This window comes from Callithrix jacchus, chromosome 22 (assembly GCF_049354715.1).
Source record: "Callithrix jacchus isolate 240 chromosome 22, calJac240_pri, whole genome shotgun sequence".
Classification (NCBI taxonomy): domain Eukaryota; kingdom Metazoa; phylum Chordata; class Mammalia; order Primates; family Cebidae; genus Callithrix; species Callithrix jacchus.
The window spans coordinates 31,345,078-31,482,145 of record NC_133523.1 but is presented as its reverse complement, the minus strand read 5'-3'; the positions used below and the strand labels follow the sequence as shown (position 1 = coordinate 31,482,145).

General features: G+C 53.3%; 6 protein-coding genes and 2 long non-coding RNA genes across 25 annotated transcripts in view; 3 read left to right on the top strand and 5 right to left on the bottom strand.

The window, feature by feature from the left end:
• FXYD1 (FXYD domain containing ion transport regulator 1) overlaps window positions 1-3,818 on the bottom strand; it is a 4,111-nt gene extending 293 nt beyond the window's left edge. Inside the window, exons 1-7 of one of the 2 annotated variants that reach the window (XM_035286379.3) lie at window positions 2,911-3,818; window positions 2,547-2,611; window positions 2,049-2,081; window positions 1,470-1,544; window positions 1,183-1,219; window positions 233-282; window positions 1-37 (exon numbers count right to left, since the gene is read on the bottom strand). The exon at window positions 1-37 is cut by the window's left edge and continues 24 nt beyond it. In XM_035286379.3, the coding sequence (XP_035142270.1) occupies window positions 15-37; window positions 233-282; window positions 1,183-1,219; window positions 1,470-1,544; window positions 2,049-2,081; window positions 2,547-2,607 (279 nt within the window). In that variant the 5' untranslated portion in view covers window positions 2,608-2,611; window positions 2,911-3,818 and the 3' untranslated portion in view covers window positions 1-14. The remainder of the gene's footprint in view (window positions 38-232; window positions 283-1,182; window positions 1,220-1,469; window positions 1,545-2,048; window positions 2,082-2,546; window positions 2,612-2,910) is intronic. The other variant, XM_035286376.3, reaches the window with a different exon arrangement.
• The window catches only part of LOC144580724 (uncharacterized), a 6,504-nt gene extending 312 nt beyond the window's left edge, over window positions 1-6,192 (top strand). Inside the window, exons 2-3 of the long non-coding RNA XR_013530739.1 lie at window positions 375-488; window positions 6,054-6,192. This is a non-coding gene — a long non-coding RNA (uncharacterized LOC144580724). The remainder of the gene's footprint in view (window positions 1-374; window positions 489-6,053) is intronic.
• Window positions 6,193-7,576: 1,384 nt separating this feature from the next.
• LGI4 (leucine rich repeat LGI family member 4) lies at window positions 7,577-18,418 on the top strand. 3 transcript variants are annotated; one of them, XM_054250276.2, is made up of 9 exons: window positions 7,577-8,274; window positions 8,679-8,750; window positions 9,019-9,090; window positions 11,008-11,079; window positions 11,190-11,259; window positions 11,546-11,660; window positions 15,520-15,684; window positions 15,768-16,273; window positions 17,447-18,418. In XM_054250276.2, the coding sequence occupies exons 1-9, from the start codon at window positions 8,102-8,104 to the stop codon at window positions 17,759-17,761; spliced, it is 1,560 nt and encodes a 519-aa protein (XP_054106251.1). In that variant the 5' UTR covers window positions 7,577-8,101; the 3' UTR covers window positions 17,762-18,418. The 3 variants fall into 3 exon arrangements, with proteins under 3 accessions (XP_054106251.1, XP_035142253.1, XP_054106252.1); XM_035286362.3 differs by having other exon boundaries at window positions 11,190-11,261; window positions 11,491-11,660; XM_054250277.2 differs by lacking the exon at window positions 11,008-11,079 and having other exon boundaries at window positions 11,190-11,261; window positions 11,491-11,660.
• Window positions 18,419-19,223: 805 nt separating this feature from the next.
• On the bottom strand, window positions 19,224-27,198 carry FXYD3 (FXYD domain containing ion transport regulator 3). The gene is made up of 8 exons (XM_035286380.3): window positions 27,157-27,198; window positions 24,279-24,337; window positions 21,813-21,845; window positions 21,671-21,694; window positions 20,067-20,141; window positions 19,953-19,989; window positions 19,574-19,611; window positions 19,224-19,437 (listed from the first exon to the last, which is right to left on the bottom strand). The coding sequence occupies exons 2-8, from the start codon at window positions 24,316-24,318 to the stop codon at window positions 19,418-19,420; spliced, it is 267 nt and encodes an 88-aa protein (XP_035142271.1). The 5' UTR covers window positions 24,319-24,337; window positions 27,157-27,198; the 3' UTR covers window positions 19,224-19,417.
• Window positions 27,199-36,906: 9,708 nt separating this feature from the next.
• On the top strand, window positions 36,907-39,790 carry LOC118150256 (uncharacterized). The gene is made up of 3 exons (XR_004738302.3): window positions 36,907-37,051; window positions 39,155-39,218; window positions 39,723-39,790. It is a non-coding gene; the product is annotated as an uncharacterized LOC118150256 (long non-coding RNA).
• Window positions 39,791-44,901: 5,111 nt separating this feature from the next.
• Window positions 44,902-67,730, bottom strand: HPN (hepsin). Of its 6 annotated transcripts, none has more exons than XM_035286355.3 (13): window positions 67,600-67,730; window positions 66,958-67,171; window positions 60,027-60,128; window positions 59,902-59,943; window positions 50,235-50,364; window positions 50,042-50,164; window positions 49,871-49,911; window positions 49,525-49,690; window positions 49,221-49,411; window positions 47,924-48,019; window positions 47,591-47,733; window positions 47,243-47,407; window positions 44,902-45,722 (listed from the first exon to the last, which is right to left on the bottom strand). In XM_035286355.3, the coding sequence occupies exons 2-13, from the start codon at window positions 67,106-67,108 to the stop codon at window positions 45,570-45,572; spliced, it is 1,503 nt and encodes a 500-aa protein (XP_035142246.1). In that variant the 5' UTR covers window positions 67,109-67,171; window positions 67,600-67,730; the 3' UTR covers window positions 44,902-45,569. The 6 variants fall into 6 exon arrangements, with proteins under 6 accessions (XP_035142246.1, XP_035142248.1, XP_035142249.1 ...); XM_035286357.3 differs by having other exon boundaries at window positions 66,958-67,026; XM_035286358.3 differs by having other exon boundaries at window positions 66,958-67,009.
• Window positions 67,731-69,019: 1,289 nt separating this feature from the next.
• Window positions 69,020-79,787, bottom strand: SCN1B (sodium voltage-gated channel beta subunit 1). Of its 2 annotated transcripts, none has more exons than XM_002762007.6 (6): window positions 79,397-79,787; window positions 77,586-77,752; window positions 76,538-76,778; window positions 70,465-70,606; window positions 69,772-69,843; window positions 69,020-69,681 (listed from the first exon to the last, which is right to left on the bottom strand). In XM_002762007.6, exons 1-5 carry the CDS (start codon window positions 79,434-79,436, stop codon window positions 69,777-69,779), a joined length of 657 nt encoding a protein of 218 aa, XP_002762053.1. In that variant the 5' UTR covers window positions 79,437-79,787; the 3' UTR covers window positions 69,020-69,681; window positions 69,772-69,776. The 2 variants fall into 2 exon arrangements, with proteins under 2 accessions (XP_002762053.1, XP_008985979.1); XM_008987731.5 differs by lacking the exon at window positions 79,397-79,787 and adding an exon at window positions 78,962-79,055.
• A 4,048-nt stretch (window positions 79,788-83,835) lies between these two features.
• GRAMD1A (GRAM domain containing 1A) lies at window positions 83,836-123,952 on the bottom strand. Of its 9 annotated transcripts, none has more exons than XM_078359035.1 (21): window positions 123,829-123,952; window positions 123,543-123,681; window positions 114,658-114,935; window positions 101,433-101,643; window positions 101,316-101,336; window positions 100,786-100,870; window positions 100,580-100,683; window positions 100,397-100,492; window positions 98,962-99,042; window positions 97,235-97,347; window positions 96,912-97,062; window positions 96,193-96,400; window positions 94,746-94,889; window positions 91,504-91,622; window positions 91,280-91,422; window positions 88,960-89,063; window positions 88,701-88,874; window positions 88,527-88,614; window positions 87,207-87,314; window positions 87,001-87,121; window positions 83,836-84,255 (listed from the first exon to the last, which is right to left on the bottom strand). In XM_078359035.1, the coding sequence occupies exons 2-21, from the start codon at window positions 123,666-123,668 to the stop codon at window positions 84,163-84,165; spliced, it is 2,568 nt and encodes an 855-aa protein (XP_078215161.1). In that variant the 5' UTR covers window positions 123,669-123,681; window positions 123,829-123,952; the 3' UTR covers window positions 83,836-84,162. The 9 variants fall into 9 exon arrangements, with proteins under 9 accessions (XP_078215161.1, XP_054106246.2, XP_078215162.1 ...); XM_054250271.2 differs by having other exon boundaries at window positions 94,746-94,886; XM_078359036.1 differs by having other exon boundaries at window positions 96,202-96,400.
• Window positions 123,953-137,068: the final 13,116 nt, after the last annotated feature.

Below are 137,068 nucleotides of genomic sequence, written 5' to 3'. Positions count from 1 at the left end.
CGTGCCAGGTGTTTCTACCGCCTGCGGGTGGACAGACCTGGGGGGAACACGGAGGTCGGGGGACAGTTAAGAGGGGGATCCCCAGCTTCTGGGCAGGAGGGGCCCACGGCGGGGCAACTCCCTGCCCTCCACTTTCAGATCCAGTCCCTCCCTCTGCGCAACCCGGGAGGGCCAGGAAAAGGGGTCCTTGGAACCAGCCCCCTCCCCCCAAAACCGGTCTCCCCAAACTCACGGCGGATGGAGCTGCGGAAAGTTCCCTCCTCTTCATCGGGTTCCCCAGTCCTGGGAAGACAGAAGCAGAGAGATTTCGGGATGGAAACGGGGAGAGGCTGCCCTTCTAGGAACCAGCCCCCAAGTACAAGCCTCCTTTTCAGACTGGTGTAAGGAGGCCCAGATATGGACGAGAAGCAGGCTCGGGGTCCGCCAGAAGTGAGGAGCACCCAGGAGCAGCTTAAGTGCCTGGCAGGAGGCTTCCAAGCTGGTTAACAGTGAGTACCTCTGCGGATTTGGAGGCGGGGATACGAAGTTGGTAGGGGAGGGATGGTCAAGGGGATTTGGCAGACTGCCACGTGATGGCCTGGGTTGGAAACCCAGAACCCATCTTCCACTTGAGTGATCTTGAGCAAAGTGACTTTACCTCCCTGTGCCTCAGTTTCCTCATCTGTAAAACGGAGTTAATAACCTCACCTCCCTCCCAGAGGAAGTGAAACCGTATCTGACACGTGGTACAACACCCAATAAATATTGGCTACTACTTATGATAATATCTATAATTGTCTAACATATTCAAACATTGTCCATGCTTTAACATTTTATTTGAAGATGAATCAAAGAGCTAGGAACAGGACTACAAGCTAAACTGAGCCGCGTGTGAGATGATCTCATTTCACCGCCGTTCCTTCTTTCCTGCACTTCGTGTTATCACGATTTGTGATTTTTCTATCTGTGGGCTGTTGGAACCCATGGCCACCGCCTCCATTATCCTGGGAGCTCGGCCAGGAAGGGCGGGAGGTTTTTTTCCTCGCTTGGGCCCATGGCTCGGCTTGGGCCAGGGCACATAGTAGGTGCTTAAAACATAGTCGCTGATGGGGATCGGGCTGCGGGGCAGGGGGACTTCCCGCCTCACCCGCGGGGCCCTCCAGAGCGGGAGAGGGCTAGGGATGGCCAGGTGGAGCTTCTTACCTCTGCTGCTGGTTGAACTTGCACCGGCATTTTCTGCCTGTGAGGGTGGAGAGGTAGGAGAGACTGAGGCTCCCTTCCGGCGGGCGCCACGCGGCGCTGTTGCTCCAGCTAGGCTTCGCGAGGGGCGGGGCTTAGGGGACGGGGCGGGGCTAGAGGCGGGACCGGGGTCTGGGGCCGGGGAGCCGAGGCAGGGTGGGCGGGGCAAGGCCGGGGAGGGGCCGGAGCGGGGAGAGGCGGGGCCCGGGACAGGCGGGGTAGAGGGTGGGGCCCGGAGCTAGGGCACTCACTGAGCACAATGAGGATACCCAGGATGAAGAGGATCCCTGCGATGATGAGGCCTCCGATCCGCAGGGACCGGTAGTCTGTGGGAGGCAGAGAAGAGGAAGGTGAGGGCAGGGAGGAGAGGAGGTAGAATAGGAAAGGGGCACAATGGGGAGGAGGGGACAGGGAGAAAGGATCAGCAGGGAGGAGGGGAGAAATAAGATCAATTAAGGGGGAGCAGACATGGGAGGAGGAAAGTGGGTGACGAGGGAGAGGAGAGGGGTGTATAGGATGTATAGGAAAAGGAGGGAGGGGGTAGGGAGGAGGGGAACAGCGGGAGAGAAGATGGGAAGAAGCAGAGGACGGACCACGAGATGCTGATAGAGACCCAGGCAAAAGGAAGAGAACGCGGAGGCGGCTCACCTAGCCACTCAGAGAGACACAGACGGGGGAGATGTAGACAGAATCAGAGACGAAGTACAAGACAACGGGAAGGAGAAGGACAGAGATATCAACACTGGGACTCTGGGGACGGGAGACAAGGAATTGAAGGACCAGCAAAGCCAGGCTGTACCCCGAGACTCTCAAAGATAGACCCCTCTCACCGTAGGTGAACGGGTCGTGTTCCTTTGGACTTTCTGGAAAGAGAGAAATCAGGGGTTGAATGCTTCCTGGGGTCCTGGACAGGGAGGGGCATAAGGAAACCATTTGGGTGCTCTGCCTTGCTGGGCTGAGAGTATAAGGGTGTCTAGGCACTCTGCCCACCCTCTCTGGGCTGCCTTGGCAGTCCCAGCTGCCCTCTCTGCATTGTTCTGGATGGGGCAGGGGTCATCTTACTGCTCCAGCTCCCTGACTCACAGCAGGCTGTCTGTGACCCAGTTATCCCACCAGAGATTCAGCCCCATGCCACCCAACCTTTACCTGATCTGGGGCTTCCTCTCCCCTCCCCCAAATCACAGCCTGTGACTGAAACCCCAAACTTCTTGGTACCCAGCTTACTCAGTCTAGGTTGGGGTCTCCAGCTTGGTTCTTTCTTGGGGTTTGATCCCCCGCCACCACCCCTGGGGCTGAGGTGGGTGGCAGACAGCCTCCCTTACACTTACCTGCTTTGGCCATGGTGAGGAGACCCACACAGAAAACCAAGATGTGGCCAAGAGACACCATTATCCTGGGGGAGACACCACCGGTCAGGCAGTGTGTGCCCTGGTTCCCCAACATAGGGCCTGAACCCAAGGGATTAAGTCGAGATAGTCCAGGGACTGAATCAGAAGTGTTTGTTCTCTTGCTTGGTGGCTTCAAGGAACAGGGGTATCCCAAGCTTCATGGGGACACAGTGTCAACAAAATAACCTCCATGATGGGGTCACACAACAACACAACGTAGAGGGACAGGGGTGAGACACATAGTCCCCAGGGTCCTCCCTTGGGCCTCCACCTCCCGCAGCAGGCCCCCAGTTCCCAGACCTACCCTGGCAGGGGGAGAGGAGGAGCCGGCTCACACAGACACGGAGCAGGAGACAGCGGGGCACGCCCAAGTCCCACCTGCTTACACACTCGGCCTCACTGCACCCCTCGAAATCCCAGCACCCTGCCCTCTCCGCCCGCCCGCTCCCGGCCTGACCCCGGGTATAAATATCTCCCACTTCACCCTGGAGGAATTCGGCTCGCTCAAGCCACCATGGCAACAGCCGGACTTCCCCCACTCGGGGGGTCATGCACAGCCCTGCCGGGGTAAGGCCCGGCTGCCACATCGACACAGGCTGCCCTTGTGGGAAAGGCCACCCCATCTCCTCCCTGGGCAGCAAAGAGAAAAGGAAAAGACGGCCCCTCTGCCCGCCTCTGGGTGACATCTTTCACAATCGGATGTCAGGCAAGTGACATGAGGCCCAGGCGAGTGGGCCTGAGAGACAGAAGACACATGCCGGAGCAGGGCTGCACACATCACACACACACACACACGCACTGGGGCCGGAATGGACGTGAGACAACAACCTCTCCCCAAACTTCTGGTTGGAGCAAGACCTGGGGTGTAAACACCGTCAGTCTTCCAGTCCTCCTCCTCTGGTCCCCTGGTGCCCCCAAACAGTGACGCAACCAGCCCTGCACACGTGCGTGTCCAGACTACACACCCTGCCAGGGTACACGTACACCAGTGGGGCAGGGAGGAGTTGCCCACACTCCCACCCTGTAGAACCCAATGCCCCAAACACACTCCCTCCCTCTTGGGTTGGCCTGCCTGGGAAGCCTCGGGCTGGCCACTCCTGCTCCCAAAATAGGCAACCCAGCCAGGCCAGGGGTGAGGCCTGGAGGGGAGGAGTGGGGGACGCTCACCCCAATCAGGCTGTCCCCTGCTGAAAGAAGGCCCCTAAAAGTCCTGCTGTGCCCTGGGGGCTGAGCACTTTGGACCCCCTGGCCCAGTGCTGGACGCACCGCCCCCAGCAGGCTCCCCTCCCAGCCCCACCCCACCCTTGCCCTCCCCAACCAGCAGCTGTAACTGGAGCTGGGGCTGGAGGGGGGCCAGGGGGCGGCCCCCAGCCCAGACCGCCCTGGCCTGCTAGGTTAACTCTCTCAGCTCAGATGGAGGAGCAGCCGGCAGCCGGCAGGCAGGCTGGAGAGGCCAGGAGGATTGTGAAGGACAGGGTTGTGAACACACACACACACGCCTTTGAGAGCTTCTCTGCTAAGGCGGCTGCCCCCTGGGAATTGGGCCCAGCCAGGGCCTAAGGTCACCCAGCCTGACTGCCCAGGAGCCCACTGACCTCCGACCCCAGTGCTCCAAGGGGTCCTTAATAGGGCTGTTTTATCGGGTGGGAGGGTGTGTGTGTGTGTGTGTGTGCGCGTGTGTGTGTGTGTGTTCCTGCGTGCATGCATGCTATCTGCTGCGGTGACATCCCCAGCAATGCACACCACACACACACATGCACACACACACACACACACACACACAGAATCCCAGAGACCCAGATACACAGGCACAAAACCAGGCAAAACCACATATGTATGTACATCCACAGAGGCAGACACACACAGAATGACACACCAATAGAGAAACCCAAAGATCCGGACACAGCCAGCACCTCTTCTGCCAGTCACAAAATACCGAAACAAGCAGGTTTATGTCTACACAGACCCACGCACACTCATGCAGATGGATGGCCATACAGAGACACTGTCAAAGCACAGCCACGCCACCATCCACACTCACAAAGTGGCCTTAAAGATGCACCTCGCTATGGAGACCCACCCACAAATGGCCACACAGAAACACACAAATATGCGCACATTGCACATAAATGCAGTCAAAGACACTAATGTGCCGGGGTGTGGTGGCTCACACCTGTACTCCCAGCACTTTGGGAGGCCAAGGCAGGTGGATTTCTTGAGGCCAGGAGTTTAACACCAGCCTGGCCAACCTGGTAAAAACTCATCTCTACTAAATATATATATATACAAAAATTAGCCGGGCATGGTGGCATGTGCCTGTAATCACAGCCGCCCTGGAGGCTGAGGCAGGAGAATCACTTGAGCCCAGGAGTCGGAGGTTGCAGTGAGCTGAGATCACACCACTGCACTCCAGCCTGGACGACAGAGCAAGACTCTGTCTCGAAAACTAAAACAAAGGAATGACAAAAAAAAAAAAAACCCAAAGGTATAGACATGCAGCCAGCATGCCTACGCAGCCCCAAAGATAGCAGGCCACAAGCTGTGTACACACAGACAGATTTCCATAGACACAGACACAGACACACAAGCAGAAACACAGGACAAGCTGCCGCTCTCACACATACCCACAAAAGCAGAAACACACACTTGTTCACACCCTGTGCTTGGGTGAACGGGCACATGGCTGGCCACAGTGACAGACATGCGGGCTGATGCATTTGTATGTTCACACGTTCCAAAACTACAGATATGTATTTGACCCCATGCTTTCCTTTCCCTGAGCTCTTGTCAGGGACAGCACAGCTGGCGTCCCTATGGGCAGGCCAGGTTTATAGGTCCTTGTGACAGAGACCTGGAATCAGGCCTGGGCACTGCACTCCTGGTTATGTGAACATGAGCAGCCCTGTGACCTGTGCTTCATTTTCTCATGCTCCAAAATGGAAAAATCACTAAGGTCACATGTGTAATCCTGGGCAGTGTTCAGAGGTCTCTGAACTTGACATTGTCTTATCATTAACTCCATTTTTGTTTGTTTGCTTGAGACAGGGTCTTGCTGTCACCCAGGCTGAAGTGCAATGGCACGATTCTTAGCTCACTGTAGCCTCAAACTCCCTGGCTCAAGTGATTCTCCCACCTCAGCTTCCCGAGTAGCTGAGACTACAAGGGTTCCACACCGTGCCTGGCTAATTTTTTTTATTTTTTGTACAGTCGGGGTTTCACTATGTTGCCCAGGCTGGTCTTGAACTCGTGGCCTCAATCCATCCTCCCACTTCAGCCTGCCAAAGTGCTGGGATTATAGACGTGAGCCACCATGCCTGACCCATTATTATTGTCCTTGTCATCCTCCTTGTGAACTGGAGTGAGGAGGCTGCTGGGCTGGGCATGCTATGAGAATAGGTTCAGACCCCTCTGTGTCCCTGGCACTCAGCTCTCCAACTTCACTTTCAGGGACCCTGTTTATCATACCCGATAGTCAGCGGAGGAAGCCAAGAGCTGAAAGGTATGGCTCAAACCACAAGTTGCTGGGGTCTCCTCCTCTAGGACCTGGATCCCGAGCCCACCCAAAAGCCTGCCAACCACTGTGGGATGCCCACCTGTGCTGAACCCCAAAAGGATGAGGTGCCTCCATCACCTGAGTCCTCTCCACAGCTGGGAAGTGGGTGCCACGATTGCCCCCATTTGACAGATGGGAAAACTGAGGCCGCACAGGACTGGGCCTGGAACCCAGATCTGTGTGACCACTGAGCTAGTGCTGTTAAGCCTCCTTATCCTCCAACAAGGCTTTGGGCATGGGCACCAGTGTCCAGCAAGGCTGCCTACATTCCTCAATCACACGGCGAGTCTTGTCCCCAGGTGATAGGTGGTGCAGCCTAGGGGTTAGGTTTAGAGCTGACGAGAGCCTGGAAACAAATCCCATAACTTCCCTGTGCCTCAGTTTCCACATCTGTAAAGCAGGGAGAGCAGTACTGCCCATCTCACAGGGTGGCTGTGAAGACCGAGTGAGTAGATTGCCACCTAGTCCCAGCTGAATAAACATTACTATTATTTCGCGTTGGCTAACAAGTGTCATTTGCTTATTTTTCTTATTTAGTGGACAGAATCTATCCAAATGACTAAAAATTAGTCCAGATTAAAACAACCAATTATCCATCTATCCATGAACTCTGATCTCCAAAGAAAGAATGCAAAATAACCTGGAGCGGCCCTGGAGCTGATGCCTGGGTTTGAATCCTGGCTGTGCCCCCAGCTGGGTAGCCTCAAGTTCAGGTTCTTTGACCTCTGTCTCCACTTCCTCCTGCTTTATAGTGGTGATGATAACAGCACCAACCTCAGAGGGCTGCAGCAAGATCAGAATGAGTTAATACGTGAGTTTTTAGGACAAGGCCAGGAGCAGAGTAGACGCTGAAGAAGGGGTGGCGTGATCATCATCTTCACCATCATCATCTTCTTCTTCATCATCACTGTCATCATCATTATCATGTCCTTGGGTTGGCGCCGCCCCCCAGTGGGTGTTGAGCACTCGAGGGTTAATTTCAGGGTAGAACAGGGAAGCTATGGGCTTGGCGCCGGGCAGAGGTCCTGCCGAGTGTGACCACCAGAGGGAGCAGCTGGACCTGAACCGGCCCCACTGACAGCGCCCAACGCGCCCTCCAGGAGCCAGGGGAGGGGGCTGGCAGAGAGTGGCCAGGACGGGATGTCCCCAGCCCCCAGTGGCCTCTCCTCCCACCCAGCCCCGGTCTGCAGAGCCATCCGGTCCCCACCCTGGTGACATCCTCCTCCTGCTCCCTCAATAGGGTCCAGTAGGGAATCTGGGGAGGGGGCTGGCGGGAGTGGCGGGGCGGCTCCAGCCCTTGATGGCCCCTCCCCCTCCTGTGGGGCTGTCCAGTCCCTTCCCCAAGGCCAACCTTCCCATGGCCTCTGACCCCCTCCTCCTCCCCACCCTACTCTGCCGGGCGCACCGGGTGTCCAGCGAACCCCATTCCTAAACCTTCAGGGAGCAGGGACGTGGGAGGAGGCAAAAAAACTACAGGCAGGGAGCTGGAAGGGGGGTGGGGGGGGCAGGAGACAAGAAATCAAGACACCCAGCAGCAGGACACACACACATACACACACTCACACACTCACACACACTCATACCCAGAGGCCAACAGACAGCCACCTAAAGCCTGAAAGACTGACAGCAACACAGAAAAAGACAGAACGAGAGACAAAGACAGAAATAGAAACAAACGAACACGCAGAGTCAGAAACTAGCGACAGAAAGCCAGGGAGAAAGAGAAAATTAGACACTAAGGAGATACGAACAGGGAGAGAGGCCAACCGAAAGAAAGACGGAGAAGAGGAGAGAGAAGCCCGGGCCCAGCGTGCCAGGAGGCGGATGGAGGGCGGCCTGGTGGAGGAGGAGACATAGTGGCCTGGTGGAGGAGGAGACATAGTGGCCAGGGCTGAGCTGGGTGGGCTGGGAGAAGCGAGTACCTCAGCGAGGGGGTGGGGGCATGGGAGGGGCAGGCATTCTGCTGCTGCTGCTGCTGGCTGGGGCGGGGGCGGTGGTGGCCTGGAGACCCCCAAAGGGAAAGTGTCCCCTGCGCTGCTCCTGCTCCAAAGATAGTGCCCTGTGTGAGGGCTCCCCGGATCTGCCTGTCAGCTTCTCTCCGACCCTGCTGTCACTGTGAGTCCGGCCCTCTGCATGCCTGAAAGTGGGGATGGAAGTCCTGGGACCCCAGAGGTTGGGATGCAGTGCCAAGTCCCCAGGGAAACAGGGACCCATCAAGATCTGGGGAGATGGGCAGCACAGGCTGTTGGGATGCCTTGCAGAGGGCTGCTTGCATCTGGGAGGAACAAGAGGGAAGCCCCAGAGAGCAGGGACAGGATTTGGAGCCCGGGAGTAGGGTTGAGTGCTCTCAGGGTCCTTGTCAAGCCAGGAAGGCAAATGCCTGCCTCCCCTGGCATGCGGGGCAGACACACCCAGGGTCAGGGTGGCACACTGGGGTCTCCCAAATGGCAGAAGGCTCTGGTTTGGGACTGGAGCGTTGCTGTGGTATCCCCTTCACCTACCATGGCCCACGTCTCCAGCTCACTCGTCAGGACTGGAGTCACCCAGCTGAAGGCCGGCAGCTTCCTAAGAATTCCATCTCTGCACCTGCTGTGAGTGGGGCCTGGCTGGGCCGACGACCAGTTCAAGGGAGTGGGCATTCGTGCGCATGCGTGGGAGTCTGGGCTCACACAGGTGTCAGGTGGGCGTTCATGCATGTGTGGGGGGTGTGCATACACGTGTGTGCAAGAGCAATTGTGTCCCTGCACATACTCACACCTACTGCCACGTGTGTGCCCATGCCTGTGTGGGCTGAGGGTGGAGGCCAGGGGTGATATATGCAGCAACTCTGGAAAAATTTCTTTCTTGCCCCCCTGCCAGCCTCTTCACCTCCAACTCCTTCTCCGTGATTGAGGACGACGCATTTGCAGGCCTGTCCCACCTGCAGTACCTGTGAGTGAGGCCAGGGGATGGAGGCAGGTGGGCCTGGGAGAAGGAGATGGGAGCTGTGTTCCTGAAGAGCAGGTGTTTGGACATCCTGGTGGGAGGATGTTGATAAAAATGGCAAACCCAGTGGTAACGATGCTTGGGGTGATATTGATGAAGTTCTCAGGGCTGGTGTCAATGAGGCTTATCAGTGTTGATTATCACCTACCTTCTCTGCTTCAAGATCTACAAAGGGCCCGGATATCCAGATCCTGATTCTGGCTCTACGTGACTCATGGGAGCCCAGGGAGGGTGTAAAGAAGTCAGAGACAAGAAACATTTCAAGGGGCCGGGTGCGGTGGCTCATGCATGTAATCTCAGCACTTTGGGAGGCCGAGGCGGGTAGATCATCTGAGGTCGGGAATTCGAGACCAGCCTGACAAACATGGAGAAACCCCAGCTCTACTAAAAATAGAGCAGGCGTGGTGGTGGGCACCTGTAGTCCCAGCTACTCAGGAGGCTGGGGCAGGAGAATCACCTGAACCCAGGAGGCAGAGGTTGTGGGGAACTGAGATCATGTCATTGCACTCCAGCCTGGGCAACAAGAGCGAAACTCCAAAACATTTCAAATGACCAGGAAACAACTCTGAACTAGGTGGTGGGGTGGTACTGTGGTGGTGTTGAGGGTGGTGCTGATGGTTGGGGAGTGGTGGTGATGGTGGTGGCGGTGGCAGTGACAGCATGACAATGCTGGCACTGGTGTTGGTCATGGCATTGATGAGAATGGCAGTGGTGGTGATCCTGTTGCTGCTGCTGATGTGGGGTTGGTGGCGTTACTGATGATGACGGAGTAGAGACGCTGTGGTAAGAATGGCAGCCCCAGTGGCGATGAGGCTACGGATGAAGTGGATGTGGGAGCCGCGGTGGCTCACTCAAGTTGTCCCGGCGCTTGAGGAGGCGAGGCTATGTGTTCGAGGCCAGCCTGGGCAACATAAGAACCTCTCATTCATTAAACAAAAGAAAAAGAAATGGATGATGAAGTTCTTGGGGCTTGTGTCCCTGTCAATTATGAATGTTGTGGGAGATGGTGAGTACAGTATTGGTGTTGGTGTTGGTGATGGCTGTGGGTAGGATGCTGGGGGTGATATTAGTGGCAGTGTTGTTGGCACTGGGTTGGTGATGTTGGTGAAGGTGTTGGTATTTACGGAAACCGGCAGCAGTGGTACTGGCGGTGGGTGAACATGTGCATCTTGGGCACAGTGGAGGTATTGCTGGTATTGGCAGTGCTGGTGGTGCTCATGCGGATGTGTGAGAGCGCAGCAGTGGAGATGAGGGTGGGAGTCTTTCTGGTGTTGGGCATGAAGATTGTGTTGTTGATAAAGATGATCAGCGTTGGTGGGGTAGAGTTTGGTAGTGATAATATCGGTGTTGGTGTTGATGGGAGTGCGTGGTGACATTCATATTGGTGACGATGATGCTAGTGTTGGTGATGACATTGACAAGGTATGGTGTTGGGGATAATGGCAGTTATTGGTCCTGGGTTGATGATGGTGGTAGAGACATGGATGTGGGGATGCCGGCACTGGTGATGGTCATTACGGATGATGCTGGAGGTAACGCGGTGATGTGGGTGTTGGCACTGGTGATGGTCATTACAGATGATGCTGGAGGTAACGCAGTGATGTGGGTGTTGGCACTGGTGATGGTGGTGGTGGTGGCAGGGCAGTGTGCACAGTGAAGCTGGCAATGACTATAGGGCCAGCTTCATGGCTCCTAGAATTGAGGGCTGGGACCTTGGCAAGGAGAGGTTTCTAAGATGCTTTCCCTGGGGTTGTTCATGATACTGGAAGATAACTCAGCACCTTCCAGCAGGCCTATGTCTTTCATGGGGTGCGTTCCCTGAAGCTCAGTGGGCCTCCCTCTCACCCCAGCTTCCCTCTACAGCTTCATCGAGGACAATGAGATTGGCTCCATCTCTAAGAACGCCCTCAGAGGACTTCGCTCACTCACACATCTGTGCGTGCCTCCACCACCCCAGCCTTCCATGACAGGCACCCACATTCCACCACCCGGGGGACACAGGGTCTCCTGGCAGCTGCTGATGGTGCCTTCTCTTCCTCTACCAGAAGCCTGGCCAATAACCATCTGGAGGCCCTCCCCAGATTCCTATTCCGAGGCTTGGAGACGCTTACTCATGTGTGAGGCTCGTGGGGGATGGGAGTGGGGCGGTTGGGGAATGTTTGTGTCGGGGGGCATCCGGGCCCACTATTGGTTGGCATGCGTGCATTTGGCTGTGGTGGTTCTTACACATTTTTCTTACCATGATGGGGCACCATCTCTGGGGACACTTGCCTGGGGAGGGGGCAGGAGTACGGCCCCCAGGGCATGGAAACCAGGTCACAGCCCCTCAGCAACTTCTTGCCCCAGGGACCTCCGAGGGAACCCATTCCAGTGTGACTGCCGCATCCTCTGGCTCCTGCAGTGGATGCCCACCATGAACGCCAGCGTGGGGACCGGCGCCTGTGCAGGCCCAGCCGCCCTGAGCCACATGCAGCTCCGCCACCTCGACCCCAAGACCTTCAAGTGCAGAGCCATAGGTGGGGGGCTTTCCCCATGGGGCGGGAGGCGGGAGACCCGAGGGAATGGCTGTCTCACTCCGCGCCCTGCTGATTCCTGCCTCGGGGAGACCCTGAGCAAGCAGGAGCACCTTCCTGAGCCCCAGTTTTCTCATCTGTAAAGTGAGGGTAATAAACCCTGATATAGGAGTGCCATGGGAATTCAATGATACGTCCTCGCCTGTTCGGCATTTGGCGCCGGGCCTAGGACAGAGGCCCTTCAAAGTTCACTGTTGTTAACATAAAAGCAACCACTTTAAAAATTCTTCGTTACATGCCAAGCATTATTGTAAGAACTATAGGTGCAAAGTCACCTCACTTACATGGACTCACCTTTTCTCTTTTCTTTCTTTCTTTCTTTCTTTCTTTCTTTCTTTCTTTCTTTCTTTCTTTCTTTCTCTCTCTCTCTTTTCTTTCTTTCTTTCTCTCTCTCTCTCCCTTTTCTTTCTTTCTTTCTCTCTTTGTCTCTCTCTCTCTTTCTTTCTTTCTTTCCTTTTTGAGAGAGTGTTTCGCTCTTGTTGCCCAGGCTGGAGTGCAGTGGCGTGATCTGGGCTCACCACAACCTCCGCCTCCTGGGTTCAAGCAATTCTCCTGCCTCAGCCTCCCGAGTAGCTGGGATTATAGGCGCGCGCCACCATGCCTGGCTAATTTTGTATTTTTAGTAGAGACGGGGTTTCTCCATGTTGGTCAGGCTGGTCTCGAACTCCTTACCTCAGGTGATCCGCCTGCTTCAGCCTCCCAAAAGTGCTGAGATTACAGGTGTGAGCCACCGAGCCTGGCCAATTTGCCTTTTCTATAAATAGATTTTGGTGCCTTTTGGGATACTAGGCAGTGCAGAAAGCACAGCGTGATGAGGCCAGCTCTGGTTCTCGCCCTCAAAGAGTTAAATGTCCAGAGGAAGGCAGCCCCAGACAGGACAGCCCAGGATGATCTGGGCAGGATCGGGAGGCCCAGCCAGAGGGGTCAGGGCAGGGATCGGGGAAGTCATGGGAGCTGAGGGAGCCCAGAGTCAGGGCCAGGGCCAGGGCCAGGGCCACACAGAGCTGGGAGACAGTAAGGAGTTTAAGCCTGAAGGAGTTTAAGCCTGAAGGGTCTTTACACAGATGCTTTTCTTTTCTAAGAGTTGGGATCTCACTCTGTCACCCAGGCTGGAGTGCAGTGGTGCCATCAAACTCCTGGGCTCAAGCAATCTTCCTGCCTCAACCTGCCAAATAGTGGGGACTACAGGCACATGCTACTGTGCTCAGCTAATTTTGTTTTTAAAACTTTTTTGCTATGTTGCCCAGGCTGGTCTTGAACTTCTGGCTTCAAGTAATCTTTCCCCCTCAGCCTCCAAAAGTGCTGGGATAACAAGCATTCGCCACTGCACCTGGCCACAGATTTGATGAATACAATAACAACAATTGTTATTATCTATAACAATATACGTGCATAATTATTATCAACATATAATTATTATTCTAAGTGTAAGACATGTTTTTGGTCCGCAGGACACATAGAAGAAGGAGACTTAACTTAGGGAGTCCGTCTTCATTCATGTTATCCAACAAACGTTCACTAACATTCACGCATGCCCAGCCCTGTGAGAGGTGAGGGTCGCTGTGGTTGGGGCCTGAGCCTTGGCCTTACGGGTCTTACCGTCCTGGGAATTTGGGGAGACAGACATTTATAAAACATAGCGCAGGCTGGGCATAGTGGCTTATGCCTGTAATCCCAGCACTTTGGGAGGCTGAGATGGGCAGATCACTTGAGGTCAGGAGTTCGAGACCAGCCTGGCCAAGATGGTGAAACCCCGTCTCTACTAAGAATACAAAAAGTAGCTGGGCACAATGGCGGGCGCCTGTAATCCCAGATACTCAGGAGGCTGAGGCAGGAGAATTGCTTGAACCTGGGAGGCAGAGGTTGCAGTGAGCCGAGGTCGTGCCACTACACTCCAGCCTGGGCAACAAGAGTGAAACTCTGTCTCAAAAAAAAAAAAAATTACACAGATAAATGTGTGCTATACATTGTGATAACTGCAGGGAATGATGAGACAAGGGAGGTTCCTATGAGAGTCAGAGAAGACTTCTCTGAAGTGAGGACCTTAGGTCTCAATGTGGCTAAGTGAGGAACAGAGGGAAGGGCTCTTCAGAGAGAAGGAACAGCCTGGCAGGTGGCCCTGAGGCAGCATAGAGCTTGCCCTGTTTGAAGATCAAAAGAAGGCAGGTGTGGCTTAGAGGTGGTGAGTGAGGGACAGCTACGGATTTTGGAAACCACAGAGAGGAGAGCAGACTTCATTCTGGGCCATGGGAAGAATGGAGAGGTTTTTATTATTATTATTATTATTATTTGTTTATTTGAACCGGGTCTCACTCTGTCACCCAGGCTGAAGCATGGTGGCACAATCACCGCTTACTGAGGACTTGACCTCCCCAGGCTCAGGTGATCCTCCTGACTCAGCCTCCCTGGTGATGGGGACTGCAGGTGTGTCACCACCATGCCCTGCTAATTTTTTGTATTTTTTGTAGAGATGGGGGTTTTGCCATGTTGTCCAGGCTTCTCTCAGATTCCTGGGCTCTACTGATCCATCTGCCTTGGTTTCCCAAAGTGTTGGGATTAAAGGCGTGAGCCACCACTCTCAGCCGAGAGTTTTGAGCAGGAGGTGATTTGATAGCCATTTAAAAAAGATTCGCCCTTTAGGTGGGCATTATAGGTAGTTTGGCTCATTGCTTCAACATTGGCACCTGGAAACAGGGCCTGGCATGCAGAGTGAAATATTACAGCCTGGAGTCGACTGCCCGGCTCCCCCATTAACAAGCGCAGTAGCCTTGGTGCCCCAGTAACCACAGAAGCCAACCTGCCATCACACACTCTCAAAATACCATGGATTAAGGACGGAGGGGTCTGGAGCAAGCTGTCCAGGTGTGCAGGGCAGCCCCTGGGCATCGTCTTTGCTTTCGTGTTTGAAGCCAGGTTGTGGCATATCCACGTGTGGGAAAGGAGACCAAGTCGGGACAAGCTGTTTCCAGGCGTGATGGCTCATTACACTCATCACATCTGCCTTTGTTCCACTGGCCGCTTGGTCTCAAAACAGCCACATCTGACTTCCAGGGAGGGCGGTGAATGGAGGTCCGGGAGAAAGCAGCCTCTAGCTGGGTGGCCTGGTGACCAGCTCCAGTCCTGCCTCCCAGAAGGTGGGAAAGACGGATTTTGTTGGATGACTGCCTGTGCCCTTAGCCTTCACTTTCTCATCTGTAAAGGGGAGATCATAACAGAATGTACCTCAGAGGGATGTTGAGAAGTTAAATGAATTAACTGAGATGCTGTTTCTAAGGGATTATTTGGTGATGTCACAGAGCTCCGAAAATAAAGCTTATCATGCTCTTGTGAGTTAATATGTCTATAGTCAGGTATGGCGGCTCATGCCTGTATGCCAGCACTTTGGGGGGTCAAGGCAGGAGGATCTCTTGAGCCTAGGAATTCTAGTCCAGCCTGGGCAACATAGCAAGACCCCATCTCTACAAAAAATAAAAAATTAGCCAGGCATGGTAGTGCATGGCTATAGTCTCAGCAGCTCAGGAGGCTGAGGTGGGAGGATTCCTTGAGCCTGGAAGGGGGAGGCTGCAGTGAGCTATGATTATGCCACTGCACTCCAGCCTGGGGGACATAGTGAGACCCTGTCTCAAAACAAAACAAACCCCGCCCCCAAACCAAACAAACATCTTCAGATCAAGATTCCAGTTCTATGACCCTATGAGGGGAGTACCATGAATGGCCCCATTTCAGAGATGTGCAAACTGAGGCTGAGCCATGAGGACCCTCGGGGCCTCGGGGCCTGCCTGACTCTCTCCTCCACCCCCAGAGCTGTCCTGGTTCCAGACCGTGGGGGAGTCGGCGCTGAGCGTAGAGCTCTTCTCCTACCAGGGGGAGCCTCACATCGTGCTAGCACAGCCCTTCGCCGGCCGCTGCCTGATCCTTTCCTGGGACTACAGCCTGCAGCGCTTCCGGCCAGAGGAAGAGCTGCCCGGTGAGCACCTCCCCGTCCTTCTGCCTGCCCAGTAGCCTGCCTGGCCAGCCTGACCTGCCTCTCCGCCTCCCACCTCCCCACAGCGCCCTCCGTGGTGTCCTGCAAGCCGCTAGTGCTGGGCCCCAGTCTCTTCGTGCTGGCCGCCCGCCTGTGGGGGGGCTCACAGCTGTGGGCCCGGCCCAGCCCCGGCCTGCGCCTGGCCCCGACGCAGACCCTGGCCCCGAGGCGGCTGCTGCGGCCCAATGACGCCGAGCTCCTGTGGCTGGAAGGGCAGCCCTGCTTCGTGGTGGCCGACGCCTCCAAGGCGGGCAGCACCACGCTGCTGTGCCGCGATGGGCCCGGCTTTTACCCGCACCAGAGCCTGCACGCCTGGCACCGGGACACGGACGCCGAGGCCCTGGAGCTGGACGGTCGGCCCCATCTGCTGCTGGCCTCGGCCTCCCAGCGGCCCGTGCTCTTCCATTGGACCGGTGGCCGCTTCGAGAGACGCACGGACATCCCTGAGGCGGAGGATGTCTATGCCACACGCCACTTCCAGGCTGGTGGGGACGTGTTCCTGTGCCTCACACGCTACATTGGGGACTCCATGGTGAGGCTGGGCCTGGGGGAGGAGGGGGCACAGCCAGGCCTGACGCTGCAGCTGACTCCCATTGAGGGTTGGCTGGCTTGCTTTCTTTCTTTCTCTTTCTTTCTTTCTTTCTTTCTTTCTTTCTTTCTTTCTTTCTTTCTTTCTTTTTCTTTCTTTCTTTCTTGAGACGGGAGTCTGGCTCCGTTGCCAGGCTAGAGTGCAGTGGCATGATCTCGGCTCATCTTCGCGTCCTGGGTTCAAGCAATTCTCCTGCCTCAGCCTCCCAAATAGCTGGGATTACAGGCGCACACCACGATGCCCAGCTAATTTTTGTATTTTTAGTAGAGACAGGGTTTCACCATGTTGGCCAAGATGGTCTCCATCTCTTGACCTTGTGATCCACCCACCTCGGCCTCCCAAAGTGCTGGGATTACAGGCGTGAGCTACCAAGCCCTGCCTCGAGGGCTGGCTTTTCAGCACTGTGGCATTCTTGCACACTAAGCCTCTAAACTCTGACCTAGCCTCACATGCCGGCCTTTGAACCAGGATCCCACCCCACACTGATGCTGAGACTGTGACCCCCTCAAAGCTGGCTGACTCTAAACCACTCCCCAGTCCCCAACACTGACACTGGCCCCAACATCCTGATTCTACCCCCAGATCCTGGTTCTGTGACTCAGATGCATTCCAGACTTCACAGCCACACCCATCCCCACCCTGACACTGAGCACCCCCAGGTTCACGCTGGGGTTAAGACCTGCCCACTCTCTTTCTGGAGTGAGGTGCAGGCAGGAGAGGGTTCTGAGCCTGGAAGGGCCCTGATCTGTCTCAGGTTTTCACAAGGTGGTGAACAGACTCAGGGAGCAGGGAGAGGAGCCTAGAGACCAGGAAAGAGGCAGCCAAGATGGTCCAGTTGGGAGGGCATAGAGTGCTGCCAGAGGTGGTGGGAGAAATGTACAACTATAGTAGGTGAAACTGAGAGTACATGGCTGAGTGCTTCTGTGTGGGGTGTGAGGGCAAGAGAAGGGCTCAGAACAACTCCATGTGTGTGGCTGAACAGCTGAGTGGTGACCTTTATGAAGATAGGAAAGCTGTGGGAGTTTGGGGACCTACAGACTTCTGCTTCCAAGCTATTCCAGGGCCCCCAGAGCCACCCCCCAGGACCCCAGGCTCTCACCGGCCACACCCCCACAGGTCATGCGCTGGGACGGCTCCATGTTTCGTCTGCTGCAGCAACTTCCCTCGAGAGGTGCCCATGTCTTCCAACCCCTGCTCATCGCCAGGGACCAGCTGGCCATCCTGGGCAGCGACTTCGCCTTCAGCCAGGTCCTCCGCCTTGAGCCTGACAAGGGGCTCCTGGAGCCGCTGCAGGAGCTGGGGCCCCCGGCCCTGGTGGCCCCCCGCGCCTTTGCCCACGTCACCATGGCCGGCAGACGCTTCCTCTTTGCTGCTTGCTTTAAGGGCCCCACCCAGATCTACCAGCATCACGAGATCGACCTCAGTGCTTGAGACCCCCAGCGGGACTCTAGGCATGGCTGGAGCCCCTGGACGGCCCCTTGGCTGGTTCCCGGCCCCACTTGGGGTGACAGCTGCTGACCACAGGCCACATTCATCAGCCACACGTCTATACCTTAAGCCCACTTCTTAAGGGATCTGCACCTGTGGGGGGACATAGGGGGTCCTAGCCTACTGGGCCTCCGGAGCTGCTCACAGGTCTAAAGCAACATCTGGACATCTCGGCTGGGGCAGATTCCCCATCAAAGGCAACCTGGGGGTGCAGGCTGGTGCACTGCATGGAGTCTAGGTGGGGGTCACGTGCAGAGCTTCATGGCTCCCCTCTCAACCCGCTCCCACCCTTCCTGGTCCACGGAAAGCACTGAGGGGTTGATGGCATTCCCTTCCTATTCTAAACTCCACACAGCCAATCTGCTTTCCTGGAGAAGCGCCAACCTCGAAGACAACTCGGCGCTGGGCGGGTTCCCCTCTGCTGCTTGTGCGCATGCGTGCGGCCGCCCTGGGCGTTGTGCCTCTTGCGCCTACCGCGCGTGCGCGGGGCACAGGGCGTGACAGCTAGAGGTGTCGCAGGAAGCCCGGTGCCCTCCTGGATGGGGCGACGGGGGCAAGGACAAGAAGAGTCCGAGCTCAATAAATGCGCTCTGCACCCTCCCCGCCCACTGTTCTGGATCCCTGGGAGAGGGTGTCTTGTGAAAGCGGAAGTGGTGTCCCCGGAGCAGTGCTCCGAGGGGCCCAGGTAGTGGACTCGTGGTTATGGAGGGACTCAGGGGATGTTTGAGGCATGATGAGGGGACAAGTCACGAGTTTACTGTGGGTCTCTTTTTGGGTTCATGTCTCAGGACATTGGAGGAGATTTTTTTTTGGGGGGTGTTTTGAGTTTTAGGCATTTTGTGAGGTGGTTCATGGGAACATTTTGGATGCCTTTTTAGGTACTGGGGAGTCTCAAGGGAGTTTGAGGCTTGTTGGAAGTTCTCACGCTATGTGGCCATTGTGTATAATTAAGGGTAGCATAGGGAATTATTTAACAGGCTTGCAGGGACATTTGGGTATTTGGAAAGATCTTGTAATAAAGTGAGGTCTCGGGGTGAGTGAGAGGGTCACAGGGTCTTACTTTTATAAACTGTCTGAACACTGCCATCATGGTGGGATGATCCTACATCCCAGTTTTCCTGGGATGGTCCATGGTCCCCTGGAACGTTCCAGTGTTCCATCTGCTTAGAGCTCTCTTTCATTCCTTTTGGCCACTAGTAAATCCCAAATTGCACATGAGGTTCCCACGGTCTAGGAGGCAGAGTGCAGGGCTGGGCCGTGCAATCAGCCACAAGGGAGTAGGCCTGTGGGCTTTTCAACAAGCAGGCTCAGCTGCCAGCCTCTGTGCCAGCCTCCAGGGCACACCAACCTTCTCATGGCGCCCCAAGCCCCACCCCAAGGCACACATAGGAAGTCTCCAGGCTGCTTGGGCAGAGGCACAATCATTTTAGATTAAAAATTGAACGAGACCCTCCCACGAGAGGTGAGATGATAAGGCCCATCTGTGCAAGGAAGTCCCAGCCAAGGAGGAACAATTCCATTCTGGAGTTCAAGTTGCTGTGCAGAGACAGGACCCGGGGACAGAGAAGGGTCCTCCACCCAGTTTTGGTTGGTCTGTCCTCAGCAGTTATGGGCTGAGCCTGGGAAAGGGATGGGGTCAGTTTGTGAGGGTGGACTGAATTCTTTCTTTCCAGTGTGCATGCGCGTGTACACACACACACACACACACACACCCCACTTCCGTGTTCCCCTCATCCCCATGCTGCCCCATCTTACCTGGGGTGATGAGAGGTGGAGCCTCCCCTGGATGGTGACTAAGGAGACAAAAGTGGTGAGATCTGAATCCACCCCATTTGTCCTGTCCCTCCAGGTAGAGGGTTCTCAGCCTGTCCAGACTTGTTTTCCTGGCTGCTTTTCCACTGGTAGGGGGGGGGCGGGGGGCGGGTTGTGCAATCCCAGGGGCTAATGCATTTCAGGATTTGGGGCCCTCTGGGGATTACCAGCTAGAAACAATGAACCTGGGAAATTTTAGCGGCAGGAACTCTGTGGGGCAGAGTCTGGAGGCCTCTCCTGCTGGGAGAGCTAGCCCTTTCATGCTGAAAAGCATCTAGCCAGCCTGAGGCAGGCAGGCATGCCAGAACAGCACACATCTTACCCGGGCTTCTGACGGAGCTTGCATTTGCATTTCCCACCTGTTAGGGAGAGGTGAGTGGTCAGGGGAGGGGAGCCCCAGCCCCACTCCACCTGCTCCCCCAGCTCCTCCACTCACTCATGAGGATGATGATGCCCAAGGCGCACAGAACCCCGGCACAGATGAGCCCGCCGACCCGAAGCCTGTGCCAGTCTAGGAGGAAAAAGGAGAGGACCTCAGTGCCAGGCTGTGTCCTCCCCATCCATCTTCCCATCCTCTTGATAAATACATATGGAGCACCTAGGATGCGCAGGGTGCCAGGGACACCACAGTAAGAGAACAGACAGAATCCCAGGTGCTCACATTCTAGTGCACACACCAGCAAACAAGATCTGTCATGCGGGGTCAGGCGGAGATGAGTATAATAAGCAGGGTGGGAGCTGGCAAGTCACAGGGCAGGCTGGGCGTTGGGGCTGACACCTGTTAGGATAGTGCAAAAGTAATTGCGTTTTTGGCTGGGCGAGGTGACTCACGCCTGTAATCTCAGCACTTTGGGAGCCCCAGGCGGGCAGATCACCTGAGGTCAGGAGTTTGAGACCAGCCTGGCCAACATGGTAAAACCCCATTCCTACTAAAACTACAAAAATTAGCCAGGTGTGGTGATCTGTGCCTGTAATCCCAGCTACTCAGGAAGCTGAGGCTGGAGAATCCTTTGAATGTGGTACCTAGGAGGCAGAGGTTGCAGTGAGCCAAGATCTCGCCATTGCACTCCAGCCTGGGTGACAGAGCAAAACTCTGCCTCAGGAAAAAAAAAGTAATTGCATTTTTGCCATTAAAAGCAGTCACAAAAAACACAATTATTTTTGCACCAACCTAATATAATCCCAGTGCTTTGGGACTTCAGGAGTTCTAAACCAGCCTGAGCAACATAGCGAGACCCCATCTCTACAAAATATACAAAAATTAGCCAGGCATGGTGGTGCAGGCCTGCAGTCCCAGCTATTCAGGAGGCTGAGGCAGGAGGATTGCTTGAGCCCAGGAATTTGAGGCTGCAGTGAACTATGGTCACGCCACTGCACTCCAGCTTGGGCGACAGAGTGAGACCCTATCTCTAAAAAATTAAGTCAGAGGGCAGCTCTTTTGGAGGGAGTAATAAGGGAAGGCCCTCTCAAAGGGCTGCATCTGAGCAGAGGTGAGGGAGGGAGCCATTCGGGTCTATGGAAGGAAGTGTTCCAGACAGAGGAACCAGCAAGTGCAGAGATCCGAGGCTGGCAGTGTGTCTGCTGTGTCTGGGAGGCTTGGAGCAGGAGTGAGGAGCGTGGAGGAGGTGAGGGCAGAGCGGGGAGTGGGGAGCAGGTCATTGGAACCTGGAGGCCAGATGGGGGTTTTGACCGAATAGCTCGCTGCCTCCGGTGAAGCTGCTTCCTGAACTCCAGGAAGTTTTCTCAAGTCAACGCTTCTCCCAGCAGTTGATCTGAACCAAACAATGGGTCCTTGCAAACTGTCCTCACCTCCTGAGTGTGTCTAACCATCTTGCTGGAACAGAACCTTCCCAAAGGCCAGGTTGCCGCCTCTAGTTCCTTTAATCCACCGTGTGGACCATTCATTGCCCCCATCCTAGTCCCTTCCTATCTTTGTCCTGTGATGCTCACATCAGACCCTCACCCAACCCTGTGTGGGAACCTTAGCACCAAAGCAATATGTGGGGTTGAGGGGAGGGGAATGGGGGCACCAGCTCTCACCATAGTAGAAAGGACTGTTTTTATCTGCAAAGAAAGAAATAAGATCATGAATCCAGGATAACAGCCAGGAGCTGTTATCAATCAGGGGCCCCCCAGGAAGAATTTGGGGATGGGACGGGTGAAAGTGTCCAGTCTGACTCACCTTCCGGGTCATTGGCATCCAGGACAGGCAAGCCTGGTGGGAGAAGAGGGGAGGGAGGGGAGATGGTGATGCTGGCCTCAGCCAAGCCCTTGGGCAGGGCCTGTGGAGCCTCAGGGGCCTCGGGAAAGGGTCCCCTGAGGGACAGGGGTCTGGTCACTGAGCAGCTGCCTCATCCCATCTTATCCCATAGTGGAAATGTGGACTCGCCCACTCAGCTCCACACCTCCGAGTCACGCCAGCATTCTGCCACCTGAAACTGGGTCTAATCTGGGAGGTTTTTGGCCACCGTTTGGTCTCATGTTTCCAGACACGTGGTTAATCCATGCCTGCTGCAGCAGCGGCGGACTTTTCTGGTCAAGATGACAGATGGTTTCCGTTCCCAGGTTCCTGTTTCCCCAAATCCTATCATGCTCAAAGCCCATCCTCCCGATTCTGCCGTGTCCACACCGACCTGGTCTGGTGTTTGCACATCATTGAAAGTGACTATTATACACTTAAATAGACTTTATTAAAAATGTGATTTTATATCACTACCCTGCAGAGAATACTAGTCGTGCCCTACGTAATGGATAAAAAGTGTGCCTGTAATCTCAGAGCTTTGGGAGGCTGAGGTGGGAGGATCCGTTGAGCCTGGGAGGTCAAGGCTGCATTGAAAAAGTAAAAAAAAAAGGACTGGGTGCAGTGGCTCTGGCCTGTAGTCCCAATGCTTTTGGAGGCCAAGGTGGGAGGATTACTTGAAGTCAGGAGTTCGAGACCAGCCTGGCCAATATGATGAAACCATGTCTCGTCTAAAAATACAAAAAGTAGCCAGGCACGGCGGCACACGCCTGTAGTCCTAGCTACTTGGAGGCTGAGGCAGAAGAATCACTTGAACTTGGGAGGTAGAGATTGCAGTGAGCCAAGATCATGCCACTGCACTCCAGGCTGGGTGCAAAACTCTGTCTCAAAAAAATAAGGAAAAAAATGTATGTTGGAAGGTGTTAAAGGTGCAGTTGCACCCAGCCGAGCCTGCTCCTTCAAGTTTTTAGAAAACGTTTACAGATCAAAGTATCTTTATGAACAAAAGAGTAAGGGAGGTTATGCAGTAGTTAGCCAGCAAAAAAAAAGATAATGTACAAGGCCGGGCGCGGTGGCTCAAGCCTGTAATCCCAGCACTTTGGGAGGCCGAGGCGGGTGGATCACGAGGTCAAGAGATCGAGATCATCCTGGTCAACATGGTGAAACCCCATCTCTACAAAAATACAAAAAAATAAGCTGGGCATGATAGCGCGTGCCTGTAGTCCCAGCTACTCAGGAGGCTGAGGCAGGAGAATTGCCTGAACCCAGGAGGCGGAGGTTGCAGTGAGCCGAGATCGCGCCATTGCACTCCAGTCTGGGCAACAAGAGCGAAACTCCGTCTCAAAAAAAACAAAAACAAAAACAAAAGAAAATGTACAAGAGAACTGGCCGGGCAGTTATCTTCTTTCAGTGCTTTGAAGGTGTCGTTTTATTTCTTCTAGCTTCCCTTATTTCTGTTTAATAGTCAATCAAGGCTGGTGGATTACACACCTGTAATCCCAGCACTTTGGAAGGCTTAAGTGGGAGGATCAAACTCATCCAGGGGTTTGAGACCAGCTTGGGCAACATAGTGAGACCCCATCTCTGCAAAAAATTTAAAAACAAGCTGGGCATGGCGTTGTGTGTCTGGAGTCCTCGCTGTGTAGGAGGCTAAGAGAGTAGGATTGCTTGACCCCAGGATTTCAAGGCTGTGGTTAACTGTGATGGTGCCATTGCACTCCAGCCTGAGCAACAGACTCAGGAAAAAAAACAGAAGAGAGTGAGAGAATGGGGAAGACGGTGACTTTGCAGCTGTGCAACCAGCTCTTCTGTGTCTCCCTGGCAATCACTGGTTTGACTTTTCTTTTCTTTATTTTTTTTGAGACAGAGTTTCGCTCAGGCTGGAGTGCAATGGTGCACACTCAGCTCACTATAACATCCACCTCCCAAGTTCAAGCAATTTCTCCCGCCTCAGCCTCCCAAGTAACTGGAATTACAGGCATGCACCACCACACCCGGCTAATTTTGTTTCCCTATGTTGGTCAGGCTGGTCTTGAACTCCCGACCTCACGTGATCCACCCGCCTTGGCCTCCCAAAGAGCTGAGATTACAGGAGAGAGCCACTGCACCCAGCTAATTTTGTATTTTTAGTAGAGATGGGGTTTCATCATGTTGATCAGGCTGGTCTTGAACTCCGACCCAGGTGATCTACCTGCCTCGGCCTCCAAGAGAGCTGGGATTACAGGCCTCCTGACTTGCATACGGCCACTGCATACGGCCAGTATGACTTTTCTTACCCTCAAGGCGATGCTGTTCTAACATTTACCACCTCCCTGGGAAGGTAGAAAAGCACAGGAGAGAGACAGAGGCTTGGCTGCCCTCCGAGCTGGGGGATCCAGGTGAAAAAGCAGTGGAGGGATGGGTACTCACCTGCCAGGAACACGAGCAGGCCCAGGGTCGCCTTCTGCATGTCAGAGTGCTGTGCTGGCCTAGAGGGGTGGCAGGAGGTCTGGCCTTAGCAGAGCCACTGGGATGCTGGCCCTGTGCTGTGGCTCCCCAAACCTCCTCCCCTGCTGCTCAGGCAGGGTGTGCAGCTCACCCCGGGCAAACAGGCTGGCACTGGGACTCGCTGGGCTGAGAGGTAAGCAGCAGCCGTGCCGTGGGAGCGGGGCCTGGGTGGAACCCAGGCCTGACTCGGGAGCAGCCGTAATAACTCCCTGGACACCGACTTCAGGCTTTCCGTGAATCGCCCACCACCAAACGAGGGTGCCACTGCCTGCTGTTACCCTTATTGAACAGATGGGGAAACTGAGGCTCTGAGAGGTGAAACTAGGTGCCCTCGCCAGGAAGCAGGATTTAAAGCAGGCCTGGCTCCCCAGCAGCTGCTCCTAACTTAGGGCTGTAAGGGCCTTGTGTGTTTGGGGAAGTGGGGTGCTGGGAGCCAGGTGGCAGGAGGCCCGATTCCCGGGAGTGTCTCCACAGACAGCTCGGAGCCTGCCTGGCCCTGCCAGGACACGGCAGACTTCAGGCTGTGGACTGAGCAGGTTCTTCAAGCTGCCCAGGGCAGGGTGTGGGAAGGAGATGACTTGAGACTGGGACTGCGGGTAGAGGGGAACAATCTCGGCTTGGCTGCATGTTCCCCTGAACCTCCCGTCACCTCATCCCCACCCTCGCCCTTCCCAGTCCCAGCCCTAGCTCTGCCTAGCCTGGGTCCCCAGCCCAGCCCCTGACCTGGCCCCAGGCCCTCGAGGCAGCAAACACTTTCTCTTTCCCAGACAGGCCTGCAAGGCTGCTGCAGCAAGCCCCTGGATGCCATGCATGCCCTCCCCTGCCCTGCCCCTGCCCAACTGCTGAGCACATAGTTACCATAATTTTTTTTTTTTTTGGAGGCAGAGTTTTGCGCTGTCACCTAGGCTGGAGTGCAGTGGCATGATCTCAGCTCACTGAAACTTCTGCCTCAGCCTCCCAAATAGCAGAGACTACAGGTGAGTGCCACCATGCCCCACTAATTTTTGTATCTTTAATAGAAATAGGGTTTCACCATGTTGACCAGGCTGGCCTCAAACTCCTGACCTCAGGTGATCTGCTCACGTCGGCCTCCCTAAGTGCTGAGAATACAGATTTGAGCCACCGCACCTGGCCTAGTTATAATTTTGATAGCAAGAGCTGGCACTTCCTCCCCTCGCCCTGGGGTGCACACTGACCTTGCTGTTTCTCACTCACCTAACCTCCCAGCAACCCCGAGGTCATCCCCTAGTCTGCATTTCACAGATGGCAGAAATGCTGAGAGACGGCAGTGCCAGCATCCAGTGGTGTGGGTGGTCCCTGCTGGTTGGCACAGACTCCTCCCTCTGCCCGCCCACCCCGGAGCCTGGGAATCCTCTCAGCTTCCCGGTTAATTCCAGATGCTGGACTCACAGTTTTACTTTGAGCAACCATTTCTTTTCCTTTTTTGGGGGGGGTTGGGGGTTTGGAGGGGAAGAAAGCCTGAGACTTCGGGAGCTTTACTGAGGCCCACGAAGTGTTTAGAACGCCCAGAAGAGTTGGCGGGGGAGCTGGCAAGGGTGGGTGGGCAAGACCACATGGTGGATATGGGCACAGGTGGTAGGTGGCCTGCCTGTGGTCCGAAGCTGTCACCCACGACCATACGAATCCTGGTAATCCACGCAGATACAGACTGAGTGTCTACCCACAGGGCGTTTTCTCAGCTTCCCACTTTTTAATTCATATAATCTCTGCAGCTTCGTGCAGGGGGCACTATGATTAGCCCACTTGGCAGTTGCAATCCTGTGACCCTGCAAATTCATCTTAAAGCCCTATGCTCTGTCACCGTGGCTGTTGAGTCTCACCTCTTAAGCCTCTTTCCAGGGGCTCCTCCAAGCCACCTCTGGCCTGTGAAGCCCAACTCTTCCCCCTTCCCATGTTATCATCCAGCAGAGACTGACAGATGGTATCTGCCTCACCCAGCCTCTGCATAACAATGTCCAGCCCCACGTTTCCAGAGGCTTCGGGGAGCCGGGAGCTGGGTCTGCCCTCATATTCCCTGTTCAGGCTGTTGTTTGAAGAGGCCCCAGCTGCTCCTGAACCGATGTGGGCGGCGGGCAGGTTAGAAGAGGAAGGCAGCCCTGCAGCTAGCGCTCTGTCTACCTGCTGTGATTCTTCCTGGCCACGAGGTCCCAATGCCCGCCTGAGGACCATCTCCACAACCTGCCCTCTGCTAACCCCAATTCCTCCATGACGTGAGAGAAGGGGCTCATCCTCAAGGGCAAGCAGAAGGGTCCCGCCCCTTCTGTGTACCTCAAACTTCCCAAGCAACTCCCCATTTACAGCTTCCCCCAGCAGCTCCATCCTCTTTTCCTAGAGGTCTCCAGAATCCAGATTCCCCGCAATACCTGGACTCCCCGGGTCCACCCAGCACTCATCCACCCAGATGTCCCAAGTCCATTTACACACCACTGGTCCACTTGGATACCCCTGCTTACCCAGGCACCCCCTCTTCTTCACCTGGATATCCCCAACCCAGATACCCCTAATCCATGCAGGCCTCAGTCTTCCCAGACAACCCAACCACACTTACGGGTCCTGCCCTCACCCCAGCTGGCTCAACCAGTCGCTGAGGAGCATGGGGGGAAAGGGACATTAGGGGAAGGGCCTTTCTCCTATCTCCTGGCTCTAGAAATGCACCTCAAAAGATTTTATGCTCTTTAACAGCTGAGCTTCTATGTGGTGGGGAAGTGGGTGGGTAGGTTCTCCCTAATTTAGGAGCAGAGCCAAGGAGGGCTTGGAGGAAAGGGCCCCAGCTGCTCACCTGTGGGGTTCACCACGCTGATCAGAGGTTCCAGGAGAAGTCGGGGCTGCCAGGCGGAGTCCTGCCTTTATCCGAAGCTGCCACGCCCTAAGCAAACCTGGGCAGGTAGAAAACAAGTTAGATGCCCTAAGGCCCAGGGGCTCCATTCCTGCTCTTAAAGAGACAGCTTCACCCCCTCCCCAGCCTCAGGCATCAGATGGCTCCCTGGAATTCCCAGGGCCACAGCAGCCTCAGGTGAGAGGGAGAATTAGATGGGATGGAACTCGGCCCCTGAAATTAAGGAAGGAGCTTTCTCCAGTCTCCTGATCCCAGGAGAGGACCTTAAAGGGTGAAGGTTCTGGGAGGTCTTTTTTTTTGGAGAGTTTTGCTCTTGCCCAGGCTGGAGTGCAATGGCACGATCTCACCTCACCACAACCTCCACCTTCTGGGTTCAAGTGATTCTCCTACCTCAGCCTCCCGAGTAGCTGGGATTACAGGCATGTGCCACCACACCTGGCTAATTTCATATTTTTAGTAGAGACAAGGTTTCTCCATGTTTTTCTGGCTGGTCTCGAACTCCCGACCTCAGGTGATCTGCCCATCTCAGCCTCCCAAAGTGCTGGGATTACAGGCCCTCGCCCTGGGGGTTCCAGGGTCTTTAAAGGACAGAGCCTCCGGGGCCATGGAGGGAGGAGGGAGGTGAGGCTTGCTGTCCCGACCTCACTTCTTTTCCTTAGATGGTGTGTTTGCCCGATGGAAGGATTGCTGGCAACTGTGGGGAACTTAACGTTTCCTTCCAGGCCACATCTTTTTTTTTTTTTCTTCGAGATGGAGTTTCACTCTTGTTACTCAGGCTGGAGTGCAATGGTGCGATCTCACCGTAACCTCTGCCTCCTGGGTTCAGGCAATTCTGCCTCAGCCTCCTGAGTAGCTGGGATTACAGGCATGCGCCACCATGCCCAGCTAATTTTCATATTTTTAGTAGAGACGGGGTTTCACCTTGTTGACCAGGATGGTCTCGATCTCTTGACCTCGGGATCCACCTGCCTTGGCCTGCCAAAGTGCTGGGATTACAGGCGTGAGCCACCGCGCCCGGCCTCCAGGCCACATCTTGCTTGCTGGTACAGTTTCAGGGTCAGCAGAAGATGCTGGGATGACCAAAGTCAGGAGATGGGGCGGGGTGGATACAGGGAAGTGGCTGGAATGGCAGGGAGGGGTTGGGGTGGGGACTGTGGGACCTTAGGCCTGGTCATCACCCGCTCCCTGCCCTGGGGAGAATGAGAACTGGCTCCCAGGCATCAGGCTGAAGTTTCCCAGCCAGGCTCATTCCATGGGTGCTGAGTGAGATCCAGATGGCTGGGTCTGCAGAGTGGGCGCTGTTGGGGGCGGCGGCCTCCCAATCCAGATAAGGCCCCCTTCACTGTGCTAGTCCCCCTCCCCCTTCCCTCCTCCCTCTCCTGCTCCTCCTCCTCCAGGCATTCCTTCCGGATGGGGTCTGTGCAGGCCCCCCCATGGTCCCAGTTGGGGGTGCCCCCTCCCCTCAATTCCGCCTTCTTAGACAGAGGGACTTTTGTCTGGGGGCTGGATGGAGAACAAGGATTCTTTGAGCGGTTGGCGGAGGATTGGGGTCACGGGGAGGGGTAGGGCCAGGAAAGGGGAAGCTTTGCCCTGGCCACCAGCTGGACTCCAGGCGACCCCAACACCATCGTGGGGGCAGGGAGGAGGGCCACAGGGCCAGGCCAGGGAGAGGCAGCTGCTGGGAGCATGAAGCACAGGACAGGAAAAGGGGGTTCGGGTCAAGGCTCTGCCAGGAACTGCCCTGCTGGGGACACAAAGAAGGACCCCCCCCACCCCAGTTCTCATCGTGGAGGGATGGGGCGGGCAATACTTGCCCAGAGCTACACCCTTTCTCTCTGTGGTTCCCTGGGGCAAGCTGTCAATCCCAGGCCTTCCCTAGACAAGGACAAGGCTCCCTCCTACCCCTGTGAAGGAGGGGTCAGTCCCCACAAGGAAGAGGGGCCCTTGGGATAGGGCTCCAAGCAAGAGCCCCAGGAAGAGATAGAAACAGGAAGGAGAGGCCTGGGGGCCAAGTCAGTGTAGCTAAGGGGGTCTTTGTGTCTGGGCAGATAGCATCTTCCCCAGACCCTTCAAGCTTGATTGTGTCTGGGACAACCCCTTGGGGGTCTTGGGAGTGGAATGGTTTTCCCTCTGCTGGGAAGCCTGGGAACTGCAGGCAGCCGAGAGCAAGTCGTGGTGTGTGCAGGATAGCTGGGGGGGTCGGGGGTGCTCTGCCTTTCACCTGAACAGGGTGAACTGGAGAACGGTTGTCTAAAAATCCTGGAGGAACCCGACTGCCTGTGGATGGATACAGAAGTACTTTCCAGACAGACTGCTAAGGGAAAAAATAAAAATAAAAACAAGGTGTAGGGAAACCCTGGAGTGTGCTGTCGTTTGTGAGCGGTAACGTAATGCATATGCATATACTTCTAATGAATAAAATATTTTTGGGGATTGGCATCCAGGGCTGCTTCTGGGGAGGGGAACTAGGAGGCTGGAGGATGGGGTGGAAGTGAGACTCACTCAGCATCACAAGCCCTCTTATAGCTTTTGAATTTTGCATCCTGAAAATGTACTACCTTAAAGAGGTTTAATTTTAAAAATTGGGTTCAGATTTTTTAAAAATTTTCCAGGTCAAACAAAACACATCTAAGGGCTAGTTTCAACCCAGGAACCAGCAATTATAGCCTTCTGACAATCTCTGAATGTTCTGTAGTTTTAAACACCATGATCTTACATTCTGATGTACAGATGTTTACGGAATTTTACCCAACCCAGGTCAACCATAAATTCTTCCTGGGCTGGACGTGAACATGCTGCATCCAAGTGTGTGCTGGGCTGGGCTGGGGTGGGCTGGGGTGGGGCTGGGGCTGGGCTGGGCTGGGGTGGGGTTGGGGCGGGGCTGAGGCTGGGGCTGGGGCTGGGGCTGGGGCTGGGCTGGGACTGGAGGATTCAGAGACCTCAGTGTAATGAGCACACAGAGACCCTTAGAAAGGGCTATGGGACCAGGCGAGGTGGCTCACGCCTGTAATCCCAGCACTTTGGGAGGCTGAGGCGGGCAGACTATGAGGTCAGGAGTTTGAGACCAGCCTAGGCAACATGCTGAAACCCCATCTCTACCAAAAATAAAAATTAGCCGGGCATGGTGGTGAGCACCTGTAATCCCAGTTACTCGGGAGGCTGAGGCACAAGAATTGCTTGAACTCGGGAGGCGGAGGTGGCAGTGAGCTGAGATCGTGCCATTGCACTCCAGCCTGGGTGACAGAGTGAGACTCCATATCAAAAAAAAGAAAAGAAAAAGAAAAAAAGAATAAGAAAGGGCTGTGGGAACGGAGTTTGTGCAGTCACTTGCCCCCTATCAGGAATGAGGTGTCCTTTGGAGTGAGTCTTCTGGCCAATTTGACGTCAGTTATGTTTTAAAGGCACAGAGGTAATAGGTTTATATATTAATATATTGCATATAATATAGATAATAAACATATTTGAAAAAGGTCCTTATTTTGCTTTTGGAATTATTTGGCCCCAAAGAACCTGTCGAGGCTGCAAATGGCTGTGATTTCTCCATATCCTGGGAATTCTTGCAAAACGAAAAAACCAAACCTACAAATAGTTTCTGAACATGACAGGGTTTTCAGGAACACCGAATTGAAGCACAAAACCAAAGCCATAGCATGCTATACCACCACTGATTCAAACTTTTATTGATTTTGTCTCAATAATTTCATTGCTCTTTATTTAATTAAGGCTGGGAGTGTTTCTGCAGGCTCCTGGCCCTAGAGAGGGCAGCTGGAGGCACCCCCAGCCAGGAGAGGGTGCTGGTTGGGTGGTCTGCTGCCTGCAGACTTTGCAGGCAGAGTCTGAGCGGCCAGGCTGACTGCCTGAGAGGTGTGGTCACAGCCATATGCAAGGTCCCGCTTCCTGGGCAAGATGGGGCTAGAGAGGTCAGGGCCTCCCAGGTTCAATCCATTCTCCTGCCTCAGTCTCCTGAGGAGCTGGGACTACAGGCACGTGCCACCTTGCCTGGCTCATTTTTTGTATTTTTAGTAGAGACAGGGTTTCACCATGATGGCCAAGATGGTCTCGATCTCTTGACCTTGTGATCCAACCCGCCTCAGCCTCCCAAAGTGCTGGGATTACAGGCGTGAGGCACTGCACCTGGCCTCCATTTGCTTTTTTTGCGGTGCTATCTGCCTCCCCTGCTAGCACCTCCGTTCCTCTCAGGAATTTTTATCTGAATTATAGAACAGGGCCTGGCACATAGTGGGTGCTCATGAAGTATCTGTTAATTACCAGGCTGGGCACAGTGGCTCACACCCGTAGACCCAGCACTTTGCAGGGACCGAGGTGGGAGGATCCTTTGAGTCCAGGAGTTCAAGACCAGCTTGGGCAACATAGAAAGATCTCATCTCTAAAAAAATAAAAATAAAAATAAATTTAAAATAATTATAAAAAATACAAAAATTAGCTGGGCATGGTGGCACGCGCCTGTAGTCCCAGCTACTCAGGAGGCTGAGGCAGGAGAATTGCTTGAACCCAGGAGACGGAGGTTGTGGTGAGCCAAGATCACGCCATTGCACTCTCCAGCCTGGGTAACAAGAGCGAAACTGTCTCAAAAAAACAAAAAAAAAAAAAGAGAAAGAAAGGTTTTCTCCCCCACCCCCATCCGAGGAGGCCTTGCAGGAGCTGAGGTGGGGTGCTGAGGACAGAGCTGCTGATGGGGGCAGGGGGCATGGAGGAATCGATTTGTTGGCCAGCTTCCCCATCACGGCAGGGGAGGGCAGTGAAGCTCAGGTGTATGGCTGGGGATCCTGGGTGTGGGCAGGAACTACAGGGAAGCAGCAGAGGGCAGGAAACACATTTGTCACTAGACATCTGGGACAGGGACTATCTGGTTCAAGTGGGAGCCCTGCAGCCCCCTCCCAGCCTGACTCCGTCCCTAAGAGAAGGGTCTCAAACTTGAGGTCCCAGGGTGGAATCCAACCGTTACACCTTTCCTTTAGTTTACAAAGCGCTGCAAAAATGCAGAATCGCTAACATTTCAACAGCAGACGTTTCAACATAACAAGCTGTGTTTCCAGCATCTCTGGAAAGGCCTGGCCTAAAAGGACTCTCATTTCCACCTGGAAGCCATTGCTGGGGTGGCAGATCTATCACCCTGGGGTGACCCAGGCCCCAGCTCTGCCTGGTTTGAGGCTTCATGGGAGGGAGGCAGGCAGGATTGGAGGGAGGAAGGGAGGGAGGGAGGAACGGAGAGTGGAGCTTGGGGTTGCTCCATCCCAGACTTGCTCTGGTCACCTCCCATCTCAGACCTGCCTTCTACCTACAAGGCCAGGAGTACAGCACGGACCGAACAGGTGCAGCCTCGGAGGCGTCTCGGGGCGTGCAGCAGAGAACCCCATACTGTCCTCCCAAGTCCAGGAAGAGAGGGTGCATCCGCCTGAGGATCCAGGAAGAGAGTCCGGCTAATTTTTGTAATTTTTTAGTAGAGATGGGGTTTCACCATGTTGGTCAGGCTGGTCTTGAACTCCTGACCTCAAGTGATCTGCCCACCTCGGCCTCCCAAAGTGCTGGGATTACAAGCATGAGTCACTGTGCCTGGCCCTTAAAAATATAATATTAAAGTTAACACAAAATAATAAATCACAAGATAAAAAACACCAAAAGAGTGGAGGGAAAAGTAATGTTTGAACCAGGTAAACAAACAGTCAAGGCAACAGAATTTAAGTGAACTTAAGAAACTATATATTTATGTATATTACTATATAGTATATATTAAATATTTTATCTATATATTTTTGTCTTTTTCATACAAGCCTGTGTTCTTGTTGGCCCTCCCACAACGTTTCCCTTTTCCTTCCTCCTGGATCAGTTCTCCGTGGTCCACTGCCCCTCAGGCCCCAGCTCTCCTCCTTCCTGGCTGTGGATGATTTAACCCCTCCCGGCCCCCCAGCTCTGGCCCCGGCCCGGCGGGAGCTTCATGGCTCTGAGGCTGGCGCTGGGGCTGGCAGGCTCCCTCCTGGCTGCAGAGGTAGGACCATGAGTCTGCAATTCTAAGAGCCTGGCTGGCACCCTCTGCTGTGGGGAGGCACTGCCTGCTGGCAGCCGGGGCCCATCTCCACATCCCTTTCCCCCTGCACCCGGGCATCCAAGAAGGCAGTGCTGCACTCAGCCAGCGCCAGCGCCAGCACCACACCCCTGCTCAGGCCTGAGTCATTGACCTACAATTGCTGACTGTCTCTCTATTCTCAACCAACAACCCTGGCACTTGCGGCCTCAGGACTTAACTGCCTGTGGGGAGTTCTTCTTCCACTTGGGGAAACTGAGGCACCCAGGCTTAGTTGCTTGGCAGCAAGTCACCCAGTTTACGAAGGGGCAGTCAGGATTTTAACCCACATCTGGCGCACACACACCCTGTGTGATTGCGGGGGATCACGGGAGTACTAAAAATCAACAGGGGCCCATGTAACCTTGAGGGCCCCAGGAACAGACAGCAGGGTTTGAAGAGCAGATAAGACACCAGAGAATATTTCCAGAACCATCCACTTCTCCCCTCCCACTGCCCTTACCTGGCCCAGCCTCTGTCTCCTCCAGCCTGGAGGTCCTAGAGCCTCCTCCCTGGTCTGGCCCCGTCCCCCTCAGTCTGTTCCCACCTGCAGCCAGAGGGAGCCTGGGGCCACCTGAGCCCTGTCAGGGTCAGCCTGGCTCAGAGCACTGTCCTGGGAGCACCTCGCTCCAGGCAAAAGCCAAGTCCTCACTAGCCCTGTAAGTCCCTTCCATCTGGTCCCCATCACCTCTCTGACATCATCTCCTCTCCCCAACCCTCACTCCCTTAGCTCCAGCCATACCAACCTCCCTGCAGCTCCTCCATTGCACCAGGCACCATCCAACCCCTGCCGGGCTCACCCCTAGATGTGCACATGGACCTCTCTCTCCTCTTTCTTGGGGTTCTGCTCAAATATTACCTTCTCAAGGAGGTTTTCCTTGGCTTCTCCATTTAAAACCATGTTTTCCGTCTGGAAGCCACCACCGCCCCTCCCCGTCCTGTTGTGTATTTTCTTCCCTCACACGCTGCCTCCTGACACACTGTGTAATTCACACTTACTGGTCATGGCTATTGTCTCTCTCCCCTCTGGAATCTCAGTTCCACAAGGGAGAGATCTTGACCATTCCACCTGCTGCCATTTCCCCAGCACTGAGTCTAGGGTCTGGCACATAGTAGGTGCTCACGAAGTATTTAATGGGTGGATGAACGCCATTCTTTTTTTTTTTTTTTTTGAGGTGGAGTTTCACTCTTGTTGCCCAGGCTGGAGTATAGTGGCACAGTCTCGGCTCACTGCAAACTCTGCCTCCCAGGTTCAAGTGATTCTCCTGAGTAGCTGTGATTACAGGCACACCATGCCCAGCTAATATTTTGTTTTTTTTTTTTTTTGAGACAGAGTTTCGCTCTTGTTACCCAGGCTGGAGTGCAATGGCGCAATCTTGGCTCACTGCAACCTCCGCCTCCTGGATTCAGGCAATTCTCCTGCCTCAGCCTCCTGAGTAGCTGGGATTACAGGCACGCACCACCATGCCCAAATAATTTTTTGTATTTTTAGTAGAGACGGGGTTTCACCATGTTGACCAGGATGGTCTCGATCTCTCGACCTAGTGATCCACCCGCCTCAGCCTCCCAAAGTGCTGGGATTACAGGCTTGAGCCACCGCGCCCGGCCCTAATTTTCTGTATTTTTAGTAGAGATAGGTTTTCACTATGTTGACCAGGCTGGTCTTAAATTCCTGACCTTGGGTGATCCACCCCCTCAGCCTCCCAAAGTGCTGGGATTACAGGGGTGAGCCACCACACCGGTCTAATGAACGCCATTCTTGAGAGTTACCATATATCCCAGGCACCATCACAGATGAATCAGGCATGCCACTCTCCTTAATTTGGTCATAGCTTTGGGAGCACACAGTAGGCCTACAGACAGAGGGAAGGGACTCAGAGCCTGACAGCCTGGGTTCAAATCTTAGCTCCACCACTTTCTCCCTGTATGAGGTTAAGCAAGCAAGTATCCCTTTCTGGGCCTCAGTTTCCCCATCTGTACCACAGGGATAATATCAGCAGTCCATCTGCTGGGCTGCCCTTTGGAGTCAATGGGCTTATTGTGTGGGGTGCTGACAGCATGACTAATTCCAAAAGCTGGTTCCCTTCCTGGAACGGGGTGGAGTGGGAGGGGTGCGGCTGTGTGTTTTCCAATAGCCAACAATGAAACTCTTGTAGGCAGGGGCCCTTGGGCATGGAAAACACAGCCACCCCTGTGGGTTCTAGACAAAAGTTTCAGGTCTCAGAATGGAGCTTTATCAGGGGATTTACATTCTTCCAAGATTGTTAGGAAGAAATACTAGCTTGGAGGAACATCGGGACATGGGGGTGGGTTCCCCTTTTGCCCTCTCTCCCTGCAAGAAGTGGCTTCGAGAGGTGGGGGGTGGGGGCAGGGTCTCTCCCACCTACAACTCCTGAGGATAGGATTGGATTGGCTTAAGAAAACCTCTGGGCTGCAGTGATTGGCTCAGTGGGGTTAATCAAAGTGAGGCATTGGAATTTTTGTTGAGTACTTGGGGTAAGAAAAGATTTGGGTTTTGGACAATGGGGAATACACATGTAAGGACTGGAAACTTGGCAGTTATTATGCCACACAAGAAAAGCCATCCTGAGGACAAAGCTATTGCTACAGAGAACTACAGACCAAGAGAAATGCTGAGAAACTGGGTTAGCACCCTGATGAAACCATGCCTGATCTCCCTCTGGAATTTTCAGTTATGTAATTAATCTAAAAATCACAAAACACAATCTGTGACTGGTTTGAGTTAGTTTTTATGAGGCTTTCTGTTACTTGATTTTTGGATTTTTGGATTTTTGAGACAGAGTCTTACTCTGTTGCCCAGGTTGGGGTGCAGTGGCACAATCTTGGCTCACTGCAATATCCACCTCCTGGGTTCAAGCAATTCTACTGCCTCAGCCTCTCAAGTAGCTGAGGAGCTGGGATTACAGGTGGCCACCATCATGCCCGGCTAATTTTTTTATTTTTAGTAGAGACAGTGTTTCACCATGTTAGCCTGGATGGTCTTGATCTCTGGACCTCATGATCCACCTGCCTCGGCCTCCCAAAGTGCTAGGATTACAGGCGCGATCCACCACGCCTGGCCAAGGCTTTCTGTTATGTGTAACCAAAACAATCAAAGTGGCAGAGAACTTCTGTGGACCCAGAATCTCTACACTTTCACTGGGCCATGTCACATGATTTTTACTCAGTTTGAGCCAATGTATTTCTTTTAGCTTCAATCAGTTCAAGAGTCTCTAGATACCAATGAGTGCTTACCTCAGCCAAGTCAGGGCTCTCTCTGCAGACAAACCTGGGTCCCATGAACCTTGATAGACATCTTTGAAATGAACACACTGGGGCTGCTGGACTTGTTCTCCTTCCCAAGTTCCAGCTTGAAAAGGGGCCACAGGACTTGGTAAAAACAGAAGTGCAAGTGCCTGGAAACTCAACTCTTCCCATCAAAGGAGGCGACGTGGAAGTTGCTTCCCATGGAGCAGCCACACTCAATGGGGACACGCAGTCAATGCCACTGAACACAAAGCCTGGGTCACACTGGCAGCCATCCTGGCACGGAGTCGAGCAGCTGTCAGGCTGGGCAGGCCCGGTACAAGAGCTGGGACAGGAGGAGCCGCAGAGCTCGTAATGGCTGTGGAGAGGACAGGCCAGCTCTGGAAGAAAACAGGTGGGGGTTAAATAATTGGGAAAACATTACTATTCTGGAGCATTTCCAACCAGAAGAGGACCAAGGGAGCAGAGAGAGGGTGGCAGGGGCCAAGGGTAAGTCATAAAGGCAAAGGGGGGGCGGTGGAGGCATCAGCAGGATGTAGCATAATGATGGTGGTGTGATTATGATGGTGGTGTGATGGTGATGGTGATGGTGGTGATGTGATGGTGTTGATGGCGACGGTAATGATGGTGATGGTGGTGGTGGTGATAGCGGTGGTGGTGATGGTTGTGGTTGTGGTAACAATGATGGTGGTGGTGGTGATAATGGCAATGGTGATTATAGCAGTAATGGTGATGGTGGTGGTGATGATGATGATGTTAATGGTGGTGGTGGTGATCATAGTGGTGATGGTGATAGTGATATTGGTGGTGATGGTGATGATGGCAGTGGTGATGAAGGTGTGGTTGTGGTAACAGTGATAATGATGGCAGTGATGATAGTGATGATGGCAGTGATGATAGTGATGATGGTGGTGGTGATGGTGGTGGTGATGGTTGTAGCTGTGGTAAGGATGATGGTGGTGATGGTGATGATAGTAATGCTGGTGGTGATGGTGGTGGTGGTGATGTTAATGGTGGTAATGGTGGTGGTGGTGATGATGTTAATGGTGGTAATGGTGGCGGTGGTGATGATGTTAATGGTGGTAATGGTGGCGGTGGTGATGATGTTAATGGTGGTAATGGTGGCGGTGGTGATGATGTTAATGGTGGTAATGGTGGCGGTGGTGATGATGTTAATGGTGGTAATGGTGGTGGTGATGGTGGTAATCGTGGTGGTGGTGATGATGGTGATGATGGTTATGATAGTGATGATGATGGTGATGATGGTGATGATAGTGATGATGGTGGTGGTGGTGGTGATGATGTTAATGGTGGTAATGGTGGTGGTGATGATGGTTACGATAGTGATGATGATGGTGATGATGGTAATGATAGTGATGATGATAGTGATGATGGTGGTGGTGGTGGTGGTGGTGATGGTTGTGGCTGTGGTAACGATGGTGATGATGGTAATGCTGGTGGTGATGGTGGTGGTTGTACTAAAATGATGCTGGTGGTGATAATGGCAGTGCTGGTGGTGTGCACCACCATGCCCAGCTACTTTTTAATTTAATTTATTTATTTACTTATTGAGATGCAGTCTCACTCTGTTGCCCAGGCTGGAGGGCAATGGTACGATCTCAGGTCACTGCAACCTCCACCTCCTGGGTTCATGCAATTCTCCTGCCTCAGCCTCCAAGGTAGCTGGGATTACAGGTGCCCGCCACTATGCCCGGCTAATTTTTGCCACCATACCTGGCTAATTTTTGTATTTTTAGTAGAGACGGGGTTTCACTATATTGGCCAGGCTGGTCTCCAACTCCTGACCTTGTGATCCGCCGCCTCAGCCTCCCAAAGTGCTGGGATTACAGGTGTGAGCCGCTGCGCCCGACCCGTATTTTATTGTATTGTTTGTTTGAGACAGAATCTTATTCTGTCGCCCAGGCTGGAGTGCAGTGGCATGATATCAGCTCACTGCAACCTTCGTCTCCCAGGTTCAAGCAATTCTTCTGCCTCAGCCTCCCAAGTAGTTGGGACTACAGGCGAGTGCACGCACCTGGCCCCTGTGCATGCACCTGGCCCCTGTGCACAGGTGGGCGTTATCATAGGCTTAGCCCTCGGAGCAGGTGGCCGCCGCGGGGCAGATGCCGCAGAGCCGCGACCAGCGCGGATCCAAGCATTGCAGGGAGCTGCTGTGCTTCGCCACGTGGCGGCTGAGCCTGGAGTAGAAAAGGCGGTGGGTAAGGAAACAGGAACTGCAAGCCACACTTGCCCAATAACTATTGTGTAAACCAATAATTCTTTTTTCTTAAGGAGGTCTGAGATTGTTTCTGTTGTTTTAACTGAATGCCTCTGATAGATATAGACAAAAATGGGCGTGTAATCAGAAGAGAGGTAAAATGTGGAAATAAAGGAGGCAGAATACGTTTTTCCCTTGGGGCTGTGGGTTTGGGTGAAGGGTTAGGGTTCCTAGAACCCACGTCCTCAGAGCTGGGTGCTTCCCTGAGCCATGCCTGGGCTGCCCCTCCGCCGGTGGACCTGGGTCCCATTAACCTGGACAGACACCTCCAAGACGGGCATGAGGGGGCTGCTGGGTCTGTGCTCTTTTCCCAGCTGTACCCTGAAGAACGGCAATGAGCTGGAGGAGCCACAGGATTCGGCAAAGACGGACACACAGGTACCGGAGAACTCAACACTTTTCCCATCAATAGTGATGATATGTGAGTGCCCAGCTGCCTGGCAGGTGCCAGGGGAGAGCGGGTGGCACCCAAAGATGCCGCTGAGGATCCCACATCTCTGCCCTGGCCCACAGGAGGAGGGAGAGCAGTACATGGTATGGGTGGAAGCTTGGCAGTGGCAGAATTGCTCACAGTGCTCCCCAGCTCAGAGGACCTCCCCGGCCGGGTGACACCTGCCCCGCCATGGTGCAGCCATATTGGATGGGAGGCACACAGTCTGTGCCACTGAGCACAAAGCCTGGGTCACACTGGCAACTGTGCTGGCACAGTGTCGGGCAGCTGTTCGGCAGGTCAGGCTCAGTGCAGGAGCTGGGACAGGAGGAGCCCCAGAGCTCATGGTGGCTGTTTGGGGGACAGGTCAGCTCTGGAGGAACACAAGCCATTCAATGCAAGACGTCAACTCACTGCTCCAAGTTCAAGTGATGTTCCTGTTATCTCCCCAGGGCCCAGCTCGTGGAAAACCTCCATGGATACCTGTTGAAAGAATGAATGAACGTGTCGAAGCCTTCTCTATAGCACACATGTGTTCCACTTTAGCATCCACTACATGCTAGCGGGAGGCTGAGGTGGGAGGATCACTTGAACCCGGGAGCTGAAGGCTGCAGTGAGCCGAGATGGTGCCACTGCTCTCCAGCCTAGGTGACAGAGCAAGACTCTGTCTCAAAAAAAATCACACCCTAGGAACATCCTCGTGCAGGGTCCAGCCCTACAGGGTCCTGTGAGCCCCTCCCTACAGGTGTGGAGACGAGAAACTGTGGAAATAAAAGACACAAGACACCAAGAAAGAGAAAACAGAGTTTGGGCCCAGGGGTCCACTGCCAACCAAAGCACGGAATCCGGCAGCAGCCCCGACTGGCCTGGACACTCTGACTTATCGAGTACAAAGCCGGGGGCAGGGCAGGTAGGGCATGGCATTGGTGGTCAGTGATAGGGTCAGGTACATCACATGTCATCTAGGTAGGGGCCCAAGACTTTCTAGTAGCTGAGATGAGGTAAGGAGCATAATGCATCAGCACTTTTCCGTACTTGTCAAGAAGAAACAAAGCCATTAAGATTTATATTACTTTTACTGATGATCTCTTCTAAGAACAAAGGAACCAGGTGCGGAAGTGGAATATAAGAGTGGACATGGAACATGACCGCTGAAGCACAGCATCACGTAGAGACAGTTAAGCCCCCGGATGTCTGCGGGCCTCCCCGACAGCCGTCAGGCCTACACAAGAGCTTGGAGGAGCAGAGTTTTCTCCTAACTCCTCTGGGGAAGGAGACATCTCTGACATTTGCTCCTATAGCTTGCTAAACTGCGGGCGCTTTCCCAGCGCTGGCACTGCCGCATAGCCAAGGCACCCTCCAGCAGCCCTTACACGGGAGGGACAGAGGGCTAAAAGCGTCTTGTGTTAGGGTCATTCCTTTCATAATGTCACCCCAGGCTCACACTTCGAGACCTGAGAGGCATTAGTAAAAGAACTACCATCACCTATGAATAACTAAGATCACCTATGAATAACTACTATGTATATTTTCTTCTTCATGATTTATATGGGAATAAGCTGAAGCTCCTGACTTCTTCCGTGGCACTTATGGGGTCTCCGCCCCACATCCTAGGGCCTGGGGACACAACGATGACCAAGACAGAGATCGCTGACCTCGTGAAGCAGGTGTTCTAGTGCAGACGTTCACAAGCCGCGCCCCTGGGGCCAAATCTGGCCCTCCACCTGCTTTGGCACAGCCTACAATCTAAGAATAGTCTTGATATGTTTAAATGGTTAGAAAAAAAGAAATCAAAAGAGGACTATTTTGTGAGGCGTGAAAATCATGTAAAATTCAAATTCCGACGTCTATAAATAACATCTTCATGGAAGCGGCTCGCTGGTCCGCGTATCGCCTGCGGTTGTTCTTGTGTTACAACAGGAGCTTTGAGTAGCTGTGGCAGCGTGTGGCCCAGGAAGCCTGAAATATTTATTATCTGGCCTTTTACCATAAAACTATGCTGACCTATTCTAGAGTGGGGGATGGACAAGAAACTAGCAATAAATAAAAGATCATTTCACATGGAGAAACTGGGTCAGATCTGTGCTACCCAGCTTTACCTAGCACAGAGTGGCTGAGCCCCAGTGGCTGATTTGAAGACAGTGGCCGGGGGGGCCTCTCTGCAGAGGTGACATGGGAGCCAAGGCCCGCATGATGGAAGGAGCCAGCCATGTGCGTGTCTGGGGAAGAGCCTTCCAGGCCGGGGGAATAGCAGGTGCAAAGGCCCATAAGGCCCAGCGGTGTGAAGGCGTCTGGCGTGGTCCAGGGACAGCAGAGGCCAGTGTGGCTGATCCTCAGTGTGGAGTGAGCTAAACAAAGCCAGTGTAGGAGGAGGCAGCGTGAGCAGGGAGAGGCAGCCATGGGGGCCTCTTAGGAGGAGGCCTGGAGGTCAACTTTCATCCCAGAGGTAAGGGAGACCTAGGGATGCTTTTAATCAGGAATCTGAGGAGATCTGACCTATGCTTTTTAATTTTTTTGAAACGAAGACTTGCTCTGTCACCCCAGCTAGAGTGCAGTGGCATGGGACCCATTGGCCCAGAACAGGGCACAAAGGCCTGGCCAGTCTGCAGGGAAAATGCCTCAGGTATGAACAGAGCCACAGGCTGTGAACCAGGACCTGACGCGGTGGCTCACACCTGTAATCCCAGCACTTTGGGAGGCTGAGGCAGGTGGATCACCTGACGTCAGGTGTTCAAGATCAGTCTGGCCAACATGGTGAAACCCCATCTCTACTAAAAATACAATTAGCCAGGCGTGTTGGCACACCCCTGTAATCCTAGCTGCTCGGGAGGCTGAGGCAGGAGAATTGCTTGAGCCAGGGAGTCAGAGGTTGCAGTGAACCAAGATCGTGCCACTGCACTCCAGCCTGGCCAACAGAGTAAGACTCTATCTCAAAATAATAATAATAATAATAATAATTAATAAATAAAGTCAAGGCTAAGTTGAAAAAAGAGGAAGACAAAAAGAAAGGAGAAGAAGCAGGGCGCGGTGGCTCATACCTGTAATCCCAGCACTTTGGGAGGCCGAGGCGGGTGGATCACGAGGTCAAGAGATCGAGATCATCCTGGTCAACATGGTGAAACCCCATCTCTACTAAAAAAACAAAAAAAATTAGCTGGGCATACCCGGTGGTGCGTGCCTGTAATCCCAGCTACTCAGGAGGCCGAGGCAGGAGAATTGCCTGAACCCAGGAGGCGGAGGTTGCGGTGAGCTGAGATCGTGACATTGCACTCCGGTCTGGGTAACAAGAGCGAAACTCTGTCTCAAAAAAAAAAAAAAAAAAAGGAGAAGAGATAATTTGAATGAAATAACACAAGTAGCACCATGGTGTTTGTTCGTTGTTTGCCTCGAGCTCCATAAGGGCAGGGATGTTGGTTTGTTCTGTCCCCTATATTTCTCTAGCACCTATAACAATGCCTGGCACATAATAGGTGCTTAATAAATATTAGTTGAATAAATAAATAGCAAAAATTAAGACAGCCACTTTCATATGTATGAATTTGGGGAAATACTGAAGTAACATATGTAAAACTCTCAGGACAGTACCTGGCACACAGGAAGTACTCAAAAATATGCATGCATATGTTTATTAATAGACATTATTATTATTTAGAAGTGAAACAGACATTGTGGCCAAATGCTAACTAGCAAAGTGTTAAAAGATTTTCCCAAAGCTGAATATCACCTTCTTAGAATGAATTTCTGTAATTTAAGAACAAATCTGAAAGTGTTTTAAATAGTTGTTACTATTGGCTGGGCGCGGTGGCTCATGCCTTTAATCCCAGCACTTTGGGAGTCTGAGGCAGGCGGATCATGAGGCCAGGAGATCAAGACAATCTTGGTTAATACGGCGAAACCCGTCTCTACTAAAAATACAAAAAAATTAGCTGGGCATCGTGGCAGGTACCTGTAGTCCCAGCTACTCGGGAGGCTGAGGCCGGAGAATTCCTTGAACCTGGGAGGCAGAGGTTGCAGTGAGCTGAGATTTCGCCATTGCGCTCCAGCCTGAGTGGCAAGAGGGAAACTCCATCTCAAAAAAAAAAAGTTATTACCATCATAATTCTATTATCCACAATTTGAGCAGGAAAATGTTTCAGGTCGAACACTTTACTGAGGGATCATTTATCTGCTTTGTCAGCTGTTAATTTGCTCCTATAGTCCACAAGTTCCTAGGGCAGTTTTAAGATGTGGCCCCAAATTTTTTGACCTGCCATCCACCAACAAAGGGTGGGGTCTCCGTCTCCTCCTATAGAATCTGGGCAGGTTTGTGATTGCTTCAGCAGACAGAGTAGAGCAGAAATGAGGCTGAGGTGTAAAGGGCAGTGTCTCCTGGAATGCTCACTCTGGAGCCCTGAGCCACCAGGTGAGAAGTTCAAATGTCTTGTGGTAGCCATATTGGAAGGAAGCCCAAGTCAGCCAGCCAGACAATGAGTCCAGCTACCAGCTGAGCCCAGCCTTTAAGTCATCCCAGCCCAGGTACTAGACTTGTGAGTAAAGCGCCTCCCTTTGGGAGACCGAGGCAGGAGGATCACTCAAGCCAGGAGTTCAAGACCAGCCTGGGCAACATGGTGAAACCCCATCTCTACAAAAAAAAAAAAGGGAGTTGGGTATGGTGTCACACACCTATAGTCCCGGCTATGGGAGGCTAAGTTGGGAGGATTGTTTGAGCCCAAGTGGTAAAGGTTGCAGTGAGCCATGATCACACCACTGCACTCCAGCCTGGGCAACAGAGTGGTACCCTGTTTCAAAACAAACAAATGAAGCCTCCCTATTCCAGTCCCTGTTCCTTTAGGCTTTCTAGCTGAGGACCTGGTCATCATGGAGCAGAGACAAGCTGTCCCTACTGTTCCCTGTCCAACTTTCTGAGTCATAGAATCCATGAGCATTCACTGTACCCACTAGCTTGGGGTGGTTTGTCATGCAGCAAGAGCCAAAACAGCTCCTCACTTCATAACTGCAGGATTGAAACTGTTACTTTTTATGCAGAAACTAAAGTCCATCTCCCTACTTACACTGCTATCTGAATGTTTGCAATAATTATTTCGGAATATAAAATGAATGACCTTCACCATCATTGCTAATCATGGCTGTGATTTTATGTATGAAATAACTGTTGTGGCAGAGTAGCTGTACATTTCTCCTTCAACCCGACTGGCAGAATGCCAACGTATAACCACATACAGAGCTATCGGTTCCAAGTGACATCCAGAAAGCTTTTCTATATTTGAAAGGGAATATGTAGATATAACTGCTAAATAGGAATGTAAAACTTGGCTTGGGTTCCTGGTGTAGTTGCACTCATTCCATAAGATGGGTCAAATATTTCTGACTCTGAGTGGCACCACAATGACATGGAAGTAATTTTCATATTCAGCTTTTCTGAAGACCAAGATCCTGGCAGGACCTCAAAGCAACCTTGTGACTGTTATTATTTTTTCTAATATCTTTCTGGCTCCTTGGGGTGAGTGGTAAGGTTGCTGGGAGCAGGAGGAGAAACTCCTGCTCACAGATCCCTGGCATACAAGGTAACTAGTGAATGACTGTTGAATGTGTTAAAACGTGCACTCAAACCCCCCCCCCACAATAGGCTTTGCGTGAGCAACATGGCTGTTTATTCACCTGGGTTCAGGCAGGCTGAGTCCGAAAAGAGAGTCAGCGAAGGGCGGTGGGATAGGAGTTGGGTTTATAGGTTTGGAGTAGGCAGTGGAAAGTTACAGAAGTTACAGTTTAGGGTGGTTTTTGCAAGCTAGGAGCAGGTCGTAGGGTCTGGAGTCACAGGTCAGTTACAAAGTCCAATTGCCTTATCAATTGAGGTGGGAATATGAAACAATAGAAGAACCTGTCAAGTTAATTAGGCGCTGCTAGGGTTGATCATTCTTCCCCTTTCCGTGGTCTTCCAGTTACTTCAGATTTTTCAGGAACTCATCTGGAGTGTCCGTGCAGGCCACAGGGGTTACCATAGCATCCTTGGCACTGTCGGTCAGTGTAAAAGACCTTACAGAGTGAATCACAATCTCCCCAGCCCCTCCACTCCTCCAAGAAAGCAATAATGCAGATGGAACTCAGAATGGCTGTCAGAGAGGTGTTTGAACCAGAGCGACTCCACCTTGAATAGGGCATGGGTAAAAATAAGACTGAGACCAGCTGGGCCATTCCCAGTAAGTTAAGGCTTTTTAAGTCAGAGGATGAGATTGTAGGTCCGCACAAGATACAGGTGACAAAGACCTGGCTGATAAAACAGGCCCCAGGTGAGCCTTTCTTCAGTGGAACAGCAGGTTTTCAGCAACACGTGGCGGATTCCAGGCAGGAAAGCTCTTGTCTCGCAATGTTGAGGCAGCAGTGCCCTCTGGTGGCCACTGGGGCTGCGTGAGGCTCTGCAGAGGCTCTAGAAAAGGGCGTTCTCTTCCCAGAAGCTGCCAGATGGAGAAAGGGGTGTGGCGGGGGGCGGTGTCTCAGGTTTTGTTCCCAGGGTCTGGCGCCCCTGTCTCCATCTTACAGGACCCCATTTTCATGTTGCTCCAAGGTAGATGCCTTTTTTGCTCACTGAGCATCTATTTCCATTTCTGGAACTAGCACCCTATTTCCTTTGGGACACGTGGTTCTTGAAGGCCTAGCTCCTCCCACTCCACCCCATCTGCTCATACCCCATCTGCCCATACCCCATGCATTGGTGCACAGTGATTTGCCAAAGGATGAGCACGTGTGACCCAAATCAATAATGGGAGCTGGGCCTGGAATTTTGTTTTTGCCTGGGACTTTTTCTGCAGAAGTGATTGGGAAAGAGTTTGTGCGGAAAGGGACAGCTCTGTTTCTGGCTGTAGGAGAGGCTGTTTTACACAGCTTGTTTCCCTTTCCTTGGAAATGAAGCTAACACAGAGTAATGCAGAGCAGCTGAATCCAGCAGTACCTGAAGCCAATATGCTCCAGGGCAATTCCAGTTAAGTGACTCAATTAAAATCTTACTTTTTTTTTTTTTTGAGACAGAGTCTCGCTCCGTCAGCAGACTGGAGTGCAGTGGCACCATCTCAGCTCACTGCAACCTCCGCCTCCCTGGTTCAAGTGATTCTTCTGCCCCAGCCTCCCAAGTAGCTGAGACTACAGGCACGCGACCCCATGCCCAGCTAATTTTTGTATATTTAGTAGAGATGGGGTTTCACCATGTTGACCAGGCTGGTCTCGATCTTTTGACCTCGGGATCTGCCCACCTCTACCTCCCAAAGTGCTGTGATTACAGCTGTGAGCCACCATGCCTGGCCAAAATCTTATTTCTAAAGTCAGTGGGAACTGAGGGACCCATACACTCTGCCCGATTTGCTCCAGATCCTAATTCTTCCCCTCCCTCCCTGTAAAACGTCCAGATTGCTGTGTAAATTTGTAAGCTCGGAGGCCACATTAATCAAAACCATCTTTATTATTTAAAGAGCATCCTGTCATCGGGGGCACCTAGACAGGAGTCCCAGCCAGCAGAACAATATTTACATGGGGATCAGGATGGTGAGGTCAGGTGGTCTCGGGGCTGAGTGGGCCCGCCACTGTGGAAGCGAGGACCCTAGAGGGAGGGTATCCTTGGACCTGGGGACAGGGCCCAAGAAGAAAAACGTCCCATCCTAGGCCCGGCGTGGATCCCACCACGGAGATCACCTCAGGCCCTGGAGGCTGCGCAGCAGGAAGCCACCAGTCAGAGCTGGGTCACCATGCCACCGGCTTCGGAGTGAGTCTGGGGAAAGACAGCTGGGGGCTCCTGAGGTCTGAGAGGCTTCCACATCCCACCACTGGCCTCCCCTCCCCAGGAGCCCTTTGAAGTCCATCTGCTCCCCAGGGGGTCCCTCTTCTAGGCCTGAGTGTAGGTCTCCTAAAACAGATCTCTGCCTCCCTTCCCCGGTTAGAGGCCCAAACATCCCCACCCTGGCTCCCATCTGGGCCCAACTTTCACCTTAATGGCCTGGAAGATCCACTCCCGGAAGTCACTGACTTTGGTGTAGACACCGGGCTTCTGGGCCAGGGCGCAGCCAGTGCCCCAGCTCACGATGCCACACAGCCGCCAACGTGGTGTCCGAGAGATGCTGTCCTCACACACAAAGGGACCACCACTGTCGCCCTGGGAGGGGACAGGGAGGCCTGACTGGAGGCCAAGGTGGCCAGCCAGAAGGCCCCCTGGGATGATGGTGGGTGGTGGCCCCAGAGCCCTCAGGCTTTTAGATAGGGAGCCCACCCACTCACTACCCTGCGTCTCCATCCCTCGGGTGGTAGTGGTGGGGGGCTGCCCCACACAGTCCCTCACCTGGCAGGCATCAATGCCACCCTCGGGGTAGCCGGCACAGAACATCTTGGGCTTGATCTGGTTTCCATAGAAGTCAGCACCATTGCAGACATCATTGCTGATGATGGGAACTCGAGCCTCCTGGAGTACCCCGGCCTGTTGGCCTGGGGGCGTGCGGGCAAGGCTGGCCAGAACTGGGGGGTATGCACACCGCCTTCCCTCCCGGTGCCCACCCCATGCCCCTCAGTGTCCCTACTCCTCATGGTCAAGACTCATCCAACCAGCCAGACTGCCTGTCCCCAGCCTAGTTCAATCTTCCAAACGGTGGCATCAGAGGCAGAGGACAGGACTCACCATAGTACTGCGTGTTGCCCCAGCCCGTCACGGTGCAGATCTTGCCATCCACCAGAGCCTGGCCAGCAGCTGGGAGGCACACAGGCTGGATATATTCTGTGAGAGAGACCATGCCGGTCCAGCCCCCGCTGGCCTGCCCCACCCTGTACCAACCTCTGTCCAGCTGCCGCCACGGCCCAAACACACCCCACCCTCTGTCCTTTTAAAACAACCACAACAGGCTGTGCACAGTGTCTCACACCTGTAATTCCAGCACTTTAGGAGGCTGAGGTGGGAGGATCACTTGAGGTCAGGAGTTCGAGACCAGCCTGGCCAACATAGTGAAACCCCGTCTCTAGTAAAATTACAAAATTTAGCTGGGCACAGTGGCATGCACCTGTAATCCCAGCTACTTGAGAGGCTGAGGCGGGAGAATTGCTTGAACCCAACAGGTGGAGGTTACAGTGAGCTGAGATCGTGCAATTGCATTCCAGTGTGGGCAACAGAGTGAGACTCTGTCTAAAAAAAAAAAAAACGCACCACCACCACCAACGAAACACCTCAGCAGAAGTCTCCATCTACCCAGAGCTCACTGCGTGGCAGGCGCTTCCCTGCACCTTTTACTTTCATATTCCATCAGCCCAGAGAGGTCAGGTCTATATTATCCCATTTTACAGAGGGGGAAAAAGAGGTCAAGTCACACGCCCAAAGTTTCACACAGCTTGTTCACTTTCCAAGCCTGCAGTGTCACCCAGGCCAGGGTGCAGTAGCAGGAGCATGGTTCACTGCAGCCTCCACGTCCTGGGCTCAAGCAGTCCTCCTGCCTCAGCCTCCCAAAGCACTGGCATTACAGGTGTGAGCCACTGTGCCCGGCCGTGTTCTTAACCATGGCCATAAGAGGATCCCCAGCCTCGGTCTCCCAAAGTGCTGGGATTACAGGCGTGAGCCACCACGCCCGGCCAATATCCCACATTTTCTTTATCCATTTGTCTGATGGAACACACTTGGGCTGCTTCCATCTTTGGGCTCTTATGAATAATGCTGCTATGAACGCCCTTTTCAACTGTCTGGGGCATGTTACCTCCTACCCTAGGAGTGGAAGTGTTGGGTCCATTGGTAACCTGATATTTCTTCTTGGGGAAATGCTGGCGAGTTTTCCCGATCATTGATAGTTAAGGCCACTGTTGCTCCCTCGAGATCATCCCCCACTATTGCTAGGGATGCCTGAACCGTAAGTTGATTCCCCTGTGCCCCTGGTCCCCTCCTCTGTCCTCCTGGCCTCGAGTCTCCAAGCCCAAGGCTCAGCCCTCAGACTTACCGGTGAGGGGCAGGGGACTGGAGAGGTGGACCAGGGCAATGTCGTTGCTGTTCTCCTCGCTGTTGGGGTCCCGAAAGGGAAGATAGCCCCCGTGGTAGATCACAGCCTGCACCCCCAGCTGCAGGCCATGGGGAGAGGCCTGAGCCACAGCACCAGCAAACACTCGCCATCGGGACAGGACCCGGTTCCGCCTACCAGGGAAAGGGGTGGAGGGTGGCAGCCTGCCTGGGCACCATCCACCTCCCTCCCCACCGCCTCTCCACTCCTCTGCCTCTCCTTCATCAGCGCCGTAGGGGGCACTCACTCTGGGAAGCAGTGGGCAGCTGTCAGTACCCAGTCCCCGGAGAGCAGGGACCCCCCACAGAGGTGTGCTCCATCATAGCGAAGACTGACTTGCCACGGCCACCGGCCCAGGCTGGTGTCCCGGCCTCCCACGATGCGGTCTACAGGCAGCTTCCTGCGGCCACAGTCTGTGGGACAGGGGGCAGCTGGGGCGGCAACAGGGGACTGGAGTCCAGGCCCCCAGAACCCAGGCTTGGCCCTGACCTAGGGGGTCTGAAAGGACACGGCCAGCTCCACCTTGGGGCACTTGAGGGGATGTGGCCTCCCCAAGGGTCTAAAGGAGAGGGTTATGAGTTTTGGGGTCTCACCTTGGCAGATGGTGGTCAAGAAACGGCCCCTGGGACAGTCACTGGGAGAGACAGAGATGGAGACACAGAAAGAAAGGAAATAGACCAATTAAGACAGAGGGAAGGAAAACGGGGAGAGGGAGTGCCTTGGGGGCCTGGGGTGTTGCCCCACCTGCCCGCTGCCCCCCTCACCACACAGAGATGACCTCCAGCAGCCTCTGAGTGTGGGGCAGCCTCCCCTCGTCCACGCAGAAGAAGCCCGAAGTGCCGTTGGCGCCCGATGTTCGCACGTCCAGCTCGGAGTGGGCCAGTGCCCTGGGTGGGGCAGGGGTCAGGCCTGGTCCCCGCCCCTCCTGGCTCCCACCCCTCCGAGGGCCCCCGGTACCTGATGAAGCCCATCTCCTCGCAGCTGAGCCCAGCCACCCTGGCGTTGGAGCGCGAGGAGCACAGCAGCCGCCACGTCCCTTCTGTCTTGTCAAAGACCGTGAGCCGAGCGTCCGCTGGGCTGACCTGCACTGCAGGGTGACAGGGCCCGGGGCGCCTGGGTCCCACAGCCAGGCTCCCTGCAAGCCTCTCCTGCCAGAGCCCCTCCTGGCCTGTGTTGCGGCCATGGTTTAGACCTGAACCCCAGCCTGTCAGAGGGCTACAACCCCCACATCTGTGATTGCACCTGGAATAGTGACTCAAGGACTTTTTTTTTTTTTTTGAGACGTAGTCTTACCCTGTCACCCAGGCTGGAGTGTAATGGCACGATCTTGGTTCACTGCAACTTTTGGCTCCTGGGTTCAAGCGTTTCTCCTGCCTCAGCCTCCCGAGTAACTGGGATTACAGGCACACGCCACCACACCCGGCTAATTTTTGTCTCTTTAGTAGAGACGGGGTTTCACCATGTTGGCTAAGCTGGTCTCGAACTCTTGACGTCATGATCCACCTGCCTCAGCCTCTCAAAGTACTGGGATTACAGGCATAAGCCACCATGCCTGGCCTTTTATTTTATTTTTTTAAAGACAGGGTCTCACTCTGTTGCCCAGGCTGGAGTGCAGTGGTGTGATCTCAGCATGCTGCAGCTTTGACCGCCCAGACTCAAGCAATCCTCCCACCTCAGCCTCCTGAGTAGCTGGGACCACAGGCTTGCACCACCACACCTGGCTAATTTTTGTTTTTTTTTTTTGTAGAGACAGGTCTTGCCATGTGGCCCAGGTTGGTCTCGAATTCCTGGGCTCAAGCGATCCTCCCGCCTCAGCCTCCTAAAATGCTGGGATTACAGGCGTGTGCCATGGCACTCTGCCAGCCTCAAGGACTCAGGTTGGACCAGTGAACAGCAGCCCTGGGGCAGTGGCCAGACCCTCAGGCAACCAGGGGAACTTCGTTCTCCACTAGGAACCCTAAGCCAGCTGCTCAGAAGCTGCAGGTCTGGAAGGTGACTTGGACATTTGGGAAGGAAAAAAAAAATGTTTAACCAAGTTCCCAAGAGAATCCAGCACATGAGGGTGGATCTGTCAAGGGTCATCCTCACCATCTCGAGGGAAAAAGTAAGCTAACACGGAGGAGAGCCAAGAGATTCTTGATAACGTTTCGTCATTTGATTTTTTGTGGAGCTGTTTATTTTCTGAAGCTGTTTATTAGCACTTTTGTCATTCCGTCTTTGTCCATTTGTCTTTGGCCACACTGTTTTGTTTTGTATTTTTTTTGAGACGGAGTTTCGTTCTTGTTACCCAGGTGGGAGCGCAATGGCACCATCTCAGCTCACCGCAACCTCCGCTTCCTGAGTTCAAGCAATTCTCCTGCCTCAGACTCCCGTGTAGCTGGGACTACAGGCGCATGCCACCATGCCCAGTTAATTTTTGTATTTTTAGTAGAGATGGGGTTTCACCTTGTTGACCAGGATGGTCTTGATCTCTTGACCTCATGATCCACCCGCCTCGGCCTCCCAAAGTGCTGGGATTATAGGCGTGAGCCACCACGCCCGGCCCACACTTATAACTCATACATAAAGACCTCTCACTTTATGCACACACAGACAGCATATGAAAAATAGAAGAACACATGTAATGCCCGTCTGTAGATCGCAGTCTGGTTCTTCATATGAACTTTACCATAGCTATATGGAGTATTATTACCATTATAGCAAACAGATTTAACTCTCCTTCCAGAGTGATTTCTATTTTTTAAAACGTGTATTTAGTTTTATATTTATTTATTTTTGAGACAGAGTCTCACTCTGCTGTCCAGGCTGGAGTGCAATGGCACGATCTCGGCTCACTGCAACCTCCACATCCCGGGTTGAAGCGATTCTCCTGCCACAACCTCCCAAGTAGCTGGGATTATAGGTATTCGCCACTGCACCCGGCTAATTTTTTGTGTTTTTAGTAGAGACGGGTTTCTCCATGTTGATCAGGCTGGTCTCAAATTCCTGACCTCAGGTGATCCACCCACCTCAGCCTCCCAAATTTCTGGGATTACAGGTGTGAGCCACCTCGCCTGGCCCCCATCTGATAACATTTTAAAGCCCCTGGATGCAGCCAGGTTGAAGAACCTCTGTGATTGTGTTAAGTGAGTTCATCATGTCCCCTTTTGTTTTTAGCCCGTTTGTTTTTTCCTTTTGTCTTCTGTAGACTGAAGACCCTTGACTAACACACCAGATTGCCAATCTTGACTACTGCCAGATTGCTAATTGATATCCTACAGTCAGAAAGAAAGGAGGAAGGAAGGAAGGAAGGAAGGAAGGGAGGGAGGGAGGGAGGAGGGAAAGAGAGAGAGAGCAAGAAAGTAAGGATGAGGAGGAGAGGGGAAGGAAGAAGGAAGGAAGGAGAGAAAGGAAGAAAGAAAGAGAAAGAAAAGGAAGGAAGGAAGGAGGAGAAGTAAGGAAGGGAGGGAGGGAGGGAGGAAAAAATGATCTTTTCTTCAGGACTTGTCAGAGCCTTGAATATGCTGAAGTGCATAATTCTCCAAGCAGAGGATGGAGTATTCATTCATTCCCTCAGCAAGCGTTAACTGGAGATATACTCCATGCCCAGTGAGGGGTGATGCTGGAGACATAGAGATGACTGAGACAGCCCTGGGCTTTGCTTTCAGCAAACCACATTATGGGGGATAGGGAGACAGACGGGCATACAAATGTCACACAGCCAAACACGTCATTACAAACTGTGACATGAGGCAGGGCTGGGATACAAGGGAAGGCTAGCGGGAGCTCCAGGAGACCGTTCATGTCTGGGGCTGATTGGGGGCGGTTTGCGGTGAGTACCTCAGTCTGCTCTCCACACGCCTCAGAGGAACCTGTTAGCATCTAAGTCAGGTCACAGCCCCTGGGGTATTGATTTCTATTTAATGAACACTTTGTACCTACCAGGGTCTATTTTAGGCAAAGACCAAATCACCACTGCAATGAACAAATCAGACAAAAACCCCAACCCCTGTGGATCTCAAAGCCCAGTAGGCAAGACGGATCATGAATAGGACAAATAAGTGGGATATATTGTATGTCACAAGATAGGAAAGGGCCACAGAGAAAAATAAAAAGCCACCGAGGGAAGGGGGTGCCGGCGTGGGTTTCGGGTGAGGCTGCACTTTTCAGCCAGGAGAGCATCCCTGGGAAGGTGGTGCAGGAACAGAGACGTACAGGAGGTAAGACAGTGTCAGGAGGTATGTGAGAGATCGGCAGGGCGGCAGAGGGACTTGCAGGTGCAAAGATCCCAAGGCTAGTGGTGGGGGGGCGGGGGGGGCAGGATGGGGAAGAAGTGCTTTAGGAACAGCAGGAGGCCGGAGCAGAGTGAACCAGGGAAGGGTAGATGAGGTGGGAGCCAGGAACAGAGCAACATCTGGCCTGGCTTGGTGGCTTATGCCTCTGATCCCAGCATTTTGGGAGGCTGAGGCGGGTGGATCACCTGAGGTCAAGAGTTCAAGACTAACCTGACCAACATGGAGAAACCACCAAGGCCAGGCCTGGTGGCACACACCTGTAATTACAGCTACTCAGGAGGCTGAGGCAGGAGAATCACTTGAACCTGGGAGGTGGAGGTTGCGGTGAGCAGAGTCGTGCCATTGCGCTCCATCCTGGGCAACAAGAGTGAGACTCCATCTCAAGAAAAAAAAAAATCAGGGCTTTGCTGGTGCCTGGAGTGAGGTGCAGTCAGACCAGGGCCCTGATCTGACTCACCAGCTCCCTTTGGCTGCAAGTGGGAAACCAGCATGAGCCACCGTGCCGGTCCCCATCCTTTAAATCTCCTGCCACAGCCAGGTTTGAAGACCCTCCAGAATTGCTGGTTAAGTGGGTGAGTCAAATCCCCTTTGTGGGATATGATTGTGGAGGCAGGGGTGGGAGCAGGGAGGCCAGGGAGGCCAGGGAGGAGGCTCTACGGCATCCACATGAGAGGGGAAAGGGGCTGGAGCAGGGTGGGGGCAGTGTGGGTAAAGAGTTCAAATTCTGGAGAGGTTCTGTAGGTGGAGCTGACAGGGCTTCCTGCGAGATCTGATTCATGGGTGACTGTGGAGGAACTGGGGGGTCACTGAGGGGTTTGGCCTGAGCCTGAAAAGATGGAGCTGATGCTAGCAGAGATGGGATGGTGGGAGGGAGCAGATCAGCTGTGACCCTCTTTGTCCTCTTTCCTTTCCTCCTCCCCCCCCGCCCACTTTTATTTATTTATTTATTTATTTATTTTGGCTCTTATTGCCCAGGCTGGAGTACAATGGCATGATCTTGGCTCACTGCAACCTCCACATCCCAGGTTCAAGTGATTCTCCTGCCTCAGCCTCCCAAGTAGCTGGGATTACAGGCATGCACCACCACGCCCGGCTAATACTTTCTTTTTAATTTTTAGTACAGACAGGATTTCTCCATGTTGGTCAGGCTGGTCTCAAACTCCCCACCTCAGGTGATTCGCCCGCCTCAGCCTCCTAAAGTGCTGGGATTACAGGCGTGAACCACAGCGCCCCGCCCCCTTTTTTTCTTTTTTGAGACAGGGTCTCACTCCATCACCCAGGCTGGAGTGCAGTGGCACAATCATAGCTCATTGCAGCCTCAACCTCCTGGGCTCAAACGATCCTCCAGCCTCAGCCTCCCAAGTAGGTAGGAGCACAGGTGCATACCACCAGACTCTGCTAATTTTTTAAAAAATGTTTTGTAGGACAGAGCTGAGTGACAACAGCCAGGTTAGAATCCAGCAAACCCTGAGCTAAAAAAAAAAAAAGTCTTTTAAATTTATTTTTCTGTAGATACAGGATCTTGCTATATTGCCCAGGCTGGTCTCAAACTCCTGGCCTCAAGCAATCCTCCCACCTTGGGCTCCCAAAGTACTGGGATCATAGGTGTGAGTCCTTTTCTCAGGAGCCTCCTGCCTGGCCTGGACTCTGAGAGCGCATTCTGGGAAACTGATTCAAATGAAACCTCACTTTTGCATCCTCTTAGAAGGAACCTGGTAAGGTCACACCTCAGCTAAGCAGTCTTCCGACAGCACTGCAGGTCAGGACAAGGAGAGGCAGGACTTCCAAGGAGAACTCTCCCCAGCTGAGGACCTACTGTGTGCCCAACGCTAGGCTACCTCTGCCCCACCATTGACCAAGGCCTCATCGAACCCCCCAGGAACCACAAAGATCATCCCCAATTTCCAGACAGGGAAGCTGAAGCTCAGAGAGGGCGGCTTCCTCAACATCACCAAGTGCCTGAGAAGCAGGGAGAGAGGATTGGAATTCAGGCCTGAGTGACTTCAAACTCCAAGCTGTTAACACTGCCCTGGACAGCCTCCCAAGAGACATCCCCTCCAAAGGGTTAAACAACAGCACAGTGATAATAGCACGGGCTACACTGATGGGGGGTCAGCGGGCTGGCCCCATGCTATGTGTCCTATCCAAGTGGCTCTTTGAATCCCACCACCATCCTGGGAGATAGTGACCACTTCTTTTCTTTTGAGACGTAATCTTGCTGTCTTGCCCAAGCTGGAGTGCAGTGGCACAATCTCAGCTCACTGCAACCTCTGCCTCCCGGGTTCAAGTGATCCTCCTGCCTCAGCCTCCCAAGTAGCTGGGACTACAGGCACCCACCACCAGGCCCAGCTAACTGTTGTGTTCTTAGTAGAGATGGAGTTTTACCATGTTGCCCAGGCTGGTTTCAAACTCCTGGCCTCAGGTGACCCACCTGTCTCAGCCTCCCTCAGTGCTGGGATTATAGGGGTGAGCAACCATGCCTGGTTGATAGTGACCACTTCTATGCCCATCTTACAGATGGGAAAACTGAGCCTCAGAGGAATAAACTTGCCCAGGGGCACATGGCTATCCAGCAGAACTAGGACTTGAACCCAGATCTGCACATTCCCTGTTCCCTCTGTGGGCCTCATACAAACCCTTTCCCTTCTCCATGCTGAATGTACTCATCCATGGCCAGGACCAAAAAAGCCCCTGGCTGGCCCGCCTTAATTATGGCCTCCTGCCCTGGGGTTGGGGCAGGAAACACCTGGCACCTCTGGCTGGGGCATCCTCATCACCCCATGAATTCCAGGGCCAAGGCTTGGGGTTTGAAACACCAACTGGGACGGGGAAGGGGGTGGATTCTTATTTTATCTTTATTTTATTTTAAGTTTGTTTTGAATTGGAGTCTTGCTCTGTCTCCCAGGCTGGAGTGCAGTGGTGTGATATCAGCTCACTGAAACCTCTGCCTCCTGGGTTCAAGCGATTCTTGTGCCTCAGCCTCTCAAGTAGCTGAGATTACAAGTGCCCGACACCACACCTGGCTAACTTTTGTATTTTTAGTAGAGATGGGGTTTTGCCATGTTGGCCAGGCTGGTCTCCTGACCTCAACAATCTGCCCATCTGGATCTCCCAAAGTGCTGGGATTACAGGGTGCCACTGCATACCTGGCCTGCCTTAATTATGACCTCCTGCTCTGGGGTTGGAGCAGGGAACGCCTGGCACCTCTAGCCTGGGGGGGTCCTCATCACCCCATGAATTCCAAAGCCAAGGCTTGGAGTTGGAAACACCAGCTGGGGCAGGGAGATGGGTGGATTCTTATTTTAAAATGACTGTTCACTGCTCTGGACTGTGATTTCCAGAAAGCGTGAGGTTTTAGGGGGGAAAGAATCACTTTATGGATGTGTGTTGGGGGAGACGGGAGTGGGGAGAGAACATCAAATGTCCCCTCTGGCTATTTTTAAAGCCACACTCTCTGCTGCTGTTTCTCACTTTTAAATTCTTTATTCTTGTTCCTGTCATTTCAAGCAACACAAAAAGGAAGTTCTGGGTCACCTGGTGTGCCTGCCAAGTTGTTGGATATATTTAGAAGCATGAAAAAAACCCGAGGTGGGGATACAATCTTGGGGTTGTTTTGGTTTGTTTGTTTCATCATTTCCCTGAGTTGTTGAAAAAACCCAAGTACTGGCCAGGCGCGGTGGCTCACGCCTGTAATCCCAGCACTTTGGGAGGCCGAGGCGGACGGATCACAAGGTCAGGAGTTCAAGACCAGCCTGGCCAACTTGGTGCAAACCCATCTCTACTAAAAATACAAAAATTAGCTGGGTGTGGTGGTGCATACCTGTAAGCACTGCTATTTGGGAGGCTGAGGCAGGAGAATTACTTGAACCTGGGAGGCAGGGGTTGCAGTGAGCTGAGATGGCACCATCGCACTCCAGCCTGAACAACAGAGTAAGACTCTATCTCAAAAAGAAAAACCCAAGTACCACTGCAGGGCAGGGGCATGGCACTGGCCAGCGCCTGGTGTGAGTGGTGACCTAGCTCCTTTCCAGCTGGAGGCCCATGACTCCCTAGTTCATTTCAGCGTTTGGCTCTGGGTGCATTCATAACTCAAGGATTTCCTGGGCACCTACTATGTGTCGGGCCCTGTCTAGCCAATCAACAAAAGGTCCCTGCCCTCCTGAAGTTTGCCAGAAGTAAATCATTCAAAGTGAGTGAGGAGGGTTTTACTGGGGCGGCAGGGACACAGCCATAGACCACAGAGTCTGGAAGTCCAGATAGGTCTTGCTCAAGAAATTTCAAGAAAGAATTTCAAGAGTGAGAAGCAAAAGCTAATGTCTACTGTGCTGGCTAAGAGCCAAGTGCTGCATGGATTTTTGTGTGTGTGGTTTTTGTTTTTTTGAGACAGAGTGTTGCTCTGTCACCCAGGTCACTCACTGCCACCTGCGCCTCTGGGTTCGAACAATTCTCCTGCCTCAGCCTCCTGAGTAGCTGGGACTACAGGTGCGTGCCACCATGCCCAGTTAATTTTTGTGTTTTTAGTAGAGATAAGGTTTCACCATGTTGGCCAGGCTGGTCTCGAACTCCTGACGTCAGGTTATCCACCCCCCTCAGCCTCCCAAAGTGTTGGGATTACAGGCGTGAGCCACTGCGCCCAGCCCAAGTACTGCACAGATTTTTAATCTCCTCTCATTCTCAACTGATTCTCATTCTCACAGATGAGGAAACTGAGGCTGGGAGAGGGCGGGGACTGGTGGGAGGCCTGGCAGCTCAGAAGGGATGGTGCAGGACTGAAATCCACCTCTAGGTGTGAGCTAGAAAGAGGTTGGTGAGTAGAGACTTCTGTGTGAGGAGGTCATTTGAGTGAGGGACTGGGCCTGGAGGGTGCTTGAAGCGAGTGTGAGGTGGGGGTAGAGAGGGCCCCACCCTAGAAGCCTTGCGGCCTGTGATGTGTTGGGATTCTATCTCCATGCCACATGTTGCCACTGAGGGGCTTTTGACAGAGGTGTGATCCCTTTGCTCTGTCTCTTATCTGATGTGTGGTCTTGGGCAAGTTGGTTTGCTTCACCAGGACTCAGTTTCCCCCAAATGCAAAATGTTGGGATGATAACAGCCCAGCTGCATAGGCCTAGTTGGTAAAGGCTGCAGCCAGGCCCTGGCATATGTTAGTCTTCACTATGGCAACAAATTCAGCTGGTTTTTGTTTATTTGTTTTTAACAAACAGTCAAGTGTGAACGTTATATACAGCTACTATCCAGGCTGCCAGGGTTCAAATCCCAGCCCTGAGATGGACTAGCTCCGTAATCTGAGACAAGTCACTCAGCCTTTCTGTGCCTCGGCATCCCCACAGGAAAATGGGTTGTGGTGTTGCCCACCTGTTATCCCCGCACTTTGGGAAGCTGAGATGAGAGGGCTGCTTTGAGCTCAGGAGTTTTAAGACCAAACTGGGCAACATGGCGAGATCCCATCTCTACTACAAATGAAAAACATTAGGTTAGGTGCGGTGGCTCACACCTGTAATCCCAGCACTTTGGGAGGCCAAGGTGGGTGGATCACCTGAGGTCAGGAGTTCGAGACCAGCCTGACCAACATGGTGAAACCCTGTCTCTACTGAAAATACACAAATTAGCCAGGCCTGGCGGCACATGCCTGTAATCCCAGCTACTTGGGAGGCTGAGGCAGGAAAATCACTGGAACCCAGGAGGCAGAGTTTGCAGTGAGCCAAGACTGTGCCATTGCACCCCAGCCTGGGTGACAGAGCAAGACTTCATTTAAAGGAAAACAGCAGCTATCTTCTAGGAGAGTTACAAGGGCCCACTGTATTCATACCATGCCTCCCTAACGGTCATGCCTCACAGTAAGAAACATATTTTTACATCCTGATATAGCCCATAGCTCTGTGGTCTGGGGCAAACTACCACATTGCTCAAAGTGGCAGTTTCCCCATCTGTAAAATGGGGAGAATACCGGTCCCACCCTCACAGCGTGGGGATGCAGTGGGATTGCATGCATATGGATGCAAAAAAAAAGCAAAACAAAAATTGGCATAACCTTTCCTTACTTAGAGATGCACTGTGATAGTCTATAATCTATTTCATACTTTTAAAAAAACAAGGTTTTCCAACTCACTAATTTAATTTCATGATGCACTCATGAGTAACACACTGGCGTCTGACAAAGTCTGGGTTAGACATGCGGGGTGCTTAGAATAGTGCCTGGTACATAGCAGGCGCTCGATACAAATGCGCTATTATGATTAGCATTTCTGCATGCATTTGTACATTTATCCAACAAATGCATTTGTTGAGCTCCCGCCAGATACAGGTGTCTTCCAGGGCTCCCCCAGAGGGTGCCAGCCTCCTCCACTCACCTGGGTACAGCGGCTCCTGGTCACTCCTGAGGAGAACAGCCACTGCAGAGAAGGAAGAGGTGAGGGCAGGCAGGCTGGAGGCTGCAGGGGCCAGGGGAGGTGGGAGGCACAGGGACTGCTCTCACCAACGGCCCAGGATGCCGCCCCGATGGCCGTCAGAAGCAGCAGGGTTCCCGCAGTGAGAGCTGCCACCTTGGGTCCAGAGCAGCATGGCACAGTCCGGCCACCTGCAACAGAAACCATGCTGGGGCCACAGCCAGCCCTGTCCTCATCACAGTAGGGTCTGGGCACAAGGCCAGCTCTGCCCTGCCCCCCAGGGCTAACTTATTATGCCCAAGCATGCCCTCCCCGGGCCCAGTTTCCCTAGGGCCGGCAGCTGACAGGGCTGTCCCCTCCTGCCGCGTGAACAACCAGGTGTCCAGCTCCCCCAGGGTTCCAGCGGGGATGGGGGCATGGCCCGGGCCGCCTGCCATGCTCCCCACCTCCACCCTGCACTTTCTCAACACTTAGGGAATTTCTCCTCCCCGGGAACACTGTGGCTTTATATTTCTGTCTTTGCTTTGGGCCGTCTCTTCTTGGGGACTGTGACCCCCGACCTTTGCCCTCTTGGTAGCTCTCTTCCCTGCCGCTGGCCTTTCCTGGCTGCCTCAGTTGTTTCCGCTGTTATAGACCCTTTGCCCCTACGTGCCCCCGAAATCAGACCTCTCTCATGGCACCCAGTTGCAAGATTAAATTTGTTCCTCCACTTGAAAATCTGCCAGCCTCATTTTATTTTATTTATTTTTATTTTTTATTTTTGAGACTGAGTCTTGCTCTGTTGCCCAGGCTGGAGCACAGTGGTGCAATCTCATCTCACTGCAACCTTTGCCTCCCAGGTTCAAGCAATTCTCCTGCCTCAGCTTCCCAAATAGCCAGGATTACAGGTGCCCACCACCATGCCCAGCTAATTTTCAAATTCACATTTTTTAGTAGAGACAGGGCTTCATCATGTTGCCCAGGCTGGTCTCAAACTCCTGGCCTGAAGTGATCGTCCCTCCTTGGCTTTACAGGAGTGAGCCACTGTGCCTGGCTAGCCTCATTTAAAAATATTAGCCCTACCCCTTCTTAGCTGGGACCTAAGGCAGGAGCCGTCATGTCCCAGCCTCAACTTTCTCAGTGGGCATCCACTGAGCACTCACTTCTAAAACTAATACTTTAAAGTTCTTTTCAAGAAGAAGAAGAATAGTCCAACTCGTATTGATGCCTCCTAGGTGCTAAGCTCTGCTCCAAATACATCAGCTCATTAGTCCTTATTTCAATCCCACAACTATGATTTCTGTTTTTCAGAAAGCTCAGAGAAGTGGGGTCACATGGCCATGGTGACAGCCTGGAAGAGGCAGAGCTGAGTCCTGAACTCTGCGCAGATTTGGTGCCAGGTCCCCTGTGTCCAGTCACAAAGCCATCCTGTCTCTCTCACTGTGCAAAAGTGCCTGGCACATAGCAAGTTCTCTATAAAAGCTTTATAAATTATTAGAGCTGTGTGGTCCTGGGCAACTCCCTTCCCCTCTCTGAGCCTTTTTTCTTTTCTTTTTTTTTTGAGATGGAGTTCACTGTTGTTGCCCAGACTGGAGTGCAATGGCACGATCTCGGCTCACCGCAATCTCCACTTCCCAGGTTCAAGCAATTCTGCCTCAGCCTCCAAAGCAGCTGGGATTACAGACATGTGCCACCACATCCGGCTAATTCTGTATTTTTAGTAGAGACGGGAGTTTCTCCATGTTGGTCAGGCTGGTCTCAAATTACCAACCTCAGGAGATCCGCCTGCCTAGGCCTCCCAAAGTGCTGGGAGTACAGGGGTGAGCCACCACACCCAGCTTTTCTTTCTTTTCTTTTCCTTTTTTTTTTTTTGAAACACGGTCTCACTGTGCTGCCCAGGCTGGAGTGCAGGGGTGCGATCATGGCTCACTGCAGTCTCAAACTCTCAGGCTCAGGTAATTCTCCCACCTGTCAGCCTCCTGAGTAGCTGGGACTACAAGCCACCACACCTGGCTAATTTTTGTATTTTTTGTAGAGATGGGGTTTGCCATGTTGGCCAGGCTGGTTGTGAACTCCTGGTCTCAAGCCATCTGCCCACCTCCACCTCCCAAAAACATGTTGGGATTGCAGGCGTGAGCTACCACACCTGACCCTCAGTTTTTCCTTCAGTCTAATGGAGCGTTATCCGTTTACCGTCCTACTGAGCATTTGCTGTGTGCCTGGCACCTTTCTAGTTTCCAGGAACATAACCCACAGAAGACAGATAAGGTTATGGCTCTCAGGGCTCTCGTCCTCATGCATGCAGGTGGGGAGTGGGGGACATTAACAAGGAAACAAGTAAATGACGCGGTAATTTCCAGATTGTGGATTGTGAGGAAAATCATGCAGGCTGGCAGCAGCAGATGGGCTTCTGCAGGGGGATCAGGGATCTGAGTGCCTTCTGCAGAGGGATCAGGGATCAGAGTGCCTGCCCTAGAAGAGACTTCTGAGCTAAGATCTGAAAGGTGAGGTGCCAGCTATGCACAGACCACAAGGAAGGGCACTGTGGGCACAGGGAACAGCATAGGCAAAGGCCTTGAGGCAAGAATAAGCACGCTCTGTTATATCAGAGGCTGGAGAGGCCATCAAGGCAGCCAGATGGCCGGAGCTTGGGGAAAGTAGTGGGAACTAAGGCTGGGGCCAGCTGGGGAGGCCTAGTGGCACAGGAAAAGGGATTTTATTCCCAGTGCAGAGGTCCTAGAGATTAAAAGACACCCCTTTACTAGGGATTATAAGAGGACCAAAGAGTAAAGGCTGCTGCAAGCCTTAAGCTGGGCCTGGCTTGGGCTCAACTGCCCTTGGCAGCTACAGACCACCCCCAGGGCAGCAGGAGCTCCCAGCTCTCCCATCTGCATCCATGGCAGTATGGCTGGTGACTTCGGCACCAGGCCAGCGCCTGGAACAGAGCAGGGAGAAGTCCAGAACCTCACTGGGGTGGCTATTACCTGGGTGTCTTAAGAACTTAGCTGGGTGTGGTGGTGGGTGCCTATAGTCCCAGCTACTTGGGAAGCTGAAGCAGGAGAATCGCTTGAACCTGGGAGGCGGAGGTTGCAGTGAGCCAAGGTTGAGCCACTGCACTCTAGTCTGCCAACAGAGACTCTGTCTCAAAAAAAAAAAAAAAAATTTGGGAGCTAAGTGACTCCCATCAAGGCATGCGGGAACACTCTATTCCCCAAAAGAGGCCCCAGTGGGCCAGACCAGACCATTTACTGCTGGCTGACCCCTGCCTGTCCTGTGAGGGCTCTGAGGCCTGCCCTCAGCTCTGCCCAGGACCACTCTCCAGGTTCCAGTGTGCAGTGGGCCGCTCTTGCTTCCTTTGTTTCCAGCTGTGCCTGCCAGGCAGCATGTAGCCTGGAGGCCCTGGCACATCTGGTGGGACAGGAAGCAATGCCACCATGCATGCATCTCCTAGGGTGAGAGGAAGACTCTTCTTCCATTCGGTCTGTTTCAGAGGACTTCAGCGCCTCTAGCAGAACAGAAAGCATCTGCATCCTGAGGTCTCCCCCGTATGAGAGCCATCCTCCCTGCATGTCTCTATGGCACAGGTGGCACCCTCATCTGGGCCCGGATGTAGGACGCATCCTCATCCTCCCTGCATAATCTCTACTGGCACAGGCAGCAACGCATCATCAACCCTTTGAGCCCAGCAGCAGGCCTGTTTCCCTCGGTGAGCCAGACCGCCCACTGCCACTTCTCCCCGAGACTCTCTGCCCTGCTTCTCCAGGCCCTCCAGCCGCCTTGTGTCTTCTCACAGGACAGTTCTTCTGCCTCCACCATGTGGCTGCGAAGACCCTCACAGTGACAGCTTTGGCTCTCTGGCTCTGAAAATCCACTCAACTAACTGATATCTCCGTGCCTCAGTCCTCTTCGGACATGCCTGCAGCTTCCGGAACAAATGCTCTCCTCTGGACTTCTGGGGCATCACACGCACCTGATTTTCCTCCTTCGTCTCTGAGACTGCTTTCTCCACCCAGCCTCTACCTACTGCATTAAAGGTGGAGTTCCTAGGGCTGGCTTTGGCCTCGCCCCACTCCTCCCTGTCCCTAAGTCTGTCTCATCCACCTCAGTGGCCTCAGTTTTCCCTCTGTCCCCAGCCTTAGATTATCTTCTAGGCCCCAGGTCAGGGATCCTGCAGTCCCTTAAATACCTTTCCCTGGAACCTCCTAGTCCCTTTGCCCCCACTAGGTCCCAGAATGGCCTCAATGGCTCCCCAAATATATTCTTCCTCCCAGGTCTTGTCTCAGAGACCCTCACTCCTAGGACCATCCTTGTCTGCAGAACATTCCCCTCCCCCAACAGCCTGCCAATCCTCCTGAGTGACTCTCCTCCCCCTGTTCGTTCTCTCCCTCCATCTCCACCTTGCTCCAGCCCCATCCAACCACTACACTCAGTCTCCCCTTCTAGCCTGCCCTCCACATGGAGGCTTTGGGAACCTACTGAGACACCAAATCCAACCTATCCCCTTCTTTACCTATAGAATCCTCTGTGACTCCCTAGTACCCCCAGGACAGCCTAAGACCCTCAGCCTGGCATTTCCAGCCCCACTAGGGTATAAGCATGGCTTTTAGAGGTTTGGAAGTTGAACAGACAACCATGTGGGTCATTATCAGGCACCAAGAGAGCATCCAAAAAGCAACTCAAATAGTAGAACTTGTCAAATACAAGTTAGACAAGAGAAGCAGGGGCTAACCACTGGCGCCACCTTGTGGAGAGACCCAGCACTGTGAGGAATTGGCCCACTGGTCCCCAAAACAGCCTCATGGCAGCCTGGTCCAGCTTGCACACCTCATCTCCCACCCAGCTCCACTTCCAACCGCACCTCCAGAAATACCACAACTGGCTATGTGCATGCCAGCACTGTGTCACCTCCCAGCTTCCCAGGGAAGAGCAAGAGCCTTGCTCTTCCCTCTGCCTGGCATCCTTGAATTGCAACTCCAATCCCAAGTTCCCTGGCTTCCCAGAAGCCAGTAGCAACAACAGTACCACCACCACCAGCAGCCGCTGCACCCACAGTGGCTCTCAGAATCACGCACGGATGCACCGCCCTGCCCTAACCCCGTCCAGTTCTGCACAGCATGCTTAAATCTTTGCAGCCGTTCACGAGGAAGGCGCCATTGCCACCACCCCCAGTTTACAGATGAGAAAAGGAGGTCCAAAGTCTGGCAGCCACCAATCCCTGGTCACCCAGCAAGAAAGTGCAGCATCAGAACCTTTCGGCATCTGTGTCCAGGTTTGACCCCCACACCCCAGCCCTGAGACCAGCCCAGAGCTGCTGGGGAGGCACCGGAGCCACTTTGTCTGTTTCTTCTTGAACCCAGGCCATCTCTGTCCATTCAGGCATTTTCTGCTTTGTTTTCTTTGTTTCCTTTTTTTTTTTTTTTTTTTTTTTTTTTTTTGAGATGGTGTCTCGCTCTGTGGCCCAGGCTGGAGTGCAGTGGCGCAATCTTGGCTCACTGAAACCTGTCTCCCAGGTTCAAGCAATTCTCCTGCCTCAGGCTCCCAAGTAGCTGGGACTACAGGTGTACACCACCACGCCTAGCTAATTTTTGTATTTTTAGTAGAGACAGAGTTTCACCATATTGGTCAGGCTGGTCTTGAACTCCTGACCTTGTGATCCACCCTCCTTGGCCTCCCAAAGTGCTGGGATTACAGGTGTGAGCCACTGCACCCAGCCTCTGCTTTTCTTCCCTGGTTCATTCACCCATAGGCCCAAGCCCTGGTGCTGTCCTTCCGGCAGCTCCAGGAAAGAGATCGTCCCCAGGGAGCTGGATTCTGTCATATTCCTGCTCAGCTAGGGTGCAACACCTTCTCCTGGGTAACTAGGAGCCTGGGTTCCCTCTGGACCATAGCTGAATGGTTTGGGGTCTGAATTGCCAGCTGTGCCGAGACCTGAAGAGGCCAGAGATCCAAACTAATCATTCCAGCCAACACACTCAGTGCCTGCTGCCTATCCTGGCATTTCAGGCCTCACCCCACACCATCAAGCATGCAACCATCGCCCTTTCCATTTCACAGGTGAGAGAATGGAGGCCCAAAGAGGACACACCGCCTGCCCAGGGCCACACAGCTAGAAAGTGCTACTGCCTGGGACTGAGCCAGCTAGCCTGGTTGCAGCAAGAAGAGGAGTCAGCCCCAGCTAGGGGAAGACAGTAAGAGCAGGCCGCCCCTCCATACGCCCCTCCAGCTGGGTCCCTCATGTGAGAGGTAGAAAGAAAGCCAGGCTAGTCGAGGGCTGCCCGGAGCCCTCTGAGGGCCAGCAACCCCAACAGGCAGCCTCTCACTGTTATCCCTACGGTGGTTTCTCTGCCGTCTCTCCCCTCTCCATCCATCCAGGCTGAGTCCAAAGTCCTTCCTCTGCTCTTTTGCCCACAAAGCCAGGAGGTGGAGGAATGTCTGGAACCAGTGGGGGTCCTGGGTCTCTAGGACTTGGAGCCTGCCTGTCTCTGTCACCACAGCCCTGGTTGATGGCATGTGTCCCATGTGCAGAGCCCCAGGCCAGTGCCTGGTATGTCTCATGCACTCGACAACCTCACAGAGGGAGGACTGGGATCCATGCTTGACCCAGGGGCAGACCAAAGCCCTGAGATAATGTCACTTGCACAAGATCACACAGCAAAAAAAGGTGGCAGGAGCAAATTCCAGTGCAAGCCTGTGTGTCTGACTCCAAACCTTCGTCCTTAACCATGACAGCTACAGCCTCCCTGCCTCAGCCCAGTAGAGAACAAGTCCAGGGTTAGCTGAGAAATCAATGGGGGATGAAGGGAAACTGAGGCAGGGTGCCAGGAAGGTCGTATAGGATAGCAGGGAGGCTGCTGGTGGCACAGCTGCACAGAAAATGTGGTTAATAGTTAATCAGGTGGAGGAGGACTAAGAGGAGTGGGGATGTATCTGGGAGGGGTGCCCAGAGAGAGGGGGCTCCGAAGGGATGGAGGGTAGAGAAGAGAGCACAGAGGGCGGGGCACCAGGCAGAGCCAAAGATGGGGCTCAGGGAAGGGGACTCACCCTCCTTCTGCGCCATGTCACCGCCTCTTGTTAAGATTCCCTGGCTGACCTCCTGGGCCAGGGTGGGACCTGTGAGGAGATGGACGGGGAGGCAGGGCCTGGGGGAGCCCAGCCCAGCCCAGTCCTGGCGCCCCCAGTCCCAGGCGTCCATCCAGGCAGGCTGTAGGGACTGGGCCTTGGCCAGAGCACGCCGTGATCACGGACGCAGGTTGGGCTGGGTTCAAGGATGGGGTCAGTGTCTGACCAGAGCAGGGGGATGCCTGGATTTGCAGGGCTGGGGACCCCCATGCCTGCGCCTGCTGGAGCAGGGGACTGAGGATCTGGGTTTGAGGGAGGAGATGGCTGAGGACCTGAAATCAGGCGTCCTGGGAAAGGAGGAATTTGGGGACCAGGACTCATGAGTATGAGGGAGGAGGGGTCTGAGGACTGGAACTCCTGGGTCTGGGGAGGAAAGGACAGAGGTCCAACTTCTGAGTCTCAAGGAAGAGCAGACCAGGACACCTAGGTGCTGGGGGGGACGTCACAGAGCCCCTCTTCAGGTCTCGGGGAACCCCTCTATTAGGAGGTTAGGCTGGGTGGGGGAGCGAGGAAACCCCTTGTCCTCAGGGCTGGAACTGTGAGTCTGGGGGGCCTGGTCCTTACCCTGGGGTCCAGCAGGTGGGGGCGGAGCCTCGAGGTAGTGCAGGGGTCGGGTCAGTCTCCAGGCCTGGGCAGGAGCATGGTGGCCCCGCAGCGGCGGGCGGCCCGGAGGCAGAGGCGGTGGCTTGGGACCTGCTAGGCCAGGCTGCCTCACCTGAGGAGGAGGGGGCTGGACGAGGGGCGGGCGGAGGGGCGGGGAGGGGCCGGACCATTCGATTGGCAGCGCTGGAGGCCACCTGGCTGATGGGGCCGGACTTGCAGGGGCTGGCCCAGGCGGGCCCAGCGACGGGGCTCCAGAGGGACCCAGGTGTGCCTGCCTGCGGAGACGTGGGAACAGTCCCCTGGCTGGAGGCTGGGGGGTTAGGGAGAAAGTGCAGGCTGGGGGCGCCTACCGGGCTCAAGGGCGGGGGTCTGACCCTAGGAAATCCCACGGAGGGCCCCAGTTGACCTAAGCCCACTCCACCCCCGCCCGGCGACCCCTCCCCGCGCCCTGCCTGCGCCCTCCAGCCCCGGGTCCAGGCTGAGCCCGCCACTTCCTACACCCCTGCCCAATTCCCGGACCGACCCCAGCCCCGGCCCCTCCCACCTGCCCCACTCATCCTCCCCCGGCCCCTCCCCCATGGCCTTCCTACAAGTCACGGGGCTGGTTTGCTTTGGCAGCCTCCGCCCGGCCGCGGTGACCTCTGGAGCCAGAAAGTCCTAGCACTAGATAGGGGGGATGGGGGGCTTGGCCCGGAAAACACAGCGCTGAGGGCAGAGGCCCAGGCCGAGTGGCCGGAAGCGTCCGCGGGCAGATAACACACTGTCCCGCCAGCAGCCAGGCGCGGTCCACGTCAGACCCAGGGCCAGGCAAACACCAGACGCGCAGGGTCACCGTCAGACACCTGCCCCCTCCGCCACACGCCGGACACAGTCGGCCTCGGCGGCTTGCCCCAGATAGGCCGCCCGCACCACCGGCCCCACCCGCTCACCCACAGGTGCCCGCTGTGCCCAGCCAAACCCACCCTCACCGCTCCCATTTCCTCCACTCAGCCCAGGGCCCTCACGGAGACACGCTGACTTAGCCTGGCTTCCTCTGAGTCTCCATCCGTACCCGGCTCTCCTTCCCTCTCCTCCCCAGCGCCCAACTCTCCAGAGACCCACACTGCTGGGCACACCGCACACCCCGCGAAAGCCCTGCACGCCAGCCTGAGCCTCCCCTCTCTTCCCTCCACGGCACCCCCTCCCTTCCTGGCTCCATCCCACTCTCCCTCACCCCTCTTCGTCCCCCCTGAGCGAATGGCTCCTCTAACCCAAGCCCGACACAGATCAGGCACTAAGTGGCTTCACCTGTGGCCCACAGGCAGGGACCCTGGAAAGCCGGCCCTAGGATTCGGGGACAGTAACGTGGGAAGGTGACGGGGCTCACAATCAAAACTTTGCATCAAGTCCAAGAGTCTTTATTTCATGAACAAAACTACTTCTGTAAAGAGAGACGAGGCTGAATGGGCCCCTTTCTAGGTGGCCACAGTTCAAGGCTGGTGAGAGAGGGCGAGGTTGGGCCGGGGCAGGAGTGCATCACGGGGACGGGGACGGGGACCCCAGGTCCAGCCGGAGGAAGCGGGAGGGGAAATGATGCTGGGGAAGGAGAGTCGGAGTGGGCCCCAGAACCCCTTGCCCCAAACTGCTCCAGCCCATCATCGCGACCCCTGCCCCCGGGCAGGGAGGAGGCGGGGAGGGGCTGGCCCCAGAAGTGCGTGTCTGAAGCGGCCAATGTGTGCAAATCAGCAAGGAGGAGGGGTGCGGGGCCGCTGCCCCCACCTCACCGCCCCCCTCCCCAAACAGGCAGCAGAAGCAGGGTGGGGGCAGCGGCAATATTGCTTTACCCATCATGCATGGCGGTGCGCAGCCGGGGGGCAGGAGCTGGAGGAGGCGAAGGTGGGGGTGCGAGCCAAGCCCCCTGCCCGCTCCCTCCCCGGCGGCTCTGTCGGCAGGACTCTGAGGCTTTCGGAGGCCCAGAAGCGGCCACCCCACCCCAAATGGGGGCAGGCGGTGTCTGGTGAGTCCCCATTAGGGCTGGCTCTTCCTTGAGGAGGGACCCAGGACCTGAAGGGGTGCGAGAGATGGGGAATTAGGGACCTGGAGGACTTCCACCCCTCCCAATCTCCGGGCCCACTGCCCACCCATCCGCCTTACCGGGGCTATTCGGCCACCTGGACACCCGTGCAGTTCTCTTTGCTTTCGGAGGTGATGGCCAGGTATTCCGAGCTGTGGGGGAAAGGCCAGGTGTACAGTGACCCCATCATCAGACTGACCCACCCCCCAGGGGACAGGGAGGGTAGTGGTCTCTGCCCGGGGTACACAGGGCTCCTTAGAGAGTGGAGGGGCCTATGGTGGGCTCTTGAGTTTGAGGGAGGAAGGGGCTGGGCCCGACATCCCCTATCCCATGTCTGACAGAAAGCACTCCTCTCTTGCCAGGCGGGATGGCTCACGCCTGTAATCCCAGCAAGGACTTTGGGAGGCCGAGGCAGGTGGATCACGAGGTCAAGAGATCCAGACCATCCTGGTCAACATGGTGAAACCCCGTCTCTACTGAAAATACAAAAAATCAGCTGGGCATGGTGGTGCGTGCCTGTAATCCCAGCTACTCAGGAGGCTGAGTCTGGAGAATTGCCTGAACCCAGGAGACGGAGGTTGCGGTGAGCCGAGATCGTGCCATTGCACTCCAGCCTGGGTAACAAGAGCGAAAAAGAAAGCACTTCTCTCTGCAAGTACTGAGAGAATGCGCCCTGGGTCGCTCCCCACCCCCGAGCCTGGCTCCCCGTGCTCTTCTCTGGTAGGTATGGTGATGCCCTGGGTGCCGTCCTGCCTCCCAGTCACCCCACTCACGCGTTCTCTTGTGCAGCAGTCTCCGTGGCAGCAGCGATCTTCTTATAGCAGTAAACCATCTCTGCCACAAGCCATATGGTCAGCACGACGATGAGCACATACATCATGATCTCAGACACGATGGACGCCATGTCTCTGTTGGCTGCAGTGGCCAGGCAGCGTTAAGGGGTAGCCCAGGCTGCATGACAGCCCGGGTGTGGGGTAAGCTTGCTGTGTGAGCTTGGGCAAGTTGCTCGGCCTCCCTGGGCCTGGTGTGTGTGCTGTGATTATGAATACCCAGCCTTGGGTAGGCCTGGTGGGGGTCACCCTCAACCTGCCTCCCTGTGTAACTCAAGGGCACATCTGCATCATTCAAGGCCTAAAAGCCGAAGCTCTGCAACCAGAAAGCTGAGGTTCAAAGGCTGGCTCTGCCACTAGTCAGCTGTGTGACCTTAGACAAGTGGCTCAATCTCTCTGGGCCTCTGTTTCTTCAACTGTAAAATGTTGATACTTAAAATGCCTCCTTCATCGGAGTGCTGCGAGAATTAAATATGCTTTAAAAATCCTTAGAAGAGAGCTTGATCTATAAATAGCACTCGATAAAGGTTCATTTTTATTCATATTATTATTGTTGTTATAACTGGGGCAGTATTGCCTAATGGTCAAAAGCCTGGGCTCTGGGACCAGACTGCCAGGGTTCAAATCCTGACTCTGCTTCTTACTAGCTGTGTGGCCTCAGGCAAATGACAGCACCTTTCTGAGCCTCTGTAAAATGGAGATGGGAATACTCAGACCCTCTTGAGGGGGATGCTGGGAGAGGAAATGAGTTAAAGTCCGTAACATGCTTGGATGAGCACACAGCCAGCACTGCCCAAGTGTTGGCGATTTTCTGGAAACCCCACATCCTCTCTACCGCATGGCCCTGCCAATTGCCAACTTCTTCTCCTTGAGCCTAAATTTAAACTGTAAAGGGAACGCACTCAGCCAGGGGACCAGAGTCAGAAGCCACTGCGTCGTCCTCGGCTGGATTTCCTAGGTGTCCATCCCACTTCTCTGGCCCCCTCCCGGATGGCTGAGATCCCATTTTCCCTGCTGTCCTCACATGGCCTCCCTCTGCTGTGAGTGGGACACTTTCTGTGGCTCCTCCCTGTACAGATGGCACCAGGGCTTTCTGGGCCAGAGTGAGGGAGGGAGTAGGGCTGGATGTTCCCCCCGCCTTCCCTGCCCCAGCTTTCCTGTAGGAGGAGCCGGGACAGGGTTCCCTTCTCATTTCTTCCTTCCTTCCTTCCTTCCTTCCTTCCTTCCTTCCTTCCTTCCTTCATTCTTTTCAACAGACTTCTTTACTTTTCTCAAGAGACAGGGTCTTGCTTGATTGCTCAAGCTGGAATGCAGTGGTGCAGTCACAGCTCACTGCTGCTGGGAACTCCTGAGCTCAAGCAATCCTCATGCCTCAGCCTCCCGAGTAACTGGGACTACAAGTATGCACTGCCAGGCCCAGTGAATTTTCTACTTTTTTCTTTTCTTTTTTTTTTTTTTTTTTTTTTTTTTTGGTGGAGATGAGGTCTCACTGTGTTGCCCAGGCTGGTCTTGAACTCCTGGCCTCAAGCAGTCTTCCCACCTTGGCCTCCCAAAGTGCACTGTGCCCGGCCTCCGCAGACGTTATTAGCATCTCATGTAGTGGGCGCCTGCTGTGCTGAATTCTTTATCCAAACATCGCCTTGATGCCCTGGAAAACCTCAAGGACAAATGCATCCTGGCTGCCCACAGCAACTGGCCTCAGAAACCACTCTGAGCTGGATGCACACTGGATAAAGCCCCGTTATCGGAATTCTTGCCCCTGCTCCTGGAACTCAGGGCCCAAACGGATTTAGGTAACACGGCATGCCACAGGCAGCCTGCAGATCTGAAGGCCAGCCATGACTCTGCAGGCCAGATTTCTCACCCGCCTCAGACGCTGCTGTGCCTCAGGCATTTTCCACTCAGGCTGTGTGTGTCCAAAATAGGATTACTGTCCCCGTGGGTCCCCATCTGCCTGCTCCTACCATAGGTGGGCCACCCCCAGCAGCTTCCCAGTAGCTTTGCCACCTCTCCCAGGTCAGTGAGGTTCTTACCACCATGACCTGTCCCCTCCTCCTATGGAAATGAAATGGCTAATTCCTCAGGGGTCATTACCAGGAGGTAATATAGGTTGATGGCCAATACTGAAACTGCAGCAAGATTGCGGATGAAAATAATAAAAAGTTTGGTGTGGTGGCTCACATGTGTCATCCCAGCACAGGGAGAGGCTGAGGTGGGTGGACCACTGGAAGCCAGGATTTCGAGACCAGCCTGGTCTACATAGCGAAACCCTGTCTCTATTAAAAGAACAAAAGAGGCCGAGCACGGTGGCTCACGCCTGTAATCCCAGCACTTTGGGAGGCTGAGGCAGGTGGATCACAAGGTCAAAAGATCGAGACCATCCTGGTCAACATGGTGAAACCCCATCTCTACTAAAAATACAAAACTTAGCTGGACGTGGTGGCGCGTGCCTGTAATCCCAGCTACTCAGGAGGCTGAGGTGGGAGAATTGTTTGAACCCAGGAGGCGGAGGTTGCAGTGAGCCGAGATTGCACCATTGCACTCCAGCCTGGGTAACAAGAGCGAAACTCCGTCTAAAAAAAAAAAAAAACAGAACAAAAGAATTAGCTGGGCGTGGTGGCACATGCCTGTAATCCCAGCTACTTTGGAGGCTGAGACAGGAGAACTGCTTGAACCCAGGAGGTGGAGGCTACAGTGAGTCAAGATCATGCCACTGCACTCCAGCCTGGGTGACAGAGTGAGACTCTGACTCAAAATAATAATAATAGGCTGGGCATGGTAGCTCATGCCTGTAATCCCAGCACTTTAGGAGGCTGAGGCAGGTGGATCACCTGAGGTCAGGAGTTCGAGACCAGCCGGGCCAACAGGGTAAACCCTGTCTCTGCTAAAAATACAAAAACTAGCTGGGCATGGTGGCGTGCACCTGTAATCCCAGTTACTTGGGAGGCTGAGGCAGGAGAATCACTTGAATCCGGGAGGTGCAGTGGGTCGAGATTGTGCCACTGCACTCCAGCCTGCCTGGGCACTCCATCTCAAAATAAATAAATAAGGAATGGCAGCGAGTGCTGACAAATACAATAATATATATTGTAGGTAATAAAAATACTGTAGTGCAGTGAGTCAAAATGTTAAAAATACTGTAGTATCGGGCCAGGCATTGTGGCTCATGCCTGTAATCCCAGCACTTTAGGAGGCCAAGGCAAGTGGATTATGAGGTCAGGAGTTCAAGATCAGCCTGGTCATCATAGTGAAACCCCGTATCTACTAAAAATACAAAAATTAGCCAGCTGTGATGTACGCACCTGTAATCCCAGCTACTCAGGAGGCTGAGGCAGGAGAATCACTTGAACCCAGAAGGCAGAGGTTGCAATGAGCGGAGGACCACCACTGCACTCTAGCCTGGGTGACTGAGTGACTCTGTCTCAAAAACAAAAATACTGTAGTATCAGGGGTAATGAAGAATATAGTATAGTATAGATGGAATATTTTCAAATGCTGTAATAGGATTAATTTTTAAAATAATATACAGAGAATGGTGGGGAATGTTAAAAATACTCTAGTATAATGGATTATGATAAAAGTACTGTAGACCAGGTACGGAGGCTCACGCCTGTAATCCCAGCACTTAGGGCAGCTAAGGTGGGAAGATTGTTTGAGGCCAGGAGTTCGAGACCATCCTGGGCAACATAGCAAGATCCAGTCTCTACAAAAGAAAAAAAATAATTAGCCAGGCACAGTGGCTCACACCTGTAGTCTCAGCTACTTGGGAGGCTTAAACAGGAGATCGCTGGATTTCGAAAGTTCGAGGCTACCGTGGGCTATGATCATGCCACAGTATGTCAGCCTGGGTAACAGAGTGAGATTCTGTCTCTCTTTAACAAAAACCAAAAAACTGTTGTATGTTTGATGATATTACAAAAGTATATTATAAAATATACTATAGTGGGTAATATAAAATACTATACTATAGCGGGTAATGTTTACAAGGCAGTACTACCGTATGGCAGATAAAAAAACACTAGAATTGGGTGACCAGTGCAGAAAACGCAAACTCTGCAGGGCCCAACATAAGTAACTGCAGACGATGGTAAACACTGGTGAAAACACGGGCTCTGGGAGGTCGCATGATACAGTGGACAATCCTAAAAAAGAGAGGCTCAGGTCAGGCACAGTGGCTCACACCTGTAATCCCAGCACTTTGGCAGACCGAGGGAGGTGGATCATCACCTGAGGTCAGGAGTTCAAGACCAGCCTGGCCAGTGTGCTGAAACCCCATCTCTACTAAAAATACAAAAATTAGCCTGGTGTGGTGGCGGACATCTGTAATCCCAGCTACTCAGGAGGCTGAAGCAGGAGAATCACTTGAACCCAGGAGGCAGAGGATGCAAGTGAGCCGAGATCACACCATTGCACTCCAGCCTGGGCAAAAAGAGCCAGACTCCATCTCAAAAAATTAAAGTTAAAATAAAAAATAGAGAGGCACTACTGGGTCACAGTGTCCAGAGGACACAGCACCCTGGCCAAGTGCCAAGCAACAAGATGGAACGAACCTGGGTTGGGTGGCTGAACAGCGCCCTGAAGCCTCCCACCCTCTCCCTGTCTCACCTCTGCAGATCAGCAAGAGCAATAACACAGGTTTTGTTAAGCCCCAGTACTGGGGGCATCTTTGTCACAGCAACTCTGCGGGTGGGGCACCATCATCCATGTCCGCAGCTGACCCCCACTCCCCTGCCCAGCATCGTGACGAATGCCAGAGTGGCTCAGACATGCCTGCTGAATTGCATTCTGCTACACCACTTTGACAATAAATGTAAAAATGCTAATTATAAAAAGAGACCCACAGGCTCTGGCTGATAACCATACAGTGAATCATGGCCACGAATAGAGATGCAGTCACCCAAGCTTCTCTGGGTTCACGTCCAGCTCCCAATCATGTGATCTTGACCATATAACTTTCCCTCCCTGGGCCTCAGTTTTCTCATCTGTAAAATGGAGATAGGAAGAGCCCCTACCCTACAGGATCGGGGAAGGATTCACTAAGGGACTCCGTGTAAGGCACTGAGGCCGGCACCTGTGTCATGAAAAGGATGGGCGATGTGTATTGCCCATGAGGATGCGTGTGCTGTGACCCCAAGAGACCTTTCTGCCACAGCTTGTAGCTGGTTCAAAGCCAAGGCTTTCTCCCCGACTCTCAGCCAGAGGCCACAGGGGAGACAATTGTAATTGATGCAGAGCAGAAGATGGTTCAGAGAAGGGGCAGACCTCCCTCAAAGGAGGGGTTCAGGTGGCTGAGGCAAAATGATGAGATGTTCAAAAATGTTGTGTAGACCCTTGCTGCTCAGAGCATGGGCCCCACACCTGTGGCCCTGCACTGCCTCACCTGAGAGCTTTAGAAAGGGCCCCTAGGCCCGCCCCAGAGAGGCTGAGTGAAACTCTGCAGGCTAGTGTGACTGCCCAGTGGCAGGAGAGCAGAGGGAGGTGCGCAGCTCTGCTCAAGGTGGCATGCTCTCCTGCTTCATCACGACAGAGGGCAGCAGGGCTGAGCTACTCAAACAGTAAGAACTGCCACCCTAGCCGCCATGTGCCAGGCTCTGCTGGAAGCCGATGATGTGCCTGCAGCTGCTCAATCCTCATGGCCCCCATGATGGAAGAATGACTCAAACCACACCCCAAGAAGCACATGGGATTATTATCCTGGGCGAGCCTGGGACAATCCTTTGGCTCAGAGACAAAAGGCACCTGCCAGAGGTCACTCAGCACAGGTGACAGAGCTGGGTTCTGCACCCAGAGCGTCTGTGGGGAGAGGCGTGCTTTGACCTCTCCGTGGGCTGGAGGGAAACAGAAGCCAGAGCTGCAGTGGGCCGCAGAGGCTTCTCCCCTCCCCCTCCAGCCCATTGCTGTGGGTTGTTGGCTGGTCAGGCACAAAGCCAGCCTGTCCTGTCCGCTACCTGCCATCTGTCCCTCCATCTGGCTTGCCGGTGGGTGACAGTGAAGGGACAGGCAGCGCCCGACTCACCTTTGTCCACTACCTCAATGTGGATCTTCTTGACGACGCTGGTGTTGTGCTCGTAGTTCTCAAAGAAGAGCAGGCGGTAGACGTGGCACTCGTAGTCACCCGAGTGGTTGTAGGTGACATTGGTGATGAAGATGGACAGGTCCTGCAGGTCCTTGGTGCCCCGGCTGCCGTTCCACACCACGCGGCCCTCAAAGCGCTCATCCTCCTCCAGCTGCAACACCTCGTTCTCATAGCGCAGGATCTGGGGGTAGCCAGGGAGTGGGAGGTGTCACTGCCTGGGCCTCTCTTCCCTCACCTGACCCTGACTCTGTCTCCTGCCCTGACACCCATAGACACAGATGGCACACACATGGGCTCAGATGCCTTGACCTCAGGCAGGGAGAACACAGGGGCAGGGGGCTAGAATCACGCCGGGAGCCAACCAGACCCTGATTTTGCCTCTAGCCCTGAGATGCACAGGCGCACACACACATTCCTCAGTTGTCCTCCCAAGCCCCATCTGGCCTCTGGACCATCATTCTTTGCAGCTCTTTCTCAGCCACCAGACACACTCCTCCAGCAGGGACAGGCAGCCTGATCCCAGCGGCTTCAGACCCCAACTCTCTAGCACATCCTAAGTGTATGGTTTCCTCCCCCAAAAATGCAAAATACACAGGTAATTTAAAGGAGGTTAAAAAAAAGGTTCTGCCTTCCTCTGTAACGACTATCCGAGACATTATTTGCTGGTGCCAAATAAGTCCATTGGCATTTATTTCATGCCAACCATGTGCCAGGTGCGTTAACGCATTCAATTCCCATACAAACCTACGGGCTAGAGACCACCAACACCCCGTCTTTACAGAGGAGGCAACTGACTTTCAGAGAGGCTCACTGGCTTGGCCAAGGTCACCAGCTGGCCACTGGTAGAGCCAGAATCTGAATCCAGGTCATCAATCACAGCATATTATTAAAACAAACAAGCAAGCAAGCCCCCTCCCTGAGATCCAGCCCCACCACCTCCCACCCATGGACCCCTGCCCTCCCACACCTGCACCCGTCCCCCGCACACCTTGACAAACTCCTCAGTGCCCTTCTGGCGGAAGGTCCACTCGGTGAAGGTTTCAGCGGTGGTCTCGCTGCGGCGCTTGCAGGAGATGCACAGAATTTTGAAGGTCATCCCATACACGGCCTCGGTCTCCGAGTCCACCTCCACGCAGCCCCCCCAGGCTGAGGACACTGTGGGGACAGCAAGCTCAGGTCGGGTAGAGGCACCCATTGCCCTAAACGATGCCAGACCCCTCAGAAACTATCTCTTCTCCCCTCAGTGATGACAAGCAGACAGGACTGGATGCCAGGCTGAGCCCTGTCACTCACTAGGTGACCTCAGCAAGTCATTCATCTCTGAGTCTCAGTTTCCCTCTCTCTTGTTGAAAGAAATGGTCCTCTTTGCTTCCAGCAGGGGCTGGGCCCATTTTCATACATTAGGTAGGGCCTGGCCCTTGAGAGGCCCCATAAGTTGGACTGTCAACATCACTAGTAACTCAGACTTTTTGCTACCCGAGTGCCCCTTCCTCAGAAAGTCCCTTGCTGGAGGTACCCAAGCATCCAGGCGGTAGAATGAGAATTCCAGCTAAGTTAGAAGTTCAAGGTGGCAGTCATTTCCACCACTACATTCAAAGCCAGCTAGCCCCAGGAGAAATGGGTTGAGAGAAAAGATCTGGGGGATTGTGGGGAGGTGGGCACTGGAACCCGGCTGACCCACTCTCAGCTCCACTCCCCAGCCCCACAAGCCCCTGTGTGAGCCATCCCCTCCCCAGCCTCTCCTGCCTCTGTCACCCCTCTTTCCCAGGCTTCCTGCTTCTAGAGCTCTTCCCACCCCAACCCCATCCACTCTTCAAAGCTCTTTCCTGATCTCTCTCCTGCACCAGGGCCTTTGTGCCCCACTGAATTCCAGTGTTTAAATTTCCCCTTCACACTCTTCCCTGGCACCTCCTTCCTGCCTCCCAGCACTCTGTGGATAACCTGTCTCTTCTGCTCCAGCCCCATGCTGTCCTTGTCTCCTGATCCTCAGGAATTCTCATCCATCCCCCTCCCTTGCCCTTTCAGATTCCCCGAGGGCTTCTGTCTCAGTCTCTCCCATCTTTGTCCCTCTCAGGGGTCTCTCTGAAGGTCCCTCCACTTTGTGTCCACTCTCTGGGTTCAGAAAGAGACCTCTCCTGGTATCCTTCCACTTTTTCACGTCTCTCCCTTTTCAAACTCCATGCCAGATTCTCTCTCGGCGTTCAGGGCACCTCCATCTCCCTCTCTCTTCTCTCCATCTCCTTCTGCCTCTCTCAAGTTTCCCTTTCTCCACCCGCTCAGTCTCTTAACTCTCTCTTTCTCCAATATCCCTCTTTCAGTCTCCGTGTCCCCCTTGACCCCCATGTCCCCAGCCTCCCAGCGGACCTCCTCAGGTGCACTCCGAGTCCTTCTCTGTCTCTCGCCCCCTCTCTCCCGTCTCCATCTCTCCCTGTCCCTCCGTCCCTCCTGTCCCAGTCTCGGGCGCCGCCTTCCCCCCACCCCCCCTCCCGCGGCTGTGGGTGTCACATTGCAGCCTGCGGGGCTCCAGGAGCAGCTGACTCCGCGTTTCCTCGCCCCCGGCTGAGCGCCTGCAGCCGAAAGGCTGTGCCAGCTCGGCCCCCACCCGCTGGAGCCCACCGGCACCTCCACCGCCCTCCCCAAGCCCCGCTCCCGCGCGCACAACTTCTGAAGCGGACTTGGCGGGGTCCGGGGATGGGCCGGGGCGGCCCTCGAGCGGCCGCCCGGCGTCCCGAGCGCCACTCCCGCCTCCCGCCAGCGCCCCCGCGGTGCCCCCGGCCGCAGGCACCACAGCGCACTCACCCAGTGCCGCGCCGACCACGAAGGCCAGCAGCCTCCCCATGGCTGCCCCGCGCGCGCTGCGCCCCCCTCCCGGGCCGCCGGTATTAATAGCGGGGCGAGAGGCGGCGGGACCCAGCGGCGGTTAGAATGTCCCCGGGAGCGCGCGGGCGCAGCAGCTGCGGCTCTGGGACCCGCGAAGGGGGAGGAGGGGGGGCGCGGCCCCCCCGCTCCGGTTACCGCCGGGGGCCCAGCCCCGGGACCCGGCGTCCGGGCATCCCCGCCGCGCAGGCGGCGGTCGCTGCTCGGGCTGCTGCGCCGGCGCGCGCAGCCGGGCGCATCCGCCAGGTGCACCGACCCCGGTCCCGCTCCGGCTCGGGCGCGCTCGGGCGCGGACCGCGGTCTCCTGCGCACTGCAGCGGCGGCGGCCGCGGCCTAGGGAGGGAGGAGGGAGGAGAGGGAGGGGGCGGGATGAATCACCGCGGGGGGAGGGCGCGGCCGCCCAGCCTTTGCCGCAGCGGCCCGGGAGGCTCCCGCTGCACCGGCCTCTCCGGGTGGCGTAGGGATCGCGACTTCTGGGAACGGGACAGGTGGTCCGGGTCTCTCCGGCCCCGCTGGGCTCTGGGGACCACCCCCACCTTCCCAGAGAGTCTGGGAAAGGTCACCCCCAGAGTCACAGGAGGACTTGGAGCGCAGTTTGGGGGCCGAGTTTCCGACTTCAAATGACGGAGGTCATCCTCAGGAGTTGGAGGGAGCGAACCTCCACGTGATCTCTCCTCTCCTGATATCCTGGCCCGGGAGTCACTGTGCAGGGACCCCATGTAGGCATTAGAGGAGGGTGGGGGACTGTCTGACTAGGACTGCAGATACAATCCAGACCTCACCCAAGCAGGCGGGGAACCCTGGAGAGAAGCGGCCGGGGGATCTGGAGGTGCTGTTTCAGGAGGAGGACCCCTTCATGATCCCCTGCACCCCTTTATGTCCCTGATACCACCTACCCGTCTCTACTCCCCCTCCACTCTGGCTGTCCAGGCCCTCCTGCTGTTCCCAACACAGAGGACCCATTCCTACCTCGGGCCTTGGCCCCGCTCTCCTCTCGGACCCGCCACTTTCCCTCTGCCTCCATGGCTCCAATGTCACCTTCGTCAGGTCTTCCGTGTCCCTTCAGGTAAACTGCCTCCCAAGCTCCTAACTTGACCTCCTTTACTCTTGAGTGTTTTTTCACAGCACCCTCACTACCTGACATTATGTTCTTCCTGTTTATTTTTTTGAGATGGGAGTCTCACTCTGTCGCCTATGCTGGAGTGCAGTGGCAGGATCTTGGCTCACTGCAACCTCCGACTCCCGAGTTAATGCGACTCTCCCACCTCAATCTCCCTAGTAGCTGGGAGTACAGGCGTGCACCACCACACCTGGCTAATTTTTTTTAGTAGAGACAGGGTTTCACCATGTTGGCCTCAACACCTGGCCTCAAGTGATCCTCCTGCCTCGGCCTTCCAAAGTGCTGGGATTACAGGTGTGAGCCACCACACCTGGCCATGTTCTTCCTTTATGGCCTTAGTTCATCCCCTGTCCCTCCAGCCTAGGAATACAAGATCCTCAATGTAGGCCAGGTGCAGTGGCTTATGCCTGTAATCCCAGCACTTTGGGACACAGAGGCAGGCAGATCACCTGAGGTCAGGAGTTCCAGACCAGTCTAGCCGACAAGGTGAAATCCCACCTCTACTAAAAATACAGAAGAATTAGCTGGGAGTGGTGGCGGGCACCTGTAATCCCAGACTCAGGAGGCTGAGGAAGGAGAATCGCTTGAACCCGGGAGGCGGAGGTTGCAGTGAGCTGAGATCGAGCCACTGTATTCCAGCCTGGTGACTGAGGGAGATTCTGTCTCAAAAAAAAAAGAGAGATTCCTCAAGATGAGGACACTGTCCTGTCCACCACCATGACTCTTGCACCTTGAACTGTTCCTGGCACATTGCAGATACTCAATCCATATTTGTCAAATGAATAAATGAATACCAATGTCTACTAAGCCCTTGGGATTCACTGAACCCACTTGTACTGCCTCAAACCTTCAGCAAGTTCTATTATCCCCATTTTACAGATGAAAAAGCTGAGCCTGGGAGAGGGCTGCTCCCTTGCCCAGAGTCATGTAGCTGGCCTAGGATGCATCTGGAATCCTGCTCCAGCAGGGGAGAGTGGCCTGTCCTACCAGTAGGTTCTGTGAAATGCAGAGAATGGAGGTGGGAGTTCTGGGCTGTCAGGACCAGGCTTGGAGTGAGACTCTTGGTTGAAGGGTCAATACCCAGGTCCTAGCCTCCAATTCTGGGTGGGGTATGGTCCCAGAGTCTCCCTGGCCCAGCCTTGCCAGGCAAGAAGAGCCAGGGTGTGAGGCAGGACCATGGCAGAGGGGCAGGGAGCCAGGGACACCAGACACCTCTGTGGTCTAGACCTTTATGCCAGCACCTCCTGAGTTGTGAAATTCCCCTGCAGAAAATAACCCTCTTGCTGTTCCCAGCCCTTCCTCTGGTGGGGGATGGTAGGTGAAGGCACAGTGAGGACAGGCCTCAGTACTGGACAGGAAGCACCTCACAGCCTTACAAACTGATGTTCATGAGCACCGACTATGTATGGGCTTGGTGCTTCTAAGCATTCAAAGCACTTTACTAACATTAGCTCATTTAATTCTTCCTATAGGTGATATTATTATTATACCCATGTTACAGATATAGAAAACTGAGGCTTGGCGTGGGTACCTTGCCATGATCACACAGCTAGAGAGTGGGAGTTGCTGGCTCTGCCTCCTATGCCACTCCTCCAATCCCCCTCCAGTCCCCTGCCCCAAGCCATCAGTTAGGATGAATCTTATAGCCGGGGGTGTGACATGTCAGAGGTGTCTCTTTATCCCACACACTCATTCTGGAACCAGGACAAGGTTTGAGTGAGGTGGACCTGGGTTCTACCTGGACCAGGGACTTTGCCTCCAAGCTCATTTATTTCCTCATCTGTAAAATAGGGATCCAACCCACCTCAGCCTGAATGGGCTGTGGTGGGGTCCTGAGGGGGTTAGGACCTTGAATCTAAATGTGGAGACTCCGGGAGCCAGGCCTGGAGTCCGCCTCCCTGTTGGGTAGCCTCGGCATGTACATCTTTTGTCTCTACCTCGTGGAGTTACTGTGAGAATAAAATGAACATCAGATCTTGGCAAAGAGCTGGTACGTACATTACTTGGTACTCGCTACATGAGTTACTTTTTCCCTCTATTTTTATGCAATAAGCATAACATTTATTGAAAACTTACTCCATTCCATCTGTGCCAGGCCCTGTTCTAAGTAGCCACATTTATGAACTCCTTGAATCTATAATAGTGGTTCTCAAAGTGTGGTCTGGGGCCGGGTGCGGTGGTGGCTCATGCCTGTAACCCCAACACTGTGGGAAGCTGAGGAGGGAGGATCGCCTGAGGCCAAGAGTTCGAGACCAGTCTCGGCAACATAGTGGAGATCCCATCTCTAAAAAGAAATTAAAAATTAGCCGGGCATGGTGGCTTGCACCTGTAGTCCCAGCTACTCAGAAGGCTGAGGGGGGTGGATGGCTTGAGCACAGGAGGTTGAGGCCGCTGTAAGCTATGTTTGTGCCACTGCACTGCAGCCTGGATGACAGAGAAACCCTAACTTAACACAAACAGGGCCAGGCACGTTGGCTCACGCCTGTAATCCCAGCACTTTCGGAGGCCGAGGTAGGTGGATCACCTGAGATCAGGAGTTCAAGACCAGCCTGACCAACATGGAGAAACCCCATCTCTACTAAAAATATAAAATTAGCTGGACGTGGTGGAGCATGCCTGTAATCCCAGCTACTGGGGAGGCTGAAGTAGAAGAATTGCTTGAACCCAGGATATGGACGTTGCAGTGAGCTGAGATCGCACCATTGCACTCCAGCCTGGGCAACAAGAGCGAAACTCCATCTCAAAAACAAAATGTGGTCTGAGATGGCACCATAAGCATCTTCTGGTAACTTGTTATAAAGGCAGAATCCTAGCCCTGCCCCAGGCATACTGAACCAGAAATTTGGAGGGAGGAGCCCCACAGTCTGTTTTGCACCAAGCCCTCCAGTAGATTCAAATGCAGCTCAAGATTGAGAACCACTCCCTTCTAATAACCCTGAGACGGGTGCTGTAATTCCACCCATCATACAGCAAAGGATGCTGAAGCTCTGGAGGGTTGACCCGCTGCAGTGACATGACTGCTAGGAAACAGAATTTGAACTCTGGCCACCAGACTGTCCTCGGAGTTCCTGCGCTGACCTCAGATGATGTAAAGCTTGTGTACGATGCTGGGGGAATTCCAGATCGTTTCAGTGACTATGGCCCCAGGTAACAGACAGAGGTCCCCTCCCCACCACAGTAGGATCTGAGTGCCACAGGAGGCTCCCACCCACCCCCAGGGCCCCACAGGCACAGCCACAGCCACTTCTGACCCTTTATTGGGGAACTGTTGGCCCCAAATAAATATAATACATTAAACCCAGAGCTGAGGGAATTGTGCACCCCAGGAGGCGCCCCCCACAACCTCGGCCGGGCAAAATAAGTTAGTGGGGGGCCTGCCCGAGGCCAGGCCAGCTCCCTGGGATAAAGTGCATCTCAGTTCCGTGGCCCCCACGTCTGCGCAGTCCCCATCAGGCCGTCAGGAGGGGTGGGCGGGAGATGCCTGGCGCTCACACCGTTCCAGCAGTGGCCGCCAAGGCTCTGTGTGTCCATCTGTCCACGTGGGGGAACAGCTATGTGACCTGGGTCCTCAGGAGAAGCTGTCATCGGGCCGGGGCTGGGCATCGAATGGAGGATCTGAGACTGTGATGCCTTGGTGAAGCTTTTCCAGCGAGAACTTCATCTGCAGGGAGGAGATGAGCAGGGTCGGGGCTGAAGCTGGAGGGTAGTGGGGGGTGATGTCACCCACCCCCATCCTGCCGTTGAGAAACTGAAGACGGTCCAGAGGCCATACCGCCCCACCCCAAGGTCCCCCTGTGAGAAAAGCGCAGCCACGCTGCACCCAGTTTAACTTCTTAGAGGCAGCAGAGGAAAGGGGCTTAGTGTGCGCCTGGGACCCCAATGGCCTGGGTTCAAATCCTGGCTCTGCTGCTTACCTCAGGTAACCTCTGGCAAGTCCTGTAACCACCCTAAGCCAAATCCCTTCATTTGAAATATGGGTCTGTATCACATCTGCTCCATAGGATTATTTCAGGGTCCTGAAGAGCACCGAGAACCTGGTGCACATTAAGTGCTCAGCACGTGTTAGCTGTCACCACCTCCTCTGTGACCTCAGGCAAGTTCCTGAGCTCCTCATACCACTGGATGCCTCATACTGCCTACCTATGTATAAAACCTGGATTAACGGCTGGGTGTGGTGGCTCATGTCTGTAATCCCAGCACTTTGGTAGGCTGAGGTGAATCACTTGAGGTCAGGAGACTGAGACAAGCCTGGCCAACATGGTGAAACCCTGTCTCTACTAAAAATACAAAAATTAGCCCAACATAGTAGCGGGTACCTGTAATCCCAGATACTTGGGAGGCTGAGGCACAAGAATCGCTTGAACCTGGGAGGCAGAGGTTGCAGTGAGCCAAAACTAGGCCACTGCACATCAGCCTGGGCAACAGATCGAGATTCTGTCTCAAAAAGACTGGGCTAGCAAGCTCGTCTTCCTCAAAGGCCAGCGATGAGGATAAGGCAGTCGTGTTTAACACTTAGAATAGCCCAGCGGCAGGTACGTGCTCAATCTGCATCTACTGTGAGCACCAATCTGTGATGCCCACTCTGCATCCTTGGCAATTTGAGAGAGAGGAAAATGATAAAAATTTAACTCAGGGCCAGGAGCAATGGCTCACACCTGCAATCCTAGCACTTTGGGAGGCCGAGGGGGAGAATTGCCTGAGGCCAGGAGTTTGAGATCAGCCTGGCCAACATGGTGAGGCTCCAGTCTCTATAAAAAATGTAAAAGTAGTTCAGGTGTGGTGGTGCATGCCTATAGTCCCAGCTACTTAGGAGGCTGAGGCAGGAGGATTGCTTGAGCCAGGAGTTCGAGGCTGCGTTGAACCATGACCGTGCCACTGCATTCCAGCCTGGGCAGGTGAGATCCTATCTCAAAAGAATAAAATAAAAGGGCCTGGCGTGGTGGCTCATGCCTGTAATCCAACACTTCGGGAGGCCAAGGAGGGTGGACGATGAGGTCAGTAGTTCAAGACCAGTCTGGCCAACATAGTGAAACCCCATCTCTACTAAAAAAAATACAAAAAAAATTAGCCGGACGTGGTGGTGGGCACCTGTAATCCCAGCTACTGGGGAGGCTGAGGCAGGAGAATCATGTGAACCCAGGGGGCAGGGGTTGCAGTGAGCTGAGATCACACCATTGCACTCCAGCCTGGGGACAGAAACTCCGTCTCAAAAAAAAAAAAAAGAAGAAAATAACACAGGATGAGGGGCCGTGCCCACCCTTCTCCATGAGTGATGGGCTAAGCCTTCGAAATCCATGCCCCATCCAGTCCTACCCAGTGCTTTCCAGGGCAAGCCTCGCCTCTCCCTGGGAGCTTGATTTCAGGGGGCAATGACATCCCTAAGAATGAGCCTCCTGACATGGAAGGGTCTGACCAGACGAGATTTTCACCATCACCCACAACTTCAGCTCTGATGGCCTTGGAAATGTAGCCAATTCCAGACTCTTGTTTCCCATCTGCTTTCCCCACTAGACACCTTCCCCAGTACCCAGCACTTGCTCTGACCTACCACAACTGCAGCCTGAGTCTACTGGGGCCTGAGGGCATGGCCATGTGATGACATCACACTTATTGGGCATCTGCTTTGTCCCTGGCGCTAGGCTCACACTCAGGACAGCCAGTGCACATCGGTGTTTCCTGCAGGCCTGGCACCACTCCCAGTGTCAGCCTGTCTCATCCTCACAACAGTCTTTGAGGCAGCATCAGCATTATCCCATGCACAAAGGAAGCCACAGCCACCATGGTGAAGTCACTTGCATGAGGTCACACACCGGAAGTGGAAGCTGGTTGCCTGAGCAGACGCTGCCCCTGAACTACACTGGGTGTCTGGGTCCACCCCATTTTGAAGATGAGACCTCAGGGCCTTTGAAGGGTCTCTCCCCTTCAGACCATGTGACCCCTTAGTTACCCCAGAAGGGGGCAGGGGGTAGAGGGAGCATGCCTGGCCTGCCCCGGCTGCTGTGATGGGTAGGGGTGGACCCAGGAGCCCAGCAGCCAATGACAGTGAGCTCCGTGGTCCCCTGGGGGAAAAGCGTGTCCCCCAATGATGCCAACCCTGGAGATGGGCACAGGGCATAGTTGGTGCGAGAGACCAGCTCTTACTGCTGTCGAGTGACCGGACCCGGCAGTGCCTAACATGAGACGCCTCTGGACTTTTGTCCAGGATGAGCCAATCAGTGCTTTCTTCCATCCATGCTTCCCTGCTTTGCCCTGCAGTGCTGTGGGGTGGGGGCTCTGAGTGGCCTCCTCATTTTACAGCGGAGGACACTGAGACCCGGAGAGGGGACGTGCCTGACGCATGGTGGGGTTTCAGCAGAGGACCTGGCAGCCCTGCAGCCCCAGGCCCTGCCCAAGCAGCGCCTCCTACCTCGTCCAGGAGCTCCACGGAGGCCCGCAGGATCTGCCTCCACTTGTGCACCTCCACGCTGTGGAACTGCTTCTGCAGCGCCAGGATCTCCGCCCACTCTGTGGCCGTCTGGGGGATCTTGCTGTGGGGATGCCAGGCCTGAGCGGGGCCTTGGCCTCCCCCGATATGCCCAAGCCCCCCTCCATTTCCCCAGGCTACCCACTCACCCCTTGGCCAGGGCCAGGCTGTGCCAGGACTCAAAGGTGTGGGCCGTCCTCTCCAGGGACCAGAGGCGGTAGAAGAGCAGGACATTGAGGGCAATGAGGATGATAAGGCTGGTGACAGGGATCAGAGGTCAGGAGTACCAGGGTCTGGATGCTCCGAAAGTGCCACCCCCAATACAACTACACCTTGTAGGGACACCTCTATCCCTCATTGCAGAGGAGAATGAGGCTCAGAGAGGGTGAGAGACATGCCTAGGGATGCACAGCCCATAGCAGGAAAGCCAGGGTTCAAGTCCAGGCCTGTCTGATGGCCATGCCCTTGACCCCCACACCAGGCCACCTCCCTAGGAGAAATGGAGCACGGAGTGGGGAGAAGAGGCTGAAGCAGGGGTAGGGTATAGGTAGGGGAGGGCAGGGGGAGGACTCAGGACCCTACCTCACACAGATCCTGCAGCAGCAGCAGTGAGTGGAGACAGAAAGATGAGTGCCACCTGGCCTGCCCCCGCCACCCCCAGCCCTCCTCGCTCTGGGCAGCTCTGGGCCGAGCGCACCACACCCTCTCACTGGATGAGCACTGAGAGCTGAGGTTCAGAGGCTGAGCACATGGCCGACCTGACCCTTACCTCCCAGGTTAAGCAGACCCTGGGATCCTGCTTCTGTTTCCTCCCAGTGTCCTGCCCGCCCCCTCCTGCAAGTCTCTGGGCTGGTGGGTGTGTGGGTTCTCCCTACCAATGCCCTTCTCAGCCTAGGCAGTCTCTACTCTCCCAGGATGCCCATCCTGACTGCCCCCTGTGGCCTGGGAGGAAGCCGCCACTGGCCTCCCAGGGCTTCCCCACTGCTGGCTCCGACCCCTCTGCCCATGCCTCCCCCATCCCAGCCCCGATCATTCTGGTCTGGTGTCAGGTCTATCTTCCCCTCAAGGTCACTGCTGTGTCCTCAGCATTGCCCAGCTTAGGGGTGGGCACAGAAGATGTGAGTGATGTGCATCAACGACCTCACTTGTTATGCACGCCTCTCCCTGTGCACTTAATTCCAGAATCTTTGTGTGTCTGCTCCTCCAGAGAGCCCCCCTTGACCCTTGGATGAAGTCAGGGCTCTCTGATCTCCACCCATCCCCACCGGGGCTCTGCTCTTCTAGCAGGGAAGGCTTCTCCATGGCAAACGGACACATCCCAAACATCGCCTCGTCTAATCCTTGCTGTAACCAAACACACGCACCGACTTAAGCTAAGGGAGCCCAGAGAGCCCAAGCACTTGCCCAAGGTCACACAGCCAGGAGGCAGATTCAGGCCTGTGTGGCCACTGCTCCTGTCTCTTACTCACACAATGCTGATGAGAACCAGGGCACTGGGGATGCCTGCTCCGGGGCCCTGGTCTACAGACGGCTCGGAGAAGCGGGAGCTGAGAGAGCCTGCAGGAGAGCGGCTTGGAGTCAGACGGCCCGGTCCAGGACCCCGGTTCCTCTGCCCATCTGGACCGGGCCCCAGTGGAACGCACCCGAGGTATGCATGCCGGCCCGGGCGCAGGGGTCTGGGTCTGGGTGCTGCGGCCCGTCCCCGTGAGCCCGCCAGCTCAGGGGCCGCTTCCGCCGCCGCAGACCAGATAGCAAGCCCCGGGCATCCTTCCCGCCTTCCTCCAGTGACAACTTCTCAGCCTTGGCAAGCTCTCGCTCTGTGTAGAAGAGAGGGGTCTCTGAATGTCCACACCTGGCCAAGCCACCCCCCAACCCATGCCCCGACCGGCCTTCTGCCCCTACCCAGATGATGGAAATAGTCTTCAATGCCACTCCACGAGTTCTTCTCAATGAGCGACTTCACCAGGCTCCACGGCTGCTTTCGGTAGCGGATCTCAGAAGACACTCTGGAGTTGGGAGATCAGGGGAAGGAGGTCTGGGTCTGACTCCAGCCTTGGCTTCCTCATCCCCCAAGATGGATTCTTTCCTTCCCATAATTCAGAGGGCCCCTTGTCACTCAGACAAAACAGACGGGTTCCCTACCCCCCATGGCTTCCCTGGATCTCCCACACAACACCCTACTCAGCCGAAATGCCAGCCAACTCCACCCATGCCCACTACCTGGGTAACATTCCCAGCAGCCCGAGCCCTGTCCACTCACAGACGACCTCTTAACCAGACCTCGCCCCTGAACCTCTTCCATCTGGCTGCTGCACCCCAACTCCACATGGGCTCAGCTCAGTAGAGACAGCTCAGTCCTAAACTGACCTGATCTTTCCCCGGACCCATTCCTCCCTGCTGCCTCCATCTCGGTCACTGGCAGCTCCATCGCTGGTTATAGTGACTCAGGCCAAATGCCTCGGGGTACTCCTTGAGCTCTCTTCTTTCCCTTACCCCTACATCCAATCTCTCATCAAATCCTGTCGGCTAAACCTACAAAATCTCTCCAGAATCTAAACTTTTCCCCTCCATTGTCCCACCCTGATCCAGCAGCCTCTGTCCCCTCCAGCCTGGATGTCCCAGCAGCCTCCTCCCTGGCCTCCTGCTCCTGTCCCTGTCCACCAGATCAGAGGGAGGCTGGGACCACCTGAGTCAGGTCAGTACCCTCCTGGCTCAGAGCCCTGCCCTAGTTGTACCTCCAGATAAAAGTAAAGTCTTCTCCATGAGCCACATCTGGGTCACTTTTTTTTTTTTTTTGAGACAGGATCTTACTTTGTCGCCTAGGCTGAAGTGCAATGGCATGATTGTGGCTCACTGCAACCTCCCCCGTCTGGTTAATTTTTTTGTTTTATTTTGTTTTGAGATGGAGTCTCACTCTGTCACCCAGGCTGGAGTGCAGTGGCACAATCTCAGCTCACTGCAACCTCTGCCTCCCAGGTTCAAGTGATTCTTATGCCTCAGCCTCCCAAGTAGTGGGGATTACAGGCGTGCGCCACCACACCCGGCTAATTTTTGTATTTTTAGTAGAGACAGGGTTTCACCATGTTGGCCAGGCTGGTCTCAAACTCCTGACCTCAAGTGATCCACCTGCCTTGGCCTCCCAAAGTGCTGGGATTACAGGTGTGAGCCACAGCGCTCAGCCCTGGCTAATTAAAAAAAAAATTTTTTTTGTAGAAACAGGGCCTCATTATGTTACCCAGGCTGCTCTCAAACTCCTGAGCCCAAGTGATCCTCCTGCCTCAGCCTCCCAAAGTGCTGGGATTACAGGTGTGAGCCACTGCATCAGGTCCTGGTTCACCACTTGAATCTCACCTCATCTTACTCCACCCCAGCCACTGCCCACACCCCTGCCTCAGGGCCTTTGCACCTGCGGTCCCAAACGAGTTGCTCTCATCTCCTTCAAGTTCTTGGCAAAAAATTTCTTTCCCAGTGGGCCCCTCCCTGACCAGCGTATCAGGTGAAAAAGCCTCCACGCCCCTCCCTCTATAACCTGCCATGTTTTCTTCGTTTTTCTCTGTAGCCCTAATTGCCAGTGGATGTTCTGTAGCAGCTTTTCCTAGTTATTTCTCTCTCTCTCTCTTTTTTTTTTTTTTTTTGAGATGAAGTCTCATCTGTTGCCCAGGCTGGAGTGCAGTGGTGTGATCTCAGCTCACTGTAGCCTCCACCTCCCAGGTTCAAGGAATTCTCCTGCCTCGGCCTCCCGAGTAGTTGGGTCTACAGACGCTCGCCACCACATTCGGTTAATTTTTCTATTTTTAATAAAGATGGGTTTTTGCCATGTTGGCCAGGCTGGTCTTGAACTTCTGACCTCAAGTGATCTGCCCACCTCACCCTTCCAACGTGCTGGGGTTATAGGCATCAGCCACCGCACCCAGCCAGATTTTCCTATTTCTCTATTGTCCAATTCCTCACTTGAATATGAGCTCCCTGAGAGAGGCGACATCACCTGGCTTTGCTGCTGTATGCTCGTGATCTTGAGGCTCAGACTCTCTCTGAGATGGGAGGAGCCGTCCCAGGGCCACTCTTTTCCCATCCTCCACTATTCAGAGCACAAGGGCCTCAGGAACCCCAGGCTTCTGTTCCTCCACCAGGCTGGGAACCAACGCTCTGCTGCTGACTTGAGGAGTGGACGGGGGCCCTGGGGCCACCAGGGCATGGGATGGAGGGGCCAGCCACCACTCACCGGAGCCTCGCCTTGTTCCGGGCCAGACCCAGGATGCAGTAGCGGTGGGCAGTGTAGAAGTAGTCCTGGTAGGGGATGCCCTGCGTCAGCACCTCGGAGTCCACCACACACCCGCCAGCCTGGGGGCCGCGCCGGAACAGCGTCTGCAGGGACAGGGCCGGGGGAGTCAGGGCCACCCCACCCACCCAACTGCCCCACCTACCCGGCCATCCCACCTGGCCCACCTGTGTCTCCACCACAGAGGCGCTCTTGGGGCCCAGCGGGTTGCTGATGGGGATGGTATATGTCAGCACCCGGCGCTGGTGGCACTTGCTGTCCCCACTCCAGGGGCTCAGGGTCACATCTGACAGAGGGAGGAGCAGCATGAGACCACAACCCAGTCCTCTGCCCACAAGCCACAGGAGACTCGGTCTTCTGGGATATCTCTCTGGGGACTTGGCCCAATCCCCACCCCTCCTCTGTGTCCCCACCTTTCTTCCAGGAGCCTAAAACCTTAGCTGTTGGGGTAGGACCATCTCATCCATTGCTACAGCCTCAGTTTCTCTCTCTGCACCCGTCCTGGCTTCTGCCCTGAGCATTGGACCTGCAATCTTCTCAGCACTTTCCCCTGGAAGGTCCCCAGACCCCTGGAACCCACGGAGCACCACATGGCCTCAACATCTCTCCAAACCTGCTGCATCTCCCAGGTCCCCACTCAGGGGCGCTCCAGGCTCCCACTGAAGCACTAGGCCTTGCCCTGGACACCCCGTAGTCAGACCCCTAGGTTGTTACCTGTGTTCACCAAAACTCCCAAGCTTCACTCCTCGTTCAGCCCATTTTTGCCTGCCCAGTCTTCCCTTGAGTGCCTGACCTCAGTCTCCTCATCTGGTCCAGGAGCATCTTGTTAAAGCCAAGCCTAAGTCTATCTCTTCTCTTCCTAGAACGTTCCAGGGCTCCCCAGTACCCCAAGGACAGGGTCTGAGTTTGGTATAGTTTGGTGATTTGTCCCTGCCCAAATCTCATGTTAAATTGTAATCCCCAGTGTTGGAGGTGGAGCCTGGCAGGAGGTGTTTATATCATGGGGGTGGATTCCTCATGGTTTGCGGCTGTCTTCATGATAGTGAGTTTTTCTGAGATCTGGTCATTTAAGTGTGTGGCACTTCCCCTCCACTCTCTCTCACACGCTCCCCCTTTGCCTTCCACCATGATCAAAAGCTCCCTGGGGCAGCCAGGCATGGTGGCTCACACCTCTAATCCCAGCACTTCCGGAGGCCAAGGGGGGCGGATCACTAAAGGCAAGAGATAGAGACCGGTCCGGCCAACCTGGTAAAACCCCATCTCTACTAAAAATACAAATATTACCCTGGCGTGGTGGCAGGTGCCTGTAATCCCAGCGACTTCAGGCTGAGGCAGGAGAATCGCTTGAACCTGGGAGGCAGAGGCTACAGTGACCCAAGATTGCTCCAGTGCACTCCAGCTGGGGCAACAGCGAGACCCCGAATCAAAAATAAATATATGCTAATGATCACACACTTCATGTCTACCCTGTCAGGCCTGTGCAGGGTTTAGAGGCCAGTGGGAGACCAGGATAGATGAACTCCTGTCCTGAGACCCAGCATCTCTTGGGAACAACAAGAATATCTAAATGAAGACCACACACTACCAGCGTGCTGTGAATTAAGGGCAGAGGCTGAGTGTCTGGGGGTATCTGCCATCTGAGGAGGGTCAGGGAAGGCTGCCAGGAGGAGGGGAAATCAAAACCAAGACCTGAAAGAGGAACTGAGGAAGGAAGGAAGGGGTGGGAGCAGAGGAGCCTGGGGGGGCTGACACTGGGAGGAGTCCCCTGAGGCTGGGACGGGCAGCCACAGAGCTGAGTGAGGCTGAAGGGTTGACTCCGGACCAGCTGAGAAACTTGGGAGGCTATGAGAGAGATTCAAGCCGGGCCAGAGGGCATCAGATGCGAGTTTCTCTTTATTTCTTTTTCTATATTGATGAGACATGTATTCCTTGCAGAATCATGAAGACTGTGCCTTGTGTTCGGGGGGGGCTACAAGGACCCCAGAACTATGCTTCTGTCCTAAATGGGGCGGTATGTCAGGCTGAGGAGCTCTGCGTTAGGCCGTTCCTACATTACCATAAATACCTGAGGCTCGGTAACTTATAAAGAGGTTTAATGGGTTCACAGTTCCACAAGCTGTACAGGAAGCATGATGTCGGCATCTGCCTTCTGGGGAGGCCTCACAAGCTTTTTTTATTTTATATATTTATTTTTTTGTTTTTGAGATGGAGTCTCGCTCTGTTGCCCAGGCTGGAGTGCAGTCCATGATCTCGGCTTACTATAACCATCGCCTCCCAGGTTCAAGCAAGTCTCCCGACTCAGCCTCCAGAGTAGCAGGGATTACAGGTGTACAGCACCATGCTCAGCTAATTTTTTTTATTTTTGTAAAGACTGGGTCTCACTATGTTGCCCAGGCTGATCTCAAACTGGGCTGACATGATCTTACTGCGTTGGCACCCCCCATCCTTTTTTTCCTTTTTTTTTTTTTTCTGAGACAGTGTCTTGCTCTCGTTGCCCAGGCTGGAGTGCAATGGCACGATCTTGGCTCACTGCAACCTTCATCTCCTGAGTTCAAGCGACTCTCCTGCCTCAGCCTCTCCAGTAGCTGAGATTACAGGTGCCTGCCACCACACCCAGCTAATTTTTTTGTATTTTTAGTAGAGATGGGGTTTCACCATGTTGGCCAGGCTGGTCTCGAACTCCTGACCTCAGGTGATCCACCGCCCTGGCCTCCCAAAGTGCTGGGATTACAGGCATAAGTCACCCTGCCCAGGCTTCGCCCCCCCCCACTCCCCCACCGTCCCTTTTTTTGAGACAGAGTTTTGCTCTGTCACCCAGCCTGGAGTGCAGTGTTGGCAATCTCAGCTCACTGGAACCTCCACCTCCAAGGTTCAAGCAATTCTCCTGCTCCTGCCTCCCAAGTAGCTGGGACTATAGGCATGCGCCACCACACCCGGCTAATTTTTGTATTTTCAGTAGAGACGAGATTTCACCATGTTGCCCAGGCTGGTCTTGCACTCCTGACCTTAAGTGATCTGCCCACCTCAGCTTCCCAAAGTGATGGGATTACAGGCGTAAGCCACGCCTCAGCCTCTTAATTTGTATTTATTAAATGCTTTCAATATGGTATTGCTCTAGGTGCTTTTCTAGTATAAACTCATTTAGTTCTCATGAGAACCAGTAAGCCAGGTACTATTACCATACCCCATTATGCAGAAGGAGAAACTGAGGCACAGGGAGTCTCAGAATCCCACTCAAGCCTACCCAGCTAGTAAGAGGCAGAACTGCTTCTGGTCTCACAGACGTTGCTTTTCACCACCCCACCCGGCCCCACCGGTTAGCAGTGCCTTCCCGTGTCCTGGGCTACCCTTCCTCACCCCTCCCCTGCACCTGCTTAACCTCGGCCTCTTTTTCACATGCCTCCCCGACCTGTGAACTTGCACTGCTGCAGAAAGCCCTGGAGGAAGGGCGAATCCGAGAAAAGCATCTGCTGGAGCCGCTCAGCACCCACATGGAAGACAGAGTTGATGAGGAGGCGGCCGGAGAGGTCGGGAAGCAGGGCGGCCAGGTCTGCTGCAGACAGAGGAGGGTTCAGGGTGATGACCGCCTCTACTCCTCCCTCCCTCCCACCGCAGGCCATGCCTCTCCACTCCCAGGCCTTGTAGGGTGCATGGGCAGGCCCAACCTCCCAGGTCAGAGCAGGACACTGACACAGCCCTCCTGACTCAGGGATGGGCTGAGGGTGGGCATCTGCCCCAGGCCTAGCCCATCAGAGCCACCGTGCTTGCTTCTGGGTGGAGAACACACCTAGGCCCTGCGACTGAAACCACAGGAGTTCATTATGCGGTGAGCACGTGCTCCTGGGAGCATCAGCCTGGGAGCACAGCAATTGGTTCAGGGGTGAGTGTGCGACCCAGGCCCAGCTGCTCAACCACAGTGATTGGTTCAGGTGCAGGCACGCTCTCAAGGTGGAGCAATCAGAGCCAACCCAAGGGTGTTAGCTGTAGACAATGGGAAAAAGAAGCTGCTCTCTCTCATTGCGCTGGTCTGGGGCAGTCATCTCTGCCCTGTGAGAGACAAGAGTAGAGGCTACCTGAGAATTAGTGGAGAGAGAAGATGAATAATGATAATGGAAATGCTAAAAGTCATGAAATCACTTCATTCTCTCTCCCTTCGTTCATTTTAGAGACAGGATCTTGCTCTGTTGCCCAGGCTGGAGTGCAGTGGTGCAATCATAGCTCACTGCAGCCTCCAGCTCCTGAGCTCAAGCATTCCTCCTGCCTCAGCCTCCCTAGTAGCTGGAACTACACAGGGTGCATGACACCATGCCTGGCTAATTTTTTTTAAATCTTTTGTAAAGACAGGGGTCTCACTATGTTGCCCAGGCTTGTCTCAAACTCTTGGCCTCACGGGATCCTCTTGCCTTGGTCTGCCAGATGGCTGGAACTACAGCTGTGCACCACACCTAGCGATCCTCCCACCTCGGCCTCCCAAAGTGCTGGGACTACAGGAGTGAGCCACCGCGCCCGGCCTCATTTCATTCTCTTAACAAAACCCTATGAAGTGGGTATTATCATTGTTAACCTCATTTTCAGAGAAGGAAAGCAAAGCTCAGAGAAGTGACACAATCTGCCCACGTGACATGGTACAGAAGCAGTGTGGCCAGGATCTGAGCCCAGCAAGCTGCCTTCAGTCCGTGCTTGCGTTCACCTTGCCATGCTGCCTTCAAAGCAGAGCTAAAGACAGATTTCTAGAAACAGCACCTGAACACCATCCCGCCTGCACCTGGGCTCTCAGAGCCATGAGCTAATCCATCCTCTTTTGCTTAAGGCTGAGCGAGGCTTGCAAGTACTGGAGGCAAACGAATCGTGCCCACCTGCCTCACCTTCCTCTCCAGTGGATGAAGACGAGTTACTCGTGTCCGTCAACAGCTCCTCGCTGGGCAGCAGATCCAAGGGGCCCAGGGTGGTGGGCCCGTCAGGTGGGGTGGGCTCTGTGCTTGGGGGTTCAGCCACCGGGGTCACTGTCTGGCTGGAGGAGGCGTCTGGCTGGCTGTCTACTTGCTCCTCCTTGTCCTCCTCTGCCTGCAGAGAAAGGCCTCATGCAGCCTTGGCCGCCTCCATCCCAGCCCCAGGGCCCCCAGGTCCACACTGGCCACAAGGACTCCAGGGTGGTGTACGCACCGTATGTATCCACCTTGGGTGGTGTATGCACTAAAGGCTCGCGGCAGAGCTGCGATCGGCCTGGGGCCACCCAGATGGGGCCCCTCCAGCCCCTGCCAGGCTTGTCTCAGATGCCTGGGCCACAAGTTTTCTTGCCTGTTCTGTCTGTCTGTCTCCTGCTTCATCCATCCACCCATGTCCCTCCCCTTCTGTCTCTCACCCTTTCTGTCTGTCCCCTCTCTTCCCTGTCTCTCTTTCCCTCTCTGTCCCATGCCTGTCTTCCCACCCCCGTCCTGTTCCTCCATCCACCCCTTCCCTGCCCCTTCTGTCTACTCCCCTCCAAATCTGTCGGGCTGTCCTTCTCCCACTGCACCCCCAGCCCTCCTCTGTCTCTCCCTATCAGTATCTCACCCCTTTCCACCCCACTGCTCACCCCATGGTCTGCGTCGCTGCTGGCTCGGGAAAGGTTGGGGGTGACACGGCCACGGCGTGAACCCACTGGGCTCGCCTCCTGGCTGCGGTCAGCTGCCCCTGAGGAAGTAATGTCGCTCAGGGCGATCACATCTCCCACTTCCTTGGGGGTCCTGCGGGGAAGGGGAGGAAGCGGGACTGCTGTGTCCTTGAGACCCCACACATGCTCCTGGATCCCACAGACTTCATACAACCACCTGAGGCCCCCCAGCACTCCAGGAACTCTGCACACAGCCCGTGCTGTTCTCCCCAGAACCCTGCAACCTTCCCTGAACTCCAACTCACCCTAGACCGTTTAGCTGCAAGGGGCAGACGTAGTCCTCATCCTCGCTGGTAAGGCCCAGCTCTGAGCCGTAGCACTGATGCACCAGGTGCCAGAGCTCTCGGGGACTCAGCGTCTGGGAAGGTGGGATCTGGGGTTGGCCTCCATCTCACCCCAGCCAGTGCCCGGCCCGTCAGATTCCTCACCAGCCCCTGGCCTCTGCAGATCCCCTGGCTTCCACAAGAAGGCAGCCAGGATCTCCTGCACCAGACCTGGCCCCAATACATGGGAAACCCCCTGCTACAGCCCCTCCAGGCCCTGCAGCCAGCACTTATGCCTCCTGCCTCCCACAATACTCTGGCCAGAGAATGTTCCCACTTTTTTTAATAACTTTTTTTTTTAGATAAAGTATGGCTCTGTCACCCAGGCTGGAGTGCAGTGGTGTGACCTCAGCTCACTGCAAACTCTGCCTCCGGGGTTCAAGCGATTCTCCTACCTCAGCTTCCCAAGTGGCTGGGATTACAGGTGCATGTCACCATGCCCAGCTAATTTTTACGTTTTTAGTAGAGACAGGGTTTTGCCAAGTTGGCCAGGCTGGTCTCAAACTCCTGACCTTGTGGGCACCATGATCCACCCACCTTGGCCTCCCAAAGTGCTGGGATTACAGGCGTGAGCCACCGTGCCCAGCCATGAGTGTTCCCATTTTTAAAGAGAATACGGAGGCCCAGGGAAGGGAAGTCATGTAGGGAAAGTCATGCGTTCAAGGTTCAAGTGACTTGGTCAAGCCCTGCCAGACTCCAGGGCTGAGGCTCCCCCGCCATGCCATCCTGGCCCCCCCAAGAAATCTTTTCCCAGGTGTCCTCGGGAGCCTTAGGCTTTCAGCCACCCTTGGCCAGAGTGGCTGTGATGACAGATAACAGTAAGTGATCACAGCAGCAGACATTCGCTGCCTTGTCAACTAGCTGCATTCTCCTAACACTTTATAGATGTGCTAACTCACTGTGTCTTCAAAACAATGGCTCTGAGAAGTGCAAGGTGACATGCCAAGATCCAGCCAGGACGTGGCAGTGCTGAGATGTGACCCTAAGGGAGCTTGTTCTACAGCCGGGGGCGGGGCCGGTGGCCATGGAGCGAATCACTCTGCTCATGAGAGCTGACATTTATTTTGGGCGCAATTCTGGGTGTTATGAAGTGGGGATGGACCCCATTTGACAGATGGGGTTCAATCACTTGCCCCAGGGGATGTGGCTGGAACCCCAGGGCTCTGTTCTGTCTTCCTTAGGGCCTGAGTGTGCTGTCCCTCTCTCAGGCTGTGGAATGGGACTTTCAGTGCTCCTGCCAGCCCCAGGGAGATTGGAGCATCTAAGGCAGCCTGTGAGTGCCACTCAGACTGAGGATAGGGCTGGGGCTTTCTAAGGTGCTGTGGGGCCAGCCATAGCCCATACCCCTGTGACAACCATCCACCATCTATCCATGCTCCCCCACTGCCAGCAGAACCTGGATTTCGTTTAGGCTGAAAATCATTCTTAGTCCCAGGGAAGAATTACGACGGTTTATACAAATCCATGTCCATTTGCCAGAAACTCAGCTTCAGGGGCAGGTGAGGCCCAGGGAGGAGCTGCAGGTGCACTGGGCCTGGTGCCCACGGAGAAGAGCCAAGGCTGCCTCCAGCTCCGAAAGTTCTGGAGCCCCTGGCTCCACGGTCCCCCTGGCAGCCCCCCGTCCCCACCCAGGCCTCACCCAGGCCCACCTTTTCAAGCAGTGCATTCTGCCAGAGGCGGAAGATGAGGAGGAAGCAGCGATCACGGGCCCCGAAGGAAGTGAAGAAATGCTATGAGGGAAGAGAGAGAGGTGTGAGCAGGTTCGGGAGAGGCCAGGACAGAGGCGGGAGGTACCACCCTCATCTGCACTGACACCACATCTTTGTCCCCATGAATCCATTAATTCACCCCTGCATTATCCCACAAAACACCTGTCCTGCACCCGGCCCTGTGCTGGACAATGCCAGAATCACGGGGCTAGAGAGACAGCACCTGGCCCTGTACTCAGAGCTCCTAGGCCAGGGAGGGGACTGACGCATCTCCAGACAGGGTCAGCCCAGAGGGGCCGGGCTGTGATGGGGAAGCCCAGGGAACTTGCCCAGCCTCCTTTGCCACTAAGAATGGTCAGTTGATTTTTTTTTTTTTTTCCTGAGACAGGGTCTGGCTTTGTCACTGAGGCTGGAATGCAGTGACATGATCACAGCGCACTACAGCCTCAACCTTCTGGGCTCAAGCCATCCTCCATCTCAGCCTCCTGAGTAGCTGGGACCACAGGTGCGTGCCACCACACCTGGTTATTTATTTATTTATTTTAAGTCTCGCTCTGTCACCCAGGCTGGAATGCAGTGGCATGATCTCAGCTCCCAGGTTCAAGTGATTCTCCTGCCTCAGCCTCCTGAGTAGCTGGGATTACAGGCATGTGCCACCACACGCTGCTAATTTTTGTATTTTTATTAGAGACGGGGTTTTACTGTGTTAGCCAGGGCTAGTCTCTATATCCTGACCTCGTGATCTGCCCACCTCGGCCTCCCAAAGTGCTGGGATTACAGGTGCCACCCTGCCCGGCAATTTTTTTTTTTTTCTTTTTTGTAGAGACGGGGTCTCACTATGTTGTCTAGGCTAGCCTCGACCTCCTGGGCTCAAGGAATCCTCCCACCTCAGCCTCCCCAAACTGCTGGGATTACAGGCATGAGCCACTGCACCTGGCCAGATCCACTTTCAACCAAAACAACACAAAGGGAAGTCTGCAGGGAAGCATCCCCCACGCCTGCCCCCTCCTTGTTGCGCTGCTGGTGAGAAAGCCATCTTGCAACCAACAGACACGAGGCCACAATGACAGGGACGGGACACAGCATCAGGGGAGACTTACAAGGGGAGGGGCGGCTGAGGCACCACATACATAGAAGAGTTTTACTATGTCTGCTGTTCCTGAGCAGCTGTGTGAGGTGACAGGTTTCAGGGAAAGAGAAGAGAGACTGGTGCAAGGATCAGGTCAGGGGTGATGGGAGCCTGGCCGGGAGAACAGAGAGAGGGGACAGCTCGCAGGGAACTCAGGGTGCAGAACAAACGGGGCTCTGCATGGTTGGGGGAGGTGGCCTGCTGAGATGGGGGACTGTGTGGTCCCGTCACTGACTCCTCCGTCACCTTCTCACTCTCCGTGCAGATCTGGATGGCATTGGGGATCAGCTTAGCTGTCTTTTCCTTCTTCAGACATGTCACTTCCTTCAGCTGGATGGAGATCTGAGGACAGCAGGAGGGTCAGTAGGAGCAGGCTGGGGCTGGCCTCGGTGGCCTCCGCCCCTGCACCCCACACAGCGGTAGGCTCACCGTGGTCTCCCAGCGGAAGATGTTGCTGTAGAAGCAGATCCAGTTCTCGGAGAGGTAGAGGCGGCCCTGCAGTAGGATCTCACGCTGCAGGGCGCAGGAGTAATCTGAGAGTGGCCGGGGACAGACAGGAGGATACCTGAGTCACGGGGCTGTGCCGGCGCCCGAGGGCCGGTGGGGAGTCACAGGGCCGGGGGTCCAGGACTCACCCACAATGAGGCGTTCTGCTTCGGGGAGTTTGCTGAACAGCTTCCGGAAGTCCTCGTTACGCTGCTTGTAAGTGGGACTCAGCATCTGGGGGAGGTTTGGGAGGTGAGAATCTGGACGGGGGTCCACACTCCCAATTCTGCCCCACAAAGCTCCCAGAAGCCCCTCAGTCTCTTACATCCCTGACGGGTTCCACTGCATGCGACACACAAGTAACCACAATGGCAGCTGCCAATTACAGATTTCCTATGCAAGACAGGCCCTGTACCAAGCACCCACCAGTATCACTGACTCATTCCACGTTCCCTTCACACTTGTAAGGTGGGGCTGTTTCTCAAGGACAGGGAGAGGCCCAGAGAGGTTAAGTAACTCATCCAAGGTCACACAGCACATAAATAATAGCACAGAATGTGACCCTAGCTCTGCACCCACTCAATCTCAGCACACACTCCCTGACTGCTGCAGCCTAGGGCTCCTGGCCCAGCACCCTGTCCTCCCAGCCCACCAGCAAGCCCTTTGCCCAGAAACTTACACTATACCAGCTCTGCATCTTCTGCAAGGGAAAGAAGAGAAGTCAGGAAGAACCCCTAGATCATCTGACAGCCCCCCCACCCAGCCCTCTCCCCACCCAACCTGGGCTTGCACCGACCTTGCTGTTGCGGATGAAGTTCCGGCTGCCTAGGCTCTGGGTGCTGGGAGTCCCGGGCACCCCGCCCTTCTCTGAGGAGCTATCCGACCCCTTCTCCACCATGGTGCCTGGTTCTGGCTCGGGTGGGGGCCGGCTTGGGGGCAGGAGCTGCAGCCGCTTGCGAAGTGATGGGGAGCTGCTTGGCGTGCTCCGGCCAGAGTGTGGTGTGGTGCTGGGGGCAGGAGGAGCAGTGTTACTGGGAGAAACAGGCTGGGGTTCGGGGACAGGCCTGTTTTTGGAGGCCCACTCATCAGCCCACTGATCCTCGAACACACACGCATCCGCCCAGCCATCCTGTTCCTCTTCCCAGCAGTGAGACCCAGAACGCGCTCCTTCACATCTCCGTGCTACAGTTACCTACTTCATCAGCCATCCAGGGACGATAAATGCATCGCCTCATCTGGTTGTTTGCAGCTTACACAAATCAGGACATGTAAAGCACTTCCTTTATTATTTTACCTTCTTTTTTTTTTTTTTTTTTTTTGGCAATGGAGTCTTGTTCTATCACCCAAACTGGAGTGAAGTGGCATGATCTCAGCTCACTGCAACCTCCACCTCCTGGGTTCAACTGATTCTCCTGCCTCAACCTCCTGAATAGCTGGGACTACAGGCTCCTGCCACCACGCTTGGCTAACTTTTGTATTTTTAGTAGATGGGGTTTCACCATGCTGGCCAGGCTGGTCTCAAACTCTTGACCTCAAGATCCGCCCACCTCAGCTTTCCAAGTGCTGGGATTATAGGCATGAGCCACTGTGCCAGGCCTACTTTAATTTTTTTTTTTGAGATGGGGTCTCCCCAAATTGCCCAAGCTGGTCTCAAAATGCTGGCCTCAAGCGATCCTCCAGCCTCAGCCTCCCAAAGTGCTGGGATTACAGGCATGAGCCACCGTGCCCAGCCTATGTAAAGTAATTCTAACAGCTCTCAGTGACATCTGCTAGCGAGCTCTCAATGACATCTGCTACTTTTTATTTAATTTTTTATTTTTTTGAGACGGAATCTTGCTCTGACGCCCAGGCTGGAGTGCAGTGGTGTGATTTCAGCTCACTGTAACCTTCGTCTCCCAGGTTCAAGTGATTCTCCTGCCTCAGCCTCCAGAGTAGCTGGGACTACAGGCTCAGACCACCATACCCAGCTAACTTTTGCATTTTTAGTAGAGATGGGGTTTTACCATGTTGGCCAGGCTGGTCTCAAACTCCTGACCTCAAGTGATCTGCCCACCTTAGCCTCCTGAAGTGATGGGACTGACTACAGGTGTGAGTCACTGCACCTGGCCTACATCTGCTGTTTTAAAAATTAACTTAGTATTTCAAACAACAAATATTTCTTGAACAGCGACTTTCCACTCAGTTGTTGGAGCTAAAACCCTGGGCATCTTTCTTAATTTCTTTATTTTCCTCATCTCTCATTTCAAAATCTATTTCCATTGTTTATTTTTATTTTTAGAGACAGGGTATCTGTCACCCAGGCTGGAGTAAAGTGGCGCAATCACGGCTCACTGCAGCCCTGAGCTCCTGGGCTCAAGTGATCCTCCTGCTTCAGCCTCCCTGGTAGCTAGGACTACAGGTGGACACCACTGCGTCACTTTTTATTTTTAAATATTTTTTGTAGAAATGTGGTTTAGCTATGTTGCCCGGGCTGTTCTCAAACTCCTGGCCTCAAGTGATCCTCTCACCTCAGACACTACCAAAGCACTAGGATTACAGGTGTGAACCACTGCTCCCAGCCCTATTTCCTTTATCTATTTGTTTGTTTGTTTATTTTGTACCCAGGCTGGAGTGCACTGGCGTGGTCTCAGCTCACTGCAACCTCCGCCCCCTGGGTCCCGGTTCAAGTGATTCTCCTGTCTTAGCCTCTCAAGCAGCTGGGATTACAGGCACGCACCACCATGCCCAACTAATTCTTATATTTTTAGTAGAGATGGGGTTTCACCATGTTGGCCAGGTTGGTCTTAAACTCCTGACCTCGTGATCTGCCTGCCTCAGCCTCCCAAAGTGCTGGGATTACAGGAGTGAGTCACTGCACCTGGCCTATTTCCGTTATTTTTACTATACCAATTTCTCCCTGCTCCAGCCTCCATCACCTCCATCACCTCCAGCCTGGACATCCCAGCGGCCTCTTCCCTGATGTCCTACAACCAGAGGGGTCTGTGACCACCTGAGTCAGGTCTGAGCCCTGCCCTGGTTGCACCTCACTCCAGGTAAAAGGAAAGACCTCACCCTGGTGTGGTGATTTGGCCCTGGCACCTCACTGACCTCCTGTCCTCCCTCCACTCCGGCCACCCCAGCCTCCTTTTGTCCCTAAGCTCTCCAACCTCGTTCCCAGGCCAAGGTCTCCACACCTATAGTCCCTCCGTCTGAATGTCCTTCCACAGCCCCAGCATCCCAGGCTCTGTCCCCTTCAGCTCAAATGCTCTCCTTCCCCGTCACCCAGCCTGAGGCAGGCACCTCTCTCACCACACCCCAGACTATCTGAAGTGCGCTGCTCATCAGTTTGCCCATACTGTGACTTTCAAGAGGTCTTGGTTACCACCAGGTCCCTAGAACCCAAAACTGTACATGGCACATAGTGAATGCTCAATAAACACCAGGAGCCATGCCGGGCACGGTGGCTCAAGCCTGTAATCCCAGCACTTTGGGAGGCCGAGGCGGGTGGATCACGCGGTCAAGAGATCGAGACCATCCTGGTCAACATGGTGAAACCCCATGTCTACCAAAAATACAAAAAATTAGCTGGGCATGGTGGTGCGTGCCTGTAATCCCAGCTACTCAGGAGGCTGAGGCAGGAGAATTGCCTGAACCCAGGAGGCGGAGGTTGCGGTGAGCCAAGATCGTGCCGTTGCACTCCAGCCTGGGTAACGAGAATGAAACTCCGTCTCAAAAATAAAATAAAATAAACACCAGGAGCCAAATGAAGAATCTGCTCGCTGGCTGGAGCTGGCACGAGCAGAGCCCGCCCGACACGGCTCCTGGCCTTGGCGAATGAGCCTTCTGGTGGGGAGGCAGGCACTGAGCAAACAGGACACTCCCAAGTTGACTGTGCAAACACCGACTGTAATAAGGACTGTGGGGATGGCGTCGGGAACTTGAAAAGGACATTGTTTGTTGACTCCTTATCAGGAACTATATCAAGCTCTCCATGTGATTACCTGTATTATTTCTCAAGCTGGTGCCTTTAATACGATTAACCATCCCTGCTTCACAGAGGAGGAAACTGGCTCAAAGCTGTGACCCACTTGCCATAGTATACAGGCCTGGTTTATTTCATTTTTCTTTCTTTTCTGGAGACAAAGTCTCATGCTGTCACCCAGACTGGAGGGAAGTGGCGTGATCTCAGCTCACTGCAACCTCCACCTCCCAGGTTCAAGCGATTCTCCTGTCTTGGCCTCCCGAGTTGCTGGGATTACAGGTGCACACCACCATGCCCGGCTAATTTTTTGTATTTTAGTAGAGATGGGGTTTCACCGTGTTGCTCGGGCTCAAACTCCTGAGCTCGGGCAATCTGCCTACCTTAGCCTCCCAAAGTGCTAGGAGATTAGAGGCATGAGCCACTGTGCCTGGCCACAGGCCCGGTTTATTTCAAGGCAGGATTCCCATGTGGGGACCTTGATCTATTCTGGGGTGCAGGTGGTATTCCCTCCACCACTTGAAGCAACTCAAAATTGTCTCTCTTAATTCCAAGCCTTAACATACACCATTCCCTCTGTCCAGACCACAGATCTTTGCCTAGCAAATCCTTGTGTGTCCTTCAGGACTTCGGCTCACACGTGACCCCAGAGTTCCCTGGGCAGCCCATCCCAGACTACTCTGGGCTGCCACCATCTGATGACAAGTCCAAGTCCCTCACGGGTCTTCAGACTCTCTGATGGCAAGCCTGGGGGTCACCTTGGTCACTGCTCTGTCCCTAGCACAGTGCGGGACAGAATGCAAGGTAAGGCATTCACGTAAATTCACTTGTAAAATAAATTTGTGGAATAAAACAATAAAATAATTAAATAGCCGGTGCCCCAGGCCACCACCTTTCCCCTGGGCCATCTCAGCACCCATCTCTCTGGTCTCCCTGTTCCTGTCCCTGCCCGTCAGGGCCCTCCTGGCTGGTCCCTCTCTGCCCTCATCAGCCCTGCACTCCCTCTCCCAGCTCCTGCCTTGGCCGGTGCCTCTGCTCAAGATTCCCTTCCTCTCAGATACCCACATCCACAGGGCTCCCCGACTTCCCTTGGGTCTCTGCTCAGTGGACACCTTGGCCACCATCCTATTTAACACCCCTACCCCACCCTCCCGATCCCCCTCTGCATTCTCTTTCTTCAAAGCACATCTCCCTGCTGCTTCCTGGGACCCTCGGTATTTCCTCCTAGTTTTTATCCTTCTCCCCTATCCCCAGGAGGTGAGTGTCCCCATCACCTAGAGTGGGGCCTGGCACATAGGTGTTCCATGAGCACTTGCCACTGGGGATGTGGGTGATCAGCCCTCCTTCCCCGCCCCTCATAGAACTTGGGTTCCAGCAGGTGCACGGCTCCTTGGACCAGCAGGTCTTGGGGGCAGCAGCCTGGAGTGTGGGCCCCACAATCCAAGGAGCTTCCAGTCAAGGGCTGCCGCTTCCTTTTCGTGTGACCTGGACCCAGTGACTGAACCCTCCTGTGCCTCTGTTTCCTCTTGGGTATGACGGGAATAACGTGCCCACCTCCTAGGGTTGCACGAAGGAGTAGGTGAGGTGAGATCCACAAAGCTCAGGACCTGGAAGGCACCTGGTTTCATGACGATGCTTTCCCTCCCGCAGGGATGGGCGGACTACAATGGAGTGTACAGCCCATCTGCCAGTCCAGTGTACCACTGTCCACGACACTCTGCTGACCCTGACGGGGACCTCACAAATACCTACACCTGGTGTTAGGAGCCTCCATGACTGACCCCAAACTCCAGCCTTTCACCTCTAAATACTGTGCACCTGGAAAAACAAGTGAGCAAAGCCCATACAAGCCCCTGCCTGCAGAGACCTGACGCTGTAACAGGGAAACACAGACCGTCAGTAAGAAAATAAGTGAGCAGGGATGGCGACCTCAGACACTGGTGAATGCCATAAAGCAGTGCTGCTCAGTATGGGACCCAGAGAACAGCAGGCAGGACTTGGAAGGTGTCTGAAAGGCAGATGCCAGGACCCACTCCCAACCTCCTGAGTCAGAACTGGGGTGGGGCCAGAGATTCTGATGCACATTCAAGTTTGAGGACCACACAGATAAGGATGGGACAACTAGGAGGGCAGAGATGGTTTCCTTCTTTTAAAAATTTTTTTAGAGCCAGGGTTACACTCAGGCTGTCGCCCAGGCTGCAGAACAGTGGTGAAATCATAGTTAGCTGCAGCTCCGAACCCCTGGGCTCAAGCAATTCTCGAGCCTCAGCCTCCCAGGTCACTCCAGGCTCGAACTCTTGGGCTCAAGTGATCCCCCAGCCTTAGCTTCCCAGGTAACTGGGACTACAGTCTTGCATCACCATGCCTAGCTGATTTTTAATTTTTTACCCATTTTTTTTGGTAGAAATGGGGTCTTGTTATGTTGCCCGGGCTGGTCTCAAACTCCTGAACTCAAGCGATCCTCCCACTTCGGCCTCCCAAAGTGTTGGGATTACAGGCATGAGTCACTGTGCCCAGCCAACTTCTTTAGTAAGAGTCAGCAAAAGCCTCTCTGAACACAGCCCCCATTTGAGCCCTGAGGACAAAGAACAGATGTGGCAAAGGCTGGGAGAAGACGGTTCCAGGTGCAGAACATCAAGTTCAGGGATAGGACTGAGCCTGGCAGGTCTGAGCAAGAGGGAGGTGGCCAGTGGGGCTGAGGAGCAGCACAGGTGCACAGGCCTGGGGGCCTCAGGCAGGAGTCTGGCTTCACCCAGGCTGCACTAGTGAGCAGGGAGGGACTCTTAAGTAGCAGGGACCACATCCTCCCCAGCCTGCTGTTCTCAGCCCTCTAGCCTGAAACACAGACCTGCCCTACTTTCCCAGCACCCACAGGTCTAGGGGCAGGGCCTGGGGGCAGGAAGCCTGAGGAGAGGCTCAAGGCAGCAGACAGGGCAAGGACCACACCCCCAGTTTTTGTTCCTGGGCTGGGCAAAGAGGAAGTGCTCAAGGGTGGGCCCTGGGGCTGCCCAACCAGGCTAGCTGAAGGCAGAGTGAAGGGAGGAGCATGGAGGACTGTTATGGGGTGGGGAGACTCAGAAGTGACGCAGTTTTGCTACCGCAGACACCTGACCTTCAACTTCCCAGGCCCCAATGGCCCTGAGCGGCCTCTGGTCAGAAAAGGGCAGATGCATCCACAGGTGTGCACAAAAGGGAAACTCAATGAGAGTCACACAGTAGGTGTCAGGAACAAACTGCATTTCCCCACGATTGCAAGGAGTCTCTTTCCTCTCTGTCTCTTTCACATATGCACACACACACACACACACACACACACAGCAACAGCATCACAGGTATGCTACAGAGAGCCACAGAGTAATCACTCACACAGACACACACACAGAGCAACAGCATCACAGGTATGCTACAGAGAGCCACAGAGTAATCACACACACACACACACACACACACACAAACACACACACACACATCCCTGCAGATTGCTAGTCTTCGACAGTCACACGGCAATTTCCCAGAAAAGCTGGCCAGGCGCATTCGTGCACACAGATACAGGGCAGTCCTGGATAAATTATATTCACATGCATAGCCACAAGGAAATCTCAGCAAACAGCCGAAGACAAGTAACTTTCACAGTCACAAAAAGAGCCATACTGTGAAAGACTGGTCCCAAAGAACCCCAGGTGACATATACACAGTCCCAGGTAAACCAGGTCCCATAATCGGCCAACACATCCCGACTCAGTGTCCCTGTGTTTGCACAGGGCTTACCACCTGGTGGGTAAGGCAGAGCAAAGGCTACTTCCTAAGTGACAAGGGGCTGGGCGCGGTGGCTGACACCTGTAATCCCAGCACTCTGGGAGGCCGAGGTGGGCAGATCAGTTGAGGTCAGGAGTTCAAGACCAGTCTGACCAACATGGTGAAATTCCATCTCTACTAAAAATACAAAAATTAGCCGGGCGTGATGGCACCCCCTGTAATCCCAGCCACTTAGGAGGTTGAGGCAAGAGAATTGCTTGAATACAGGAGGTGGAAGTTGCAGTAAGCCGAGATCACGCCACTGCACTCCAGCCTGGGCAACAGAGCAAGACTGCTTCTAAATAAATAAAAAATAAAGTGGTAAGGGGTGGAAGGTATCAGTGGCTGTGGCTGGGGGGAGCCCTCTTGCTCACACAGCCAAGCAGGACTTAGGAATAATGCAGTTGAGGGGGGCGTGGATCTCCAGGACACACTGGCCAGGTAGTGGAATAATGCTTTACTAACTCTAACAGATGGACAACATCAGTTACCATTATTGCCTCCAGAGTACCCCAGGTACTCCTAGAGTCTTAGGAGGGAGGGTCCCAGGCCCACAGACAGCCACAAGGGGTCTCACACTGTTCACACACACACAAAACCACAGAGGGACTCAGCTGTACACAGAGAGGCCTGGGCACCACTCAACACTGTCACAAAGGGATACACAAGGGAAGGTTCACACAAAGATGGAATCAGATATAAGTTACAGCCACACCCACAGAGCCCTAGACACACAACAATGTCACAAATGGACACACACAGGTAACTTACAATGACACAGAGTTAAATGAGAGTTTCAGGCCAGGAACGGTGGCTCACGCCTGTAATCCCAGCACTTTGGAAGGCTGAGGTGGGTGGATCATCTGAGGTCAGGAGTTCAAGATCAGCCTGGCCAACATGGTGAAACCCTGTCTCTACTAAAAATACAAAAAACTAGCCGGGTATGGTGGTGGGTGCCTGTAATCCAGCTATTCAGGAGGCTGAGGCAGGAGAATGTCTTGAACCTGGGAGGCAGAGGTTGCAGTGAGCCAAGATCGTGCCACTGCACTCCAGGTTGGGTGACAGAGCCAGACTCTGTCTCAAAAAAAAAAAAAAACCGTTTCAGAGCTAAATTACAGACATATGTAGGCACAGAGGGTCATGGCAGAACCCACAGAGCCCCAGGCACACTTGTAAACACACCACTAAGTCACAATGAGATGCACACTGGTAACTTACAGGCGATGCTTGGAGCCACAGATGAAATTAGTGGGTAAAACACGCACAGCCCAAGGAGGTTGCTACACACAATAGCTCCAGACACGTGTACACACACTTCCAACGTCACACTCAGACACACAGGGGTAATTTATATTTGCACAGAGAGCCACAGATGAAATGAGACACACGACACCACACAACCAGCTGCTCACAGCCACAGACTTGGAGCCTAGGCACACACAGGTAACTTACAGTAACACACAGAGCCACGGTCGGAATTAATGGTAAGTTACACGCAGGAACCCCGTCAGGGGCCCAAAGCTGCTGCAGGCTAGCAGCCCCAGACACACGTACACACACTTGCAAGACAATTCACATGAGCCCACCTGGACCAGAAGGGGAGTAAGAAGTCAATTCCGAGCACACAGGTCCCCCATTATGTCAAGCACGCGGGCTGAGGAGACGCAGGAAGCTCCCACCCCGGCAGCCGCGAGACCCGCGACAGCCACGGACGGTGGGAGGGGGCCCAGCCGGGAGGGGGCTGCTCCCGGCGCGCCCAGGGCTCCGCGGCCTGTGGGCCTGGGCTGGTCCCGAGCCTCCCTCTATCCCAGGCCGGAGCCCCGGTTCAGCCTCGCACTCACCCCTCACCTCCCAGCCAGGGGAGTGTCAGGCCTGGAGGCCCTCCCCGCCAGATGAGCCCGGGAGCTCCCAGCCAAACCCCGCAACCCAGTGCGTTGCGGGTCGGTAGTGGCGACCCAGACCTCGGGCCCTGACCCGCACCTGCGCCAGACCCCCGAGCTGCACCCCTTGCCCGGGACCCTCCTGCCCCGCCCCCACCCGGATCGCCCCGGCCCGGGCCACGTGCAGAGGCCCCCAACTTGCGCAGCCGCCGCGCTCCCCCGCCTCCCGAGCCCGCGGCGCCCTCTCCCTCCGGCGGCCTCCCCAGCTCCCCTGGTCCCGGAGCCCCGGCCGCTCGGTCCTTACTCGAACATGGATGCGGCGCGACGGGCGCGCCCCGGGCGCAGGGCAGGGCAGGGCAGGGCAGGGTAGGGCCCGACTGCGCGGGGCTGGGCTGCGCTGGGCGTCCCCGCAGGGCACCAGCCTGGCCTTCCGCGGCCGCCGCCCCCCCCCCCAGACCCAGCCGCCCGCACAAAAGGCCGGAGCCGCCGGAGGCCGCCGCGGCGTCAGCGACACCCCCTTCCTGCCCCCGCCCCGCCGCGTCACGGCGCCGCCCCCCGCCCGGGAGGGAAGGCGGGGAGGGGCCGCCGAGGCCTAGAAGGAGGGAGAGGCGGGGGAGAAAGGGACTGGACAGAGAAGGGGCAAGAGAGGGGCAGAGAGACAGAGCAGGAGACATAGAGACTTTATTAAAACGAAACACCGGGCTGGGCGCGGTGGCTCACGCCTATAATCCCAGCACTTTGGGAGGCCGAGGCGGGTGGATCACGAGGTCAAGAGATGGAGACCATCCTGGTCAACATGGTGAAACCCCGTCTCTACTAAAAATACAAAAAAATTAGCTGGGCATGGTGGTGCGTGCCTGTAATCCCAGCTACTCGGGAGGCTGAGGCAGGGGAATTGCTTGAACCCAGGTGACGGAGGTTGCGGTGAGCCGAGATTGTGCCATTGCACTCCAGCCTGGGTAACAAGAGCGAAACTGTCTAAAAAAAAAAAAAAATTAAAACGAAACACCGTAGAGGAAGCTGCAGGCTGGGGAGCCCCCTCCTCTCGTACCCAGAAAAGGGTCCCCAGCAACTACTATGCCCCAGGCCAGGAGCTCCTGAACCCCCCAGGGAGGAACCTGAGAGCCGGGGCGGAGGTGGGGAGGACTGGAGATTCTGGGAAACCTAGGTGTATGTATGGGGAAGGGAGCCCGAAGCTGGCGGGAAGTCGTGGGGCCGGCTGGCCTCCTCCTCCTCCTTTCCCCTCCCAGTCTCTGAGCCCGAGTTCCTGGTCCCAGGAGGTCCCGTGCCCCCATTTCTAGGGGCTTCCCAGTCCCGGTTAACCAGGCCAAGTACCAAGTCAGAATCCAGCCTCCCTGGCTGTTATCTGTGCGGAGACCTTGGGCTCATCACCCCAGTGCTGGGGGTCCCACTGACTCGGTGGTAAGGGCTTTCCCTGGGGACACCGCAGGAACAGCAAAATCAGTCTTTTTACGGAAGGAGAAGCCCGGCCTCTAAGATGGGAAGTGACTTGTTAGGATGACCCGGCAAGTGGGCAGCTGAGTTGGATTCTATCCTCCTCTGACTCCATAACCTACATCCCCCACCCTGCCAGAGGCCAGACTCAGGTGGTATCCTGGACTCCTGGCCCAACCACACAGAAACGTGAGTCCCACCTCACAGCTCCAGGGCCGTGGCTCCCCAGCCCTCTCTAGGATAGGCTGTCCCTGCCTCTTTTGAAAAAAAATCTCCCTTCCCATCCCCCGCCATCAACCCTTCCCTTCCTCCTGCGAAAGAACCCCACCTGACTTCTCCATTTTAGTGAATGGCAGATCCGGAACTTCAGAAATTTCCTGACCCTCTTCTTCCCTTCACACCCACATCCAATCTGTCACAAACCCTGTGGGCTCCACGTATCAAATCAAATCGCTCCAGATTCTAAACTCTTCTTCCTCCACTGCCCACACCCTGGCCCAGCCTCCATCCTCTCCTGCCTGGACATTTCAGCATCTCCTGACTGATCTCCCCACTCCCATCTCTACCCCCACTATCCATTCTCACCTGCAGCCAGAGAGAGCCTGGGACCGCCTGAGTCAGGTAACAACCCACCTGACTCAGAGCCCTGAGTGGCTGCACCTCACTCCAGGTAAAAGCAAAATCCTCACCTTGGCACCTAAGGCCCCTGTCAGCTCCCTGACTTCAGCTCCTCTCCTCCTGGCTCACGCCCTCCATCCAGCCTTCCAGCTGTTCTAACTCACGAGGCACCTTCCTGCCTCCTACCCCAGGGCTTTGCACCAGCTATTCCCTCTGCAGGAACAGTCACCTAAACATCTTCACATACAGTAAACGTTAATTTTGCTCTTTTACAACTTCTATGGCTGTGGTCACCACATGCGTATTCTCCTGTATCTTACTTTTTTCTTTTTTTGAGATGGAGTCTCATTCTGTCGCCTAGGCTGGAGTGCAATGGCTCGATCTCGGCTCACTGCAGCCTCTGCCTCCTGGGTTCAAGCAATTCTCCTACCCCAGCTTCCGGAGTAGCTGGGACTACAGGCATGCGCCACCACGTCCCGCTAATTTTTGTATTTTTAATAGAGATGGGATTTCACTATGTTGGCCAGGCTGGTCTCGAACTCCTCACTTCGGGTGATCTGCCTGCCCCGGCCTCCCAAAGTGCTGGGATTACAGGCGTGAGCCAGTGTACCTGACCCTGTTCGCTTTTCTATCCTTTTGCTACATCAGGAGGCACCCACCAACAATATTGCTTATTATCCAGTATCTTTTAAAAGAGATACACAGTTAGCCTCCCTCTGTGTCATTTGCAGCTTGCTGTCCCCCATCTGCGATTTCTCCACATCCATGCACAAAGCTCCGCTTCATAAACTTTAACTCTTTTCAAGTGTCCCTTGTTGGAAGAAACCACAGTGGCTACTTCTTCTATTCAAGGTCAGTAGAGTTCTTTCCTCTTCCCCCTGTGGTGGCCCCGAACCTCCCATTTCCTGTCTCCTTGTACCAGAGGTAGTGTTTCTTTGCAGAAGTTTTGTTTAAACTTTCTTTTTGTCTTTGTTTCTTCTTCTTTTTTTTTTTCTTTTGCCTGTAATCTACAGCAGGAAATACCTTTCACGTGGGCTTCCAGCAAGCACTTAAAAATATACATAATGCCACGGAAATTGCAAGAAACCACACTTAACCCTCATTAGGCCTCACGCATGGTGTTATTTGCAATTCATTTTATTTTTATTTGGATAAAGAAGTGCTGATTGTAACCGGGCACTACGGCTCACAATCCCAGCACTTTGGGAGGCTGAGGAGGGTGCACACCTGAGCTCAGGAGTTCAAGATCAGCCTGGGCAACATGATCAGACTTCAACTCTACTAAAAATACAAAAAAACATAGACAGGCATGGTGGTGCGCATCTGTGGTCCCAGCCACTGGGTGGAAGGGGGAGCGATGGAGGTTGCAGTGAGCCGAGAGAGATGCTGTCTCAGAAAGAAAAAAAAGTGCTGATTGCAATTCACTGTATTAGTTTTATGGCCTTTAAATGGATCTTGACCCACAATTTGAAAAACACTGGGTGGGTCCCCCTCCACGCCTCTGCTCCTTTTTTTGAGATGGAGTCTCACTCTGTCACCCAGGCTGGAGTGCAGTGGCATGATCTTGGCTCACTGCAACCTCTGCCTCTTGGGTTCAAGCGATTCTCCTATCTCAGCCTCCTGAGTAGCTGGGATTACAGGCGTGCACCAACACGCCAGGCTAATTTTTATATTTTTAGTAGAGACAGGGTTTCACCATGTTGGCCAGGCTGGTCTCAAACTCCTGACCTCATGTGATTCACTGGCGTCGGCCTCACAAAGTGCTGGGTTTACAAATGTGAGCCACTGTTTTTGTTTTGTTTTTTTTTTTCTTTTTGAGACAGAGTCTTGCTCTGTCTCCCAAGCTGGAGTGCAATGGCGCCATCTCAGTTCACTGCAACCTCTGCCTCCCGGGTTCAAGCTAACCTCCTGCCCTAGCCTCCTGAGTAGCTGGGATTACAGGTGCCCGCCACCATCGCCAGCTAATTTTGTATTTTTAGCTGAGATGGGGTTTCACCATGTTGACCAGGCTGGTCTCAAACTGGTGACCCTCAGGTGATCCACCTGCTTCAGCCTCCCAAAGTGCTGGGATTATAGGTATGAGCCACCGTGCCCAGCTTCCCCTCTACTCTTACTAGGCAGAGCTCAGCTGAGCTCACTCAATGTACAGCCTCAGTTGCCTTTTGTGCAGCTGTTTCGTGGCTTTGAGTCAGGCCTCTGTGGGGCTAAGGTTGCGCTCTGACCAGCAGCCACAAGGAACCCACCCTTGACAGAGAAAACCAAAACCCTCCCTAGACAGAGAGACTCTCTTTCCCCTCCCACTGCCCAGGTCTGACCTGTCCTGGGACAGACTCTGCAGGTCTGGAGTCCTCAGCTGCTGCCGGCGTCGGGGGATTGGGGTGCAAGTGGGGGACTCCCCATCACTGGATGGCGTTATGTGAATGATGGGCACCTCCAGGAGCTTCCAGGACTCAGAGACCAGGCCCTGGCCCCTGTCACCCTGTGGCTGCTGCTTCCGCTGCCCAGCTGGGAGGTCAGGTAAGCCCTGGGGACTGCCTTGTGCTACCATGGTCTCCCAAGGGGTCAGATGCAGGACCTCATCCATGGGGAGGGTCTGGAACAGAAAAAAAGAGAGGTGAGGGGTAGAGCTTAAGCCCCTTACCACCTTCCCCCGTGGCTCCACTAACAGAAATGAGCTATGATTAAGAGTACAGGTGGGGGCCAGGTGCAGTGGCTCATGCCTGTAATCCCAGTTCTCTGAGAGGCTAAGGCAGAAGGATCACTTGAAGCCAAGAGTTTGAGACCAGTCTGGGCAGCATAGCAAGACCCCGTCTCTACAAAAAGTTTAAAATTAGCTAGACATAGTGGCACGTCTCTATAGCCCCGGCTACTCAGGAGGCTGAGGCAGTAGGATCACATGAGAGTCTCAGAATTTGAAGCTAGAGTGAGCTATGATGGTGCCACTGCACTCCAGTGTGGGCAACAGATGAGACCCTGTCTCTACAAAAAGCCAAAAATTAGCTGGGCATAGTGGCACACGCCTATAGTCCCAGCTACTCAGGAGGCTGAAACTGTAGGATCACATGAGCCCAGGAACTGGAGGCTACAGTGAGCTGTGATCGCCACTGCACTCTGGCCTGGGCAACAGAGCGAGACCTTGTCTCAGAAAAGAACAAAAAAAAAACAACGTATGATCTGGGGGTCAGAGAGTTCTGAGTGGGAGTACCACCTCTGCTAACCTCCTTCCCTTATGACCCCAAGTCTTTTTCCTCTTTTGGAAACTTGAGATCCCGATAGGACCCCGTACGGTGGCTGGGTAGTATCTGGAGGGCTCTGACGTGCCAAGCCATAGGCCAGTGTCCCAGCACAGTAAGTGCTCAGTTAATCCCATTTGCCTGTGGCTGGAACTCAGATTTACTGAACCACATAGCTCCTAGCCCATCTGTGGGGGGCCTGGGCTATGTTTTCCAAGAACTCTGGGAGTTCTCTGTCCCCACTCCTGCCACATGTCCCTTCCACACACAGGGCCAGGAAGGAGCCAGGCCTCAGTGGGCACCAGAGGCCTGGGCCTGGGTAACAGCTGGCCGGACAGACAGAGAGGTGGAATCGGGATTCCCCTTCCCTGTTTGCTTAGCATTTGCCCCTCCTAAGACAGACAAAGGGAGGTGGCCAGCTAGGGCCTCCTGGGCCTGGGAGGAAGCCAGGCCAGTTTCTGCGCTGCAGCTGTGATGCTGGAGGCTGCCTGGGTCTTGGAGGGGCCAGACCAGAGTCTCTATCCTCATGACAGGGGCTTCTTGGCACCCAGCTGCTCAGGGAATAGGGAAGGAGGACCTTCGGGGACCAGAGAGGGTTTCCCCTGGCTTGGGAAAGACCTTGACCCCTATTGTAACCCCTACTGGCCAGGCCTGGATCTTCTCAGGCACCCTATACCCCTACCTTATGGAGTCCTCCTCCTTCTGTCCACAGAGGGTTCAGACTTGCAGGGGAAGGACCTTCCCTTCCTTTCCCCTAGAAGTCCCAGCTGGGCCAGAGAGTCATGACCTTGCCGGCTGGAATAGTCATGACCATGTCCGGCTGGAGTCGTGTTACTCTCCGGCCAGCTGCTCCTGGGAGAAAGGACAGAGTGGGGATGGAGATGGGGTGCTCATGCCAAGGAGGAGGCAGAAGGAATCCCTCTCATCCTTCCCTTCTTGGCTGCACAGGGAGGAAAGGCTACCCACCCCAGGCCTGTCGCAGTCCATCGCTCACGTTGGCCTGTGGCCAGCCACAGTGTAGCACCTCCAACTACACTGCAGCGCAAGCCCCTAGACAGAGAGGCCCCTTTCTGGTCCCACCACCCAGGTCTGACCTGTCTTGGGACAGACTCTGCAGGTCTGGAGTCCTCAGCCACTGCAGGCGTTGCTCCTCCAAGTTCAGAAATCACCCCCAGGTGGGCAAATCCCAATTCCGTTCCTCGCCTTCCCCAGCTGCCCTTAGAAGCCCTGACCCTGGGAGATGCTGCTTCCTCCCGGAAGGCTCCCTTGGCCTCCGGGCTGCCACAGGTTCCTCTCCTCCCACCTCATGCAGTTCCATCTTGCCTCGTGCACAACTCCTGCTCCTCGCCACGGTCCGTAAAAGCTGGCATTACCCACGGCTGAGGTCTGGGCACTTTTCTTTTATTTTTCCAGTTGTTTTTTTTTTCTTTGAGATGGAGTCTTACTCTGTTGCCCAGGCTGGAGTGCCATGGTGCAATCTCAGCTCACTGCAACCTCTGCCACCCAGGTTCAATTGATTCTCTGGCCTCAGCCTCCCAAGTAGCTGAGATTACAGGCATGAGCCACCACACCCGACTAATTGTATTTTTTTAGTAGAGATGGGGTTTCACCGTGTTGGCCAGGCTGGTCTCAAACTCCTGACCTCAAGTGATCCACCCACCTCAGCCTCCCAAAGTGCTGGAATTACAGACGTGAGCTACCATGCCTAGCCATTTTCCAGTTTTATTATATGAGAATTGACACATACCAAAGGATGTCCATATCGTAGATGTGGGTTATAATGTATGATAAAATATTATAAGACGTGGGGTGTATAACAATAAAACAGCCCCCTAACTCCATTCACCAACTCAGTTTGAGAACCAGCACATTATCAGGGAGTACCCCTGTGACTGTCTTGGGCCCCTCCCTATCCCACTTTTGTCTCCCTTCCGGAAATCTCCATTGCCCTTTGTTTGACAGTTATCATTCCCTTACACTTTTATTTATTTTTATTTATTTATTAGAGACAGGGTCTCACTCTGTCTCCCAGGCTGCAATCATAGCTCATTGCAGCCTCCAACTCCTGGACTCAAGCAGTCCTCCTGCCTCAGCCTCCTGAGTAGCTGGGACTACAGGTGTGTGCCGCCACACTTGGCTAATTTTTAAATTTTGGGTAGAGATCAGGTCTCCTGTGTTGCCCAGGCTGGTCTCCAACTCTTAGGGGCAAGCGATTCTCCTGCTTCAGCTTCCCAAAGTGCTGGGATTACAGGCACACACCACCACAGTTGGCTAATTTTTTAACCACTTTGTAGAGGTGGGGTTTTGCCATGTTGCTGAGGCTGCTCTTGAACTCCTGGGCTCAAGCGATAATAATATCTCCCCCCCAAAATAATAATATCTCCCAAATAAGATAATATCTCCCAAAAAAATAATAATCTCCCAAAATACTGAGATTACAGGCAGGAGCCATCATTCTCTTACATCTTTAATAGTGATTGTCACATTAATATGCATCTCTAAACAATATAATTTTTAGCTTCCTTGCTTTTGAGCTTTTAAAAATAAAATCATACCACATGTCATCTTCCGTAACTTGCTTTTCTCACTCACATTATTTCTGAGATTCATCCATATGGCTGCAGGTTAACTACACTTCACTAACTACATTAGTGAAAACAGACTAATTTGAAAAATTTTTCAAAAAAAAATTCATTGGGCCTAGCGCGGTGGCTCACGCCTGTAATCCCAGCACTTTGGGAGGCCAAGGCGGGTGGATCACGAGGTCAAGAGATCGAGACCATCCTGGTCAACATGGTGAAACCCCGTGTCTACCAAAAATACAAAAAATTAGCTGGGCATGGTGGCGCGTGCCTGTAATCCCAGCTACTCAGGAGGCTGAGGCAGGAGAATTGCCTGAACCCAGGAGGCGGAGGTTTCGGTGAGCTGAGATCGTGCCATTGCACTCCAGCCTGGGTAACAAGAGCAAAACTCCATCTCAAAAAAAAAAAAAATTCATCAATTTTTGCTGTTTGTATTAGTCTGTTTGCTCATTGCTATAAAGACATACCTGAGACTGGGTAATTTATTAAACAAAAAAAGAAGTTAAAAGGGTACTCACAGTTCCCCACGGCTAGGGAGACCTCAGGAAACTTACAGTCATGGCAGAAGGGGAAGTGGAAGGAGGCACGTCTTACATGGTGGCAGGTGAGAAGAGTGCATGTCAGCACAGAAAAAAACCTACCATTTATAAAACCATCAGGTCTCGTGAAAATTCACTCACTGTCACAAGAACAGCCCCCATAATCTAATCACTTCCCACCAGGTCTCTCCCTAAGCACCTAGAGATTACAATTCAAGAGGAGATTTGGGTGGGGTCACAAAGCCTAACCATATCACTGGTGCAGGATAGTCCATTGTGGAAACACATCAGAGTTCATGTATCCATTTTTCCTGCGCATAGACACTGGGTTGTTTCTGGTTTCCTGCTATGATGAACAGAGAGGTCATGAATGCTCCTGGGTAAGTCAGGGGCCCACTGATAGTCCAGCCACCCCTTCCTCATGAGTGTGGGTCTGTCTCTGAGTGCCCAGGTTGGTTCTGTGGATCTATTATCTAGCCCTAACTCTGTAAGGCATTGCTTAGAGCCAGGTGTGGTGGCTCACACCTGTAATCTCAGCACGTTGGGAGGCCAGGGTAGGAGGATCACTTGAGGCCAGGAGTTCAAGAACAGTTTGGGCAGCAGTTCAAGAACAGTCTGGGCAACATGGAGAAACCTCATCTCTACAAAATTCTAAAAAATTAGCAGGCCATGGTGGCGAATGCCTGTGATCTCAGCTACTTGGGAGGCTGAGGTGGGAGGATTGCTTGAGGCCAGGAGCTCAAGGCTGCAGTGAGCTGTGTTCCCACCACTGCACCCCAGCCTAGGTGACAGAGCAAGACTCTGTCTCTTAAAGAAAAAAAGAAAGAAAAAAGACATTGTTTCAATTACTTTAGCTCTATAGTACGTCTTGGTTTTGGATTAACTTAAGTGTTCTTATGTTATTCTTATACAGAGTCAGATTGTCAAGTTCCAAAGCAGGGGAAATTGACAGTGAGATTGTTATGCTATTACCAACAATTGATCTTTACAATACCAAGTTTTTTAAAATGACCATGTGGGGTCACTCTCCAAGTATCTAGGTATGTTTTAAAGTCATTCTGTGTGTTCAGGTACTTTTAAAAATTGTAGGGCCGGGAGAGTTGGCTCACACCTGTAATCCCCGCACTTTGGGAGGCTGAGGTGGAAGGATGGCTTGGGGTCAGTTCAAGACCAGCCTGGGCAACATAGCAAGACCCCATTTCTGAAAAAAATATATATAAACAATTAGCTGGGTATAGCGGCATGCACCTGCAGTCTCAGCTACTCCGAGGTTGAAGTGGGAGGATTAACTGAGCCCAGGAGGTTGAGGCTAGAGTGAGCTCTGATACGGCCACTGAACTCCAACCTGAGTGACAGAGTAAGACACTGTCTCAAAAAACAAAATGAAACAAAAACATACACAAAAAAACTGTGGTAAAATACGCATATAACAAAATGTACCGTCTTAACCATTCTTAAATGGTTACGTTCAGCAGTACTTAGTACATTTACACTGCTGGGTAAACATTAAACATTTAGGTGGTTTTTGTTTTGTTTTGTTTTGTTTTGTTTTTCGAGACGGAGTTTCGCTCTTGTTACCCAGACTGGAGTGCAATGGCACGATCTCGGCTCACTGCAACCTCCGCCTTCTAGGTTCAAGCAATTCTCCTGCCTCAGCCTCCCAAGTAGCTGGGACTACAGGCGCGCACCACCATGCCCAGCTAATTTTTGTATTTTTAGTAGAGACGGGGTTTCACCATGTTGACCAGGATGGTCTCAATCTCTTGAGTTCGTGATCCACCCGCCTTGGCCTCCCAAAGTGCTGGGATTATAGGCGTGAGCCACCGTGCCCAGCCTTTTTTTTTTTTTTTTTTTTTTTAATGGAGTCTCACTCTATTGCCCAGGCTGGAATGCAGTGGCATGATCTTGGCCCACTACAACCTCCACCTTCCAGGTTCAAGTCATTCTCCTGCCTCAGCCTTACGAGTAGCTGGGATTACAGGTGCCTGCCACCATGCCCGGATAATTGTTGTATTTTTAGTAAAGACAGGGTTTCACCATGTTAACCAGGCTGGTCTCAAACTCCTGGCCTCAAGGGATCCACCCGCCTCAGCCTCCCAAAGTGCTGGGATTACAGGAGTGAGCCACTGCGCCCGGCCCTTTTGCTTTTCTGTAGAGTTTTACTACTTGACTGCGTATTCCCAAACACTTTAGTTTTGCTGGTTTCTGAACATCATACAAGTAGAACAACACACTTAGAATTCTTTCGTTTAGCCTCTTCTTTTTTTTTTGAAACAGGGTTTTGCCCTGTTGCTCAGACTGGAGTACAGTGGCACAATCACAGCTCACTGCAGCCTTGAACTCCTGGGCTCAAGCAATCCTCTGACCTCAGCCTGTCAAGTATCTGGTGTGCATGACTACACCTGTGTAATTTTTGTATTTTTTGTAAAGACCGGTCTTGCTATGTTGCCCAGGCTAGTCTTGAACTCCTGGACTCAAGCAATCCTCCCACCTCAGTCTCCCAAAGATTACTGGTGTGAACCACTGTGCCCAACCCAGCTTCTCTAATTTATCATTATGGTTGTGAATCATCCACCTTATTGTGTACAGCTAAACTTTGTTCATTTTTGCTGTTGTGTAGCATTCTATCTGTAAAATAAATTGTGAATAAATACCACTATTTACTTTTTTTTTTTTTTTTTTTGAGACGAAGTTTCGCTCTTGTTACCCAGGCTGGAGTGCAATGGCGCAATCTCGGCTCACCGCAACCTCCGCCTCCCGGGTTCAGGCAATTCTCCTGCCTCAGCCTCCTGAGTAGCTGGGATTATAGGCACGTGCCACCATGCCCAGCTAATTTTTTGTATTTTTGGTAGAGACAGGGTTTCACCATGTTGACCAGGATGGTCTCAATCTCTTGACCTTGTGATCCACCTGCCTCGGCCTCCCAAAGTGCTGGGATTACAGGCGTGAGCCACCGCACCCGGCCCCTATTTACTTAATTATTTAACATTGGTGGATATAACACTCCATTGCAGTGGAGCAATCTCAGCTCACTGCAGCTTCTGCCTCGTGGTTCAAGCGATTCTCCTGTCTCAGCTCTCCAAGTTGCTGGGATTACAGGAGTGTGCCACCACACCTGGCTAATTTTTGTATTTTTGGTAGAGACAAGGTTTCACCATGCTGGCCAGGCTAGTCTGGAACTCCTGACCTCAAGTGATCCACCCGCCTCAGCCTCCCAAAGTGCCAGGATTACAGGCGTGTGCCCACACCTGGCCAGAAATGAAATCTCAAGGAGACCAGGGCTACCTAAGAACAGCCCCATGTTTTCTCATCCAAAGAGCCCTGTGGATTGAAACCATCTCCCTCCTATTCTATTGTCTCTGCCTTTCTCAAATTTAGAGAAATAACAGGATCAGGGGACCGCCCACTGGGAGTACCAGTTGGTGTGGGTTGATGAGGTGGATGGCCCAGATCTTGTGCTGTTTCTACAGCATTTTTCCATGGGAAGAGCTGATGCACAGATAAGGTGTGTGCAGACCTGAACATCTCCCACTCCTCTGCAGGTGCTCAACAGAGTGCGAGCTTGTGTATTTCTGACAAACAGTAAAGAATAACTTGATCTTTGCGCTCCCCAGATACATGAAGATTTGTTGGCAGTATCTGTCTGTTTCTGATGAACTATGACTTCTGGTTTTCCCCTAAATATGCCACTGGGGTCTGGTACATTTTGATGTCTTACCAAATGTCACCCACATTCTCTATAATGTTTCTTCCCCAAGTGTGACTGGTTTTGACCCAATCCTTTCCCACATTTTCCACTCTGGAAAGTCCCTAACCTTTGATGTCCTACCCTCAATTCTTTGTTCACAGCCTGGGGGTTCTCCCTTGGGCTAGGTGGAGATTTCTGTAAAACTGATGTGCTGCTATGTGCTAATCAGATGTCCATGTCGCAAGCTGTGCAGGTCCCTCCCAGCCACCTGAGTGATGCTGGGGCCTCTGCTGCTCATGAACCTCTGCTTTGTCTTTCTGGAATCTTGGATCAAGGTGCTGCTGGGACTAAAGGTATGTGCCACCACAACTGGCTAATACTTTTACTTTTTATTTTTTGTAGAGATGGTGGTCTCACTATGTTGCCTAGGCTCATCTCAAACACCTGGCCACAAGTGATCCTCCTGCTTTGGCCTCACAAAACGCTGGGATTACAGGTATGAGCCATTTGCTCCCAGCCAGTATTCTATATTTTAATCTGAGTGGTGGTGGCATTTATATGAAATATTAATTATACTATGCATTTAAGATTTATGTACTTTGCTGCACGCATGTTATAAAATTTAACTTGTCATTAAAATGTTACTTATTTTAAACTCAATGACATGTACAATTTCATATACAGAAAACTCAATCAGTTTAAAATAAATAAAATTTTAATGACAAGTTGCAATATATCATTGTTAAAACTATTTTAACAGGCTATTGAAGTATAAACTGATGCATGATACACTGCACATATTTAAATTACACAATTTTGATCTTTGATATTGACATATGTATATATCCAGGAAATCACCACTGTAATCAAGCTACACAACATCACCTCCAAAAGTCTCTTCCTGCCCTTCTCCATATTCCCCATGCTCCCTACAACATTAAAATTATATTACAATTTTCTAAAATATAAAAATAGCCAGGCGCTGTGGCTCACACCTGTAATCCCAGCTCTTAGGGAGGCAGAGGCAGGAGGATAGCTTGAGCCCAGGAGTTCGAGACCTGCCTGGGCAATAGAGCGAGACCCCATTTCTCCACAAAAAGGAAAAAAAACCAAAAAGACAAAAAATAATAATAATAAAATATAAAACTAAATAAATACCTGGTTGATCTTGCTAGGAGCAAAAAGAATCACAAGTAAAATGACTGCAGTATGTTTTCTTTCAGGAATTACACCAGACCGGCAAAGAGGATTCAGAAACATAAATAGACTCTGCACTTCTGGCATATCTAGGCGGTATCTGAAAGGTCAAAGGAGGAAGAGCTACCAACACAGGAAAGGTCAAGGGAGTCCAGGAGGGAGCCAAGAAGGAGTGCCCGTGGTCCTGCTCTTAGAATAAGCATACAAGGCACAAGAGACTCATTGTGATGGGAAAACCAGCAGTCACCTGTTTGGGGTACAAAGAGTGAGAGATACAGCCTGGCCACTGGAACCTTCTTGGAACTGGCTGCCGTTGATGTCTGAGGCCAGGGAGGCCGTGCTGGAGGAGGCGTCAACACACAATTGTCTGCACAGGAAGCTGTCTGCCTGCCAGGGAGGAGGCGGGACTGAGGTGCTGCACTGTAAGTGGCTTTCCTGACGCTGTTCTCGGCCAGCTGGGGCAAAGGAAGTTTAAGCAATTCGCACATACACATGTTCCTCTCAATTAGCAATGTTCCTGGAAACCAGGGATGCTTCCTGCTAGGCAGAAACAAAAGCCTTCCCCCGCCCCCCCCCCCACCCCGCTCCACACAATTGTCTTCAATGACTTGGTGTAGCAGGAGATGGGTTCTCTCGAACACTGAATAAAGGAGGGAAGAGTTTATTCAACCCAGAGACCAGACGGTATTTTAGGGCTCACATGTAAAAAGGTCTCTGTTGGCTGGGCACGGTGGCTCAAGCCTGTAATCCCAGCACTTTGGGAGGTCGAGGCGGGAGGATCACGAGGTCAAGAGACCATCCCGGTCAACATGGTGAAACCCCATCTCTACTAAAAATACAAAAAAATTAGCTGGGCATAGTGGCACGTGCCTGTAATCCCAGCTACTCGGGAGGCTGAGGCAGGAGAATTGCCTGAACCCAGGAGGCAGAGGTTGCGGTGAGCTGAGATTGCGCCATTGCACTCTAGCCTGGGTAACGAGCAAAACTCCGTCTCAAAAAAAAAAAAAAGGGTCTCTTTTTACAGTTTCAGGAATCACATATGAAAGGGTTCCGGTTTACAGTTTTAGGACTCACATGTGAAAAGGTTTCTGCCGAGGCGGGTGGATCACGAGGTCAAGAGATTGGGACCATCCTGGTCAACATGGTGAAACCCTGTCTCTACTAAAAATGCAAAAAAAAAAAAATTAGCTGGGCACGGTGGCACGTGTCTGTAATCCCAGCTACTCAGGAGGCTGAGGCAGGAGAATTGCCTGAACCCAGGAGGCGGAGGTTGCGGTGAGCCGAAGTCGCGCCATTGCACTCCAGCCTGGGTAACAAGAGCGAAACTCCGTCTCAAAAAAAAAAAAAAGGTTTCTGGTTTGATCTTGTTTTAAGTAAAAATAGTGTCTTCCAGAGAGTTTCCCCGAGACCAAGGGTGTTATTTTCAGGAAGGAGATTCAGGAGGCGCCAGCAGGCGGATGACAGAGGAAGAGGGAATCCCAGATGCCTGGGTCTCCTTCCGCATCCCCCACTTTGAGACCCTCACCATTTTATAATATCAGAGAGAGGTCTCACTTTCATTCTCACTTCCCAGATTTTCCCAAGAAACTGATGTTTCATATAATATACTTGTGAGGTCATTTTTTTGGCTAACTCCAGCAGTGATGAATCCCCTAATTATCTGAAGGAACAGGGGGAGTAGACAAGGGAGCAACAAACAGACACCTATTATTATAACACTTATGATGAGGGTTTTGAATCCTCCCAATGGATGAGAACCAACCTCCGAATAAGGACTCCGGGTGAAATCCGTGCCACACCTGTACAGGCACGTGTGCCAGTTTGGTCCTGTCTTGTACAATATCCTCCACTGCTTGCCCCTGGTCATCTATGTGCAGACAGAAGTTGGTTAGATTGAATTTTCCACAGACTCCTCCTTCAGCTGCTAGCAAATAATCTAGGGCCAGCCAGTTCTGATCAATCGCGTTTCTCATTTGAGTTTCTTGTCAGGCCAAGAGGAACAGAGCTTTGCCTGTTTCATTAGTATTTCTAAAACAGCTTGCAACCGGATGATCCGGTTGAGCATGTAAATAGGGGTCTGGTATCCCCATGAGCCATCCTCCGCCCATGTGGCCGGCCCATAATACTCAATAATTCTCTCTAGTGTCCGAACTTCTATTTTTAGGTTTCTTTTCTCCCTAGCTGAGTAGACTGAATACATTAACAGCCCACCTGTCTTAACAGATACTAGGAAGAAAGAGGGCTTCATGATGCCTATGACACAGCTACTTGTCCATCTCACGGATTCCACACCTTATACTGAGTACCATTATATAAGCAGGTTCCCTTCTGTGTCCCTGTACATTTATAAGAACTGTAGGACAAGAGAATGGCAGTAACTTTTACGCCCTACCTGGTGTACATACTGAGGGCATTCTTTAAAATTAGTTAATGCTCCTGCTCTACAAGTCCAAATATTAAGAAGAATAAGTCCCACGGTGAATCTCCTCATGCTTCAGCCGTGCGTGGACCAGCCAGCTTCCAGGATGTGGCTGGCACAAGGCTTGTTGTCCTTTTTGGGGTGATTCTGCAGTCCTTGCCTTGGTCCAGGTCTCAGCTGTTGCTGGTTTTTACACGGCTGTGGCGGATTCAAGCTGGGATTCCCTCTACCTTCGTGGCTGTGGGATTGGTCAGGATCAGGTCTGAGGTCCTTTCTGTTGTGGCTTTAGAGGGACTGTACTCCTGTCCTTTATCCACACATGATTACCTAGTAAGAAAGGGTGAACTGGGGAGAAAAGGGCTTACAGAACATTTGTTATTTACTCAGGTTGAGGTATCCTAGATGATTCTCCCTAGAGCTGGTAACTAGCATCCTAACTCAATCTGGGCTCCCCACTCCCGAGGAATTTCTAGGAGTGCCCAGAATAGGGGAGGGGGCCTATGGTATAAGACTTCATAGGGGACGGAGCTGGCCCCTGGCACCGTGGGCCCCCATCCTGCCCCTCCCAGAGCTGGAGCCCTGGTGACCCCTGCCCTGCCCGCCACCCCCAGAAAAAAAAAAAAAAGACTTCATAGGGGAATATCCTGTTTTCCTAAAGGGGGTGCCTCTAATTTTGAATAACACCAAGGGAAGTGCCTGCACCCACTTTAGTCTTGTTTCCTGACACACTTTCCCTACGCTGTTTTGATGGTCTGGTTCATTCTTTCCACTTTTCTGGAACTCTGAGATTGGCAGGCCGTGTGCCGTTTCCAGGCGATAGCCGAGGCTGTTGCTGGTTTCTGGACTAAATCCTCCACAAATGCCGGTGTGTTGTCTGCTCCGATGCGCAGTGGCAGTCCAAACCTAGGGATAAGATCTCGAAGCAGCACACAGGTTACTTCATGGGCCCTTTCAGTCCCACCCGGAGTATGTGCACACCAGGACCAGCAAATACTTATGCCCCCCACACTTGGGCATTTCAGTAAAGCCTACCTGGAGATCTTTAAACGGAGCTGCTCCGTAAGCTTGAATGCCAGGGAGAATAGTTGGGACCCTGCCTCGTGTTGTGTTGGTTGCCAACAGGTAATGCATCGCTGTGCCACAGTTTTAGTCAAGGCTGATAAGTGTATGATGTAAAAGTACCGACCCAGCATCTTTTCAAGTGACTCTTGACCTAAATGAGTGGTCTCATGTACGGCTTGTACAACCGCTGCACATAGTGGGCCCTGGCATTTGGCAGGCTTACCAATGAGGTCTTTTGGTATTCATTAGAGTCTCCTCTGTGTGAGGTGCTTTGATATTTAAATTCTTCCCAGAGTTGAGGCTAGAATCTTTTATTGCCATTTTTTTTTCTTTTTTTTTTTTTTCTGACAGCATGAAAAGGTTCTGACGGAAGTTTCTGCCCCATTCGAAGGGTGTCTTGTCTTCTCCCCTCCCCGCTTTGTCACTTTGTGTAAGGGTTTGGCCAGCACTGCAAAGTTTGGAAACCCACAATTTACAAAACCCACCGCTCCCAGGAGCTCTCTCACCTGCTTTTAGTCTCAGGTTCTGTGACTTTGCAAGCAGCTTGCTTCCTCTCTGCTTCTAGGCTGCGTTCCCCCTTCCGGATGGTGAGCCTCAGATACTGCATTTGCTTTTTGGCAAACCTGGGCTTTCCTTTTAGACACTTTATACCCACAGTCCTCCAGGTGCCGAAGTAAGGCATTTGTTTGCGTACCCGACTGCCGTGGGGTGTCCTAATAGAAGGTTATCAGCATATGGGGGCAGCAGGCAAGCAAGAAACTTCTAGGAGACAGTCACAGGCTGATGCCTCCCCAGTGATGATGAGAGAGTTTCTGAGCCCCTGGGAAGCTGGGTCCAGGTGCATTGAGTGGTTACACCTGCTTCTGGGTTTCTCCCATTGAAATGCAAATAGTTTTTGACCCTCCAAGACCAGTCCAATGCTAAGGAGGTATCCTTTAAGTCCAATTAAGTGACCAACTATCCTCTGCTGGCAATAATCCCCGCTGCGTGTATGAGTTGGGTGCAAAGCCACGCAAGCCCTGCATGGGCCTGGGCAATATCAGTCCTCTGCTTCTGGCTAGGAAGCCTCCACCCTCCCAAGAGACAGTGAGAGCCTGGATAACCCCTGACAGAGGCAGTTTTGGCTGCAGGGAGTTTTTTTTTTTTTTGAATGGGATAGTGTCCCTTGATGCACAACAGGTTTTGCTGGAGAAGGAGGGCAGGGGCAATTCATTAAGTACAAGAAAGTCTGTTCTCTTAACACCTTAATAGATTTAACAACACTGGCTTTGTTTTTTTCGATAGGGGGTTACAGGGCTGTCGTCCGGACCATGGGCTCTCTGGGGGCATATGAGTCCAGCCCCTCTCTCTTTTAGTCCAGTGACTCTTCCATTAGATTGAACACAGCCCCTTCACACTCATTTGGATCCTCATGCTTAGGATCATCCTGTTCCTCAGTTAACTGTGGACATTTTTTCTTCCAGTGTCCTATTTCTCAACAAAATGCACACTGATCGCATTGCAGGCGCGGGCGGGCAGACTGTGGGGCTTTCCAGGAACCTCCCTTCTCCTGCCCTCTAGGGGGCGCTCCTTTCATAGTGGCAGCTATCAAGAAGGCATTTCGCTGAGCCCGAAGTTCCTCTTCCTACGATTTTCCCTCTGGCTCACCGCCTCTCGGTTTACAAACACCTGATTCGCTATTTCCAATAACTGTGAAGTATTCATGCCTGCAAATCCTACCTGTTTCTGCAATTTTCGTCTAATGTCTTCTGCGCACTGACTAATGCCATATTTATCATACGCTGACTTTCCGGGCTCTCGGGATCAAAAGGAGTGTACATGCGGTAAGCTTCACACAGTCTTTCAGAGGATTGGGTAGGGCTTTCCTCTTTTCCTTGAAGAACCTCAGAGACTTTATTAATGTTTGTAACTCTCTGGGCCCCTTTTTAAAATCCTTCCAGCAAGGCTTCTCTGTACCGGATTAGCCTTTGCATGCCCTCCGAGGTGTTTGGATCCCACGGGGGGTCAGTTCCTGGTAACTGGACCCTGACATACTCTTGGGGGTTCTGGTGATCTGCAGGAACTTGCTCCTCCAGCCAATTAGAAGCGGCTTGGAGTATTCTCTGCCTTTCCTCCATGTTAAAAAGATGCATAAGCAGCTGATGGCAATCAGCCCAAATGGGGTTATGGGTCTGAATAATAGTTTGCAGTAGATCAATGAGAGCTTGGGGTTTCTCGGTATAAGACAGGTTGTTATTTTTCCAATTGATAAGATCAGCCGAGGTGAACAGCAGGTACGTGAAAACACGCTTTCTACCATGTGGCCATGCTCGTCCACTCCCATGTACCTCTGCTCTCTTAAAGGCATCTGCATCCCGGCCTTGGGTCGCAGACGGGCTGCCAGAGGGGGAGTTCCCTCTGGCAAGTGGGCAGAAGTGGGCGGAGTTTTTCCACACTCTCTTTTGTCTGCTCTGGAGGATTTAGGGGTATGCAGCTCTAGTGGGGATGCTGAGGCTTCTGGCCTAGGGGCAGGGAGTCCTTGAGGAGAAAGAGGAGGAGGCATTATTGGCAAAAACTCTTCTGCCGCTGGGTCAACCAAAACCTTGGGAGTCCGCTTTTGTCAGTGGCGAGGGGGATGATGGTTTCTAGCAGTCTGTCCCTTGGCTACTTAAACAGTCGCTGCCTGCTCTCTTAGCCACTTCAGAGGGTTTAACACTAACTGCAATTACGAATCTACGTATGGAAATTGATCAAGGTGTTCTAGCTCCCCGTATATAACCTCATGCCTTACTTTGGAGACAAGGAACCTGTCTAGGGTCCCCTCTGGGGCCAACCTACCCTAAATGCTGGCCAATTTTCCCTACATAAAACCCTTAATTTCTCTGGTGTCATATTACTTTATAATTCCCACCAAATCCCTTCTTGAAATTTTTCAGCATGGTTTCTAAAGGGGTGGAATGGCTACGGGAGTGACCCATATTAACACTTCAAAGAAACAATTCCCACAGTTAGGAGAATGTTAGTTCACTCACAGCAGTTCCCGTTCCCACCTAGCAAGAGCAGCACGGAGCACTCTCCGATTTACATCCACTTCAATCCTTTCACAACGCCCAGAGGCTTCTTCACTCAGCCTTCTGTGGCTGTCTCTAATTCTTATAAATTGCTCAATTCATGAGGCCCTTTCTAATGGTCCCAATACCTTTCACAACTGATGAGTCCAGTCGGACACATCTACACACACAGACACACATCCAATCTCTCTCCAATTCAAAACCATAAGCAAAAAGCTTCCAAAGTTAGTTACAGAGAGAGCTACCTTCAAAAGTGCCAATCTGGCACCTGTGGGTGATCAGGCCACGCTTCCAACCAAAATGGGGTGGGCTACTTTCCCAGCTATCTTACCAAATTCACTGGTCCGGACTTCCCCAAATACTGTTCCTCCTCAGTGTTCAGCCACTGGGTGGATCCACACTGCAGGGCCTCCCTGCTCCGCTCTGGCGAGGCTTTTCCACCAGGCAAATACCTGCCCGGGAGCACTCTCAGGATGCGTCACCCCAACGAACAGGAGTCCCCCTGCAGGGATGCTCCACGGGGCTAGGCAAACCACCTAAGAGACCTTTCCCGCCGTCTGCTATCCGAGACTCGCTCCCGGCCAACGCACCAACCAAAAATGTAGCAGGAGGGGCCAAGGGAAATGGATCTCACCGAACACCGAGGGAAGAGTTTATTCCACCAGGAGACCAGGTGGTAATTTGTCAAAAGCCCAGCTCATTTAACAAAGGAAGGTTCTGCCTTTATATAGGCTTATACTTTAGGTGTTAAACGTGGAAGAATCTTAGGTTCATAGCTTTAGGAATCACATATGAAAGGGTTCCGGTTTACAGTTTTAGAACTCACGTGTGAAAAGGTCTCTGTTTACAGTTTCAGGAATCACATATGAGAGGGTTCCGGTTTACAGTTTTGGGACTCACATGTGAAAAGGTTTCTGGTTTGATCTTGTTTTAAGTAAAAATAGTGTCTTCCAGAGAGTTTCCCCAAGACCAAGCTGTTATTTTCAGGAAGGAGATTCAGGAGGCACCAGCTGGCCTGCTCTCTCTTCTATTGAGCTGCACAGTGGATGACAGAGGGGGAGGGAATCCCAGATGCCTGGGTCTCCTTCCTCATTGGGACAGGAAGAGTTCTCACATTTTCAGGTCAAAGGTAGCTAAAAGAGAAATGTGTAACTGGTAGATTTACGGGTAGGAACCTGATGTCTGCAACTTACTTTAGACACATAAAAAAGTCATATAGAGTGAATACAGTAAAATGTTAAGGGCATAGGTAGTAGGTATACAGATATTCGCTGTATAATTCTTTTGACTTTTCTGTTTGAAAATTTCACTAAAAAGATAGAGAAGAAAGGATATACAAAGAAATTGAACAAACTTATCAAAAGAAAAAGGATTAAAGCAACATTAAAAAAAATTCAGAGGCCAGGCACAGTGGTTCACACCTGTAATCCCAGCACTTTGGGAGGCCGAGGCGGGTGGATCACGAGGTCAAGAGATCGAGACCATCCTGGTCAACATGGTGAAACCTCGTCTCTACTAAAAATACACAAAAAATTAGCTGGGCATGGTGGCACATGCCTGTAATCCCAGCTACTCAGGAGGCTGAGGCAGGAGAATTGCCTGAACCCAGGAGGCGGAGGTTGTGGTGAGCCGAGAATGCGCCATTGCACTCCAGCCTGGGTAACAAGAGCAAAACTCCATCTCAAAAAAAAAAAAAAAGAACAAAATAAATAAAATTAAACATTAATTCAATTCACTTTTTTTTTTTTTTTTTGAGACAGAGCCTTGCTCTGTCGCCAGGCACCAGACTGGAGTGCAGTGGCACAATCTCAGCTCACTGCAACTTCTGCTTCCCAGGTTCAAGCAATTCTCCTGCCTCAGCCTCCCAAGTAGCTGGGGTTACAGGTGTGCACAACCATGCCCAGCTAATTTTTAGTAGAGATGGAGTTTCACCATGTTGGCCAGGCTGGTCTCAAACTCCTGACCTCAAGTAATCCGTCCACCTTGGCCTCCCAAAGTGCTGGGATTGCAGGCGTGAGCCACCTTGCCCTGCCATGTTTCAGTATTTCATTTGAGTGAGAATACATCCTGAAGAGGCGCAGGAAACTGGAAGAAGATGCAGGAAAGTTGGCCACTATTTGAGAAGGTAAAAGCCACTCTCCGTGGTGCTGACAGTATTTCTTTGTGCACCATCGTTCACGGCTCTTGGTCCAGAAGTTACAACCAGGCCCACCAGACCACCTGCAGACTGGCTCTGGATTAATTTCCTGCATCTGCTTCCTCCCTAGTTCACATTTAACTTTGCAAATCCCCTTCATCCATTATTCATTCATTCCATGCATATTTGTCGATGGTGCTAGAGATACAATGGGAAATAAGTTTCTTGCGTTGAAGAAGCTTCTAATGTGATGGAATTGTTGTCTTTGCTAGCACATATTGTGAATTTACACCTGGTGAATATAACTTCAAAAATGGGAAAGCAGGCATGTCAGTGGACATTTATTTGGTAGATTAACAGAGAATTCCAGAATGACAAAACAAACCCACAATTTTGGGGTGGAGAACAAAAAGAAAGAATGAAGACAAAATCCTCCAGAAATGCTCTTACCAGTGAGGAAAGAGAGGCCAGAAGCTGGGTATTGCTACATCCTGGAAAGAACATGTAGGAAATTAGGAAATTTAAGAAGGTGATTTCTTGTTCTAACTCTGCCTGACTCATGCCAATTCCAGTATATCTATTTATGCCTCTGTCACTTGGTTTTCCTCATCTGTACAGCTAACCTACTCTAATGCAGTGCACCTAAGAGTGCATTGGGAACCAAGAAATTCTTTTTTTTTTTTTTTTTTTTTGAGACAGAGTTTTGCTCTTGTTACCCAGGCTGGAGTGCAATGGCGCATTCTCGGCTCACCGCAACCTCGCCTCCTGGGTTCAAGCAATTCTCCTGCCTCAGCCTCCTGAGTAGCTGGGATTACAGGCACGCGCCACCATGCCCAGCTAATTTTTTGTATTTTCAGTAGAGATGAGGTTTCACCATGTTGATCAGGATGGTCTTGATCTCTTGACTTCATGATCCACCCGCCTTGGCCTCCCAAAGTGCTGGGATTACAAGGCTTGCCACCGCGCCTGGCCTTTTTTTTTTTTTTTTTTTTTTTTGAGATGGAGTTTCACTCTTGTTGCCCAGGCTGGAGTGCAGTGGTGCGATCTCAGCTCACTGCAGGCTCCACCTCTCGGGTTCAAGCAATTCTTCTGCCTCAGCCTCCTGAGTAGCTGGGACTACAGGCACAGGCCACCACACCCAGCTAATTTTTGTATTTTTAGTAGAAACAAGGTGTCTCCATGTTAGCCAGGCTGGTCTTGAACTCCTGACCTCATGATCCATGTGCTTTGACCTCCCAAAGTGCTGGGATTATAGGCATGAGCCCGACCTGAAGTTCTATATAAATAGAAAAGAATAAATATTTTTTAGAGTCCCTCTTAACATTGCTGATCTCTATCTTCCAGGCACCTTCTTTCCTGGAGCACAGCTCACCAATTCCACCATCTGCTGGTTTCTTCCTAGATCACATAAGCAGTTGTGAACGGGGGCTCCATGGAGGGGAGACCCGACTCATTTACTTCTCTCAGGGGGCCCACAATGGAGTTAGAAAGGCGAGACCAACAAACACTTACAGGACACTGCCATGAGCCCCATCACTGAGCATGGAGTGGGGTGGGGGAACTAGGACTTGCAATCTGAGCAGCTGGTGTTTGACTTGAATCTTTGAAGCACCTGGAAAATAAGATCACACGTCCTTGCTGTTCCATGTTTGCCCTGACCGCACCATTATCGAAGGCCCCTGAGGCCTGAGGTCTTGCATTCCAGGAGACCCTTGAGGGTCGGGGCTTTACATGTTTCTTTATGCATTTCACACACAGGTGGTGTGGAGCTGTTCCACAGCACAGTTCCATTCATACACAAGTTTCTTACAGTGTGCAATGACCCAGCCTTACAGCCCTTCTCAATCTTACCTGCACAGTAGAATCCCAGAATCCCCAGGGAAGCTTTTAACAATCCAGGTGGCAGCTGCACCCCAGACCATCGCAATCAAAATCTCTGGGGGTGGTCCCTTGCATCAGAGATTTTAAAAGTTCCTCTGGGTGGGGTGCAGTGGCTCACGCCTGTAATCCCAGCACTTTGGGAGGTGGAGGCAGGCAAATCACCTGAGGTCAGGAGTTTGAGACCAGCCTGGTCAACATGGTAAAACCCTGTCTCTACAAAAATACAAAAATTAGCCGGATGTGGTGGCAGGAGTCTTTATCCCGGCTACTCCGGAGGCTGAGGCAGAGAATTGCTTGAACCCGACAGGCAGAGGTTGCAGTGAGCTGAGATCGCGCAACTGCACTCCAGCGTGGGGACAAAGCGAGACTGTCTCAAAAAAATAAAATAACGTGTGATGACAAAAGGAAAAATAGGTGGTTTGAAGACAATGTTTGTGTGGAAAACAACTTGTATTTGTCACATGATGTAAGTGAGTGGGTCTGGGGGCAGAGAGGGAAGTAGAATGAAAAGAATTCATCAGTCATGAGAAAATAAGGCAGCAGGAGGTAATCCTTTCTGCCTCGTCTCCCATGAGAGCAGATTAGGAATGAACCCATCTGCCTGAACTAGAGAAGAGAGTTTGGCGGAGCCTGTAGGTTTGGGCTTCTCGGCGGGTCTGTTACGACGAAGCCTGTTCTCTTCTGTTGCTGCACACCAAATTACCGTAAACTTAGCAGCCTCAAACAACACCCGTTAATTATCTTACAGTTTTGTAGGTCAGGAGGCCAAGCAGGCTCGGCTGGGCTCCGCTCTGGTTATGGCAAGGCTGAAATCCAGGTGTCTGCCAGCTGGATTCCGGAGGAAGAGTCTGAAAATCATGCAAAAATTCTGTCAGCCAGGGCTTCTAACATCAGTTCTTCTCGGCGGGGCGCCGCTAGGGACGTTCTGACCACCAGAGGGCACTAGAACCACAATCCCCGTCCCAGGGAACTTTGCCTGTGCTCCAGCCCCTTTCTGCCAAAAGGCGGTCCAGACATCAGCGGCAGCAGCATTCGAAAAGCAGAACCTCATCTTAGCCAGGCTGGTCACTAGAACCACAATCCCCGTTGTGGTTCTAGTGAAATAACATCAGTTCACTGAACGAACTGAACTAACTGAACCAACAGTTCTTCTCGGCGGGGCGCTGCTAGGGACGTTCTGACCACAAGAGGGCACTAGAACCGCAATCCCGGTCCCAGGGAACTTTGCCTGCGCTCCAGCCCCTTTCTGCCAAAAGGCGGTCCAGACACCAACCGCAGCAGCATTCGAAAAGCAGAACCTCATCTTAGCCATGCTGGTCTTGAACGCCTGACCTCATGATCCACCCCCCTCAGCCTTCCAAAGTGCTGAGATTACAGGCGTGAGCCACCGAGCACGGCCCAGACGTTAATTTTTAATTTACATTCTGTAAACCTGAACCAAGCACTGCCCACCGAGTGAAACAGACATGCTTTGGTTCTCAAACACTAGAGGAAACCTTTCCGACCCTTGCGTCACATTAGTAGTGGTTTCCAGGGCCACACGTAGAAGAGGATGTTTTCTACAGTGTGGAGCTAGGCATCCCTTAGTGGCCACCCCATTTTATGAAAAGGGATTTACCAAGACTAGAGGCACTTTTACTGACTCTAGTATCACTCTACACACAGCTGCAGTCAATTAATTGGAGCCACGGTGGTCTTCACCCTCTGCTGAAGAGAGATTACCAGGAGTTCCCTCCTCCCATGAGAGAGAGCCATGTGCATTCTCTATGGGGAAGTGCTCTGAATTTTTCTTTGAGAACCAAGGGAAACTGGAGACACACAGTCTGGTGCATTGCAGGCAACAAAGAAGAGCAGTTTTAGTAGAGGGCGTGTTGGCAGACCTGAGCACTAATATTTTCATACAACAACTGTTGTATGAACTACTCTCTAGTAGGTTTCGGGCAATGCCTTAGGAATGGTGTTATAGAGGAAGGCAAGGCACTTAGCCAGCAACCCAAATCAGGATCCATTCCAAATGCAGCAAACCCTCGCCATAAAGCACAGAAATCATGAGATACTATAAGTAAATATGGAAGAGTTGTTTTGTTTTTTTTTTCAAATTAATCTCAGCATTGGGGCAGCCTTTCTATATATGATACCACTAAAGCTAAAAATATCATTGGTCACATTAGCTCACACCAATAATCCCAGCACTTTGGGAGGCTGAGGCAGGTGGATCACCTGAGGTCAGGAGTTCAAGACCAGCCTGGCCAACATGGTGAAACCCCCATCTCTACTAAAAATACAAAACTTAGCCGTGCATGGTGGCAGGCATCTGTAATCCCAGCTACTCTGGAGGCTGAGGCAGGAGAACTGCTTGAACCTGGGAGGCAGAGGTTGCAGTGAGCCAAGACCATGCCAGTGCACTCCAGCCTGGGTGACAGAGTGAGTCTCCATCTCAAATAAATAAATAAGGAAACTCTCATTTTAAGAGATATGCAAGTGAGTTTCCATATACTTTTCTCTCCTCTTCCCCAGTGCCAACATCTTGCAAGACCACGACACAATTCTCAAAACTATGGAATTCATGTTGGTACAATCCTATTAACCAAACTCCAGACTTTACTTGGATTTCATCAGCCAATGTTTGCATTCCAGGATCCCACTTTGCGTTTACTTGTTATTGTCTCAGTGACCCCCAATCTGTGATCATTGCTCAGTCTTTTCTTAAAGAAGGACACTCGAGCACCGCCCTGATAGCCAGAGGAAAATGGCCTTGCGGAGTCCACCAGTGAAGGAATTCCCAGAGGGGTCTCAGAAGACGTGAGGGAGACTTCCTCACTGTGGAGGTGGGGCATGGAGAAATGGTCTCATTCCCATTCATTGCAACTCCCTCTTGACTGTGTCCATCAAAGCCTCCCTTCTCCCTAGGACAGAAGTGCAAACTTCTCTCCGTGGG

What these genes read in the sequence shown, in the direction of transcription:
- LGI4 (XM_035286362.3), top strand. Translation starts at nt 8,102, where the DNA reads ATGGGAGGGGCAGGCATTCTGCTGCTGCTGCTGCTGGCTGGGGCGGGG. An exon ending in CTGTCCCACCTGCAGTACCT is followed by an intron (nt 9,091 to 11,007) that starts GTGAGTGAGGCC and finishes TTCCCTCTACAG; the next exon opens with CTTCATCGAGGACAATGAGA. An exon ending in GCCAGAGGAAGAGCTGCCCG is followed by an intron (nt 15,685 to 15,767) that starts GTGAGCACCTCC and finishes ACCTCCCCACAG; the next exon opens with CGCCCTCCGTGGTGTCCTGC.
- FXYD3 (XM_035286380.3), bottom strand. Translation starts at nt 24,318, where the DNA reads ATGCAGAAGGCGACCCTGGGCCTGCTCGTGTTCCTGGCAG. An exon ending in AAACAGTCCTTTCTACTATG is followed by an intron (nt 20,142 to 21,670) that starts GTGAGAGCTGGT and finishes TTTTCCTCCTAG; the next exon opens with ACTGGCACAGGCTTCGGGTC. An exon ending in AAGCTCCGTCAGAAGCCCGG is followed by an intron (nt 19,612 to 19,952) that starts GTAAGATGTGTG and finishes TTGTCTCCTTAG; the next exon opens with TCACCATCCAGGGGAGGCTC.
- HPN (XM_035286355.3), bottom strand. Translation starts at nt 67,108, where the DNA reads ATGGACGCCTGGGACTGGGGGCGCCAGGACTGGGCTGGGCTGGGCTCC. An exon ending in GGCGGCATCCTGGGCCGTTG is followed by an intron (nt 59,944 to 60,026) that starts GTGAGAGCAGTC and finishes CCTTCTCTGCAG; the next exon opens with TGGCTGTTCTCCTCAGGAGT. An exon ending in CAGTCCCCTGCCCCTCACCG is followed by an intron (nt 48,020 to 49,220) that starts GTAAGTCTGAGG and finishes TCTCTCTCACAG; the next exon opens with AATATATCCAGCCTGTGTGC.
- SCN1B (XM_002762007.6), bottom strand. Translation starts at nt 79,436, where the DNA reads ATGGGGAGGCTGCTGGCCTTCGTGGTCGGCGCGGCACTGG. An exon ending in GCACTGAGGAGTTTGTCAAG is followed by an intron (nt 76,779 to 77,585) that starts GTGTGCGGGGGA and finishes GGCTACCCCCAG; the next exon opens with ATCCTGCGCTATGAGAACGA. An exon ending in CATTGAGGTAGTGGACAAAG is followed by an intron (nt 70,607 to 76,537) that starts GTGAGTCGGGCG and finishes TGGCCACTGCAG; the next exon opens with CCAACAGAGACATGGCGTCC.
- GRAMD1A (XM_078359035.1), bottom strand. Translation starts at nt 123,668, where the DNA reads ATGCCAGAAGTGCAGAGTCTATTTATGTTTCTGAATCCTCTTTGCCGG. An exon ending in TCTTCCGCTGGGAGACCACG is followed by an intron (nt 100,493 to 100,579) that starts GTGAGCCTACCG and finishes TGCTGTCCTCAG; the next exon opens with ATCTCCATCCAGCTGAAGGA. An exon ending in CGGAACAAGGCGAGGCTCCG is followed by an intron (nt 89,064 to 91,279) that starts GTGAGTGGTGGC and finishes TCCCAACTCCAG; the next exon opens with AGTGTCTTCTGAGATCCGCT.